The 108,242-nt window shown below is 40.5% G+C and overlaps 7 protein-coding genes across 14 annotated transcripts; 2 read left to right on the top strand and 5 right to left on the bottom strand.

The window, feature by feature from the left end:
* Positions 1 to 2,073: 2,073 nt before the first annotated feature.
* Positions 2,074 to 8,633, top strand: LOC121870236 (protein transport protein SFT2-like). Its single transcript, XM_042372019.1, has 3 exons — positions 2,074 to 2,431; positions 3,421 to 3,572; positions 8,207 to 8,633. The coding sequence occupies exons 1-3, from the start codon at positions 2,210 to 2,212 to the stop codon at positions 8,487 to 8,489; spliced, it is 657 nt and encodes a 218-aa protein (XP_042227953.1). The 5' UTR covers positions 2,074 to 2,209; the 3' UTR covers positions 8,490 to 8,633.
* A 10,568-nt stretch (positions 8,634 to 19,201) lies between these two features.
* LOC121870235 lies at positions 19,202 to 28,070 on the bottom strand. Of its 2 annotated transcripts, XM_042372018.1 has the most exons (6): positions 27,947 to 28,070; positions 26,769 to 27,005; positions 25,811 to 25,892; positions 21,296 to 21,364; positions 19,856 to 20,002; positions 19,202 to 19,718 (listed from the first exon to the last, which is right to left on the bottom strand). In XM_042372018.1, exons 2-6 carry the CDS (start codon positions 26,900 to 26,902, stop codon positions 19,707 to 19,709), a joined length of 444 nt encoding a protein of 147 aa, XP_042227952.1. In that variant the 5' UTR covers positions 26,903 to 27,005; positions 27,947 to 28,070; the 3' UTR covers positions 19,202 to 19,706. The 2 variants fall into 2 exon arrangements, with proteins under 2 accessions (XP_042227952.1, XP_042227951.1); XM_042372017.1 differs by lacking the exon at positions 19,202 to 19,718 and having other exon boundaries at positions 19,779 to 20,002.
* LOC121870233 (anti-sigma-I factor RsgI8-like) lies at positions 20,244 to 39,726 on the top strand. Of its 2 annotated transcripts, none has more exons than XM_042372016.1 (5): positions 20,244 to 20,773; positions 30,754 to 30,903; positions 37,710 to 37,791; positions 38,330 to 38,389; positions 38,939 to 39,726. In XM_042372016.1, exons 2-5 carry the CDS (start codon positions 30,773 to 30,775, stop codon positions 39,308 to 39,310), a joined length of 645 nt encoding a protein of 214 aa, XP_042227950.1. In that variant the 5' UTR covers positions 20,244 to 20,773; positions 30,754 to 30,772; the 3' UTR covers positions 39,311 to 39,726. The 2 variants fall into 2 exon arrangements, with proteins under 2 accessions (XP_042227950.1, XP_042227949.1); XM_042372015.1 differs by lacking the exon at positions 20,244 to 20,773 and adding an exon at positions 28,402 to 28,704.
* Positions 39,727 to 42,243: 2,517 nt separating this feature from the next.
* Positions 42,244 to 44,976, bottom strand: LOC121870232. The gene is made up of 3 exons (XM_042372014.1): positions 44,932 to 44,976; positions 43,461 to 43,533; positions 42,244 to 43,242 (listed from the first exon to the last, which is right to left on the bottom strand). The coding sequence occupies exons 1-3, from the start codon at positions 44,974 to 44,976 to the stop codon at positions 42,761 to 42,763; spliced, it is 600 nt and encodes a 199-aa protein (XP_042227948.1). The 3' UTR covers positions 42,244 to 42,760.
* Positions 44,977 to 49,403: 4,427 nt separating this feature from the next.
* Positions 49,404 to 56,908, bottom strand: LOC121870216 (elastin-like). Its single transcript, XM_042371992.1, has 4 exons — positions 56,729 to 56,908; positions 54,953 to 55,294; positions 52,965 to 53,306; positions 49,404 to 49,985 (listed from the first exon to the last, which is right to left on the bottom strand). Exons 1-4 carry the CDS (start codon positions 56,906 to 56,908, stop codon positions 49,404 to 49,406), a joined length of 1,446 nt encoding a protein of 481 aa, XP_042227926.1.
* A 2,702-nt stretch (positions 56,909 to 59,610) lies between these two features.
* On the bottom strand, positions 59,611 to 74,782 carry LOC121870231 (glutamine amidotransferase-like class 1 domain-containing protein 1). 4 transcript variants are annotated; one of them, XM_042372010.1, is made up of 7 exons: positions 74,565 to 74,778; positions 71,539 to 71,615; positions 69,539 to 69,644; positions 67,953 to 68,060; positions 67,002 to 67,099; positions 65,378 to 65,583; positions 59,611 to 62,616 (listed from the first exon to the last, which is right to left on the bottom strand). In XM_042372010.1, the coding sequence occupies exons 1-7, from the start codon at positions 74,608 to 74,610 to the stop codon at positions 62,598 to 62,600; spliced, it is 660 nt and encodes a 219-aa protein (XP_042227944.1). In that variant the 5' UTR covers positions 74,611 to 74,778; the 3' UTR covers positions 59,611 to 62,597. The 4 variants fall into 4 exon arrangements, with proteins under 4 accessions (XP_042227944.1, XP_042227947.1, XP_042227946.1 ...); XM_042372013.1 differs by lacking the exon at positions 71,539 to 71,615 and adding an exon at positions 72,655 to 72,763 and having other exon boundaries at positions 74,551 to 74,776; XM_042372012.1 differs by lacking the exon at positions 71,539 to 71,615 and adding an exon at positions 72,655 to 72,763 and having other exon boundaries at positions 74,565 to 74,776.
* A 9,065-nt stretch (positions 74,783 to 83,847) lies between these two features.
* LOC121870230 (AP-1 complex subunit beta-1-like) lies at positions 83,848 to 107,444 on the bottom strand. Of its 3 annotated transcripts, XM_042372006.1 has the most exons (21): positions 107,329 to 107,444; positions 105,627 to 105,781; positions 105,195 to 105,343; positions 104,570 to 104,815; positions 103,477 to 103,670; positions 103,030 to 103,204; positions 100,563 to 100,750; positions 99,795 to 99,921; positions 99,425 to 99,552; positions 98,693 to 98,873; positions 97,463 to 97,564; positions 96,532 to 96,696; positions 94,697 to 94,850; positions 93,817 to 93,942; positions 93,355 to 93,363; positions 91,630 to 91,753; positions 91,020 to 91,236; positions 90,147 to 90,318; positions 88,520 to 88,537; positions 85,472 to 85,626; positions 83,848 to 84,302 (listed from the first exon to the last, which is right to left on the bottom strand). In XM_042372006.1, the coding sequence occupies exons 2-21, from the start codon at positions 105,754 to 105,756 to the stop codon at positions 84,228 to 84,230; spliced, it is 2,835 nt and encodes a 944-aa protein (XP_042227940.1). In that variant the 5' UTR covers positions 105,757 to 105,781; positions 107,329 to 107,444; the 3' UTR covers positions 83,848 to 84,227. The 3 variants fall into 3 exon arrangements, with proteins under 3 accessions (XP_042227940.1, XP_042227943.1, XP_042227941.1); XM_042372009.1 differs by lacking the exon at positions 88,520 to 88,537; XM_042372007.1 differs by lacking the exon at positions 93,355 to 93,363.
* Between the last annotated feature and the right edge of the window lie 798 nt (positions 107,445 to 108,242).

Raw genomic sequence — 108,242 nt, 5'->3', positions numbered from 1 at the left:
ACCCAGCTCGGCAGACTGCTTACTATAGTAGCACCTGTCTCAACAGTTCATATACTAAAATTATGCACAGACTTCCATATACAAATACCTCAATACATCACTATATATATATATATATATATATATATATATATATATATATATATATATATATATATATATATATATATATATATATACCGTATATAATATGAGGGAAGCGTGAGCGGTAAAGTAAAGACTCAACAGATGGCAGCAGCTTCACTGGTGACGTTTACTGGAGTGTTGCCAATGCCAATATCATTTCAACTTTCCTGTCTCCCCCACCATCCAGCCCCCGCTCCCCGTGAACTGCTTGCTCTCCCGCTGGAATCCGGGTATGACAATAAGTGATTAGTGAAGGATTAACGTTAATTTAAACAATTATTGCTTAACACAGCAAAATGCCTAAGATCCAGTTTTCGCAGAAGTTCCTAAGGGAGTGACTGCATGATCTAGAGCTAGAAAATTGGTTGACCGGAATGTAAAAAGGGGAAGCATGTAGCGTACTGTGGTGTGGCCAGTAGTCAATTCTCTTTAGATGCCTATTTTCTCTTTGTATGGCCACACAAACGTACGTACATGTAGATATCTCACACTCAGGAATGAGGTAGAAAAGAAACTCACGATGCGTTTTCTGTATATATATTGTTGTACAGAGCAGTGCTAAGGAGTTACTAGGTGAGGAGTAGCTTGCTCAGAGGTCCGGTAGGGCGAGGAGCTCTGTGGAAGCTGGGTGGTGAGGCGCTGGAGAGAGATCTTGCTGGTCCTGTAGGTCAGAGTAGAATCGTCTCCCTGGCCAGCCATGGCCGTATTTATACAATTTACGAGGATCAGGATTTGGGGTTAGCATAGCGAGAGGGCCAATCACAGAGGAGGAGGCCAGGCACACCCGGCACTCTGGTCTTAGCGTTGCTACGTGTGCGTCCGCACTGGAGAGTAGGTCTACTGGCACCGCTGGCTGTACGCTGATTGGCTGGTAGGCGCACGGGAGCTCAGTCGTTCCTTGTAGGGGATGGAGTCCACTACAATACTAACCATTTGTGGGGGTATGAGATATTGGTTCACCCTCAGGATGGGATGGAGAAAGGAAACTCACAATGTGCTCACTGTATACATATTGTATTGGATGTACAATGTAGCTTGTTGCTGGGTCGGTAGCATAGTAATAAGCGTTGAGTAGAGAGAGCTGGGTGGTGAGGGTGCCCAGAGTGAGGGCACGCGGCTTGAGGGACGCCAAGGTCGCTGGCGGGAGCGGCAGCCTCCAGGCTGGCGCGGAGGGGGAGGTGTTGCTTGCTGATGGCACTGTGTAGAAAGAGGGTGGTCACAGCGGTGTCAGGTCTTATAAGGCGGGGGTAGGCGTGGGTAGATAGTTGACCCCCGCTCCGTGGGCGGCGCTGGAGGCGTAGGCTGGGGAATTCGAGAAGGTTCGGTGCTTGTAGGGGAGGAATCCACTACAAGCACACTCGCCATAACAAAAAAGCACAAAACAAACGCTGAAGCATTTTCTGGTGCCAGACAACCGACACTACCATTTTAACCTGTTAATAAAACTAGTGAAACACAGATGGCTGAAGGGGGAATGTCATTGTTCATTGCAGAACATACGTTAGTTGTAACATGTGATCACTTGAATAATTAATGTAAAGATTGTTTTACTGATAGTAAGATTGCATCTCTGACACAAATTCGAAGATCAAAATGTAGTAGTGTAATTAAAAGCATCTTCTACTCTCATTTCAAGTCTGCCATAACAGTGTTACTGAAGACAATCCGTAGTTTACTAATAGAAGAGTCAACAGATATTAGTGTTAACAAATATCTTGGAACAGCAGTAATTTACTTTGAGGAAGTGAAGGAGAAAATAGACTCTAATTAGCAGGTTAGTAGTCTGTATTGATATGCATTGGTAATTTATTTCAGTGTCTATGAAAATAATTATCTGATATTAATATTTCCATTTTTGGGTTATGTACATACAAGTTTACTTTGGGCTCTCTCTTTCGAATACATTTATATCGTATTAATTCAAAGGAAACGAGCAGATCTGTGGCGAAGAGGATAAAGGTAAAAGTAACGTTAAAAGAAAAAAAAGTTGCGGTTTTGGGCATCAATCTAGCGGGTTTGGAGGACTAGTCTAGCGGGAACTAACATTTTCATTTGGCATCACTGCATCTACATGTAAACAAAAATGACAGACTTGAACCGAGAGCTGAAGGAGTACTTATCGAGGGGTGATGGCAAGTCTGAGTCAAAGGTGCCACTATTGCCGACGACCATCAGTGACATCAAGATCCCGAAAATAAGTTCTTGGTTTACACGAAATGGCAATGCGGCAAATGAAGACGAGGACACAGCGTCTTCCTCCTCCTGGTCCTCATCACCACAGTCTGACCCTTGTCTGCCAAGCCTGGTGAGTCGTGTTAGATAGATACAGTGGTATAGTGAGGAGGAGGTTTAAACTCCCATATGAATTACGTGCAGAATATGAAGAAAAAATAACCAGAGTAAGTAGAGAAAGAATGGGAACATTTACTGAGACACATCACTCACCTGGCAGCAGGAAACAATATCACGAACTTCATTCTTGTGTCTAAAATTACATGTAAGTGTACAGCTCCTAATAGCTTCACCTCTTGGACCCCTGTTTGAGCACTCTTGTTGGTAATAGAGTGTGTGTGTGTGTGTGTAATTTTGACACATACACATGACATTTAGTGCTATTAATCACCATGCACTGCTTGCGGTCATGAAGACACTCTGATCCATGCTTGGGCGCTCCTTGAATTCTGTACCCTTCCAGTTTAATTTTCAGTCTGTCATAAGGATTTTGCCAAAAAACATAAACTTTTGTTTATATCATTGATATATGAAGCACATAAGGGCATTATTACATGGTTGTAGCTCTATTAGTGTGTATGTCGTGGATCACTTATCTATTTACCGTAACTATAAAGTGGGTGTTAACTCTTCAGTCTTTTGTTGTTTTGTCGGCAAACATAACTAATGAAGCTCCATTACTAATGCTGTATGGTGATATAATTCATGTTAGGCATTACTACACTACTGTGAATTACTTGAGGCTAATTATTAAATAAATAATTGGTCGATGAATATTCTATATTATGTTTGGGAAAATAAGTCAGCATGTGTAAACATTATAGACTTACTGTGCTTAAAATGTTAGAAGAAAATTTCAAGGAAATTCTTATGTACAGGAAAGATTGGCAGTCCTAGTTCAGTTCTTTATTGTACAGTACAGTATATCATTATTAAACCACATATTTGCACATGCCTTAAAGACAGCTAATTCCTGATTATTATTGTATGGATAAATAGCTTCCAATTAAGAATTTATTAATATTTTTATATAATGCACTGAACCCTTGTAAACATTTTTAGGGTAGGAAACAGAGGATCCTAGGATTTTTGGCTTGTGTTGTGATGGGCCTAATCTGCTTCTCGCTGGCTGCGATGTACTTCCCACTCTTGGTGTTCAAGGCTCGCAAGTTTGCCTTGCTCTTCACTTTAGGAAGCTTATTCTCTGTTTTAAGGTAGGTTGTACTTATCTTTTGCTTCTTATTCTCTCAATATTCTTATACAGGTATGATATTATTATAGCAGACCCTTGTCACATCACTCTGACATTTATTTAATTTATTTTGATGTCTTCTCTTAATTTCTGTATTTCATATTTTCTACAGCCTGTTTTCAGTAATATCCCTAACAAAAACACTTGATCAAGACATCCTCTTAACTCTTAAATGGCAGCCTTCATTGGTGGAAGTTAGCTGTATGGACAGTGGCCATCATGTGTGGAAATTTCACATTTCCTTCCGCTCCATTTTTGGTCTTTTGGTGAGGGGGAACAGGAAATCTTTAGCTGCTGATAAAGGATTAATACACTCAGTTTACTTGCCGTAAACCTCCCCTGAATTTGGAAAACATCTCCCATACCGTGCAGGGATATGTAGCCTCACACGTTCAGCATCACATGCCCACTTCTGGCCACCTCGTACTGTATATGTGCGCCCTGTCGTATCTGCAGGAAGGGAAAATACAATACAAATATAAATATATTGGCCTAATTAAGCTATTACATCTTATATTAAGTTTGTAGTATAATATTTGAAAAGAAATTTTAATGTTATGCGATAATCTTTTATTTGAAAATGTATCCAGGTAATGAGCTGTTCGATGTTTTACGGCTATATCGACAAGTACGGTCTAAATCTTATTTTAATCATTATGGACGTGTTAATATGTTAAGTTTACTTGCCTCGTGCGATTTGGCCGCCACAAATGAATTTTACCGTTGTTAGTACTGGCAAAAGTCTTCTCCTCCGTGAAGACTACTCGACCAAAACTCCGGGTCCTCCCCCACATATTGCTGGGCAAACTGGAGGCGACCAGTGCGGTGTTGGTCAGTTAGCCGTTCTTTTATAGCAGGGACTCTGTGTTGTATGTCCGCCTCATGCAAACATGACCTGACAGTCTGTGCACAGACATCTAAGAGAAACGCCTCTCTGATGGCGACAGGGTTGGAGAACGGGTTGTTTTGGATTGCTGCTTTTATGGCGGCATCCTCATCCCTAGTAGTCAGTCGGGGGAGTGGTCTTCTTTCTGAAAATAGACACAATAATGTTTTTGGATCTCCTGTGTCATAACCTGGTATGCCATTAATGCTATGGCATACACTCATATCCTTTAACAAAAAATCATAATATTTACATTATAATACTGTATTTGCTTTATCATATCATTTACAGGGTATATAAAAATATATCTTTGATATTGTTTATTTCATCGTTCAATCTGAAATTTTCATACATACTCAAATTAGTTAAAATACCCGTTTCGGCATATCTCCTGATCCACCTCTTCACAGTTGAAGTCGAAACAGCAAGTCAGTCTGCGATGGCACGCACCGTAAGGCCTTCTTCTCGGAGGGCGATTATTTGGCTACGAGTAGTTTAGCGCTGTTGCGTTGTGTTCATGGTGACAAAAGTAATGCCCACTGTTGATCCCGTATTCACAACAACACTTTGGTCAAGCTCTTATTGGCTGATTAGACCATGCCAAGTGATATGTGATTGGTGGGCGTAAAACCAGATGCTGACGTCATAAATATTATAGGTAACTATTGAAAATGTTGTTACCTAACAATGAGTGCACAGTCTTTTGCCGAACAATTGTCGATTTTTAGTTCAACAAAGGGGAACCAGATATTAAACTCCATACATCAGTTGCCACTTGGATGCTTCAGTTTTCCAATAGCACACATTTCACATACTGTATAATTCGTGTTATAATTGCCATAATTACGAATGTAATTTATACACACCCACTGATTGATAACTATAATATACGAAGATACAATGTCGTGACTGACAAGTGAGTCTATTACACAGTGTCTGCTCTCTAAGTTATGTCAAATTATATTGTGTAATGCTCACATTGTAGAGACAGTTAATTCCTTCATGGAACACTCAAGATTAAATGTGGAACATATATTCTTGAAATTTTATGTGAGAATCTTGTGGCAGCCCTGGTTGTAGCTGCATTGCCAATTCATTGATATAATTTTTTCTTTATTTAAGCAAATATACGAATATTTGGAAGCTTGTCATGATCTTAAATAACAATGAATAATTTATTATTATAAAAATGCTACTTTTGGATTGTTTAATATTTATCCTGACAGTGATACAGCCAAAAATAGATCCACCAATCACAATCCCCATTACATACAGCCTTCCTTCCTTCAAGTATTGCCAGGTAAAATTGTGAGTACAAGAGCCAGGGTGAGGTTGATGGAACTTTGCCTGACTGTACATACAGGTTTATTAATAAATTTCATTAAATGTGCATGGAGGAAAATTATGGTGTTTAACTTAGGTAAGCTTTAGAAATACAACACAACCAGTACAGTACATATTGTATAGATTTATATTAAAGTAAGGTACAGTATCTTAATATTAGGTTGATTTGCATTGAAGGTACTGTAGTAATTTATTGGAGTGTGGCAGTCGAGTGGATAGAGTACTTGCTGCCTGTTTCTTGGGTCAGTGGTTCGATCCCCAGGCACTTTCAGTTCACACAGCTGTAAATGGGTACCTAAGTTTACAACTTGGGGAAGTGAGTGCAGTCGAGTGCAGTACCAGCCATGCTGCATCCTTGTGTACTGAAGGCTTAGTACATGTATACAGTGTGCTATATCCACACTGTCCTTAACAGGCTGTCATGTCTATGGGATTTAAAGTAATTTGTGAAATATGCTTGGAGGAAATGTTAGAGTGTCTTAATTTACTGTGTATAAGCTGGTGGGACTGTACGTACATATGCTACTGTCAAAGATGAAAAAAAATTCCCTTGTACTGTAAAGATTTATATTATAGGTTTGTATAGAATGTAATAATTTATAAAATATGTTAGTGCTTAGAGGGCATATTAGTATGTATAACAGTTTAACACGTATGTAAGTTCAGTGTATTGTTTGACACATTGTCCAGTAAACTTTGTCGGCCGCCATGCTGTGTCGTCTCAATATTTGCAAATACTTGTGCAGGTATGGAACCATTTATCTGGCATACTTGGTATCCAGGGGTTGCCAGATAGGGTTTTTTTCTGGAATTTGGATCACTGGGCCTAAAATGTACAGTAAACCGTATGTAACTGGCTGTGAAGACTGTTCAGATCACTAGATTCACTCCTAAAAGTAGCATTAACTGTACAGTGTCGCATTAAAACATAATACTGTAGGCATATAAATATCAGTAACTAAAGTACCTGTAGTATATAGATTTCACTAATGAATGCCCCCCAAAAAAATAAAATAAAAAATAAAATTGTGCACGTTACTGTACAAACTGAGTTGCTGTCTCCTGTTATACTTGCCTTGGCAATACAGCAGCGTCCCTAGCAACAGCGCTCCACCATGGACCCTCTGACCTCTCCACACACTCACCACATAGTTTCACGCTTGAAGCCCGTAGATACTTAAGGATTTATACCTTTTGATAATTATTTATTTTATTTATTTTTTTGCACTTTCTGTGTGTAGGATTGTGTTTGTATGCGAGTAAAAAAATTACATTAGAGCTCACCATTGGGGAACAGTTGGAAATTTCTCGCTCGGCCCAGGAATTACTTGGTGCTCATTTAAATAATTCGTTCCAGAACATAACCATTTTTTTTTTAGCATTCTAGATTCTGGGAGACAAAAGATGGAAAAGCAGTGCATGCACATAGCGGCTATCTTGAATTTGAAGGGAGAGATGCATTTCGCCAATGTTTATACTCTGTATCAGTGAGTTTAGTCTCCTGACAACTTTCGTTAATGTGGATTTTGCGTAACGTAAATCACGAGAGGGTGTTAAAACCTAACTAAAGTTCACGCAGATCATCATAAATAGTGGAATACAGTACCTGTACTGTACAGTCAAACAGAATGCAAAGAAATCAATATTTTTTTTATAGATGAAAGCAGTTTGAAGGTAGATTGTTAGTATTGTGTTTTAGAAGAAAAAAAAGAGTACAGTACAGTACAGTATTTGGTAAAGCTTTTTATGTTTATTTCCTTATGACTAAACATAAATGAACCCCCCTATCCCCTTCCCCACTCCCTTGCTGTTGATAAGGTGAGCTAGATGTGTAGTATTAGTCCTGATGGAGTACTGTACTGTTTAGCTAATGGCAGCACATAAACAGTTCTTGACAGTAGCATAACCCTCAAGAATTCTCTCTCTTTAGGGGACACCTTACCCAGAGGTTGTCCTTTAGGAGGAGTTTGGAGTGTAGATGAAGGATTAGCAAAGTTTTGAATTTAGTGGAGTATTAGATCTCAGCTACACTTCAGGGTTCAGACCTGTTTGTAGACTTGTTGGCTATACTGTGTGGAGTTGCTTGTTCCTGACACAGTTATATTATAGGGTGTTGGAGTTAGTGCTCATTCTTGCATGGTTAGTAAGAAATATGGTAAAATGTTGACTGAGAGATGATTTATGGAAGGAAGAAGTTTTGTACATCAGATGTATTGACTTCATCAAGTTTTACAGACTATATGAGGCTGTTTGTCACAATTATAAGAAACCTATAAGATGCACAACATCAGCTGTGCCATGTTGCTGATAAACTTTTTGCCTCTTTGGGATGATTGAACTAATATACATTTTTTCAATCTTTTCAGTTTCTCTTTCCTGTGGGGTCCAGTAAATCACCTAAAACATCTATTTTCGTCAGAACGACTTATGTTTACTTCAATTTATTTTATCTCATTGTTTGGAACACTCTACTTTGCACTCAGTTTGCAGTCAACAGTTCTTACTTCTATAGGAGCCATTGTACAGGTGGCTGCATTACTGTGTTTTGTTCTAAGTAATATACCAGGTGGCCAAACAGGGCTCAAGTTTTTCTCAAGCATATGCTCTTCCGTGGTAAAAACTACAGTCTCCAAAGCTCTGCCAGTCTAGCTGTATTTTCATGCTGTATTTTTCTACTCTCATTGTGTATACACTTCAATTGTTATGTGTTGTGTGTGAATCTCCTACACGTGGTAGTTAAGGCCAGTTTTCAATTTTTCACTTGTATGGGCAAAATTACATTTGCAATCTAGTTGTGGCCATTTTCTTTTCCACATGTATCTTATCTCCATTGCCTAGTTTAGTACAGTACAGAAAAGCCCTCCTTAATGTAGTAAAGGACCTAGATATGATATCTGTTACAGTATCCCTAAATTTTTATTTTGCAATTTTAGTACAAGGACATTTATTAAGCAGGAAAAGCCTTTAATAAGTTTACAAAATTTGTGATTTTAAGAGATAAAGGCAATTGATCGTAACCCTTAGACTGTGACTGTTGTTGAAAAACCTGCTTACTGATGTACAAAGGGAAAATCATGAAAATGTGTTCCAGTCTTATAAAATTCAAGAGATGAGTGCAGAAGAAAAGAAAAAAAAGTTTACTTACATTTGTTCAGCTGTTGTGGAGTGTTTAAGTGAACATGTTGGGACTGAGTGGCTAAGGGGTAGGAAGGAGGAACTTAGGGTGGCAGGGAGAGGGCAGACTGTCATTACCGGTGACAAACATGTGTCTTCCACAATAAAAAAGGCAACTGAGAGCCCTATTGAGGTGTGAGTAGCATGAGGAGAGCTATTGGGACACATTACGTGATTCATGAATGATAAAATTGGTTTGCATTTTAGAAAAAAATTAATGCTCTCTTATGAGGCAAGTAGCAGTATTACAAGTGGAATCACGTGAAGCATATCACATTATAAGGGTTAAAACTGCAAGCTAATATATAGTGTAGAAATTTGAGCAAAGGTCGGAGAATGAAGAATACTTTTATTGGTTTTTCAAGGGATTTTGAATTGCAGGTGAGAAACAGCTGTAAATTTTCCTTATTCTGAGAAAGTTTCATTAAGTTGAAAAATTGTGATGCCCAGCAGATCAAGTGTGTTAATTATATATTTTACCAGAAGGAAGAATACAATTGATGGTTGTTTAATATTGTTATGAACTTGTTAGAATTGCAGGACTGTATAGAACTGTATCATAATCACAGTACAGAAAATTCTGAAATGAGACATTCACATGGTCTTGGTCAACAAATACAAGGCATTTTTTAAAACAGGTCTTTCCTTATCAATAGGATTTCTTCATCAAAAACTCATGTTGTGGTCCGGTGGTGAGGGATGCTAATATTGTATGCCCCATTATTAATTACCATTTAATCTACTTTAAATCATATACACTACAGCTGTTACAATATTACAATGGAATCAAACATGAATGAACTTTATGGAGGGAATGAATTGTTGTTAATCATGGCTGGAACATTTAGTGTGTAGTAAACTGCTGGTTAGTCCTTTGTGTCATATTTACAGTACACACCAGAACACTTTTATATATATACTAAAAATAGTCAAATGCATTATGGAAGTAATGTGGTATTTAATATTTTTTAACAAAACAACCAATATAGAGAAAGAACATTTTACATGACATCTGATGATATGGTTCACTGCCAGTGTACCCAAGTGCAAGATGATGCGTATTGGCCAGTGTTGTTCTCTGAGTACTGATTGGCTGCTTGGTACTAGTTGACATGTATAGTGGATTATTATTTAACTACAACCAAATCTACAATAATTGCTCCCCGTGGAAGCCACAGCAAGTAAAGGCCTGGCGATTGGACAAACCCTTCTTCCTCCCTCCCATTTCTAAACATTTCTGGGTAGTTTTGGAAATATCATGGTTTACAATGTTGCATTGTGTCAATATCGGCCATTATTGGTTGTGGCTTCGGCTACTAGGGAGGGGGGGTGTAGCATTAATTGCTTCTGCCTGTACATTGCAGCATAAAAATATACACTACAGTATTGTACAAATGCACAGTGCACCCTTACATATATGAACATGTACAAATAATCATACACACACACTAATGAAGACAAACTTAATAGAGATACACTCTTAAACACAAGCATTACTGTACTCCTATACACACAGAAAAACTTTTACAATATATACATACCGTATTGATGGGGAAAATAGAGAGATATACACATATTGGCAGTGGCCCAGTTACCACCTGATGTACACCAAATTATGTACAGTACTGTATATTACTTTATAGACACACATACAGATACTGTACACACACTTACAAACATAGATAATACTCACAAATTCACTCTTACCTGTATATGCATATACAGTACTGTACTGTATTCCTAAGTGCTGTACATACAAACATGCTAACATACATATTCACACATAGTGGCAAACACACTTATGCACACCATACAGTGACCTTACAGCATCATTGAGGTGGTCTAATACTGTACAGTGGTCATGCGGTGGCTTACCAACTGTGAGGTAAAATGTAGTCAGCACTGTGTTCATCTCCCTGGTGACCCTATGCTAAAATTTCATCACCACCAGACCAGATAGGTGCAAAACCAGATTTACTCATGTGTGGCATACTGGTCAGGTGTTGACAGCTCCCATCAAATACTTTACAGTAGAGTGTATGTGAAATCCATTTGTTCGTGAATCATAAAACTGGAATTTTTTAATTTTTGAAGAATACAACAAATATATAGAAAAAAAATCATTACTGTACTGTAGTCTCACAGCTAGAATTTTAATCACCCTCTTCCATTCGGGGTGGTCATCGTGATTGCAACCAGCTTTAAAAAATTGAATCGTGAATAACTCCTCACTATAGAGCTTGACAGGGAAGGTACGGAGGTAAAAATGACCTTGTTGTATTGGAATTCATTCATTTTACTATCACAGCTCCCTGTCAATCACTGTGGTGTGGTGTCCTCCGTGACTCGAATTTGTTAAAACTCTGTTTGTAAACATGACGAGCCCCATCAACAGGAAAGGTTCATTAAAACTCTGGGCATAAGTTTTTCACAGTGCTTGGGACCTATTATGGTTTAGTGAATTTTGCAGAATAGAGAGATTAGTTCCCTGCCCAATGCTACCCTGGTCATTAGTCTACAACTGCATGAATATACAGTAGTTGTATGTCTAATAAATTTAAAACCCAAATGCAAGTACAGTACTGTATAATACATTAATGTAGTTCAGACCTCAGACCAGGTAGATTGCAAGGTTATTGCAGTGATATACAAGTTTGTGAATGACTATCTTAACGTTTACATGTACAGTTGCGGATAAAATTACCTGGACGCTTGGCAGTACTGTATCTGGCATGTGAATACTTAAAGATCATTAGGTGAGGGTGATTGTAATGTTAACATATTTTATCCAATTGTTCTTTGTCTGAAGGAGTGTTTTTTGTTTTGTAGTTCTGACATAAAATGTGATGAAATACTGTGCAGTGTTATTAGATATAAACTAATCATATATATATGACTCAGAAGTAGATGCCAGATATTGCCAAGTGTTCATAGAATTTAGTCCACAACTGTACATTATTGACTTTCTTAACAGTTACACGAGCAGTAATTGGGATAATTAGTCGAGTCCTCGCATGGCTTAGTTTTCACCTATGTATGCAGAGTGTTTTTCCTAATATGTATGTTTGTGTGTTCCATGATGAACAGATATTCTGTAATAAACTTTATTAAATTATTGATTATTAAACTGTATATATTTTTGTGCCACCACCATTTTTGAATATCCGAATTTGCAGTGTACAGTACAGAGGTGCGAGACCTTGATACTGTACTGTGCTTTAACAAGTCACCAGTTGGTTTATTATATGGTGGAGATTGTATGAGGATTTTGTGGACATGTATTGCATATATAAAATCATTCAGGATCAATTTAAAAAAAAATAAATATGTTTAGAATACAGAACTGAACATTTTCACATCAAAATATCATGATGTGACACTGTATTGTACTGTATACAAATGTCCATTATATTTTAAAGTATACTCGTATAGTGGTTGAAAATTTCAGGTCTGTGCTTCCAAATATTCCTCCACTGTGACAACAATTGTTTTAACTGGTATTGAATTGAGCATATACTCTGGGTTAGTGTTGCTATAATATACATAATGAGTTCAGGAACTGTGTACTGTATATTACCTTGTTATGTCTCATGAGCTTATTCAGTTCTCTCATCACTATTTATTGTCTATGATGGTAAGCTGTTGATGTGAAGCAATACGTTTCATTTTCTTTTTAATACAGTATTTACAGTATTTAAAGCTCATTTTGTTCAAGATGATGGATATTTACTGAGTAGAATTTCCTGATTTATTAAACATAGGAGATTATGTTTTGTTTATTAGAGAAAATAGTGGGTATCACACACAGATCACAAGTAAATTATGAGGAATAAGTATTTGGCGACATGTGTGGTCAGTGGCTTCCCCTATTGTTAGAGATATCTGACACAGGGACAATCTAGGCAGTACAGTACTGTTGTAGAGTTTTAACTAGGATTATTATGGACTTTGCAGGAAGTGATTTACAGGTACAGTACATCCCAAAATAACGGAGGTTGACACAGTACTGTGTCTGCTAAGAATAAATCTATGTTTATAATACTTAAGGTATATGGGAAGAAAAGAAACTGAACATTGTTTTGGATGGATTAAGTACAGTATAAGCTGTCTCCTTGATGAGCAGCTGAGAGTATTGTACACTATTCTCTTTCTGCAGCAGAGGAGGGAGGGTGTAGGCCCAGCATCAAGGAAACTATACCACATTCATTATTAGTGTAAGAATCAACAGTATCCATGTGTACTAAACCAACGTATTATGGAATCCACTGGAAATGTGTGAGGACATAGTTTTCAGGAGAATTTAGTTTCATTCATCCATGCAAGTCTTGGCCTTCCCTTGGCTTTTGTATCGACAGTTTACCCATTAATATTTCTACAGAAACATTATCCCTGCATCTCTAATTAAATGACTAGAATGTTGCATTTTTAATATTCTATAAATTCCCAGTAATTCTTTCATTGCAATAGACAATCTCAGTACTGTACTTCTTTATTTGTTTTTCTCTCAGTATACAGTAACTGATACAGTACTATAGATTGGATATTGTTTTCTAGTAGCACTACATCTTCAAGGCCTCTAACCTCCTTTTGGTTTGTGGTGAGTACTGATGCTTGTTACTGGCACAATAGCACTGACTATATACAGTACAGCATGCCTTTACAATTCGTGCCCTTCGATTATTCACGGATGGCACCCTGGATGTAGCCAAGAATATCTGCGGGTAGTTTTAAAGTTGGTTGCATGTTTGCGGCCAGGATGGGGAGCGCACAAGTTTTGTGGCATCCCGCAAGGTGTCTCTCTCGAGTCTCTTGTCCTGGGAGGCTGGCCCATGCACAATCACTCCACGGCCTCCACCTCAGTCAGGGATAAACACTTGTCCGTCTTGCTCGTGTGCTGCTCTGCTCTCTTAACAACTGTGCTCCTCATCCTTGTGATGGCTCCCAAACGCCCTCAACCACCTTCATCCAGCCACAGGAAGATCCCCAAACAAGTGAAGAGAGAACAGAAAGTCATGACTCGCGTGGAGAAGATATAACTACTAGACAAACTTAGGAGTGGCTAACTGGAGCAGTAAGGGGGGGTGGGTGACTGTATTTGCTAGTTAGTGCATCGTCTGCTCTTGTAACTCTCCTCCTTCCCTGCCATATTTCACTGGATTTACTGGGTACTGTTAATATTAGTGTTTACCGATAGAATAGTGCGTAATAGTGATTAATCATGGCATTGTACCTAGTTTAGACTCGTCACTGTAACCACCAGGCTACTGGGCCAAGCTGTGAGGTGTTATGTTTTTTTTAACTCGTATTTCACGAGCTGTTTTCTCAAACTGAATTTAATATACAGTATCTTTTTAATACTGGTAGATCTCTATGATTATTAGATGCTCTTTTTCCTTGACCTTATTATGTCTTAGTAGTTCTCTCTTATCTACCATCAGAGCTTTTGTTACTTCCCAGATAAAAAACAAAATTCACCTGTTTAGGTTAATGTAATTTTTACTTTTGATTTATTTTCAATTTGGAAACAACTTTTACTTCCATGTTTACTGCATTAACTCCAAACCTATACACCTATATAATGATCATCATGTAAATTATAAATATACCAAGCCAAAAGCACATAAACAGAACCTACTGGAGTAAGTCTCTTTAGGGAAATACTGTACTAATGCTTCTCCCGTACCTTACAAGTGTCGTAATTCAAGATTTTGGAGCATAGGGTATCGCTATAGACAATGTCTATGGTTGGTATTCAAGAAGCATAGTGAAAGCCCATGGGGTGTTGACTACCTACGGATATTTATAAGGATTCCTATGGATTATAAGAATGTTCAAGGGGAGGCCACCTTAAGAGCAAGCCAACTGAAAAATTCATTCATAATTTATACATTTATCAACATCTACAGTATATTGTAGTACATGCTTGAATATACTGTACTGTAATGAGAGGGTGGCATGGATCTCATGACACAGATCGCCCTCTCGAGTGATGCCCCCCACCACGCGACCTGTTACCTCGACAGATGTGGCAGCTGGGGGGGGGGGTTGTTTACCGCTGGGAGTGTCATCGCCACTGGCTTAAGTGCTGGCATCGCTGGGAGTGTTTTCACCGCTGGCGTCAACACTAGTGTCAGTGCTGACGTTTATGCTGCTTTACCCGAACAAAGATTAGGGAGTGGGCGGTGTTTACGAAGAAGAGGTCCTGACTTTGCTAATGTATGGTTTAAAAGGCGGCGTGGCCACCTGGACTCGAGGAGACTGCCCCCTCAAGTGATGCTGTGAGGATCAATACTCTGCTAGCAGTGGTGAACAACAACATCCCAATCCTGGCCGAGTTTTGTACTGGAACAATTTACACAGAAGTATCTTCCCTTGGAACACCATACTGGTTCGCATTGATCCGCACTTGTTTTGACTGTAAATGCCTTAGTTAAGGACGTTCAGGTGACGGGCAAGTCGAAGGGAATGATTGAAACCCGTCTTTTGACGCATTCAATATTTATTGATGTGGTCAAAAGCTGCAGACAACAAGGCGTTCATTAGTATTACATGGTGATCTATCTGATACATAATTAGTTAGTCTCACACAATTTATCTTAATTATAATTGATTATTGAGCATAATGACATGATACAAAGTTCATAACTCTATTAATCTTAGCTACACTTCAATCCGCATTGTCTTATTGCTCAACATAAGGCAGGAACGAGTGGGCATAATTAGTCCATAATATTTCAGTACTGGGGGTATGTCATCACTTTGGCTGTAATTATAAGTTCGGGAGTGGGCAAAGTGGGCAGCTGCCCAGGGGCCTCCACATATTATATGTGCGGTAGTAGGTATATCAGGGCTGGTCGACTTGAAACCACATGAATGACTCCAGTCATGTCTCATTTTTTGTGTGTGTGTGTGTGTTGGGAATTTGTACACTATCAATAAATATACAGTTAATTAAAAATTTCTCAATGTTCTAATTTCCTCGATATAACTACATATGGCTTCAAAATTCTCCAAAGAAGTGTTCAAATTTCAAAATTTTCCCGGGGGCTTCCAACGCCCCCCGGAACACCCAGATGTTTAGGCTCGCTTCACTCGCCACCCCACCCTCTTGGGTAGTTATAATGAGGGGGAGCCTCCACGAAGAGGCTGCCCATGGGCCTCCACAGGTCTAAATCCGGCACTGGTACTGACCACGGCACTACGCAACTCCGTCTGCATGGCATGACAAGTATAATTAGAATGATGACGTCACAAACAACATGCCCTCTTTGATGACCTCCCTGTACCCTGTAGGCCTTTATGGACGACCAACCAGCGCGGGCCAGCCTACCTGTGCCTTAACCATTGAGCCGCGGCTCAAAGTGGATTTTTAGGGTTTTATGGTTTTAAAAATAATCTAAATTTTATTGTTACGTAAGAATATTTATTCGTGTAACATTGCCCGTCCTATTGAGCTTTATTTTTTTATCAGTTATCCATTTATTAATTTTTGAAACTTATAAAGGCGTGAGAGAATATGAACGTGTGAACAATCTTTTATATAATTCTGAAGATCGATAAATATTCACCTTCATTACTTGTTTAATATTAAAATATGCACCTCGGGCAAAGCGCCAACGTGCGTGCTAATATTGGCTCTGCAAACAACGCATCACGATCACGGGTCTGCGAGAGTTGCCACATCCGGTGAGCCACAAGTGCCTGCTTCCTAGCAAAAATACTGTATATGGCCGCAACTGTACGTTAATGCTATTTACAAAATATCAAACAAAATCTTTAACAAAGTATTAGCAAAATTGTGGTACAGACAAAAATTAAATGTTCCCTATTGCTCATATAACCATCCAACCTATGTTTGAAGCTTGTAGCGTACTGTTGTGGCAGGTTGTCAAATTCTCTTTATATGGCCTCACAACGTACGTACATGTAATATATCTCACACTCAGGATTGAGTTAGAATAGAAACTCACAATGCGTTTTCTGTATATATATTGTTGTACAGTGCAGTGCCAAGGAGTTACTAGGTCAGGAGAAGCTTGCTCAGAGTTCCTGTTGGGCGAGGAGCTTTCTGAGGGAGCGGGTGGTGTGGAGCTGTTGAGAGATCTTGCTGGTCCAGTCGCCAACCGTAGAATGACTTCCCGATCCGATGGGATGGAGAGAAGAGAGCCTATTGGCTCAGGAAGGTGGATGATGGTGTAGGAGGAAGGTAAAGGTTAGGAAGTGGGAAATAAAGAGGGAGATTGATAGCAGGTGGTCTGTCCACCTTGCGGGGACGAGGTTAAGTCTGCCATGCCAGCAGTTCATGTCCACTGCAGCAAGGGAAGGGAAGCCAAGCTAATCTAAGCTAAGGTAGATTGTGATGTTTGGGGAGGGGGGCCCTCCGTGTCCTTTAAGTATTCTTAGTTTTTATTTCGTATATATTGGCTCTGGTTCTGTGTTGTCAAATGTTATGCTCTTTGGCCACCAGTTGTGTGTTCTGGTAATGTCTTCTTGCATTAATTGTTGGAATATGGGGTCTTGTAGTTCTTGTAGTTTTTCCCATATTGTCATTATCATTGTATTGTGTTACGCATAGCCATTATTATTCACTATCATTATCACAATCAATTAACAACGATCAGCATAGTAATCTTTACCTGTTTAAGTTACCTATCGTCATTCCGAAGCATGCCCATTTAATACTCATTATTATTAGGTATATTGCAACTTATATACATTTTTTTTGAGCCACCGACGTAAAACTAAACAGAACTACTCATCAGTTGGAACCGATACGCACTTCACTGTTCAACTGTATACCACAAATAAACACAAAGAAATTGGAAGAATTTCAACACATAGGCGGCAGACCTCTTACGACTCTGCATCTGTGAGTGACGTTGAGTCATGTGACGTGTCTGCTCTGCTCTGCAGAGACTGTACAAGAACTGTTCATGTCAAGAGACTCAAGAGTAGAGTGAAACAGCGTTAGCAAACCGATCGATAAAGTTTCGACATCCTGTAAAGCTTCTGTTCCTAATCGTCTCTTCAAATATCAATATTTGTATCCGTCTATCTATGGCATCTAAACAACTTTTTAATAGCATTCATGGATACCTGAATATGTAACAGATACAGTATTCGCTTTCGGACACAAGGAGAGTTGTCGCTTCTAAAAATCACGAACATATGAAATGACGCATAAAATTAACCCTAATGTAAACGCATCTGAAGACTAAAATTCTCTCGCACTAACCATTGTTACTGGGCAAGTCTGTCTGACTAACTAATGGCTATATATATTGTACATTGTGGCCGAGCACCATAAGAACATAAGAATGGAGGAAACTGCAGCGGGCCAATTGGCCCATACTGGGCAGTCTCATTTACACCCAACCCCTATTGCTCATATATCCATCCATCCTATATTTGAAGCTATCCAGTGTATTCAAGTTAATGATGATATTTGATAACTTGTTCCACTCATCCACTACTCTATTTCCAAATCAATGTTTGCTTATTTCCCGCCTAAATCTAAATTTGTCTAATTTAAAACCATTGTTACGAGTTCGCTCCTGGTTGGATAGTTGAGTACCTTTGTAATGTCCCCTTTGTTCAGCCCTGACTTCCATTTATACTGTACACCTCGATCATATTGCCTCTCACTCTACGTCTCTCGAGGGAGTGCAAATTAAGAAGCTTTATCCTGTCTCTATACTCAAAGTTCCTAATGCCCTGGATTAGTCTTGTCATTCTCCTCTGAATTCTTTCCAAGGATTCTATATCCATTCTGTAATACGGTGACCAGAATTGAACTGCGTAATCCAAGTGAGGTCTCACAAGCGCAAGATATAGTTTTAAGATGACCTCGCTAGTCTTGTAACTAACACTCCTTTGTATGAACCCAAGTACTCTATTTGCCTTGTTTCGAGCAAATACACACTGTTTACTTGGCTTAAGATTCCTACTTATCATTACTCCTAAATCTTTCTCGCAGTCGGATTTCTCAATAACATCGTTGTTCATCTGGTATCTGGTTTCCCTGTTTACATCTCCTATACTGAGTACTTTACCTTTGTCCACATTGAATCTCATCTGCCATTTTTCAGACCATTCGATTTTTTTTTTTAGATCTTCCTGTGGTTTTGCGGATTCATCGTCAGATTTAATTACACGCCCTATTTTAGTGTCATCAGCAAATTTACTTATGTTGCTGTCAACGCCGATATCTATGTCGTTTATGTATATAATAAATAATGTTGGTCCGAGTATTGAGCCTTGGGGAACTCCACTTGTGACGTTTCTCCAGAATTATAATCTTAACTGGTTTCCATAAGTCTCGAATGGAATTGGGAATAAAGTTTCAAAACGTACTAAACTGGTATAAAAAAGGGAAAGGAGTATCCCAAATGTAAAAGTTTGCTAATTTCGTATCCACGCATAAGTACCTGGCCAACGCTGTAATACTATCATATTGCACAGAACCAGGACTTGGGTGTAAAGGTTTTATGATATAACTTCACACACAAAAATACTACTAATAAAAGGGGACTGCTGTTCACAATTTGAATATCGAAGTATTCTAATGTGAGCGTTCCACTTGTTAATTTTCTACAACTTCAACCCTGCATAATGTCACTCATAATTGTTCAAAAGTGGGCAGAAAAAAAGTATGAAATAACATTTAGAAATTGTCACAGGAAAATCTTCGTGTCACACTATTACCTGAAAATAAATTAACGTGTAATTATTTCGTATTAAGATGGACAATTTTAAAATCAGGTACCAGTTTTCGGGTCTTTGTGTTTATTTATTTATTTATGGGTTTTTTTGGTGGTGGTTGTCTTTTTTGCTTTACCTACATTTTTTTTAAGTTTCCCTGACTCCTTTTCCTTCGCCAATTTATCTAGAGCAGCTTCAGCTTCTCGCAGTTGTAGCCTGACATTTTGTTCCTTCGTCTGTGCCTCCTCAAGTTCGTGCTGCATTTGCTGCATTGTCTTGTCCCTGTTCTGAAAAGTGGGAGTATTTCTTGTCAGTATAAATTGGGGACCTGGACGGTAATCGATTTGCGGATCGTGTTCCAGGGTAATGGTTAGCCAGTGCAGTTGGCGAGTTGTCCGGTCTTCTCTGACTATTCTTTGACACTGGATTATGCAACTCGTTAACTCAGGGTGTGGTTGTTGTGCTGGCGACAGCTTCTATTCCTTAAACAAATTCACACCTAGGTGACCCTTGGACCGGCCATCTTCGTTACACGAGGGGCAACCATTATATTATATTATTATTAGTGTTTATTTTTTAATTTAAATTTGGAAGAAGATGCTCATCCAAGTTTGGTAGATCTCTCTGGTAAACAACCTTCTCTGTTTCTGTGGGTTATAACGCCTGTTTCTGTGAGTTATATTAGGAAATTTTAATTATCTTTAGGAAAAACTTTATATCGCAGGAAAATAACTTTATATCTTAAAAAAAATATGTGCAGAAAACTTACATAAGAAAATTATATAAAAGAAAGGTAAGATACAGAAAGGCTTTAAATTTCGAATATTTTGCCTCTCACAGCTGTGTCCTGGGTAAAATCCCAAGGTCAATATATGAAAAGAGACAGTGTTGTAACTCTACTGGACTTTGCACTGGCTTTCTCTGGGTACTCCTGCACTAACACTGAACTAGGAAATTTAGCACAGAGACTAGATTGACAGGCCAAACGGTTAGTAAAGAGACATTGGTATACACGGAGAATGATTGTTCAACACAACACCTTAAGAGAACAATACCAGGTAAAACTGTAAATTATTTAGCATAAGAAGCAAAACACAATGGTAGTAAAAATAGTGATGACAATTGTATGTATATTATGTATGCTGTATATATATTATGCATGTGCTCCATTTATATACACTATTTATTCAGCCTAGTTAGCAGCGTGTGGCAATGTATTTACCATGTCCCACACGCTTAATTAATGTGCCTGGCGACATATGGAATCTGCTAATGTATCACTTACCACATGTCGCCCGAAAGGCTAGTTGACCCCCCAGACAGAGTAAGGAGTGCCAGCTCCCTTGTGTATCTGTTTATCCAGGAAATAGAACCTACGAAAACTCTACAGGTGTTTGTGTTCGCTCCTGTAGATAGAACTTGATACCCAGAACACATGCAATACTGATGGCGGATACAAAGACAACGATGGTCTAGATAGAGGAGGGTGAAGTTGGAAATGTTATTTATATCTTACATTGTGTGTGTGTGTGTCGAGGTCACTTTACAGGGTTTAACAACAGTAATAGTGGGTAACGTACCATCATCTTCCCCATCTGTATTTTCATTTCCTCCAGGTTCTTCTTTATCTCAACAACCTTCTGGGTCTCCTGGTAGGAAAGAGATATTCTTCAGTCTTATTAATATGGCTCTAGAGTCTAGAGTCTAGTGTCTAGAGTCAAGACGCTACACTGTTACAGTTTATAAGATTCCATTATTGATATATCAATATCACATGAATATTTATTACATGAAAATATCAATATGCTGTCATTACGTTCACACGACAGCATAACATGATTCTTGTTTTTACCACTGAAATAAAACCTCGCGTGTCGGTCAGTCTCTCTGTCACACACACACACACACACACACACACACACACACTACTACTACTACTACTACTACTACTACTTTTACTACTACTACTACTACTACTTTTTTTTTTAAAATGGCCTCCAGCCTCCCCCAATAGCCACACCTTCGCCACCATTTATTACTACTACTACTACTACTATACTACTACTACTACTACTACTACTACTACTACTACTACTACTAATACTAATACTAATACTACTACTACTACTACTACTATTTTTTTTTTATAAAACGTGGCCTCCAGCCTCCCCCAATAGCCACACCTTCGCCACCATTTATTTACCTTAATATTAAATATCCTAATACATAAGAAACTATCCTATCTGTGTTAAATTAGTTGAGCCGCAGATCCATGCGGCATTCAGTGACTGTAGCCTCATAGTCGATATCTGCAGCAGTTGTCGGAGTAGGGGCAGAAGCTCTCGTTCCCCTGAGGCAGAGCAAAGCCGACCGAAGGAGAGAGAAGGACAGTCGACATCTCATCCAGGCTGTGACATAACTTCTGGGCTGCTGCTTCTGTTCGGAGATCAGCTCCGCGAGTCTGGCGTAGAAACATCTTGCACTTGGGCCCATCCCACCAGAGGTTGTGAACACTAGAGGAGTGAAGCTGCCTTGATCAACATTTTGAATTCTCTCCCCATATGCCCTTCTCTTGTCGTTCTCGTTCCTCCTATGCGAGCATCGAGAGCTAGGTTACGATGACCAAACTACTACTACTACTACTACTACTACTACTACTACTACTAATACTACTACTACTACTACTACTACTACTACTACTACTACTACTACTACTACTACTACTATTACTTTGCTGTCACTCGGAATCGAGTATGACGATCATCCAGCTATGATACAAATATATGAGTGATTAAGGATGTCATCTAGGTTGGTTAGTTCTGGGGTGATTAAGGAGGCCGATACGGGACCGGCAGGGTCGATCACAGATGTTGCACATGTGGAGGGCTACATCTAGTGCAGGAGGGGCGGCGGCAGCGTCTTTCCGGCGTTGGCGCTTGTCTGCCTCATTATGCAGTCGGGCTAATTCGAAAGTATTGACATCATCTTGTGTGGTGCTCCTCCAAACTTTACGGTGTGGAGTAATCGACTCCCAGGTGAGGGGGTCGATTTGGCACCTTTTCGGGTTTGTTTTAAGACTATCCTCATACCTTTTCAGTTGCCCGCCAGCATTACTTTACTATTCTTTAGGTGACTGTAAATAGCTGCTTTGGCAGTCTACTGTCGTCCATGCGTATAACATGGCCAGTCCAGCGTTGTTGTTCATGGATAATGGTAGCCTCGATGCTTCTACAGTTGGTGTCAGCAAGAATACTGGCATTTGTTCTCTTGTCTTCCCAGCGAACTTGGAGGATGGAACATAGACTACGTTGATGAAAGCTTTCAAGTGCCTTAAGTTGCCTCCTGTATGTGACCCATGTCTCACTGCCGTATAGCAGGGTGGGGAGGACCACTGCTCGATATACGTGTAACTTTGTAGATAATGTCAGCTCCCTACAGCTGAAGACACGATTTCGGAGTCTGCCAAAAAGGCTTGAGATGCACATCTGATCCGACGCTGAATCTCTTCATCGATGTCCGCGGTGGTGGACAGGTGGGAGCCGAGATACCGAAAGTGGGTAACATTAGAGAAGGTATTACTGTTAAGCTGGATGGATGGTGGAGGTGTGGCTAAAATCGGGGCAGGCTGAAAGAGAATCTGAGCATCAAGTACATTCACCTCAAGGCCGAAGTGTGCATGCGCTTCTGTGTACAGTAGGTGTTCAGGGTCTCCTGTAGGTCGCATTCAGTGTGAGCAACAAGGGTAAGGTCGTCTGCATACTGAAACTCAGTAATGGAAGCTGCCGACACCTTTGTTCCTTCTTAGAGTCGTCTTATGTTGAAAACGCCCTTCATCCGGTACTCGATGTCAACCCCACCGGGTAAATTTGCACAGGCACGAGTAAGGAAAACAGCCAAGAAAATGGAAAAAAAAAGTTGGTGCCAGTACACACCCTTGTTTAACCCCTGTTTGGATGGGAAAGAACTCAGACTGGGTGCTATTGTGCAGGACACTGCTGTTCATGCCATCGTGGAGTTGCCTCAGATGGCGATGAAATTTGGTGGGCAGCCAAAATGGCTGAGGGTCCACCAGAAGGCTTCCCTGTTGACCGAGTCGAAGGCCTTGGTTAGGTCGATGAAACCCATGTACAGGTCACCACGCTGTTCTCTGCACTTTTCTTGTAGTTGGCGGGCAGCAAAGATCATGTCAGTGGTGCCACGTGATGGTCTAAAGCCACATTGAGATTCTGGGAGGAAATGTTCCACCTCAGGAAGACGTCTGTTTAGGAGGACTCAGGCGATAATCTTGCCAGCTGCGGACAGCAGCGAGATCCCACGGTAGTTGCCACAGTCTGACCAGTCTTCCTTGTTCTTATAAATATTGACGATGGAGGCGTATTAAGGAGCTTGGGGGATTTCCTGCTTTTCCCATAAATTCTCCAGGAGAGAGTGGAGACGGCTGGTAAGCAGAGGTCCTACTGCTTTATACACCTCGGGTGGGATAACATCAGGCCCTGAGACTTTGTTATTTTTCATCTGTTTGATGGCAGTAGCTACCTCATCCAGGGATGGAGGATAGCTGAGGTGGGTCAGCTCTGGATGCTGAGGCACATGCTGGATAGTTAGGACATCCACATCGGTGTTTCGGTTGAGCAGTGATTTGCCCATAAAATGTTTTAGTGGAATTGAAAAATTCGCACATCTTGTGCTGATTTGCAAATTTTTGTATTCCACATACTTTATTTTTAAACCAGTCGTTCTTTAGATTGCGAAGTTCGCGTTGGGCCACTGCTTTCTTCTTGCAGAAGGTGTCAACTTTGGTCCTAGACTGAGGGTTGTTCTGCCAGTCAGTTAAAGCAGCACGTTTATCATTGATGAGTTCATTGATTGCCGGGTCATTTTCATCAAACCAGTCCTGGTGTATTCTTTCAATCTGGCCGAGGGTCTCTCTGCAGGTTTTTGTCATGACAGCATCGAGAATACCCCATTCGGCACTGGGATTTGGGTTGTTTGTTGTCGGGTTGTTTATCAGCCCATGTTAGAGCTGCTCTCTAAAAGCATGTGCTGCTGCTGGATCCTCCAGACGTTTAGTGTTAAAACCTCTTCTGGAGACTTGCTGCCTTAGCCATTTTGGGGCGACGTGAAGTGAGAGCTTGGTTCTGACGAGCCGATGATCAGTGTCTCGCAGTGGTCTCAGCCACGCATGGCTTGGGTGATAAGGACATCTCGGTAATCTCTTTCTCTGACAATGATGTAGTCAATAAGATGCCAGTGTTTGGATCGTGGGTGTTGCCACGAACCCTTGAATTGGTCTACCTGCCTAAACAAGGTATTGGTGATAGTGAGGTTGTGTGCAGCACACTTGTTGAGGAGGAGTAGCCGTTGGGATTACAACTTGCCTAGTCCATTTCTCCCTATGGTTCCCTGCCAAATGTCAGCATCTCTGCCAATTCTGGCATTGAAGTCACCAAGGAGCACAACCTTTTCTTCTCTCGGGATAGAGGTTATCACTCTGTCGAGGTCGGCGTAAAAGGCCTCCTTGATGTCATCCTCTGCACCGATGAAAAAAGACATGACGTGAGTAATTCAGTGGGACTCGGAGCGTCATGAGGCGCTCGTTGATCCCAGTAGGCATTTCAGTTAGCCTGTGTAGGATGCGTTGGCGGATGGCAAAACCAACTCCATAAATGTGGTTTCTCTCCGCAACAGGCTTACCCTTCCAGAAGAAGGTATAGCCAGACCTTCGTTCCGTGAGTTGACCCTCGTCTGGGAGCCGCGACTCACTGATGGCTGCTATGTCGAAGTTATACCTAACCAGCTGCTGTGCCACAAGGGCGGTTCTTCTTTCAGGACGCTCATTTGTGCCAGTATCCAGAAGGGTCCTGACTTTCCATGCAGCGACCATAAGAGGTTTTTTAGTTTGTTTTTGTTTGGATCTGTGATTCACACACACACACACACACACACACACATCTCTCTCTCTCTCTCTCTCTCTAGGAAAAATAACTTCGTTAATTAACGACCTGGACGAGGGAAATATGACCAAAAAGTAGCCAAACAGGAATAATCACTACCTCTCTCAAGTTGATAGAATATACACATTGTGGTGCACTTACCGTCTGCATGGCTAGTTCCACTTCAGCTATGTGGGCATTGGATTTGTCCAGTGATTCCTTGCACATTTTTAACTTCTTATCTCTGTAATGTTTAATACTTTTCAGTTTCAAACTTTGTAATTGAGTGCTGAGTGATAGTTTTTGTGTTATTATTTACCACAATAGAAATTATTATTTTTTTTACTTTTTGTATTACACTCAGTCGTGTTATATTAACTGTTTGGTATTTTTTTAGTGTGTGGTGTGTTGTTCTTGCCCATATTATGTTATTGTACAGGTAATGAATTTCAATCAAATCAGTCATTTAATCAATCAAGTCCTGTACTAACGAAGCTAAAACAAAAAGAAAAACATCCTTATAAATATTTTTTATATTATAATCTTTGGAAATTCACCAAGAGCTTTTATTTATGGTTCTCTAGACATCAAAGTAGTGTTCCGTTTCCCTCCATACATTTTCTATCATATCATCTGAACTTTTCTAACAGCTTCGCGTATCATAACCTTAAAATTTTCCAAAATTGTTGGAAGTGGTTGAAGAACAACTGATTTTTTTTACAGCAATTGCCTGATTATTGTATCAAGTGACCATTCCTTGGCCAGCTCTCTTGCTCGATCTAATCCCAAAACTTTTTCTCTGGGACTTTGGTTTTTGTTTCACCAGTATCAACAACTTTAGAAAATTTGAAGGAAACGATACGAGAAGACTGTTAGAAAAAAATCACTGTGATACATTACAACACCGTTGTAATCTCTGCCGACCCACAAAAGGAGCTTTTATAGCAAGAAATAAAGCTTTTGTGGTTCTTCTTTATAAATTTGTCTTGCTTTTCACTGTAGCTTTGTTATTTTTTTTTCATAATAAATGTTTAAAATTGGGAAGATCATTTGTAATTATCCGGCATGTCAACATTTAACAGCTGGAGCAATAATTGAAAGTTGGGTGGTATAAACTCACTTGTCGTCCATCCTGGTATGTATGTGGTTCTCTTGTTCCTCTGTTAGTTTCCTGAGGTTCTGGTTGTTGATGATCAGCATTAGGGCCGCCACCCCTAGGACTACCGAACACAGAACAGAGAGCGATAGTGCCATCTCAACCACACCTGCTGAGTTCCCTCAGTTCCTCGACACAGGTAACCCTTCTTCAGCACACACAATAAGTCTGTTACGACGCCTCACTCTACTACACCCCAACCTGTGGATGGAATTTTAAGATGATACATGGTGGTGGTAGAAAGGTGTGTGTGTGTGTGTGTGGTAAGCACTAAGTCAGTTCGACCAAGGACCAATGTCATCATATGTTTATATACAGTAGGGTCCTTTGCTTAGGCTTGAGTACTATTCAGTAATAGTAAATCTACAAAGATTAAACGTGAAAATGTGTGTTTATACAGAAGGGCGGATCCAGGACTATCAAAAGGGGGGACCCAAGAAGTTGCGGGTGGGGGAACATAGCGAGTCAACAGTAAATATTTTTTACTATACAGAAATGCCTGAGTACAATACTGCATTAAAGAAAAAGTATGGGAATTTTCTGGTAAAAAGGGGATCCGGATCCCCAGAACCTCCCTGGATCCGGCCTTGTTATAAGAAGAATGGCATTGCGCGTAGACTACCCCAGGCAGATGGATCACTTTGGATCACTTTCAACACATTCTGTGGTTAATAATAAACTCACTCTCCTCCCTTGTTAGAGCTTTATCTGTTATATATTTATTTTAGTTTTATATTGTAATTGTTTGATAAAATTGTTCTAATCATTTATAGCTGTAAAGAAGGTAGTATTTTTCGCCAGTTACTATAAAATTATGTTTCCTCCCTCTAGCGCCCTGCCGTGAGACTCGTGAGACGTGAGGTTCCCCCTGATTGTTAGAGGAACACTTGTATACCGACTCTGTTGTGTTGCTAGTCAGACTATCAAAATCCCGGGAACAGGATGTTCGGGGACATCCTGTGATAAAATATCTTCTTTTGTCGTATATAACTGTGGATAAGAGAAGGTATAACTTTACAATAAAATGATGTGCAATCTGAACACCATTTTGGCCGCCACCTTACTTTAGGCAACTTCCACCTCTAGATACGGTCTGTTGTTTTACATAAGAAACTTTTGAGAATTGAAGCCCCGTGACTTACCTTTGAATCTGCACAATGCTTAAGATTTTAGTGAAACCGAACCTGATGTTGTGAACAGTGTGGCCATAAGTCAACTAAAAGGCAAACACTTGTTCTCGGAGTGGCAAGCTAGACCAGGTGTTACTCTCACCTGTCATCTGCTACTGGTGCCGCAGGTGTCTAGCCTGATAATCCACGAGTTATCTCGCTTTTGTAAAGGTAGAAATTATCGGATGATGAAAGTTTCAATCCCGGGTTGACTGTTCTAGTTATATGATGAAGAGAAGACATCACAAACCTTGTCTTAATAAATTATTCACTGTATATTATGTAGAAACTTGCAAGCCACAAGTACAGTGACGGCAACTCTGGTTGCTATTTATAAACATATCCAATTACAGTTGTATATATTTTGACAAAACCAACACGCCAGCACAGCACATGTGTGACATTGATCGTCCCATGAGCCAACACGCCAAGTAATAATCAGTTACAGTTGACGTGGCCGGGACCATTCTCACTACTAGACTGATAACATCATTCATCATCTCTTTAGTTACTGTACGCGGTTCTAATTACATTCATTCTGACACAATTAACCTCTTTGGTGATCACACACACACACACACACACACACACACACACACACACACACACACACACACACACCTCCCCTACCACCCTGTGTCACTCCTGCACACCTGCCGAATATAAGCACTTGTTGTCTCCAGGCATCGCTAGCGTAAACAACACCCAGTACCTCGTTCTTTCAGTGGAAGGTAAGCAGTGGTAAATATGGCCTGTTGATTGAAATTTCCACTGTCTAGCGTTCAATATTATCCCTGGTGTTCACTGTACCCTGCCAAGTGTTCAGTGTTTCCCATGTACAGTAGTTGTGATGGACACGTCTCTCACACCTGTTCAGATTAATCACCAAACACGTCTACACGTATCCCCTGCCACGTTCATGTCATCGAGCTTCTTCTGCATCAACTTGTAAATTTATTTACAAAATCATTAGACACCGGAGTTGTGCCAGACTTGTGGAGACAGGCAAATGTAGTACTCATATTCAAAAAGGGAGACAGAGCATCAGCGTCAAATTACCGGCCGATCAGTTTGAAGTCAGTAGTGGGGACATTTCTTGAATCAATTATAGCAGATAGCATCCGATCGCATCTAGAGAAAAACAAATTAATCTACGACTCGCAACGTGGGTTTACAAAGGGAAAATCTTGTCTAACAAATCTGCTGCCGTTTTTTAGGAAAGTCTTCGAGGTAGTAGATAATGACGAAAATTACGATGTTATTTACTTAGACTTTAGCAAAGCATTTGACAGAGTACCGCATCAGAGGCTTCTGAGAAAAATTAAGGCTCATGGTATCGAGGGGAAAGTTTTAAATTGGATAAAATCATGGCTCACCGATAGAACGCAGAGGGTCAGCGTAGATGGTGTTAAGTCTGAGTGGGGCCGTGTAACCAGTGGGGTTCCCCAGGGGTCAGTACTAGACCCACTCTTGTTCATAATCTACATAAACGATCTAGATACTGGGATCAGCAGTGACATAGGCAAGTTTGCGGATGACACCAAAATAGGGTGGCAGATTAATTCAGGGCAGGATGCAAATGCATTACAGGAGGATCTAAAACTGCAGGGGTGGTCTGAAAAATGGCAAATGAAATTCAACACCAGCAAGTGCAGCGTACTTAATATTGGAAGAACAAATACTGACAATGTATACAGCCTTAACAACATCAACCAAGAGAAGTCGAATTGTGAAAGAGACCTAGGGGTACTTGTAAGCCCGGACCTACGGCCTAGAAAACAGTGCGTTAATGTTCGAAATAAGGCAAACAGAGTATTGGGTTTTATATCTAGAAGTGTTAGTAATAAGAGGGCAGAGGTCTTATTGCAGCTATATCTTGCGCTAGTCAGGCCGCACCTCGATTATGCGGTTCAGTTCTGGTGCCCTTATTATAGAATGGATATCAATTCACTAGAGTCGGTGCAGCGAAGAATGACGAAAATGATTCCGGGACTTAGAAACCTTCCATATCAGGATAGGTTAAAGAAACTTAACTTGCATTCCCTAGAAAGACGGAGAGTGCGGGGAGATATGATAGAAGTATTTAAGTGGGTGAAAGGAATCAATAAAGGGGATATAGATAAAGTTCTTATAATATCCGAGCAGGATAGGACTCGGAGCAACGGATTTAAGTTGGATAAGTTTAGGTTTAGGAGGGAGATAGGAAGAAACTGGTTCACAAATAGGGTGGTGGACGAGTGGAACAAGCTTAGCAACTTTGTAGTAAGTGCTAGAACTCTGGAAAGTTTCGAAAGGAGGCTAGATAGATTCATGGATGATAGAGAGTGGTAGTAACTCTCGACAGGAGCTGCCATGCACAGGCCAACCAGCCTATTGCAGACTCCTTATTTTCTTATGTTCTTGTGTTCTTATGTTCTTATGAAATAGGTGTTTTTTTCCTTCAAATTTAATGTTTGTTATTGAGTGCGTTAGGTTATTGCGCGTTTTGTTATTAAGTGTGTTAGGTTATTGCGCGTTTTGTTATTGAGTGTGTTTTGTTATTGAGTGAGTATTTATTGCGTGTTTTGTTATTGAGTGTGTTTTAATATCTTGAGTATAGAAACAACAACTGGTAGCTCCTCAACGCCGACTTGTGATTGGTTGTGTTTTAGCCTTGACAAAATACATCTTGCATCTAATTGGTTGTCCCGTGACGTGTAGAACCCCCCGCCCCCCTCCTCCATGTAATATCAGAACCTCACTTTATGGTTCCATTTTTAACTAGTTCCTCATTCCAACAGAACTAGCAGAAGCAGCTAAATGGCCAACCCGTCGACATCCTTAGTAGTGGCGCTGGTAGTAGTTGTGGCTGTGTTGGGGTACCGTAATTTACAGCTGCGTCGTGTTTTGCCGCATGTTGGAGACCAGATGAAGAAGAAAATGGACCTCATGTGAGCATCTTTTTTTTTTTCTTAATTACGTCCTCTTTTGGTTTTATGAGGCAAAATTATTGTCACTACATTTGCTAGATTTGTTATTTCTTCTTCTTCTTCTTCTTCTTCTTCTTCTTCTTCTTCTTCTTCTTCGTATTGCTATTATTATCAATTATCCTGCCCATAAATGCTCGACAGGGTAATGTTGTCGGTCCTGTCTGGTTGTCTGTCTTCAAAATAACACAAGAACGGATGAGTTGTACATAATTATAAGATTATCAGTATGTAACAAAGTCCACAAGATAATTATTTATTTATATATCTATTTTTTTGTGGGGGGGGGGGGCAAATAGCGCCAAAACTGATCAAATATTTGTCATGGTGACGGTTGGTGTAATGATACCTTACAGTGACGTTAAGGAAAACTATGAGCAGGGCCGTCCTTAGGAGGGTGCGGGGCCCGGGGCAACTCAGCCACTGTGGGGGGCCCCAGATTATGCGGTCAGAGGAACCCACCCCCACCAACCCCCATGGGACTGTCGCTATGGATGGTATGGTCACGGTTGCGATGGTGGCGTAAGCCGTCAGGTCAGATTAACCAGTCAACAGGTAATGTGTCCGAGGTCACTGGGTCTAGTGCTGGGCCCCGGGCGATCGCCCCTGTTCACCCCCCCCCTACCCCTAAAGGACTGGCCTGACTATGAGATTTTTTATTTACACCAACACCGTCAATATTATTCTGCTGTCCACCCACACTGCATCATGAAAGGGAAACGCTGATGTGTACAAAAAGTGTATACATATAAATGAATATAACTACATGTATATACTGTATAACAACAACAACAACAACAATAATAATAATAATAATAATAATAATAATAATAATAATAAACATGAATAATAATAAGTTGGTAGACTGTTTCATAGGTCTTATGGCCTCTGTGTGAAGAAGAGATTAGCAATCTCTTTGTGTGTGTGAGTTGGTCGCTGGTGAGGCTGATGCTAAGGTCAGCATTGACCTTCTTAACCCTGACCTGAGTTGGGTTAGACAATATCCAATTGTCAGACTCCTGAGGTCTATGAAACACTTTTTTTTTTATGGAAAGGAGGAATGAAGGAAGATTGGAGGTGGGGGAAGGAAGTTATAGTTCGGAAATTGAAGAAATTCAGGAGGAGGTAAGAGAGGGCGGGCTGACCGCCTAGCTAAGCTAATGGTGTGTTAGGGTTGTGTCATGGATTAGTTATTGTCTGCCGGTACAGGCACTAGACAGCCTACCCTGTCCCATTTATGGGTGTTTTAAGGGCCTTATTTCATATTCCGCCGACCCTACTGGCGGATGCTGGTCTTGGGAGGTTGTCTATTGCCTGACCGTGTAGATCGGGGGTGGTAATGGACCTTTTCAGATTTCGTAGCTTTATGGGAACCATGTATGGTTGTTGTCGTTATCTGGTGGGAGTCTTTGAAGGAGTTCTTGCTCTGATCGTTCTATCTTTTGCCAGATTCTGCTGGCCAGGGTGTGCAGCTGCTGGTTGATGGGTTTCATTCTCAGGTCTCTATGTATCTCGGCTGTGGTTCTGGTGAAGGGGTATCTTTCACATGTGACGAATCTTAGGGCTTCATTTTGGACCACCTGTAATTTTAATATTTGAGTGGTGCTCATAGTATGAAGAGGTATTGCTGGGTAAGTTAATATCGGTGTGATAAATGATGTCACCAGGCGGAGTTTTATTTTCTCAGGAAGCGCTTTAAAGCAGTATAGTTTTCTCAGCTCTCTTCTTGCTTTTTCCTTCCTGCTGTGGACATGATGGGAGTAACCTGTCGTGGATATATGTAGGCCCAGGAGGGTGCCTCTGCTTTTGTATTCTATCTGGGCATTATTGGTTACTAATGGATGGGTTTTCTTTCTGCATAAGGGTATCACTGTGAATTTCGGGAGACTGGTTTGGATTTTCCATTGTTTTTCGTAATTATTTACCCTTTCTAATTCCCGCCTGGTGTTGTCGACCTGTAACGCTCGCGATTTTCCTTGATGTGTTGTTATTTGAGTGATGTCGGCTGCATACATAATATCTTCGTTGCCTATTCTTGTGGGAGGCTGGGTGTCACTTGTGTAGATAATATATAGGGTGGGGGAGAGGACGCTTCCCTGAGGGACTCCACTCATGAGTGGGAAGGTCTCTCCTGTGTGTTGTCCTACCCTCAGTCTAGCATTTCTGCCGTCAAGAAAGTTGCAAAGCAATTTTTCAATGTTGGTGGGAAGTCCGAGTTGGAGGATCTTATATTTTAGACCGTCGTGCCAGACTTTGTCAAATGCCTTCGCTACATCCCGGAGAGTTAGATTACATTGTCTACCACTCGCCGCGGCTCTGGCTATGTTCTCACATGCCAGGGCTATCGCTGTTGTGGTGGACTTCCCTTTCCTGAACCCGAATTGTCTGCAGTTAACTCCGTTTGTTGTTTCCAGGTGATTTCTCAGACGCTAATTGATGATTTTTCTAGGATTTTTCCAGGTACTTCAAGGAGGGAGATCGGTCTGTAGTTTAGTGGGACGGCGGGGTTCTTTCCTTGTTTTGGTGTTAGGGTAATAATGGCCTCTTTGAATTTAGTTGGGAAGTAGCCCGAGGCCAGGCAAGCGTTCATTGTGGTTCTCAGTCTCTCCATGGCCGGGTTATTTATGTGGCTGAGGATCTCCTTGGTGATGCCTGAATAACCAGGGGCTTTATTTTTGGTATTGGAGATGGCTCTGTTGAGTTCTTCCGAGGTGATTGGTTTGGACAATGGGCTGTCCGCTCTCAGATCCTCCCATATGATTTCAGGGGAAGGCTGAGTGCGGTGTGTCTGGCCCTGGAGTTCATCAAGGACGAGCTCCTCGTGGGTACCATCGAATCCCCTATTCTCTTCATTTGTGATTCGGAAGATGTTCTTCCATATGTCCCTGAATATGGGTTCTTTGTCTTGGTCGTCATATATTTTACTTCCTGCGTGGTCAGTTATATATGATGACTCGTTATGGCTGCAACCTTTCAATCTCTTAACCCGACGCCAGAACTCTCCTGGATCGTTGTATGTATGTGGGAGTTGTTCAACTATTTCAGCCCATTTAAGGTTGCTTTGTTCCAGAGATCTTGTTTTTATTTCCTCCCGGATTCTTCTATATGTATTGTAGCTAACGATGTCCCAACCATGGGTCTCGGCTCTCTGTTGTAGCAGTTGGAACTGGTTTGTGAGGGCTATGAGTTCTGGAGTCTGTTGTGGGTGTGGGAGAGTTCTGTTGCGTTTGAGAGGCGTGGCCTCCTGGTAGGCTGTTCCTATGGCTTCACACCATGTGTTGATTTCATCGTCTATTATGTTCACCGGCTGACTGTCTATGGTCTGCAGGATTGTCATGTCCTTGGCCTCAAGTTCGGCTGTAGCTTTTTCGTTGAATAAGTCTCAGTCGGTCTGCTTAGCGATTCTCCGTGGTGGAGCTGGTATAGTTATTGGTGTTGCTGAGATGGTCATGATTATAGGTAGGTGGTCGCTGGAGGTTACAGGGCCTTGTTCAAAGAGATAGTTGTGGAAGCATCTGCCGTTTGTTATTGCTATATCTGGAGTAGTGGCTGAGTTCCTACTGTAGAACGTGGGGAAGTCTGGGCCTATTAGTTTGTTATGAAGCCAGCGAGGCCTCTTCCAACATTGTTAGTTGTCCTCTTACCATCTAGTAGAGGATGTCTGGCGTTCATGTCTCCAATGATGTAGGTTGGGTGGTGGTATGATAGGAGTCTGTGGAAGTCCCCGTAAGGCAGGTAGTGGTGGGAGGTAGGTTGTGGCGATTATGATTGGCCCTGTGGTCAAGTTGATTTGAACAGCGAGAGTTTCAGAGGTGAAGTCGTCAATGATTCTGTGGTGGACATCTCTTTTTACGGCGATGGCCACCCCGTCATTTGGCTCCTCTGATAGATTGGATTTATGGATCGTGTAACCAAATATTTTCAGTTCCTCAGCCGCCTTTTGGCCGTGTGAGTTTATGAGTATAACATCTGCGTCGATTTGGTTGTATTGGCTGGACATACTGAATTTATTAGTTCTCCAGTGGAGGACGTTATGTTGCATTATTTTCACTGCCTTACGAAGCGAGCCCATTGTATCTTGTATTTGGTTTTGGGGGGATGCCTCGGGTTCGTGGTTTGTTCACTGTGCGTCCATTCCTCATTTTTTTTATCACCCCATCGGATGTGTTGTGGATGCAGCCTGTTAAATCGACCCGTTTTTGTTTAATTGCTTCGTGGATGTACTCCTCGGAACTGGGGTGGTCGTACTTCCATTTCATCTTGTACTCCAATACTCCTTTAGCGACTTCATCACGTGTACAGTCCTCGTTTATGTGGTCTGGTACGTAGATGCTTAGATGCAGAACTTTTCCTGATAGATCGCTTGGAGTCCGAGAGACAGGTGTCATCTCCGGTGTAGGTACGAGTGCATCCACACCAGAGGTCACTGTTGTCTCGTCTGTGAATGTTGGAGATTGGGGGACAAGTGTTATCTCCGCTGTGGGTACTTGTGCACCCCCACCAAAGGCTACTGTTGTCTCCTCCGAGGCTGAGGATGTTGCCCTGAACAGTTTTGGGATGGGTAGATTGTGGTGGCGTAAGCATTTTTCGAGTATTGTTTGAAAGCAGCCTGGGTGCCGAACATCCTCCTCATGGGCGTGTTTGACAATCATGTTGGCTAGTATGTCGCGGTCATGGAGGTATCTGTCTCTGGTATTCAACAAGACTGTAGAGTCTGTAGTGGCTGCAGGGACCATAGTGACCGCAGAAGTCGGGGTCCCTACCATCACTGCACTTCTGTATGACCGTGCAGTGACTGCAGGAGTCGGGGTCCCTATCGGCAGCACAGCCTTGTATGGTGATACTGATGTATTTGTGGCTATTTGCTGTCCTTCCTTGATTTTTTCCTTTCTTTTAACACTACTGTTGGCTTTGACGGGGTTGTCCTGGTGCCCCAGTAGACGCTGATAAATGTTGCCACATCCTAGTGAAACAATTCCCCCTATACACTGACATCGAAGATGCGCGTGACTTTAATTCTAGTATACTCAGTATACATCGACATTGGACATTACCGGGGGAACACCCCACAAGCTGCTGTCATTGTCAAGTGGTAGGGAAGGGAATGCCCACCCAATCCTCCCTCCACTTTATGCAGAACCATATTACCCTGGGCCTGCATTTTGTGTTATCTGTTCTCATTGGGGTCACACCTTCACTGCCTGCTGCCAACGTGATCGCCCCAGATGTTGCTTCTGTTCACGTAACCATAATTCCGCCGTCTGTGCCCAGAAAATCAAAGACCACCTTAATATGGGTGGTGTGGGCTATGTAGTTGATCCCAGGTGTTGTAACTGTGGCGGCTGGCACAATGCTGACTCACGGCAATGCCCCAACCGCCCGTCTGTCCCAGGGGAAAAGCCTCCCCAAAGGCTGCTGCGTCTACCAACGCCCCCCACAGTCTACCGGGCCGCCTCCCTCTGCGTCCCCTCTGTCTCCAGCAACTCTTTCTTCAACAACACCTGCCCCTGCCTGGCCTCACCTGGCTGCAACACAGCAGTCCCGGCCGTCTCCTAACTCAACTACTACTGGGCCTCCTCCCCGTCTCTACTCTGAGGCTGTCAGGCCTTGTGCTCCCACCGGTGCCCCCCCCCCACAACCCCCCTCCAGTGACATGCCACCGATCATATCACTCTTCCAAGAATTTACCAACCGTATTGAAAAACTCTTCGTTACACTGTCCCACCATCTCCCACCTACTCTTGCCACCCAGTCACTCCTCTCTTCTGGTTTGACACAAGCTGGTAGTCCCCCTATGAGCCCCCCTGCTCACGGCCTACTCCACCGCTGGCGGCCTTCACTACTGGTTTAGCGCCTACCAGCCCTGGTGTGTCCTGCTGCCCCCTAGCGAAGTCCTGCCTCATCTTCACAACACGTGGTGCCTCAACCTATCCTCCACCCACCGCAAGTCGCGCCAGCTACCGTGTCTGTGCTGTCTCCACCAGAGCTACCTATTGGACCTGAGGACACCACCCCTGGCTACCCGTACCCCACCGGCATATCGACTCACACGCCATCACAATCACACTAAAAGGTATGTCCCTCAATATTGTCAATGCCTATGTGCCTCCCTCCACCCTTACTGTACCTGTCCCACCACACCATATCACCTCCACCCCCACAGTACTTCGCCATGCCTAGTGCATTGTCAACCCCGAGCCTGGCCGCACTGTTTGCAAACTTTGTGGTCAACCCGACTCTCACACCCTCTCTCACTACATCCTCACTTGCCATATGACTTCCTTCTACAGGTCCCCAGGCGTTACCAACACCTCTTCCCTCCCTGACCAGATATCCCTCCTCCTAGAGACAGGCCTGGCACTTGACATTATTAGGGACCTGCAACACTTTGCCATAAACAGATAAAATGTACCAGGAATTTCCCCCCACACACTCATCATTCTGTCACTTTATGTAACTTGCTGACAAAACCCACGACCCTTCAGGCCCTTAATACATGAGTCATAAAGGAAAGCATGAACTGCGCATGCTTCCCAGATGGGCGCTGTAAACTTTCACCTTGCACAGGATGTAAGGGGGTGCCCAATAAACTAGCCTCCTCGGGGGCAATCTAAAAAAAAATACTCTTTGCTATAACATTTCGTTCTCTATCCCTTGCAAGATTTAAATTTTTTATGAGATCTGTCCTATTGTGTATGTTTATGTGTGTATATGCATGAAATCGTGTGTGTGTGTGTAATTCCACTTACTTCACTCACACCCACTTGCAGGGACCTGGAGCTTGGACCATGTAAGGAATCCCAGGAGATATTGCTCAAGCGACAGAGAGAGAGACAAAGTGATCTGGAGAAGGTAAACTGATTTTGTGTTTTGTCGACAAGAGCACCAGTATGTAGGGGGAGGGGGGGCAAAGGGTCACCTGACGTTGTTAGTGCTGTACTCTGGGCACCAAGGTCGACCATACGGGCCCCGGGGAAGGCCTGGTATCTTGCCTCAGGTATTAGATATGCTGTACTTGTGTGCAATCAGTGTCAACAACTGAAAATTTTTATAAGTTCACAGAAAAACTTGCCCCAAGGTCCCGGGAGAGTTTGGGGGCGGAACCATGGCAATGAAACACATTATATTATAACCAATATATACTTCGTTTTATTGTTTATTTTTATTTTTTTGTTATTTCATCAAGTACTTTATTAATGACTCGTGGATTAAATATTCTTATTATAAATTCGGTGATTAATTCATGTTTGTTTTAGCCGTCATTATTATGTATTTCCTGATATAATGCAGTCTTAGAGACACTTCAACGCCTTACTTACCAATATGAAAGGCAGGTTTTCCCCCGAAGAGATCAGCTCCTTGTCTCACCTCAGTTTCTCTCTCCTCACAGGTACAAGGCTCACAGATAGCTTACAGATGGAAGATGCACGCAGTGAGGCAGACACCAAAGGTAAGATATACTATATACTTTTATATGTGACACTAATTACAGATAATTGCCTTATACCTAACCTAACCTAAAGCATCAGAGAGAAAGGTAATATTTTTATATGACTCAATGTTTTCGATTTATCAAGTTGGATTCAATAAAAGCTTAGGTGACCAATGTTCACTATGATATAGATGTATAATTAATCTTCAAGTCAATTTGTTTGAGCAATTCTTATTAATTACATTTAAATATATAAGAGTAACTATGAAATTAGGTAATGCATATTTTAATATATTAATTTTTATAAGTAACTATTTGTTTAGGTAAGATTATATATAACCCCCAAACACACACACACACACACACACGCAAACTATGCTGGAGACTGGTTACCGTGTATGGATTTTGCGTTCGAAATGTATGACACACATTAATGCACTCGCTACGACTCTCCAATGTAAACGCATATACAAACAAGAAATTCACACACACAGTGCCTCCCGAATTATCTTATAATTAACATTGTATTGCCCCATTGATCTCATTCTTCCTCTGTTTGCCCTTTAGGAAACATTCGTTCATTTGAGAAGAGATATAAAGAACGTGAAGGAGAAAACAAAACTCCTAGAGGATAAACTAAACCAAATTATGCTTAAACTTCTGACAAAACCAACAAGTAAGATGCCAGTTAAACCTGAAGCCTCAAGTAAGATACCAGTTAAACCTGAAGCCTCAAGTAAGATACCAATTAAACCTGAAGCTTTAAGCAAGATACCAGTTAAACCTGAAGTCTCAAGTAAGATACCAGTCAAACCTGAAGCCTCAAGTAAGATACCAGTTAAACCTGAAGCTTTAAGCAAGATACCAGTTAAACCTGAAGCTTCAAGTAAGATACCAGTTAAACCTGAAGCCTTAAGTAAGATACCAGTTAAACCTTAAACCTCAACTTAATATTATTCCTAAAAAAATGCAGTAAGGCTACTCTCACTCATTGTTCTCATACGTTGTAGATTTTTTTCTTCAGGAGCAACACCACTTCTAAGAACATAAGTCTACACGCACTCTTAATACAACGCCTGCCTCTATTTTACATTGTTGATAGTGTAGTGGTATTACGTGGTGGGAGTAGCGGCGATAAGTAACGGTAGTGGCCACTATTTTGAGGAAATGTAACGAAACAATTAACGGAGGAGTTAAATGTTCGAGGAAATGCGAGTGCTGACACGCTTAACTTGTCCACTTCTGCTAGTTTATGGTCATGCGATCGCCTGTGTGTCTGTGTCCTTGTATTGATCGCCTGTGTGTCTGTGTCCTTGTATTGATCGCCTGTGTGTCTGTGTCCTTGTATTGATCGCCTGTGTGTCTGTGTCCTTGTATTGATCGCCTGTGTGTCTGTGTCCTTGTATTGATCGCCTGTGTGTCTGTGTCCTTGTATTGATCGCCTGTGTGTCTGTGTCCTTGTATTGATCGCCTGTGTGTCTGTGTCCTTGTATTGATCGCCTGTGTGTCTGTGTCCTTGTATTGATCGCCTGTGTGTCTGTGTCCTTGTATTGATCGCCAATAGCCCCCTGTTGGCAGGTGAGTTGCCACTCCTTGTTATTTTTTTTTACCTTTTTTGCTCTGTATTAGTTTGATTATTCAACTTTTTGTGCTTGTGTCATAGAGTAGCTTTTTATAATAATTTGGACTACAACAGAGCACTAACAGTAAATTATAAATATTCTATTGTGAACGATACTTCACTAAAAGCCATAACTATTAAAAAGTGTTTGTTTGGCTGAGGAAGATGATCTTAGGGACACGTTAGGTGGAGTCTCCCTGTGTTTGTTTTCTACATTTGAATAATTCTCAAGAATTAATGCAGTAATACGTCTACTTTCACCGTATTACTTACACTTCACTCCCTAATCCACCACAGAAACGTTGCTACTCACCTTGCGCTGTATACAACCAGTTACCTAGAAGTTCGTCACATACTCACATTACTTAGCATTCATGTTATTAAGAAATAGATACTTTTTATTCCATGAGCACAATTCATTGGAAATCCTGTAAGCGTGGTTGAGCTTCAGTTATTTCACGCTATCCGCCACACTTTACATGTTCGGTGAGTGAAAGGACTCTGTGACCAGCGTGAACCTCATCACCATGTCCTGAACAATTTGTAGCCTGAATTTTAAGTTATGTATTAGGGTAGAGTACCATGACGAGCAGGAATTGTCCAAGTGATATTGGATGAGCGCCAAGCAAAGGGTCCTGTACAGGCAGCAGCTGACAGGCATTTGGCTCCCAAGAGGTAGAACATGAGACCTGCAGGTGATTATAAATTTATATTATTTTCTTAAACTTGCGTAAATTACACATACATACTGCATGTTAGGGATGTACTCTACCAATTTTTAATAATTTTTCTTTAAAAGTACCTCTTTCAAGGAGTTGACACACACGTTTAGTGTGAGTAGGATTCGTTTAGGCAAATAGTATATGGTAGGAAAGGAAGTACAGTACAGGATCAGAGACAATTTATGACTGATGTCTCACCACGAAGGAATTTATCAAAGATATGAACATAAACAACAATGGCTGGAGTAAAGTTGGAAAAACTCTTGGTCCGCTGAGGCAGGAACTGGTGGCGTGGCTGGAAGGGCTCTGTTCTGTCAAGAGAACTTTGTTCACGTATCACTAACATGAAATAAACATAAGAACATAAGAAAATAAGGAGTCTGCAATAGGCCGGTTGGCCTGTGCAATGTGCGTGGCAGCTCCTGTCGAGAGTTACTACCACTCTCTATCATCCATGAATCTATCCAGCCTCCCTTTGAAACTTTCCAGCGTTCCAGCACTTACTACAAAGTTGCTAAGCTTGTTCCACTCGTCCACCACCCTATTTGTAAACCAGTTCCTTCCTATCTCCCTCCTAAACTTATCCAACTTGAATCCGTTGTTCCGAGTCCTATCCTGCTCGGATATTATAAGAACTTTATCTATATCACCTTTATTGATTCTTTTCACCCACTTGAATACTTCTATCATATCTCCCCGCACTCTTCGTCTTTCTAGGGAATGCAAGTTTAGTTTCTTTAACCTATCCTCATATGGAAGGTCACCACGGGGTATCGGTTTTTAATGTCTTTTAGTTAATCATTTCGGTTGTCAGCTATTTTTAATGATCGTGCCGGATTTTATATATCTAATGATACTGGTAATACTGCATCTTCAACCTTGGAACATATCCTAATGTAGAAGTGAAGGAAACACGACTAAGAGATGGAACTTTATTCCAGACGTTTCGTCAAAACTTTTTCAAAGGAATGATACATACATACATACATACATACATACATACATACATCCCAAGTGACAGAAGTGAAAAAGGTTCAGTGGAATGACAAGTGGACGTAACTTGGAAGTGAGTAGTAGAGGTAGAAATAGGTGCAGTGCACTTAACACAGTATGCCCGATTGTTATAGGATTGTAGTACAGACCAAGGATTCCGGGGCCACCAGGCGTGAACCGGCTGGTTAATTCCAATGTTAACCAGGTTGGTTCATGTATATTATATTGGGCTTTAGTAACGAAACCCAATTGAAGTTTCCTTTTTATTAAAAAGTATTATTTGTATAATTCCATAATTCCTGAGTGTAGATCAACAGTAAGTTCCACTATTTATGAGTGTGATGAGAAAGGGACGGCGTCTACGTAACTAGACGTGAATCAACGTCCGTTTGATATTAGTTTGTGAGTGAGACTTTGAGTAGTGACCCATCGGAGGAGAATGGAATAGACGCGTCGCCCTCTTTCGAGGGAAGACGGAGCCATCCACTGCGGCTCTCAAATGTCTTCCTCTAGTCAAGGATAATAATAATAAATAATAATAATTAATGGTTTATTGAAAGAGCTTGGCAGCCAGAAGGCTGAAAATATACAGTTACATATTTGGGGAATGGGTTTCGAATTACAAATATCAAGCGACTGCCCACTTTGGGTGGCCAGGAGCCGGCTACTTTATGCCTTTACTCAGCATAGTATGACGCAGCTTCCCGTGGGCACACCTTATCACGTGCATTGAACATGTCACCTCATAGCCAGTGGAAAGTCACAGGGGATGACTCAGTATATAAATCAAATGTAATTAACCCATTTATATAATTCTTATGTTTATGAAACAAGGGCCATTACAGGCGTGGGGATACAGATTTCACTGACTTAGTCTTGAGTGGGAAGCATTTATCAAAGCAAGCATTGAAGATGCAAGAGAAGTTGCAGCTGTTCACGTTAGGGTTGTCGGAGGCATAGACAAGATCCCAGTTAGCATTCATAAGGTTGTTTTAAAAAGGGAGCATGTTGTCGGTGCAGTAGTCTCTGTATTGTATTGAGACTCTACCTGACCTATAAAAAGAAGCTGAGAATAGAAACTAAAAGTGATGAGGAAAGCAGTGGCAGGATCGAGGAATACAGCACTGCTTCGTTGGTCATCTCGGCACAGTCCCCCAGTAGTGTCGCGTTGAGGAATTTAGGAAGGATAAAGATGTCAGTTTTCAATTTTTTTATATATTTAGCCCAGTGTTGACACTCACAGCTGGCATGTTCCATGAAGCGTAAGTAAAGTCTCTTTTTCTTCCCAGGTTCATCTTCATTGAACACACACATATTTATTTCCTCCTCCTCCTCAGTTTTCATACCCCAGAATTTCTTTGAGGGACAGGGGGAGAGGTCGTGGCGACATTTACGCACAGGCAAGGGAGGGCCCACTTCCTGCAACTGGATATTTAAATTATAGAGTGGATTCAGACCCTCCTTGAGTTTAAGCCAAGGCACGTATGTGACAATAGGTTCAGTGGCCTCTGTCTCTGGCTGCTCGATCCATTTATCTGTAAAAAAAAAAAATCTTTCCTAACAGGAATCCAGTCTCAAGCAATGACCTAGACTGGCTTTCTACCAGTGCTGAGACATGGATATTTCAGTTGTCAGCCAGTGACAAGAACCCCCTAGGGTGGCTGATATACTCTTAGCACTCACACAACATCAAACATACCAGTTGAATGACTGTGATAGAACTAGCCCTCAAACTACAGCTTAAAGTACATACCAGCTAGGACGAGGCCTGCCAGAAGTTCTTGATACAAAATAATTGCCAGAAGCAGAGACCTCATCATGGCTGGCTGTAAACAACAAACAGAGTTAACGTGTGCAGGGAAGTAAATATGAGCACAACACATCTACAGTATATTGCAATGTTATTCCAAAGTTTGCTAAACGAAGTTACATTAATAAATATATAATTTTGAAAATAATTCATAGGACTGATTTTTTTTATTAGAGAGAGGTGTGTCTGCAACTTACACTTCGTGAATGGAAGAACAAAAAGTTATTTTGGCAACAGCAATAAACCATTGATAATTATCAATGGTTTATTGCTGTTGCCAAAATAACTTTTTGTTCTGATTATAATCAGTATGCAAAATAATATTATAATTTTGATTTCGAATAAACCTCGGTGACAGTGTCTTTAGTAACAAGAAATGTGTGTGGGTTTTTTTTAAGATAATGCCTAGGGCCCGTATACACAAAACGTTTATGCTAATGACATAGTAATACTGTTAGCTAGCAGTAAAATTTAAGTTATACACAGGGCTTAACTAGCAAACTTTTACCGCACAACTAGTGTTTAAGTACCGCTAAACGAGTTCATCATATAAAATGGTCTTATGGCTGAATAACCTCAATACAATTTTGAAGATTAATTTCAATGTTTACATTATATACATTGTGATAATTAAAATAAAAAATAAATAATCTATGCGGTTTAAAGATGTCTTGAATAAAGACGAAAGCTAAGGTGCTCCGTTGTTTCCCTTTTCCCCGTGTGATTTTATCAAGATTTATCTTATCCACGTTTTCACTGTGGAGCTACATGAAATATATATATATATATATATATATATATATATATATATATATATATATATATATAGAGAGAGAGAGAGAGATACTGTACCGATGCGCGAGACCTACACCAGATACACAATTGTATTACACATTATATATCTGTACATAAGAATCGTAACAAACTCGTTAGAATGTACAAAAAAAAAAATTATATTATTTATAACACAGGAAGAAGGATTGAAGAAGTAATAAAAAAGATAAATTGGCTGGCCATTGTCACCAGAACTTAACGCTCAATTATCACTCACCTACGTACTGCAATAGATACCGATGCCAGACACTTGCATCAGGTAGGGTTAAGTGGATACCGTAGGGAAGACTTAAATTCTGTGTGGATTGTAAAAATAGCCTTTTATGCTTCCCATCCAAAAAGATTTGGCCGAATTTTGGCCAAAAATGAAAAACTGTTTAGCCGTGAAGCTTTTCGCATACAGGTATCTGGCAAACCAGATGCCACGCACTGTGCTTGCAGAATTATCCTAGCTTATGTCAGCTATTTTAATCCGAGTTGTGGACTTCGTAAGTCTTTAGTGAATCACCACTGCAGGAGTTAATGAACTTTTAAGTACTTACGATGTTCGTAAGATCAGTGATGAATACAACGCACTAACCCAGCTGCAGAGTGCACACTGCCGCACTGCGCCCAGCGCTGCCATTCATTCCTCAACTCTATGACGTCATTCTTCCTCACGTTTTCGTTGGGTATTAATGGACATTAAAGAGCATGAATTTTAGGTATAACTACTGTAATGTCTTGGCAAACTATACATATGCGCATACAAAAACCCCACAACCATATAATATTATAACATAACATGGGAACATTAAACACTAATTGAACAAAAAATATCAAATAGAAGTTAGCGTCCTCTGATTTGGTGTAAAATTTATACATCCACCCTGGAATTTCACAGCCTCAGACGAGGCTATTAATGAATTAATAGAGGGAGTTTGCAGAGTTTTTCTGGATTTTTTTTCATTAAATTCAATTTAGAAAATAGTCTCTCTGCATCTGCATTGGATGTTGGAAGAGACAATACCTGCAAAGCAAATGTACAAAGGTCCTTAAATTGGGAAACACCTACACCGTCCTTAAGTTCCCCTAGTTTTGTATAAACGTCCACTATGTCACTGCTGTCCTTAATCTCGGGTGGTATAGCAATCACATCTAAGTCTCTCCATTGATCATTTAAAACTTGTATACTGCCTTCACAAAGTCGTCTAAGGATGGCATTGTGGAGGTATGAGATATTGGTTCACACTCAGGATGGGATGGAGAAAGGAAACTCACAATGTGCTCACTGTATACATATTGTATTGGATGTACAATGCAGCTTGTTGCTGTGTAGGTAGCATGGTAATAAGCGTTGAGTAGAGAGAGCTGGGTGGTGAAGGTGCCCATTGGAGGGACACACGGCTTGAGGGACGCCAAGTCGTTGGCGGGAGCGGCAGCCGCCAGGCTGGCGTGGAGGAGATGGTGTTGCTTGAAGGTGGCACTGGGTAGAAAAGAGGGTGGTCACAGCGGTGTCAGGTCTTATATGGCGGGGGTAGGCGTGGGTAGATAGTTGACCCCCGCTCCATGGGTGGCGCTGGAGGCGTAGGCTGGGGAATTCGAGAAGGTTCGGTGCTTGTAGGGGAAGAATCAACTACAGCATCTCCTTATTGGATTTATTACCAATACTCTATTTGATGACAGAAATTAACACATCCATAAAAACTTACTGCCAAACTCAAATCTTTGACGCAATTGCACACAAAGGTTTATCATGAAGATACGACATCTGAATTGTACATCCTTGACCATATTAGGGAGTTCTCTATATTGTTCACTTTAGCCGAGTATTGTTGCTCCCAAGTAAATTTGGCCAATTGGGAGGTGATTTTCTTCATTTCTGGGATCAACTGCATCAAGATTACCAGTTTGAAAAACTTCATGGCGACAAAAATATCCCAAAAGATTCCTGTAAAGCTGACATATACTATCGTGTAACAAATGTTTAGTTGGTGACTCTCTCTGAAACAGTAGATTTAACTTGTTACAATTGGGCAATATGAAATTAAGAAAATTGTAGTACAGGTAAAGGGTCCCCAAGACTCTCTGCTATTTGTTGTACGACCACCAATCTTTCCTCTGATTCTTTTAAAGTAAAAAACATTTTTAGGGCTGCCACTGCTCTAATACTCTTTCAACTGCCTGGTGGAATGATAACCAGCTGGTCTGATTAACATGCAGAACTTTGTGTGGTTTGACAGTACAGAATGATTAAATTCCTTAAATTCATGTTGTCGTTTAGCACTATGGAAAAAATAGGTATATAAGTCTGATCATGTCTTCACAACGCCGTGGTAGCGTCTTTGCAGCTTCTGAGGCGCATAAGTGAATAGAATGACAAATACATTTCAATACCAGGAATAGTGATATGTAGTCTGCTGCTTACAGAATTGTGTTCTCCCATAATGTTACTAGCGCCATCAAAGCCAATCAGGTTCTCATGTGGAATTCGGTGTGTTTCTAATGTTTTCATAATTAAATTATACAACTTTTCCCCTGTTGACCCTGTAGATGATTCATCACCATATACATTGATCATCTCTAATAACCCAGATTTAATGCTGTTTGTGGTTGAATCCCAAAATCTTACAAGAACAGAGGATGCTTTCATCGTACTAATGTCTGTTGTTTCGTCAACAATAATGGACAATTTACTTTCTCTAAGTTTATCTACTAAATCCTCGGTGACACACCATCCTAACGTCCTCACAACCTCTGTGGATTTTGTTCTTTTCTTGTTCATGCCTTGAGCAATTGCAGAATCAGGAAACATCCTCTTCATGAGGTCTACTAAATGATCTACAGTGGTAAATGGCAAGTTGTGCTCGGCTATAAAGCAAGCAAAAAGAATTGTTGCTATGGCTACTCCATTTGCTGCATAGTTCCCATGGTGGACCGGGATCCTCTCCTGCTGGACCTTCTGTTGTTCCGAGGCCTCATAAACTGAATGCATCTTTGTCGTTTAGTGACGTTTGATGGCTGTCGACTCTGCCCTCACTTCCCTCTTGCATATTTTGCAAAAGGCCCTAGATGGATTGTCTTCAACACGGGACAACCAGGGCTAGAAATCTTCATTGTTCAGCCATGCATCTCTGAAGCTCCGCTTCGCAGCCATCACCACCCGCAATAGGAGATTTGATCAACTTTTGTGTAGTCTCCCCTGCAAACCCAAGAATAACTAAATCAGTGAATAATTGCCATGATCGTTCTAGGCTACTTGCATAGTCCTTTATAAGTGAAGGAAAATAATGTATATTTGGCCCTTTGGAAAAATAAAAGCAACAAATGAACAGGGTGTAAAGATTTCATTTATCTAATCATTTCTGTTGATACACTGATAAAAGAAAACGGTTAAGGTGTAAGTAACTGCTACATAGGTGATGAAAGCTGTGATTAATTACATGCCAATTACATAAATAAATATATCCTTACCGGCTTGTAGATAGAGTTCTGTGAGTACGTCTAGCTGATGATGAGAACTCTTACCATATCCAATGACGAGAACAAGGTGGGGTTTCCACAGCAATCGAGGGTCCCATGTTGACTTTCCACGCCATTTATTACCCACAATCCATTTATACTATACATTATCTGTTGATATTTACTAAAGGAGTTGATAAAAAAGTCATATATATTACTGAAGAAAAAATTATTAAATCCTTTACATTTTATATGCATTTCTTGAACAATGAGGAATATATTCCTCATGGCATCTCTGACGTAGAATGTGGACGGCCTCTCCTCATGACGTCACCAACTGTCATATGTTTTCCTCGTTAGCAGACGATATTCCTCAAAACGGCAGCCCTGAATGCGCCGCGGGCAGTGCTCCCACACAGGGTTGCAAGACGAAAGATGTACGACAAGCTTCACGGCCAATCTCACGCCATCTCACGGCCAAAACGCTCGAAATTCGGCCGAAAGTTTTTGGATGGGAAGCATGTGGGGTACGTTGTATTTGGGTTCACACTCAGGATGGGATGGAGAAAGGAAACTCACAATGTGCTCTCTGTATACATGTTGTATTGGATGTACAATGCAGCTTGGTGCTGGGAAGTGGCAGCATGGTTACAAGCTTGATGTAGAGAGAGCTGGTTGGTGAGGGTGCTCAGAGGAGGACAGCTTGTGGGTCGCCTTGCTCGCCGGCGGGAGCGAGGGCCGCCAGGCAGCGGCTCTTGCGGGCACTAAAGCCACTGGGAGGGCCCCTGGGACGGCACCTATGGGCACCCCCGCCCCTGTGAGGGTTCGTGGAGTCGCCGTCGCCCTAGAGAGGGCCCCTGGGGTCTCCACCGACCCAGGGTGAGCCCCTGATATCGCCGCCGCCCATAGTAGCTTACCTGGGGGACCGCCGCCTCTGGAAAGGTCCCTAGGGAGTCCACCACTCCTGGCAGGGCCCCTGGGGGCGCCGCCGCCCCTGCAAGGAACCCTGGATTAACCGAGGTCCCTGGGAGGGTCCATGAGGCCACCACCGCCCATGCGAGGACCCCTAGTTGCGTCGCTTCACCTGGGAGGGCCATTGGAGTCGCCTTTGCCACAGGGAGGTCTCCTAGGGGTGTTGCAGCCCCTGGTAGGGCTCCTAAAGTCGTCACCGACCCTGAGAGAGCCCCTGGGGTCGCCACAGCCTGTGCAGTCGTGGCAGCCCTTGACCCGGCCCCTGGGGTCACTGTCTCTGTAGGGCCCTTGGAGCACATGTTTTTTTTTTTCATTATTTAGAACAATGGAAGATATGACGTTAAATAACTCTGTCCATCGCATTTCCAGTATCATCGCCTCATGAACAATGTAAAGGAGAATAAATATCCAACAGGAAAACATAAGTTGGGGTGTTGCGCTGACTGACTGCTCTGTTCTCCTACTGGCTGTAATTTGGTGGATAAACATTCTAGTCCACCAATCACAGTTAAGTGAGGGATTGCTGGACGTATGGAATACAGTATGTACACCACCACGACCAAGCAAGTTATTGGATTAAGGAAGGGGCACCCCTGTTATGGCCCCGGGGATCCCCTTATAGGGCCATTGAGGTCGTCGCTATCCCTGGGAGGGCCCCTGGGGGGCCACCGCACCTGCCAATGCCCCTGTGGTCACCTCTACCTCTTGGAGGGCTCTTGGGGGCATTAGAGCCACTGGGAGGGCCCCTGGGACGACCCCTGTGGGCACCCTCGCCCCTGTGACGGTCCGTCGAGTCGCCGTCACCCTAGAGAGGGCCCCTGGGGTCGCCACCGACACCAGGGTGAGCCCCTGATATCGCTGCCGCCCATAGTAGCTTACCTGGGGGACCGCCACCACTGGAAAGGTCCCTAGGGGGTCCACCACTCCTGGCAGGGCTGCTGGGGGCGCCGCCGCCCCTGCAAGGAACTCTGGATTAACCGAGGTCCCTGGGAGGGCCCATGAGAAAACTACCGCCCATGCGAGGGCCCCTAGGTGCATTGCTTCACCTGGGAGGCCCATTGGAGTCGCCGCTGCCACAGGGAGGGCCCCTAGGGGTGTTGCAGCCCCTGGTAGGGCTCCTGAAGTCGTCACTGCCCCTAGGAGAGCCCCTGGGGTCGCCAAAGCCCCTGCAGTCGCTACTACCCTTGACTTGGCCCCTGGGGTCACTGTCTCTGTGGTGTCCTTGGGGCAAATGTTTTCTTTTTTTTCATTATTTAGAACAATGGGACATATGACGTTAAATAAATCGCTGTCCATCACATTTCCAGTATCATCGCCTTATGAACAATGTAAAGAGAATAAATATCCAACAGGAAAACATAAGTTGGGGTGTTGTGCTGACTGACTGCTCTGTTCTCCTATTGGCTGTAATATGGTGGGTAAACATTCTAGTCCACCAATCACAGTTAAGCGAGGGATTGCTGGACAGAACAATGGGAGATATGACGTTAAATAACTCACCACCCATAGCATTTCCAGTATCATCGCCTCATGAACAGTAAAGGAGAATAAATATCCAACAGGAAAACATAAGTTGGGGTGTTGTGCTGACTGACTGCTCTGTTCTCCTATTGGCTATAATATGGTGGGTAAACATTCTAGTCCACCAATCACAGTTAAGCGAGGGATTGCTGGACAGAACAATGGGAGATATGACGTTAAATAACTCACCACCCATAGCATTTCCAGCATCATCGCCTCATGAACAGTAAAGGAGAATAAATATCCAACAGGAAAACATAAGTTGGGGTGTTGTGCTGACTGACTGCTCTGTTCCCCTATTGGCTGTAATTTGGTGGGTAAGCATTCTAGTCCACCAATCACAGTAAAGTAAGGGATTGCTGGACGTATGCAATACAGTATGTACAACACCACGACCAAGCAAGTTATTTGGCTTAAGGGAAGGGGCGCCCCTGGTAGGGCCCCGGGGGATCCCCTTCTAGGGCCCCTTGGGTCATCACTACCCCTGGGATGGCCCCTGTGGCGCAACCACACCTGCCTATACCCCTGTGGTCGCCGGTGCCTCATGGAGGGCTCTTGGGGCACTACAACCACTGGGAGGGCCCCTGGGACGACCACGGTAGGTACCCCGCCCCTGCGAGGGTCCCTGGAGTCGCCATCACCCTAGAGAGGGCCCCTGGGGTCGCCACCGACCCAGGGTGAGCCCCTGATATCGCCGCTGCCCATAGTAGCTTACCTGGTGGACCGCTGCCCCTGGAAAGGTCCCTAGGGGTTCCACCACTCCTGGCAGGGCCCCTGGTGGCGCCGCCGCCCCTGCAAGGAACCCTGGATTAACCGAGGTCCCTGGGAGGGCCCATGAGGCCACCACCGCCCATGCGAAGGCCCCTAGGTGCGTCGCTTCACCTGGGAGGGCCATTGGAGTCGCCGTTGCCACAGGGAGGTCTCCTAGGGGTGTTGCAGCCCCTGGTGCGGCTCCTCAAGTCTTCATCGCCCCTGAGAGAGCCCCTGGGGTCGGTACAGCCGCTGCAGTTGCTATTGCCCTTGACCTGCCCACTGGGGTCCCTGTCTCTGTAGGGCCCTTGAGGCAAATTTTTTTTTTTTCATTATTTAGAACAATGGGAGATATGACGTTAAATAACTCGCTGTCCATCGCATTTCCAGTATCATCATCGCCTTATGAACAATGTAAAGAGAATAAATATCCAACAGGAAAACATAAGTTGGGGTGTTGTGCTGACTGACTGCTCTGTTCTCCTATTGGCTGTAATATGGTGGGTAAACATTCTAGTCCACCAATCACAGTTAAGCAAGGGATTGCTGGACAGAACAATGGGAGATATGACGAAAAATAACTCACCACCCATCGCATTTCCAGTATCAACCCCTCATGAACAATGTAAAGGAGAATAAATATCCAACAGGAAAACATAAGTTGGGGTGTTGTGCTGACTGACTGCTCTCTTCTCCTATTGGCTGTAATATGGTGGGTAAACATTCTAGTCCACCAATCACAGTTAAGCAAGGGATTGCTGGACAGAACAATGGAGATATGACGCAACAACTCACCAGCACCACTCCCATTTCCAGTATCATTCTCAAGAACAGTAAAGTGAGAATAAATATTCAACAGAAAACAAGGTTAGTGTTGTGCCGACGACTGTTCTTGGTTCCCTTTATTGGTCGTAATTTGGTGGGTAAGTTCTAGTCCACTCAATCAAAGTTGCTTAGGATTATGGACAGAACAATGGAGATATGATTTGCAATAACTGATCGTCCATCGCGATTTCCAGTATCATCGCCATGAACAGTAAAGGAGAAAATTATCCAGTCAGAAACACATAAGTTAGTGCTTTAAAAGGACTGACTGCTCTGTTCTATTGGCTGTAATTTGGTGGTAATATTCTAGTCCACTAATCATGCTGTTGGTGGGATTGCTGGACAGAACAATGGGAGATATGACGTTAAATAACTCACTGTCCATCGCATTTCCAGTATCATCGCCTCATGAACAGTAAAGGAGAAAAATTATCCAACAGGAAAACATAAGTTGGGGTGTTGTGCTGACTGACTGCTCTGTTCCCCTATTGGCTGTAATTTGGTGGGTAAACATTCTAGTCCACCAATCACAGTTAAGCGAGGGATTGCTGGACAGAACAATGGGAGATATGACGTTATATAACTCGCTGTCCATCGCATTTCCAGTATCATCGCCTCATGAACAGTAAAGGAGAATAAATATCCAACAGGAAAACATAAGTTGGGGTGTTGTGCTGACTGACTGCTCTGTTCCCCTATTGGCTGTAATTTGGTGGGTAAGCATTCTAGTCCACCAATCACAGTAAAGTAAGGGATTGCTGGACGTATGCAATACAGTATGTACAACACCACGACCAAGCAAGTTATTTGGCTTAAGGGAAGGGGCGCCCCTGGTAGGGCCCTGGGGGATCCCCTTCTAGGGCCCCTTGGGTCATCACTACCCCTGGGATGGCCTCTGTGGCGCAACCACACCTGCCTATACCCCTGTGGTCGCCGGTGCCTCATGGAGGGCTCTTGGGGCACTGTCCACTGAGTCCCTAGGACGACCACGGTAGGTGCCCGCCCTGCGAGGGTCCCTGAGCGCCATCACCCCAGAGAGGCCCCCTGGGGTCGCCACCGACCCAGAGTGAGCCCCTGATATCGCCGCTGCCCATAGTAGCTTACCTGGTGGACCGCTGCCCCTGGAAAGGTCTCTAGGGGTTCCACCACTCCTGGCAGGGCCCCTGGTGGCGCCGCCGCCCATGCAAGGAACCCTGGATTAACCGAGGTCCCTGGGAGGGCCCATGAGGCCACCACCGCCCATGCGAGGGCCCCTATGTGCGTCGATTCACCTGGGAGGGCCATTGGAGTCGCCGTTGCCACAGGGAGGTCTCCTAGGGGTGTTGCAGCCCCTGGTGCGGCTCCTGAAGTCTTCACCGCCCCTGAGAGAGCCCCTGGGGTCGGTACAGCCGCTGCAGTTGCTATTGCCCTTGACCTGCCCACTGGGGTCCCTGTCTCTGTAGGGCCCTTGAGGCAAATGTTTTTTTTTTTTTCATTATTTAGAACAATGGGAGATATGACGTTAAATAACTCGCTGTCCATCGCATTTCCAGTATCATCGCCTTATGAACAATGTAAAGAGAATAAATATCCAACAGGAAAACATAAGTTGGGGTGTTGTGCTGACTGACTGCTCTGTTCTCCTATTGGCTGTAATATGGTGGGTAAACATTCTAGTCCACCAATCACAGTTAAGCGAGGGATTGCTGGACAGAACAATGGGAGATATGACGTTAAATAACTCACCACCCATCGCATTTCCAGTATCATCGCCTCATGAACAGTAAAGGAGAATAAATATCCAACAGGAAAACATAAGTTGGGGTGTTGTGCTGACTGACTGCTCTGTTCCCCTATTGGCTGTAATTTGGTGGGTAAACATTCTAGTCCACCAATCACAGTTAAGCGAGGGATTGCTGGACAGAACAATGGGAGATATGACGTTAAATAACTCACCACCCATCGCATTTCCAGTATCATCGCCTCATGAACAGTAAAGGAGAATAAATATCCAACAGGAAAACATAAGTTGGGGTGTTGTGCTGACTGACTGCTCTGTTCCCTTATTGGCTGTAATTTGGTGGGTAAACATTCTAGTCCACCAATCACAGTTAAGCGAGGGATTGCTGGACAGAACAATGGGAGATATGACGTTAAATAACTCACCACCCATAGCATTTCCAGTATCATCGCCTCATGAACAGTAAAGGAGAATAAATATCCAACAGGAAAACATAAGTTGGGGTGTTGTGCTGACTGACTGCTCTGTTCCCCTATTGGCTGTAATTTGGTGGGTAAGCATTCTAGTCCACCAATCACAGTAAAGTAAGGGATTGCTGGACAGAACAATGGGAGATATGACGTTAAATAACTCACTGTCCATCGCATTTCCAGTATCATCGCCTCATGAACAGTAAAGGAGAATAAATATCCAACAGGAAAACATAAGTTGGGGTGTTGTGCTGACTGACTGCTCTGTTCCCCTATTGGCTGTAATTTGGTGGGTAAACATTCTAGTCCACCAATCACAGTTAAGCGAGGGATTGCTGGACAGAACAATGGGAGATATGACGTTAAATAACTCACTGTCCATCGCATTTCCAGTATCATCGCCTCATGAACAGTAAAGGAGAATAAATATCCAACAGGAAAACATAAGTTGGGGTGTTGTGCTGACTGACTGCTCTGTTCCCCTATTGGCTGTAATTTGGTGGGTAAGCATTCTAGTCCACCAATTACAGTAAAGTAAGGGATTGCTGGACGTATGCAATACAGTATGTACAACACCACGACCAAGCAAGTTATTTGGCTTAAGGGAAGGGGCGCCCCTGGTAGGGCCCCGGGGGATCCCCTTCTAGGGCCCCTTGGGGCATCACTACCCCTGGGATGGCCCCTGTGGCGCAAACACACCTGCCTATACCCCTGTGGTCGCCAGTGCCTCATGGAGGGCTCTTGGGGGCACTACAACCACTGGGAGGGCCCCTGGGACGACCACGGTAGGTACCCCGCCCCTGCGAGGGTCCCTGGAGTCGCCATCACCCTAGAGAGGGCCCCTGGGGTCGCCACCGACCCAGGGTGAGCCCCTGATATCGCCGCTGCCCATAGTAGCTTACCTGGTGGACCGCTGCCCCTGGAAAGGTCTCTAGGGGTTCCACCACTCCTGGCAGGGCCCCTGGTGGCGCCGCCGCCCATGCAAGGAACCCTGGATTAACCGAGGTCCCTGGGAGGGCCCATGAGGCCACCACCGCCCATGCGAGGGCCCCTATGTGCGTCGATTCACCTGGGAGGGCCATTGGAGTCGCCGTTGCCACAGGGAGGTCTCCTAGGGGTGTTGCAGCCCCTGGTGCGGCTCCTGAAGTCTTCACCGCCCCTGAGAGAGCCCCTGGGGGCGGTACAGCCGCTGCAGTTGCTATTGCCCTTGACCTGCCCACTGGGGTCCCTGTCTCTGTAGGGCCCTTGAGGCAAATTTTTTTTTTTTCATTATTTAGAACAATGGGAGATATGACGTTAAATAACTCGCTGTCCATCGCATTTCCAGTATCATCGCCTTATGAACAATGTAAAGAGAATAAATATCCAACAGGAAAACATAAGTTGGGGTGTTGTGCTGACTGACTGCTTTGTTCTCCTATTGGCTGTAATATGGTGGGTAAACATTCTAGTCCACCAATCACAGTTAAGCGAGGGATTGCTGGACAGAACAATGGGAGATATGACGTTAAATAACTCACTGTCCATCGCATTTCCAGTATCATCGCCTCATGAATAGTAAAGGAGAATAAATATCCAACAGGAAAACATAAGTTGGGGTGTTGTGCTGACTGACTGCTCTGTTCCCCTATTGGCTGTAATTTGGTGGGTAAACATTCTAGTCCACCAATCACAGTTAAGCGAGGGATTGCTGGACAGAACAATGGGAGATATGACGTTAAATAACTCACCACCCATCGCATTTCCAGTATCATCGCCTCATGAACAGTAAAGGAGAATAAATATCCAACAGGAAAACATAAGTTGGGGTGTTGTGCTGACTGACTGCTCTGTTCCCTTATTGGCTGTAATTTGGTGGGTAAACATTCTAGTCCACCAATCACAGTTAAGCGAGGGATTGCTGGACAGAACAATGGGAGATATGACGTTAAATAACTCACCACCCATCGCATTTCCAGTATCATCGCCTCATGAACAGTAAAGGAGAATAAATATCCAACAGGAAAACATAAGTTGGGGTGTTGTGCTGACTGACTGCTCTGTTCCCTTATTGGCTGTAATTTGGTGGGTAAACATTCTAGTCCACCAATCACAGTTAAGCGAGGGATTGCTGGACAGAACAATGGGAGATATGACGTTAAATAACTCACTGTCCATCGCATTTCCAGTATCATCGCCTCATGAACAGTAAAGGAGAATAAATATCCAACAGGAAAACATAAGTTGGGGTGTTGTGCTGACTGACTGCTCTGTTCCCCTATTGGCTGTAATTTGGTGGGTAAGCATTCTAGTCCACCAATCACAGTTAAGTAAGGGATTCCTGGACGAATGCAATACAGTATGTACAACACCACGACCAAGCAAGTTATTTGGCTTAAGGGAAGGGGCGCCCCTAGTAGGTCCCCGGGGGATCACCTTCTAGGGCCCCTTGGGTCATCGCTACCCCTGGGATGGCCCCTGGGGCGCCACCACACCTGCCATTACCCCTGTGGTCGCCGTTGCCTCTTGTAGGGCTCTTCGGGGCACTACAACCACTGGGAGGGCCCCTGGGACGGCCCCGGTTGGCACCCCTGCCCCTGCGAGGGTCCCTGGAGTCGCCATCACCCTAGAGAAGGCCCCTGGGGTCGCCGCCGACCCAGGGTGAGCCCCTGATATCGCCGCCGCCCATAGTAGCTTACCTGGTGGACCGCCGCCACTGGAAAGGTCCCTAGGGTTTCCACCACTCCTGGCAGGGCCCCTGGTGGCGCCGCCGCCCCTGCAAGGAACCCTGGATTAACCGAGGTCCCTGGGAGGGCCCATGAGGCCACCACCGCCCATGCGAGGGCCCCTAGGTGCGTCGCTTCACCTGGGAGGGCCATTGGAGTCGCCGTTGCCACAGGGAGGTCTTCTAGGGGTGTTGCAGCCCCTGGTACGGCTCCTGAAGTCGCCCCCCCCCCCTTGAGAGAGCCCCTGGGGTCGGTACAGCCGCTGCAGTTGCTATTGCCCTTGACCTGCCCACTGGGGTCCCTGTCTCTGCAGGGCCCTTGGGGCAAATGTTTTTTTTTTCATTATTTAGAACAATGGGAGATATGACGTTAAATAACTCGCTGTCCATCGCATTTCCAGTATCATCGCCTTATGAACAATGTTAAAGGAGAATAAATATCCAACAGGAAAACATAAGTTGGGGTGTTGCGCTGACTGACTGCTCTGTTCTTCTATTGGCTGTAATATGGTGGGTAAACATTCTAGTCCACCAATCACAGTTAAGCAAGGGGTTGCTGGACAGAACAATGGGAGATATGACGTTAAATATCTCACTGCCCATCGCATTACCAGCATCATCGCCTCATGAACAATGTTAAAGGAGAATAAATATCCAACAGGAAAACATAAGTTGGGGTGTTGCGCTGACTGACTGCTCTGTTCCCCTATTGGCTGTAATTTGGTGGGTAAGCATTCTAGTCCACCAATCACAGTTAAGGGATTGCTGGACGTATGCAATACAGTATGTACAACACCACGACCAAGCAAGTTAATGGGCTTAAGAAGGGGGCGCCCCTGTTATGGCCCCGGGGGATCCCCTTCTAGGGCCCCTTGGGTCATCGCTGCCCCTGGGATGGCCCCTGGGGTGCCACCACACCTGCCAATGCCCTGAACACATCCCTCCTGCACTACTCACTGCCGAGTATGTTTTCGTCAGGCATGATGGTCACCGCAACCCGCTACAACGCCCCTACGATGGACCCTTCCTGGTTGTTACGTGTTCAGCGAAGTTCCACACGATTATCCGGAATGGCAGACACAACACCGTCAGCATAGACAGAGTCAAGCCGGCCACCTTACCCGTTGGGTCCCCAGCCCAGCAGCACCCCCAACAAACTACGCCTGCACCAGTCTACCCACAGTTACCACCTGCAGCAACACCCCACCCACAACATTTCTGGGCACCCTCTTTCCACCCTCAGGTACCCCTTGCTCCTGTCCTACACCCTGCTGTTGTCGTTGACCCTGTTGGTGTCATGGCCCCTGCCCCTGACCCAGTCTACCCAGCCAGTGACGCATTGTGAGTTTCTATTCTACCTCATTCCTGAGTGAGAGATATCTACAAGTACGTACATTTGTGTGCCCATACAGAGACAATAGACAACTAAAGAGTCCAATTGGGTGCGGTTGGTTGTGATTTGTGGTGGTGTATGGTACTACAGCTGGACCTGGCACAAGCAGCAAGTACACTCATGTGTACAATTCTGCTGTGCCTCGGGTTTTGGGAGCCTTACACGGTACCTGGTAGTCTAACTCGGGTCCTGGTAAACTTACTTGGGCGCTGGCAGCCTTACCCGGTCCCTGGGAGCCTTACACGGTCCCTGGTAGTCTAACTCGGGTCCTGGTAAACTTACTTGGGCGCTGGCAGCCTTACCCGGTCCCTGGGAGCCTTACACGGTCCCTGAGAGCCTTACACGGTTCCTGGGAGCCCTACACAGTCCATAAGAGCCACACACGGTCCCTGGTAATCTAACTCGGGTCCTGGTAAACTTACTTGGGCACTGACAGCCTTACCCGGTCCCTGGGAGCCTTACCCGGTCCCTGGTAGTCTAACTCGGGTCCTGGTAAACTTACTTGGGCGCTGGCAGCCTTACCTGGTCCCTGGGAGCCTTACACGGTCCCTGAGAGCCTTACACAGTTCCTGGGAACCCTAAACTGTCCATAAGAGCCATACACGGTCCCTGGTAATCTAACTCGGGTCCTGGTAAACTTACTTGGGCGCTGGCAGCCTTACCCGGTCCCTGGGAGCCTTACACGGTCCCCGAGAGCCTTACACGGTTCCTGGGAGCCTAACACGGTCCATAAGAGCCATACACGGTCCCTGGTAATCTAACTCGGATCCTGGTAAACTTACTTGGGCGCTGGCAGCCTTACCAGGTCCCTGGGAGCCTTACACGGTCCCTGAGAGCCTTACATGGTTCCTGGGAACCCTACATGGTCCCTGGTAACCTAACTCGTGTCCTGGTAAACTTACTTGGGCGCTGGCAGCCTTATCCGGGCGCTGGCAGCCTTACCCGGGCGATGGCAGCCTTATACAGGATCTTACAGCCTTATACGAACCCTGGCAGCCTTACACTTGCCCTGGAAGCCTTACCCAGGCCTTGGGAGTCTTACTCTGTTCCTGGGAGTGTTAACATGAACTCAGGAATGTAACTCTTACCATGGCCGGGGTCTGACTGTTTATATTATGATATGATACTGAACATTTTATGTTTGGGGTTTTAAAACAACAAGTGCAAGGTTTATATAATATAATTCTCAGAACCTTGTACAGTATTATCTAAAACAGTATCTAGGGACCACATTAATATCAACAATCATTATATCTTAGACATGGATGCATATTTTCACTATAAAAATCTTATACTGTAATAAAATTTAAATTAAGAACATTAAAGCTTTGGTGTCAATTAAACTTATATACAGAGTATATATATATATATATATATAATATATATATATATATATATATATATATATATATATATATATATATATATATATATATATATATATATATATATATATATATATATGTGAGGTAAATAGGAGGGAAAGAATAATATAAGCAAATAAGGAGACGTGGCAGTGACAAAAGCCTCAGACAGAGAACAGATTTGGGTTTGTTCAAGTGATATGGACATACTGTACAGAGAAGAAATGGTTAATCCAGAGGTAGTAGGCAGCTACCAAACAGGGAGGTACTAATGCCTCGGAACATACTGGAAGCATAATGTGTTGTCTAATGGTAGACCCTGCAGCCATATGGCATCACAAAAATTGTGACCAAGTCCCAGGATGCTAATCTGACTGACTCTCTGCCTCATTTACACACAATTGCAGGATCTCAATTGTTTCTCTTACTTTGACAACACAACATACAGTATATTGTTTCTCATTCTTGCTCTGTTTTATTTTCCACTTTTGTACTTATTTATGTTTGTTTTTTTCACCCTCCCTTAGGCCCCGATGTGGACCAGCAACCTATGCCCAGGTGGGGTAATCCTAGTTAAAAAAAAAAAAGGAGTTGGAAGATGAAGATGGAGACATAGATGAAGGTGAAGGAAGCCCTAGAAGTAAAAGAGATGAACATCAAAAAGCCATTAGTGTGTGTGAATGAGTAGAGAGCATTGTACTGAACCATTTTTCACAAGGAATACAATGTTGATGGGTAATGCTGGTTTGTGTGAAGTGGCTGAGTTAAACAAAATGAACATTTACTGTATAGAGCTTTCTGTGGAAGATAATTATCATTACTGAACATATATAACAGTAAGAATAATTGAATGAAAATGAATGAAGAGAGAATAAGGGTGTATTAGCTCTTGCGTCTGGCCACTCGGCATTAAGTGGGAAGAAGCTTAACATCCCAACATGTACATAATAAGAGGCAACCTATAAGTGTTAAACTTATAAAGATTTATGAATTCATGTGGATAACATTCAACTTTAATTGTTCTTGAATATTTATGTACTGTATATAAGTTTAGCTGCCATGTGTAGTTTCAAGTTCAATAAAATTACTGAAATGCAACAAGAAAATTACAACATGATAATCACAGCCAAATAAAATAATTAAAACATTAATACTGACTCTTATTGAAAACATTTAAATAATCAACTTATAATTCAAGGGCCCATTTGTTTCTAGTTCCTTGAACCCTCAATTTAAAATCTCAAAACATTAAGTAACAATCAAGCGTCCCTTCTGTCATCTGTCAGAAAGACAAAAGCAAGCTCGAAGAGGTTCATCCACTGATACTTGATCAAGCTGTGAGCATTCTACGAGAAGCTGCTAAAATATTCAACGATGAGAGAGAGAGATCATCTTCAGCTATACATTGTTATATTGATGAAAGCCTTGAAATAAATTTGCTTTACAGGAGCGGATCCAGGGAAGGGGTCCTGGCGGTCCAACCCTCCCCCCCCCCTTTTCATCTGAAAATTCCAATATTTTCTCTTTAATGCAGGTGTTTTAGTACAGGTATAACAAAAAGTAATTACAGTACCATTAACCTCAGAATATCTCCTAATATGACCTCAAAATGCCCATGGGTGGGCTCGCTGTGCTCACCATCATGTTCCCCCAACCACAACTTCTTGATATTCCTGGATCTGCCTCTTTTTCCATGTGACTTAATGTATAGCCTAGATGTGACTGAATTGTTTTGAACAATTTCATAGCTTCACGGGCTTATGAAACAATAATACAGTTTGTTATTGGTTTGTTCACAAATATATTGTTTATGAATAGAGTTTTATGTCTTTATGATTACAGATAGCAACCTTGACCCCAGGAGTTCTTCTGTATTGGGACATTTTAGTACCTACACAGTATACAGCACAATGCAGTTGGAAAGTTTTTTATTTGATAGTGTTATGAGGTTAAGAAGAAAGTGCCAAACTATACTGAATCAAATAAAGTTTGCTTGATTGAAAAATAAGCTAATTGTTTCTTAAAGATCATGTAAATGTTGTAAGCACTGACCAGGAGAATTGACGGGAGTCACTATTTGAGCCACATGACAAATACAGTACTGTACAATTTTCCTAGAGCTGGAGAAACACCTATTCTTTTTTTAGGCTATTATTATTATTATTATTATTGTTTCTCATAACAGAGAACATGTTTTTGAGCATACAAAGAACTACCCTAATGTGATTTCCAACAAATTTTAATTCAGTGTGTTATACACTGATAAACTGCAAGAAAAATATTGTGTGTATAAATGAAGCGGAATCCTAAATTTATGATTTTCATAGACTAATTTATAGGCAGTTGGATGAATAAACAGATGTTTGTTAACATATTTAGGGTTTTTTATTGTTGCATGATAGTTTACACAAACCACTGTTTTCAGAAAGGACATTTTCAAAATGGCTTAATGTTTTGAATTTTCATTGTAGGGATGCAACCAATTAGAACACAGCAAAAAACTTAGGCTGGACTGTGAGGGCAACAAAAATAAAAATTCCAGCCCAGCTCCAGGACCATAGAATAAGATTTCTTAGGAAATATTATAAGCTGCAAACTACTGGCTTAGAGTTTCTTTATGATTTAACAATTTAAAAAAAAAATCTAGTTTATTTAAAATTCTCCAGATACTGTACAGCAAAAGCCACTGCAGAATTGCTACTAACAACCAGTATCATACTACAACTGGCACTGGACTGTATACTGTAGGGCATTTTCTATTTCTTGAGTAAAAAAATAATCATACAGTATATTAACTGAAATGTCATAATATATAATAACAAATATACAGTGGCTTTTACAGGATAAAATAATAAACTCTATACTAAAAAAATAAAATACATAAATTAAATACAGTACTGTAATGACCGTTTTTAATCTTCTATCACTGTTCACATGGAAATATTAATTCTCCATGTCTCCAGCACTGATGTCAATCTTCATTGGCAAGTGCTGTAAACATTCCAAGCAATATTTTTTTTAAGCTTACTCCCTCTTGTAAATACTATATGTTTTACCTGTAGCAGTAATGTCTGAAGCACACAAGATCACTTTCCTTTGCTTTGTCTGAAAGAAAAAAGTGTTTACTTATGCTTTCAGTTTATCATGAACACTGTACAGTAGCAGCACATATCTTCATTACAATATAAAAACAAGGAGATAATATTTACAGTATTATGAAAGTGGGTACCAAAGGCCTTATAGCCTAGTAATAACAGAGTGGATACAGCCAGCCATTGTGTTTAGGGAAAACGGAATAAAATATCACCTAAAGATCTCTTGAGGAAACACTCTGTGCACAGTACGGACTCAGATATGATGGTGAAAATAGTGCTATGGCTGAGGCAGGGGAGGAGGCTTTGGAAAATTCATCCCTGTCCAGGTCAAAAACTGAATGGTTGCAGCAAACTAGAAAAGTCCAGGACCAACACATGCTCTCTCTCTCTCTTTCTCTTTTGAATGATCAACACTCTCTTTTGCCCAAGAATCAATTAATACTGTATTTTATTCTTAATTTTATATCATGGTCAACTTTGCATCGAAAACCTTTGGGGAAAAATAATAGGGGCAAAATCACAGGTGTTTTAAGATACTGTATTTAAAAATTCCTCCAAAATGCAGATTCAATGATCAAACAGGACATGTTCAGGAAAATAGAGACATTAAGTAACCCTAGTATAAAAATCTAGATAAGGGGGATCAGGTGCATGGAGCAATGTGCTTGTAAATTAATCCATGGCTTTTCCAGGTTTTCCATGTGTAAATTTGGAAAATTCCCGCTGCATTACTTTGGTATTTATTACAACAGAATAAGAAAATTACAGTACGTAGTGGCTTACAATAATATGCATACTGTATACTATTAAGAAATTTAAAGACGATATAAATGATATTAATCAAGAAATTGAAGACTCTTTCGTGACCAACCCCAAGCCTACTAATGATCATCAGAAAAGACCTTGACACCCCCTCCATATTTTTCCCCTCAGATTTGTGTGATTCACATGGGTCGACCTGGACATTCCAAAAAAGCCGAAAATCCGACAAAAACGAAAAATCACACTCCTGATCCACCTAGACTCATGATTAATATGTGGAATAATCCGCTTAAATAAAGTCACTTAACTATAAGAACAATTCATCTCTGACAATACTCATAGCAGAATTAGTAGGTATAACCTGTAATATTTGGTTATTTGATCGCTAACATGAAATATGATATGTACACAAACAGTTCATTTACTGGAGTGGACTATTTACTGGAATTTGTTCCTAAAAGTTTAATTATTTACCTATTATAAAGTACAACATAAATTTATGGTAAGATTGCTGTCAAAATAGCAATACAGTCCATACTTCACTTTAACGACTAATTGGTACCACGAAAAAGGTCGTTAAAGTGAAAACCATTAAAGTGGTGAGTATAGTTTACATGCTGAATGGGTCAACTGGTACCAGCCCTCAGACACTTCACCCCCTATAACCTCTATAAAACCCACAAAGAATTACAACCAATTATTCACACACACATTAAAACTGCATGTAGTTAATAACTACTAATAACTAACTTTTAGACACTCATTGAACTGCTTAAGAGACTGTTTGTTGTCATCTGAGGCAGGGGAGTGGTGTTAGTGCCCCCTGCCCCAACACTGCACTGCTTCCCCAGCATCACCACCAACTGATCCTTCAGTCTCAAAGCCAGTGAAATCTAGTGGTAAATTATCTAACTGATCACACACAGGTAAATCTTGAACATTATCATCAACCGTGCCGTCATCTCCCTCTTGACTGCAACACGTCATCAAGATGGCCGCCCAGAGAAACGAGCAACTTGTACAACTTATCGTTATTGTGTTTAAATGTATCGTTAATGTGTTAAAGTTTTGCATTATATTACTGTCGTTATTGTGATGAATCGTTAATGTGAAACTCGTTAAAGTGAAGTATGTACTGTATTTTGAAGATGTACTGAATTCACATAAAATTCCAGGTTTATTTGTAAAATTCCCAGACTTTTCCAGGTTTTGCAGCCCCAAATAAAATTCCCTGCATTTTCCAGGTTTTCCAGACCAGTATACAGTGAGTTCTGCTATAACACATGTTTTGACAACGCGAATTGGCTCTAATGCGATTTATGAATAGAAGAATGATATTTGTAATACACAAAAGCTTATTTGCTGTAACGCGATTTTTGCTTACTATTTCTCCAATTTTGTGGTATTAGCTGTGAAAATGGAAAAGAAGAATATCTCCAAGAAGCGTTCTGGTGATCGCATACCCGGTGATAATCATAAAAGAAAGGCTATAACACTTGAAGAGAAGCTCGATGTTATCAACCTCAAAATCACCCTTCTCCCCCATCAAGTTATATTCATATTTTTTCAAGGTAAAGTGTTACATTTACTGTATGATTTCATTATTAGATTTGAATGTAACATTTATTTAGACTGTGCTATCCTTTGTGTTAGGCTAACTACTAAATTTTTTTCGATTTCGAGTAATCTGCACCTAACCCTATTTTCTCCATAAGCCCTGTTATTTCTATTGCGCGAATTTCTACAATGCGAGGTTTTACAAGAACACAACTATCGTGTTATAGCAGAACTGACTGTACACCCTGATAATCTACAGAATATTTTCAAGAAAATGTTTATAAAGGTGATTTAAAACTTACTGACACAGCAAAGTTGACTTTTTAAATGTCTATTTTTTTTTACCTCAAGTGCCAAGAACTAAGGTAGATCAGGCATTTTTTTATGTAAATCGATATTTTTGGGGGAAAGTGAAAACTAACGTGTTTATATAGTAAAGAACATTGACATACCTCTGATTGGCTAGAAGAATCATGTTCTGAACAGCTGAGAGTGTAGATTGAGGGTTCTGTCCAGTTACGACTCCAGCATTAACCACAATATGAATACTAGTTGGAGCACCAGTTGAGAATATTCCAGCCCGGTCTAAGATAGCATCTCCAGGTATCAGAGGTAATGATGAGAAGTAGGTAGTTGCTGTGACTTCTGCTAATGATGACTGCAAAATAACAGGTTTTATATGTCATCGTTGTTTTTATATTTAAGAAGCTGAAACAAATAATCTATTGACTAATAGCCTATGGTAGTATTTTACACTGCAGGTATCCCTCAATATATGAAGGGGGTTGAGTTCCTGGAAATCCTTATGTTAGGTGATAAAATGTTTATTGAACACGAGGATACGTAATGCTGAGATAGCACAGCGAACTGGGGTGAGCGAACCCACAATATCACGATGACCAAGAAACAATTTGCATCACTGACCATAAGAGTTAATATTATGATAACCATATTGATACCTAGCCTATATATGCAAGTCACTTAAACTCACAACCACAAATGTCTTGATTTGAAACCTTATTTTGATGTTAAACCAATGCAATTTACATATCAGTAACATGGCAAATCCCATGTAGACTGATATACAGTACAGTATTGCATATTGCTGTAGCTGTTCACTCTAATTTCAAATACTATTTGCTTAGTCACTTTTCATAAATCAAACAAATTGTGAACACCATGAGTAGGCATAGTATTGTGAAACTCAGTGTGAATGAAACTCCATTACTACAACTAAACAACGTAATGGTGAAATGTCCATTTTGGGGTCTGTCTCAGTCTCAGTTATGATGTTCTGAAACATTTCCATTTAATATATACATCAGTGTTAATGTATCCATCAGTCAGTGGCTTGTTTACATATGCCTTGCTTCTACCCAGCACAATACGTACATTAATACTGTACAGTATAGCTTAATGGATTTCTTGTTATATTGAAGTATCTAGTATGCCATACAAGGACAATTTCTTCCCCCAATCCCACCACCACCTTTAGCTGTTGCTGATATGGTGACCAGGCGTACCAACTTATGAAGATTCCCTGGGAATCATATTAAAGCATTTTATCTCACATTTCAAGTTATAGCGACGGCAAATTTAACGATACTTTTGGGGGGACTACATTAAGATTCTATTGTTTTTATGTATACAATATTGTATAAAAGTCAATTATTGTAATTAAACAATCACACAAATAATTGTTAATAAAGAAAATGCAATAGTTCACATGTTAATTTTCCAAAGTTATTCATATTTCACTATAGTACTACAGTGTAATTCATTGGCCACACTATCCAATGGTGGTTTTATGAAATTCACTTTAAACAGAATTAGTTTGGTACCAAGCCACTTTGTAAATATGGGATATTACTATATTAATAAAAATTATTCAGTTAAAACTGCTACAGCAGTCATAGAGAACTTGTAAAAATGTAAGGGCAAGTGTTGGGGAAAAGCTGCATGCCTTGACAACCATACATGAAGGTTAGTGCAATACAGTACAGTATTATGTAAAGGCTCTAACAACAATATATAGAATGGCCTTATGAGAACGATAATGAATTAAATGCTTCTTACCCCTGTTAGTGCAATATCTCTGAATGCCCACTGCTGAGGATCTCCCTTTACTGCTGATAATAAAGCACACACACCAAGGCCAATAGCACATACAGGTTCTGAGGATTAGAGAGATTTATAAGCATCTGAAAGCATAAACTAAACTAGCAATTAAGTTAATTGACACAACGTTAGGTTAAGCAATACAGCATTAGTAGACCTATTACAAGAACAATGATCTTCTATGTTACATTTTATAACTAGAAAGATGTTACATAAATTGGGGTTTCACATGTTTCATGACCATTAAAAAAAAAAACAAAAAAAAAACAAAGAGTAGGTAAACAAATACAATTCACAAAACCCTGAATTCAATTGTTTCATAAGTCACCTCACATCTGAACAACTCTGTAGGCCATAAAGCAATGGTTTGGACTAAAGTGAATTATTATTTTTTAAAGGTGTCATGAAATGATGGAATTAGTGTCGAAGTGGAAAAATGTTGTGTCACAGGAATCTTTGTGTGTATGTTATAGGGCAGCTGCAGTCGAGTACCTAATATACCTGTACTATGAACAATATAACGTGATCTTATATTGTGCAACAATTTTCAGTCCCACTACCATGCTATACTGAGGGTCTACTGTAACTGTAATAACATGAATCAATTCCTTATACAGTCATTTTATCACTGCCTTCATTCAGTGTATTTCAAGTTCCCCCCTTGCAGTGGTTATGTGTACAGTCCCCTTCACTTGTACATTTACAGGGGTTCGTCAGGTTTTGGGCAGTGTGGCAGCCCTATGTTTGTTTACATTCGACAGAAGGAAACTTGCAATAGTAAACACTCTATGGAATCAAAGAAAAACAATATTAAAACCAATATCTCAATATAATGATTTGTGGAATGTTTATATGACAAGCCCCTGTAAATGCACTAGTGAAGGAGACTGTACATTGAAGTTTACTTACTTTTTTCTGCTAAACATTGAGTAAGGATGCTGCCTAATGCTTCACATGTTGCGAGGTCTTCACTTGCACCAGGACTATGGGGTATCACCACACATGAATACTGACTCCCTGAAAATAAAAAAATGAGTAAAGTATTAACAAAATCTAGTACCATTAACTGCTAAAATTATGTAAGACAATAAAACCTATTCTTATAAGTACAGTGGGGTATGCTATAACGAACGGATCCTACTACGAATATTCCTATAACGAACGGTTTTACCTATAAAATTGAGAATGCTATAACGAACGCAACTCCTACAACGAACGCGGATGAATACCGTACTATTTCGCCTGGCGCATGAATATTGTTGTACCGCGACCCACAACAAGAGCGTCAGGCGCCATCTTTGTCTCATTGTGTAGCCAGTGCACCACTGTTATTGTTGAAATTTCGTCTTTTGATGTGGAAATTCGCGTTATTTGTATAACTATTTTGTTATACAAGTATACAATTGTAACAATGAGTCGTCCAAAGCAAGTGAGAAAGCTAATAACCCTTGAAACTAAGAAAGAAATTATAAAGAAACGTGAGAATGGAAGAAGCATTGCGAAACTTAGTGATGAATATGGGATGGCTAAATCGACTATATGTACGATTTTGAAGAATAAAGAGGAGTTAAAAACTGTGCAAGTGGCTAAGGGAATCTTTAGACTTAGCAAAGCAAGGTGTAATGTGATTGAAGAGATGGAAAATTTACTCTTAGTGTGGATAAAGGAGAAAGAAATGGCAGGTGGTAACATTAGTGAAGTTATAATTTGTGAGAAGGCTAAACAATTGTTTGAGGACCTTAAAGCCAAGACTCCCAGTGGAAGTGATAGTGATGTGCCAGTGTTTAGGGGTACCTGCATGCTAAATAACACTAAGGTAAGATAAAGTACCGTATTTTTTACATTTTCCACAGAATTTTTTCAGTGTTAAGCGGTTGTATTTGGGGGCCTGGAACGGATTAATCCTATAACGAACGAATGCTATAACGAACGAGGTTCTGGAACCAATTACGTTCGTTATAGCATACCCCACTGTACAAGAACATAAAGTTAGGCATCACAGGACAATAGTTGGAAGGGGCACCAACATCTCCAAGCTTAAGTCCCATAGATTCTGCTGTTTGGTGGTATTTAAAATCACGAGTTTATCAGGTGAAGTTAACAGACTTGAAACACCTCAAACGATGAATTCAAGATGAAGTCTGCTCCAACTTTAAGTGCAGTACACTTAGCCTTATTCTTAGACACTGATATCCCACTGTGCCTAGTCAGGGTTTTTTTCTTCTTCTTCTCTTGCTTCTTTCTCTGAGCGACTAGCTTGCTCTGTTTACTTGACTGACCACCATATGGTGGGCAGTGAGCTGCCAGTCGAGTGACACCCACCCACCCACACCTGATATACAGTAGTGTTTGGTGAGAGAAGGGATTAAGTAAAGTCTGACTTTACAAGGGTTTACTGTACTGTATTCCTTCATGGCATACATTTTATGTAATTTGTCTTTAAACATTTAAATACATTTTTTTCTGAACCCTGGAGCAGACAGAAGTTGCCTCACCTTGAATATCACTGAGTGACTGAGGTTCCAAGAGTTTCTTCGATGCAATATCACTCAACCATCGACTGCTCTGGTCATCTTTGTCAATAAAAACTGCTGCTGCTGCCTGGAAATAGAAAATTTACAAATAATGCTACAAATAGCATTCAAATGGACATTCAAAGAAAAAAGTAGCGTTAAACTTACCGTGCTTTATGTTCTGAAACCCAAGACCAAGAATTTTGGCAAAGTTCTCTGTTCAGTCTCGATTCTCAAAGGTTCGCTGTCACTTTACCCAAATTTTTTTGTCATAAGTTTTGAAACAACGCTAGAGGTTGTAACACGACTTTTTCTTTGACTGTACATTATGAGCTAAATATGAATCTGTCGCTGGAATAACCTGGCCAAAATGTCAATCTAAAATCCCCATAGGATTTATCTCATTTCCACTTACCGGCACTGTAATTCAGAATCTATGACCATTTTATTCCCCCCCACCCCACAAATAAAGTTAAAACACTTTATGAGTACCTTTCCTTTCCAATATTATGCTGTAACTGGGAGGGAGAGTGTAGTGTAATGGTTCTGCCACTCACGCTGTGACATGTTCAGAAAGTGTGGACTGTACTGTATGGTATTTGAACTTTTCAATGCACTGGTGAAATTTTATTGCATTTTTCAATTGTGTATAGTTGATTTCATGTTACGTGGGGATGTGCTGGGTAGGATTTGAAAGTAATACTGATGATGAGTCAGTGGGGTCTCAAGGCCACCGACATCCTTTAACTAGATGATACACATGGGCAATTTTAAATGTGCAAGAATGTATACTGTACTGTACAGTGTTGGAGTCACTGCAGCTGGAGGCACGGTAAATTCTGTATGGATATATGCGATGCCTAAACTCATGGGGTTAATCCAAAAAAAATTGAATGAAGTAATCAGCATTTGTCTAATAAAGACACAAATACCTGTGAGTTCAACTTAAAATATCTTTGCTTATACTGTACAGAAGTACAAGTTATGTTTCAGACAAACTTTTGAAAATTAACTTTCAGCTGTAATCTTGACTTCTGAGACAGATTTTAAATCTGGCATTCTCCACTTTGCTTAGTGACAGAAGAAATTCCTGTAAAAATTTCATGAAAAATATCTATAATTACAACAAATTATGCTTCAGATGGAGTACAATTTTGCAATTTGACATTCCTTTGACCTTTGGCTTAGATTTTAGTTTTGTGTTCCCCAATAATATTCAACTTAGGTTGACTTTACAAAACATAGCCATGTGAAGATTGGATGATTTTGGGGGAAACAAAGAACAGTACTGTACTGTAGCAACACTATAACATGATTTTTTTTTTCATTTATTTTCATAATTTTAGTCCCCCAAAGCATGCTTGATGGAATGGCATGATAAAACAATCTCGAAAAGATTTTATCTGTGAAGTATGACGGAAATCTATAAATCACTTTCTAAACAAATAACTTGGCCAGAAACTTTTACCAGATGCAGACACAAACAATGGGACCACAACACAAGCTCTTCTCTTATTTGATCAGTAAAGCTAAAACTTGGAAGTTTGAAGCAAAAATTCTCTTTATGGCTAAAAAGATGAGAGATTACCACTACTGCCTCTGGTCAGTATCTACCAATGCCCTGAAATCATGCAATGATTAGACACAATATTAACATTCAAACAGCAAAAGAAGACACAATAGAAACCTTCTCACCAAACTGAATTTGGATTTATTAGCTGTGCCAGAGACCAGTGAGGAATTCTAATCAGGGGTCCCCTACAATGAAGCAAATTTACTTGACAACCCAACCCTGTCAATATAAGACTTCACTCTGAATTGAAGGGAGGGAATTCAAGTTGCTCCTTCATCTCCTCAGCCATGAAAAGTGATTTATGCCTCAATGGTCTTTGGAGTCTCGGGAAGAATCTATAAAACTTACATGCAAATACTTTACAACCATAAACTAAATGCTAACAACATTCATGACAGTAATAAGTTACCTCGGGTGTAGCAATTTCTATGTTAAATGCAGACTGAGTTAGTTTGTAACATTGAAGGAATGATGGAGCAGACACACCTGGAAAATATTTCATATTAGTAGTATAAAGAAATAAAAAAATAATAAAGATATATACTGTACCTAATACAGCACACAAGTCTTCCATCTGAAAATTATACATCAATAAATCTTTTTGTTTAATTTACTGTATCGGCAACTTATAGACAGTATTAACAAAATAAAGTTAACAATGTTTATCAAAACCTACGCGTGGACTCTCTCCCGATAACAAATAATTCTTTTTAGAGAAAAGGATTAGTGTCCCCTTTTTACTTTTTTTTTCATCACATTCGCCACTTATCAGCTTACTAGCCGTTTGGGCGGTTTATCCAGTGTTAGTACAGGAGGAAACCGGGGACTGGGAAACCTATGGTGTTTGGTAGTGAGGGTCACACTGGATAACACCCTTCTCACGTGTGTCCAGGCCGAGGCTCGAACACCTTGACATATTGGTGAGAGTTATGCTCGTTACCGCTGTACCACAACTTGTTAAAAACAGAATCTTTTTCCACTGCAATGGTATGGTGGCACAGCACTGTACTGACAACATTGACAATGAGTCAATACCTTGGTTGTTAGATGTAGATTTACACATTACTGTATAAGGTATAGGGGTCCTCATTATACGTTGTACCATTGATATACTGTACAGTATGTTATATCACATATACTGTACACCGCTAACAAATACAGTATAAGAAGAAATTTTCATTATACGTCATTTGGTTCACATATATGTCGTCTGCATCATCTATGTGTATCCGAATATAATGCATAAATATTGTTAAAAACACCAGAAGCAGTTGTTCGATTTTGTTCATTTTTTCCACAGATGTTCTTTGGATGATCGTAAGTAATAAACACGATACAACACTTTTTATTTTAATTACAAGTATATTTTTTTTTGGCTATTCTCTATCTACAATCATAAATCACCTGTAGTGGGCAGGGTATGAAGGATGAGGGGAATTGAGGGGTAAACACGGTGAAAAAGTGATCATATGACACCAAAATGATGTCTCTATGTGCTTTGTACATGAAGAAATCAATTATTTACCATAAATATTCAGCCCAAAAATTTGTGGTGTTGGTGCATGTTGTTGTCTGCTCTTTGTTTGTTTAAGCTTTGATTGAGCGGGTTGCTTGGTCCGAGCATACTCTCACATCTACAAAAAAACATAAAATCACACCATGTCGCTTCAAGAAAATTGCTTATATTGGTACCAGATATCAAAGTAAGTACTTTCTGTTAGGAAGTTAGGTAAGGTTAGGCTATTTTATTGGTTGGTTAGGTCAAGTTCTGTGAGGTTCTGTGCACTGTCGTATCATACCTATTACTTACTATCTTCCAAAAAACATCTGTGGAAAAAATGAAAAAAATCAAACAATGCATTCTGGTGTTAGCCATCTGCTCCAGGATTACCAAATATTCCAATTTCATTCTGCTCTATCTCCTTATATACAAATGAATATAGAGTACTGTGGATGACCTTTTTTAAACTTAATCAGCAAACACATTGGTAGACACCTCGTTATCACATCTGCAACAGGCAATCATAGATGAATTTATTTTATTCTCACAAAGGTATGTAAACAAGGAATTTGGGGCAGATATGATTCGAGCATAAATAGAAAACAAGTTGGTGACAAGCTTTCCACACATCAATATTGCTTTTAGAATCTATCTGGTTGTCTTCGCAACAAGAGGAGAGGGCAAACATTTACGTATTTTCAAAGCTCATATGTATAAAGGACGGTCTTCAACAGCCATGGGGCAAACACAACAGCCTTTGCTTGTACTATTTTCGGTTGAAAGTGAAATCCTTCATGAAATGAAGGTTGATGACACTATCCATAATTTTACAAACAAAGTCAGTGGCTATTCTTATGGCAGCCAAACAAACCTACCCAAACCTTACCTAACTTCCTAGCCAGAGGGCGGACCCCCTGCCACATTAAACAGAATGCATTGTACTTAATTTGATATCTGGTACCAATTAAAGCAACTTTCTTGAAATGGCAGTGTAATTTTACATTTTTAAGACTCATGTTGTTTACGCATTCTTGATTTCTTATAAATCAAATAAATTACTAAAAGAAAAGCTTTGGTTAATATTAACGACTGACCCACGGACGAGTTATCCGTTTTACTGTTTATTTTCTTACTTTATTTTCATAAGTGAGTTCTGATACGGTAATCATTTCTTGTGCAAATGCTTTGTTTGGTAGATAATTAGGCGCCTAAGGTGAGCACTATTTTGTCTTCCCGGCGGTAATGCAGCGGTGACATCTCATCCCAGGTGGTAAAGAGCCACTCATTTTGACATATTTCAAAACACTCCGCCACCTGGGCTTGATCGACGCTGATGCTCAGTGTATGCTTAAAAACCGTTCGTTATGGACAGCTGCTTTCACGTCCACAAAAAACTAAATTACACCATATCATAGTAAGTTCATTCTGTTTAATATACCGAGGACCCCTGGCTAGGATGTTAGGTAAGGTTAGGTAGGTTTGTTTGGTTAGGTTGGTGAGGTCTTCTAACAATGCTTCTGCTGCTTGGTTTTTTTTATCAACTAAGGTTAGGTTAGGTTTAATTTAGAAATAAACACTTTATAACACATTTGCACAAACTGTAACAGCGTCCACTATAAAACAGTAAAATTAGGGCGTTTTTATAATCGTTTTCTATGAAAAATAGGCCAAGGGTCTGTCGTCAATAATTACCAAGGCTTTTATCTCATTTAATATATCATTTTAAATTTTTACAATATTTTACAGGCCTTAAAATTCCGTAGGCACAAAGCACTGTACCTATTGGACCTAATGGATAATTCGGCCCTACCTTAAATCCTACCAATAACTCATTGAGTCTGATAAGTCAAAGGTTAAAATTACACAAATAAAATTAAACTAGCTACCGTACATAAGGTCATTACACTACCTGGCTCTCACCTGTATTACCTTACCTAGGGAAGATGCTGACAAAACGATGAGACAGTTTTGTTTCGCCATTTTGTAATATTCATATAAAATAAACCAGATTACTATAATAATTAACAGGTGGTTGGTGACGGTAAGGTAAATGTCAGCTGGAGTGTTGAGCTTGAGGTTGTTGATGTCATCCGCCTCCCTCCATTGTGTTATATCTCCTCAAACAATTAATTATCTCTAAAACTATGTGATAAGAGTTCAATTTATTATATTTTTTATCCAATTTATCCTATTTCTTTATATTTTAAAATGCAGATGAATAATATACTATTTTAAGTTTTTTTTATGCCCTAGTGAGGAAATGTGAAACAATACGAGTATGTTCACTATTTAAACTTTGATGAATGAGTTTAATAATGTCGAACTTAACAGAACTTAAATGACTGAATGAGTTTAAGGTTTTACCGTTGCATTAAAGTGCCCAACCGGGTATTATTTTAATTGGACAACAACAACAACAGCAACAATAATAATAATAATAATAATAATAATAATAATAATAATAATATCATCATCATCATCATCATCATCATCATCATTATTATCATTATTATTATTATTATTACTATTATTATTATTATTCAACAACCAAATCTTGAGAATTTTATCTTTGCAATCAATAGTGTGCCACATAAATTCAAGGCAGTTTAGTAAATTTGGGGAAGAAATACAAGTGTTGGATAAATAAACGAGAAACTTAGAACAAATTATAGTAAAAATAAAATAAACTGATTAGGAAAAGTAAACGAGTTATTCCTGCAGTGTCTCTAGGTAAAATTTGTCATGAGTCATGTCAGTTAACTAGTGTTCAGGACGTAACTAAACTTTCATGTCGTTTTGGGTGATATTTGTAACTTCAGTGACCCATAAATTTCCTAGTTAGGTGAGTCATTCCTAATACACCCCGTCCCCTCACCCCGTCGCCCCCTCGTGACGTTGTGGATGTGGGTTTTTATTTGATTGTTTTATTAAGTAAATAATCCGTATGTGGATATAGACAGAGGGAGATATTGCGTTAAATCGTCAAACAAGATCATGATGGAACAGTAATGCATAAATAAAGGAGTGAAAGAAATTAATATTCATTTTTACTCCTACTGGAACAACATACTGTATGCTTGTGGGGTATGAGATGTGTTTGGTTCACACTCAGGATGGGATGGAGAAAGGAAACTCACGATGTGCTCTCTATATACATGTTGTATTGGATGTACAATGCAGCTTGGTGCTGGGAAGGCAGCATGGTTACAAGCGTGATGTAGAGAGAGCTGGTTGGTGAGGACGCTCAGAGAAGGACAGCTTGTGGGTCGCCATGCTCGCCAGCGGGAGAGAGGACCGCCAGGCAGGCGGAGGAGCGAGGACCGCCAGGCAGGCGGAGGTGTTGCTGGCTGGTTGGTGTAGGTAGAAAGAGACAGATCACCACGAGGTCAGGTCTTAAATAGCGGGGGTAGGCGTGGCTTAGCAGTTGACCCCCGCTCCGTGGTGTATGGCGGCGCTGGTTGACCTAGACCACGAGGCATACACTGGGGAATTGGTGGGGTCGGCTAGGCAGCGACAAACAGCGTTTGTAGGGGAGAATTCCACTACAGTGGCTTAGCAGTTGACCCCCGCTCCGTGGTGTATGGCGGCGCTGGTTGACCTAGACCACGAGGCATACACTGGGGAATTGGTGGGGTCGGCTAGGCAGCGACAAACAGCGTTTGTAGGGGAGAATTCCACTACAATACTCCCCCTTCCCTCCAGGCTGTGTAGGAGACTTGTTGTCTGCAGGGTTGCATAGCACATGTGAGGCAGAACGGGCGGTGCGTGCCTCATGTGAGACAACGGCGATGGCGTGATGAGCCGGTCGCTGGATACAACTGTCTAGATACACAATATCTGTGGGAGTAGAGAGGGAGAATAAGGGTGTGTGGAGACGATGAATGTTGTGCTTCCCTCACGGCAGGTACAGAGTCGACAGATGCGCCTGCTGGGGTGTGTGGACCTGGGTCAGGAGCAGGGGCTGCGTCAGCAGCAGCGGATGAGGGCTCGTGACAGCAGCTGGGTCCACGACAGCAGCAGGGTGCAGGACATTAGCAGGGAGTACCTGAGGGAGAAAGAGGGGTGTGTGGGTCCGCACTCAGGAACAGAGGCCGCATCAGTGGCGGCAGGGGTTACTGCTGGGCCGGGGTCGGCGTCTGAGGCAGGACGGGTGTGCTGGGGTCGTAAGAGGAGCGACTGTCTGCTTAGAGTAGCAGAGCTGCTCTAGGGTGTCTGACCTGCGGTGTAGAGACAGTAGCTGTAGAGCCGATGAGAGCTGCTTCTGGGTGGATAAGCCAGTCTTCCATGTTGCTTGAAGACTGGGAGCGTGATCAGTTTCTCCTCCATCCTGTGTGAGTGCGAATCTCCGGGAGTCACCATTTGTGGGGTATGAGATGTTTGGTTCTCACTCAGGATGGGATGGAGAAAGGAAACTCACAATGTGCTCTCTGTATACATGTTGTATTGGATGTACAATGCAGCTTGGTGCTGGGAAGGCAGCATGGTTACAAGCGTGATGTAGAGGAGCTGGTTGGTGAGGACGCTCAGAGAGGACAGCTTGTGGGTCGCCATGCTCGCCAGCGGGAGAGAGGACCGCCAGGCAGGCGGAGGAGGAGGAGGCAGGCGGAGGTGTTGCTGGCTGGGCTGTAGGTAGAAAGAGAGGCAGATCACCACGAGGTCAGGTCTTAAATAGCGGGGGTAGGCGTGGCTTAGCAGTTGACCCCCGCTCCGTGGTGTATGGCGGCGCTGGTTGACCTAGACCACGAGGCATACACTGGGGAATTGGTGGGGTCGGCTAGGCAGCGACAAACAGCGTTTGTAGGGGAGAATTCCACTACAAGATGTACCCACTTTGTTGTTGAACTTGTTAAGTCAAAACTCTGTAGCAGAATAAGTGTTAAAGGTATGAAAACAATCTTATCCATATAATTTGGGCTACGGCGACATGAAACAATGTTGTCATAACTATGTGTTACCTGAGCGTGACATAACAAACATTGACACACTGGAAAGGCGTTGAACTCCATTTCCGTTGTACGTGTTTACCTGTTTGTATTATGTATTATGTATTATTTTGGATACATCAACTGTGGCAATTTCAATTTTGATACGTAATTTCTAAGGTTCATTACTTTTATCCTCTTCACCACTGATCGACTCGTTAGCCGCTTGGGTGATGGGGTGTTCCAGTGGGCCTTTTAATTTGTCCTACACTCGGTAAAAACCCTAAACTACTATGACGTCATCACAGAAACTTCCTACTGGCCTTGACGCAATACAAGACTTCCACATGACGTCACATACGGTTCTCGGATATATATATAAAGAGGTGGATGATATCAGTAGTCAGTTAATTTCCAAACACAATAGAGTAAGTTACAGCTGCAAACTGTTACTTTAAACTGCAACTGTGAAAATATTCCCCTAAAGTGTGAGTATATACTAGTATACCCTGTACAGTGCTCGAATATTGATACTTTTACTTTTATCCTCATCGGCTCGTTAGCCGCTTGGGCGATCGGTCACGTCTCTGTTTTGCACTGTTGACAATTATTAGGCATGCACCTGCTCCAGTGCTTATAAAGTTTGGTCTTGAAACAGCTCACACTTGGTGCTGTCACAACACTCTCTGGCAGTGTTCCAAAAGTTCACACCTCTCACTCCGAAAAAGTTACCCTCACAGTTTTCTGGGCTTGTGGCTTCTTCAATCTTGAGCTGTGACCCCCTTGTGGAGCAAGCATCCGCCAGCTCCAGGTAAGGGCACTCGAGGAGTGCCCTTTGAGATGCATAGGCACCTCAATTAGGTCTCCCCTTACCCGTCTATAGTATAAGCTAGGCAAATTCAGTCGCTCTAATCTCTCAGGGTAGATGAGGTGCCGTAGTGTGTGGTGATTAATGGCACAAAATCATCATCCGTACCTGTCACAAGCGGGGTACCACAGGGCAGTGTATTGGGCCCACTGTTGTTTGTTTCTTTCATAAATGACATGCCGGACATTGTACACTCCTCCATACAAATGTTTGCCGATGATGCCAAGTTATTTCAGGAAATCAAGAACCAAGCGGACTGTAAAGAGCTGCAGAAGGACCTCTGTGGGCTCCAAGAATGATCGAAGAAATGGCTGCTGAGATTCAATGTCACGAAGTTAAGAGGATGCACCTGGGGCGTACCAACGGTAAGGAGGCGTGTCATGTGTCCCAACGGGATGAAGAAATTGCTTTATTTGACACTGAATGTGAGAAGGACCTTGGTGTGTATGTTGACAATGAGATGAGGTTCTCGGGCCATTGCGAGAAGAAGGTAATTCAGGCAAATAAATTATTGGGTCTTATAAGAAGGTCGTTCAGTTGGTTGAAAATGTTCAAAGGAGGGCCACCAGACTGGTGCCTGCCCTTCGGCACCTCAGCTACCCTGAGAGATTGGAGCGCCTGAACTTGCCTAGCTTATACTACAGACAGGCAAGGGGTGACCTAATAAAGGTGTATAAGCATCTCAAGGGGCACTACTCAGTCGAGTGTCCTTATTTGGAGCTGGCGGACGCTCGCCCCACAAGGGGTCATAGCTCAAGATTGAAAAAGCCGCAAGTCCAAAAAACTGTGAGGGCAAACTTTTTCAGAGTGAGAGTTGTGAACTCTTGGAACAATCTACCAGAAAGTGTTGTGACGGCACCGAGAGTGAGCTCTTTCAAGACCAGACTTGACCAACACTGGAGCAGGTTCAGGTACATTCAGGAGCCTGTGCATGCCCAGTACTTGCCAACAGTGCGTAACAAAGACGTGACTGATCGCCCAAGCGGCTAACGAGCCGATCAGTGGTGAAGAGGATAAAATGTAGTGCAGGCACCAGACTGGTGGCCCTCCTTTGAAAATTTTCAATCAACAGACAGTCCCTAGCATATCTCGGGACCAGACGGCCTGACAGTACTTCAGATGGTGGAAGCACTTCACTCTTGAAGATCGTTACGAGGGACGGACTGTCTAGATATCTGAACAACCTTCTTATAAGACCCAATAATTTATTTGCCTGACTTACCTTCTTCTCGCAATGGCCCGAGAACTTCAGCTCATTGTCAACATACACACCTAGGTCCTTCTAACATTGTCTCAAGTAGTGCAGTTTCTTCATCCGTTGGGACATATGGTATGCCTCCTTATCGTTGGTATACTAGGTGCAGGGGCAGATTCAGGAATATCAAAGGATTGGGTGGGGGGGTCCAAGTTGTGGGTGGGGGAACATGGCAAGCACAGAGAGCCCACCCAGCTGGGAGGGAAGGGGGGGGGGGTCATAAGTCCCCCCAGAAATTTTGAAGCCACCTGCACTTGATATTAGAAGATATTCTGAGGTCAATAGTAATTAATTTTTACTATACAAAAATGCCTGAGCATAATACCACGTTAAATAAAAAGTATTGGAATTTTCTGATGAAGAGGGGGGTTTCCGAATCCCCAGGAACCCCCCCTAGTTCCGCCCCTGAATTGGAAGCTCTTGCTAGTGGTTCAGCAGCTGTTGATGCCAATGTATGCATGCATATTCACACACACATACACTATACATTTCATTCGACTCCTTATATTCAAGATTTGTTAAAAGACACCAATTTTATGTGAACACTAATTTTTTCAATAAGTTAGAGGGAGGAGACTTACATACCTCAACTCTTTAACTTTTCTCCAGAAGGGTCATCGTTCTAAGGGCTGAAGGAGCCAATGTGAGAACAATTGTGTGAGATTCACAGCAACATTGTATTGCTAAGTCACCTCGATATTTCTGGTTAGGTTAGGTATGGTGGTGATACACATCAGTCCTCTTAACTGGATATGAACATGTGACTAAACCCTAACAAATTTGTACTGCTGAAAGTGGGTTACATAGGTTTGGTGGCCCATACGGGACAGCGTGCTTAAAACGCATTGAATGCTAAGCCATCTTTAGATACCCAAGAGGCACTACACTCAACACCTTACACTTCCTCAATTCCAAAGTTAAGTACCCATTCACAACATTGTGCATTAGGTGAAAATTTGCTAAGCTTAGGACAGAAGGTGAGCGCTGCACACCATGTTGTCTCACAAAGAAATGTAAGAGGAAAAAAAATTGAATTTAAGCCAGGAACAACAAATTATTTGAAATAAATGTTGAAGAGATATTCTATTCAAGATAAGCTGCAACTATACCTGTTATTAATTGTTTTGTTTTTTCAGGTAAGAATGGGTGACTCTGGAGGTGACTGTGGGGGAGGAGGAGGAGGAGGAGGAGGGGGAGGAGGAGGGGGAGGTGGTTGCAGCTTTGGTGGTGGTGGTGGTGGAGGAGGATATAGCAGCAGTCATGGAGGAGAAAGCTCTTACGTAGGAGGAGGATGGGACAGTTACAGTGGTGGTGGCATCAGTAACTCGGCAAGACATAACAACAGCAGCAGCCACACAAGAAGGAATGTGGGAAATAGTCAAAACCATGGCAGTAAAAAGGAGATGCGACAAACTCACGACCAAGGATGTTGCTGTGTTTGTTGATGGTACAAAACCCACTAAAGCAACATAACAGAAACATGTATTATATTTTTCTAATGCTCCATCTCACTCAGTGTTGGATGATCATGGGTTAACACTAAAGCTTATCCTGGACAACATGACAATTTACTTGGGTATAAATGAACTCCCAATAACCTGCACAAAGTTACCAGTGAAATAAGTAATTTTCTAGACTACGCAAGGTATGGTTTTATTGGAGTTGGTCAATTCATTTTAAAGGAAGTGCATTGACACCTTAGAGGAGCCATCATGATGGAAGAAGGCCGAGTTACTGTCTGTAGATACAAAGAACCGAGCCAACGAGTACGGGTCTCATTATGCATGTTATTTTTGTAATGAAATGGTGGATAGGCTGAGAGTGATGACTGTTGTCGCCCAGATCCTCCCTGGGTATGGGGAATACACACCCACTTGTTAAAGCCAACTAGTAAACTCCCATAATTCTGACTATGAATTAAATTTCCTAAAAACTCCATAAAAATTCTATGATAATTGTTTGAAAGTTGTCAAGTGTGAATCCAGAACATTAAGGACAAAGCCATTTTTTCACACAAGTATTGAATCAATTGAGTCTGTTTCCTAGTACAGGTATGACAAAAATACAAAATTATTTGTTATATCTATCACATTAGAAACATTTAATGAGTTTTTGACTATTATTTTATTGGCCAGCATGTGTCACTAATTTAGTGAACAAGTCATAAATTAATGTTCTGGTGCCATGCAGTTTATTTTCTTCAATAAGTACAAGATGGCTACCGAAATTTCGTTTTTGTAATGTTAAATAATTTTCTCATCAATAATTGTTTTTTTAATCAAAAGATAAAATGTCATTATTTGTTCTTGTGTTGTGTAGTTATTACTGTAAAGTACTAAAATACTTAGGTTCAGTTCATTGTATTTAAGTCATGATGTATGTAGAGGTACTGTATTTTATTAGGTTACTTTTGTCCGTACGGTAATTCAATACGTTTGAAAAACATTTCTTATAATCTTGTTTCAACAGTCCTACAGTACTTTTTGTACTTTACCCTTTCTGCCTGACCTATTTCTCAGTTTACTAGCAGGCCTGGTGATTGGTCAGTTCACTGTACCTCACTGCTGAGTTACTGGCTAAGTATTTGTCTCTTGAATAGGATGAAAAAATATTAATTTATTAAGAAAAAAATTAATCAGCACACTTAGCATTAGTGAACACTTGTGTAGTATTTCTGGTAAAACTGTGTTAAGAAAATGGAGGCAAGGTGTTGCATTAGAATTCTTGTGAGTGTTAAGTCAACAAACTCTTTGACCCCAGACTCATAACCAGCATGCTAAAGAATAATTTTATGAAAACTTTTAGCATAATCAAGATTTTGTAAAAAAAATAAATAAAAATAAAATAAAAATAAATAAATAAAAATTGGTTTGGGAATTTCTTCCCTAGCAGATTGTTTGGCTCCAAAATGACATAAAAACACCAAAATTGACCATGAACCAGACTTACGGTAACCATTATGGGCACATGTTCAAATACCTTTTATGATCAGGAACATGTACAGTACAGTACAATACAGGTATCCCATGGGATACGAATGAGTTAAGTTCTAAAAAAAATACATTCGTAAGGTGAATTTTCATGTCTCGAATAGAAAAACGGGTAAATATGGTTCGGTCCCCCAATGACAAAAATACCTGTACCCCTAAAACATGAAATCAGTTCACAAACAAAAAAAAACCTACCTAACTAATGATAAATAGTACACAACTACTGTAATTTTCTACCTAACAAATTAAAAACATTCATAAAATAATATCTAGATGACATATGCAGCTAAAACTATTAAGGAAAGCCAAATCAAAGTTTAACACAGCCCCCAGCGGCACCACTTGCCGAGATGCTGGATGCCAACTATTAGCAACAAGCTCCCTTTCCCACTCTCACACACAAAGAAATGTTTATTCCCTTTATGTTTTTGACCTTACGATAGTTATTTCTTTTACTTTGTTTGCACATTATGCATGTAGGATTGTGTGTGCATGTAAGCTGAGAAAAGGAAGTGAGGAAAGTTAAGTTTATGTATCCAAAACTACAAGTTGAAAAATAATCATAACATAACCCACCCACCCCCTCCAGCTCATCCTGCTAACTCTCACTGATGCACAAAGAAATATTTATTCCCTTTATGCTTTTGACCTTATGATAATTATATATTTATTGCACATTCTGTAAGGAAGATTGTGTGTTGATGTAACAAAGAAAAAATATGAAGTAAGTTATGTTTATATACCCAAAATTACAAATCGCAAAATAACCATAACTCCCACCTCAGCCTGGTAGTAGAGTGCTAGGGGGATGTGGCCGCCCCAGCTGACTCACGGGGGCATGTGATTTGAATTCTTGCTGGGACCAAAATTCATATAAGCGAGGGAAGCTTTTGTAACGTGAAAAAGAGGCGGTAATTAGGAAATTTGTATAAGCGAAATATCGTATCTCGAACATTCCTGCCTTGAGGGATACCTATACAGTATTGTGTATGTCCAGTACTTGTCAACCGTGTGTAAAAGTAAGAGAAACGACCTCAAAGATAAGAACCTGACAAGAGAGGCTGAAAAAGTCCTACTCTGTTGAAAATTATTCACTGAATTTACATCAGACATACTGTACTCTCATGTGACAATGAAATGCCACAATATATTTGGAAAAATTTGGAATCATGGAAACCTTGATGAGGATTTAACATTTATTGGAGGAGTCTATGATTACAGCATTTTTACAATAATACTTTACAACTAATATAATTTTCAAATATAAAGATAATATGGAATGGCTTTATGTACCACAGCTGGTACATAACAAATCTTTGTTAAAGTCTACTTTACATAGATAAGGTAACACTGAAACAAGTGACAACATAAACCTGTATACTGCAAAAGAAATAAAAGAAGACCTGACCATTGTGCACATTGATTCCGATTCCTACAATTTGAAATTAATTTTGGTTAAAACTTAAAAGTCTGCACCAATGTAGTTGTTATATATTTTATACACCAATGAGTAATTCACATATTTTCAGGACTAATGAACACAGGGGTAATACATAATTATATTAGGAGTGAAGAATGCCATCAAATGCTTCAAAGATTCCTTGAGCAACATCTGTCGCTCTTGATTTCAGGGACAACTGAAAGAAAAGAAGCAATTAAGGACAAAACACATCAATAATTTAATCAAAATCTTAACATCTACAATCACAATGTTACCATAATCAGTCTTCCTATATTGTGTAACCCCTTCAGGAAGTGAGAGGTTTAAGGGGTTGTGTAGAACATGTTTATTGTTTACTATCAGTAGCAAATACCCTTAAGTCTACCAGCTTGAGTTACAACATCTATACAGTGCAGGGGGGCCCCCCAAATTCGCGGGGGTTAGGTTCTCAAAATGGCTGCGAATCGCCAAAATCCGCTAATAACATTTGCTAACCGTGGGGGTACATTTATACTTGTGTACAAAGAAATGTATATTCCCTCTATGTGTTTGCCCTTAGGACAATTATTTCTTTTACCTGTAGTATTGTATATGTGTGTGTGTAGACACACACACATACACAAATAAATAATAATGGAAAAATACTCTCACAAATAATCAGAAACAAATTTATTAAAAAATTGAGTCTACCCTCAAGTCCGTGCTCTATTACAGTACTTTATTAATAGAGCACGGACTTGAGGGTAGACTGTCACATTTTTAATAAATTTGTTTCTGATTATTTGAGAGTATTTTTCCATTATTATTTATTTGTATGTGTTTTGTGTGTGTGTGTCTACACACACACATATTTACGATACAGGTAAAGGAAATTACTGTCTCTAGAACGAATGGCTCCCTGTCCCAGCCGTGAAAATGATGGCAACTTTAAAACTACCCACAGACATTCTTGGGTACATCCAGTGTGTCATCCGCGAATAATCGAGAACCGTGAAGTAAAAATCCGCAAACTTGGGGGGCCCCCTTTACAGTGTTACTCTACTCACTGGACTTTTGTTTCCACAGATAAAAAGTACATACAGTATATTAAACCCACCTGGGCACAACAGTAAAATATAGCAGGTTCTCTATTTTCTTTTACTTATAATTCTCAGTATGTCACTTTAACAGAGCTCTCTTCATTTTGTTACCACAAATGATTAGATGTCAATTATGTTATATCATGTTACTGTACAATATTAACATGGAATTAATAAAAAAAAAATTACACAGGTATTAAAAAACTGATTTGAAAATAGTTAATAATACAGTAATTAAAGAATTATTATGAAAAGTTTAATTTCTAAATAAAACTAAATTACATACCACAATGGTTGTATTGCCTGGCTGCACCTTCAGTTCAGTAAGGACCCAAATGCCATTGGTTAGCTTGATAGATTGGTACAACATGTCCTGACCTTCTACATTACGCTTGGCAATTGTAAAAATGTTTGAACTCTGCAACTTATTAGAGATTCCATCTGCAAAGAAATTAGTGAAGCTTTCAAGCATATTCTTTTTAAGTTTTAAATAAGAACAAGTTTTAATGACAGTGAAAGCTTCTGAAGAATCACATTTTAAATTGGACCAAATAAACTACAATGCTTCAAGTAATACATATTAATACTGTTGACATAAAAATAATCCCACTACAGTATACCCGGTAGTCATCAAAGCAATAAGTTTAAATTACTTTTTCATTACCCGTATGTGGCTTTCACCATATTGTGTTTCCTCACCAAAGAATTCATGTGTTCATTTGTCTCCACTTGGCTACAACATCCTAGCACCACTACTTTACATCCCCAGTACACAAGATACATTCATGAGAAATGTCATACACAAGACAGAATATTGTACAGCAATAAATATAGAAAGGTATAACTAAATTTTGAGATGTCGATATCTAAACTAAGCTGCACAGTGTATCTACAGTGACTAAAGTGTGGTTTCAAACTGATTTGCTTGAGGTGACCTGGCAGCAGTGATGTAGGTCTCGTGACCTTTTTTTCCCAGGTCTCAATCTCGGTCTCAATTCTGGATGGATAAGGTCTCACATTTTTACTCAAGACTTTTTGAGACCACAAATTTATTTACTATTTTTCAGGTGTGTTAGGAGGGAGCAGTCACTGGTCAAGTTTGGATTCCTGTTATAGTTAGGTATCCATTTATAGCTGGGTAGACTGTGGGTGCCCAAGGTTTGAACCAGTAACCCTCAGGACAAGAGGCAAGTGTTGTATCCACTCAGCCACCACGTCCCTAATGTTGAGAAATAATTATTGTTTTATCTTTGGCAAGTCACCAAAAGAAATATGAGGAACTTGAACCAATGAGAAAACAGCACATTGTATCTGCTCTCTTGCCAGAGTCATATTCTACCTCACTACCCCTTCTGGTGAATGCAACTGCGGCAAAAACTAAGTCAATTGTTGACTGACACTAGAGCCATAAAACAATGGATTGAAGTATGAAATCCCAATATACAGTAGAGTTTAATGTCAAGATGAATACTGTACTTCGTAAATATTGTTCCTATACATAATTTAGTTGTGTAATCTTAAAGTTATAAGGGTCATGCTATACATTAATTAATGGAAACCAAGTATTGTATAGTGGATTAACCCTTAAGCCCCGGGTTAGGGTGCTGCTGGCAGTACCCCCCCCCTCCCCGGCTGGGATAAATTTTAAAAAATCAATTAAAAAAAATAATAATAAATAAAAAAATGGCGTGAATAGGAGGACATACTGGAACATCACCCGGGGCCTAAGGGTTAATCCTGATATCCCTGATTACAGCTGAGCACAGATCAAGTGACTCCAGATACAGTCCATCCCAGACCTGGATCCTTCATGTGTGTGTGACTAGTGCTAAATAGATCAATCTATTCAGCTAACTATTCCACCATAATAATCAGTAGATCAGTTAGTCCTTTCTTGTCATAATCCGGAGGCTCAAAGGATATAAATTTGTAGCACAACCATGAGCAGTCCACATCTGTCAAATGTTCAACCATAAACCTGTAACCTAGGATCAGTTTCTTTTAGTTCCACCTTGTTCAAACATCATCCCCAAGGGAGGTCTAAAGTTGTGTGAAATGACCAATTTGTGCTTGGATAAAAACTGGGATTCCAGGATCAATCTCTATTTAAAGCTTAAGCATATCTCAGGTAACTCCAGTTCCCCAAGCCAACTAGAAATGAGCAGGATGGAAGGTACAAAACTTTACACAAAAGAGACGCTCACAGCGCTGATAGAGCTACACTACCTAACCAAATTCATCTTTCGAGAGCCTGCCAGAACACTCTTTTAAGTTCTACTGTATAAGAATTTGCAGCCAAATTCAGAAACCTATGTTTTCCAAATACAAAAATCTCATAACTACAATTGAAATTAAATCAGCTCCAACCATTCTAATATAATGCTGAAGGAGCTTCCTTCCTGATTCATACTACCTGTTGGTGCAACCCCCCTTTAAAAAATCCATTAAGAAATTTGAAACTGTGGCATACTTCCTCAAAACTTCTGGCATATGAAGGAATAGCTTAAAACTTGATGGAAACTGATAAAAAACCTGTCAATTTTTACTGAACTATTCAGGACTCAAGTCAGATTTCCCACTCTGATTTCCTCAGGGCTTTTCTTACATCATTTTACCAAACATAAAAAAATAATAAATTCAGAGAAAGTTTATTTTGTGTAGGCCCATCACACAACAACCAGCCAACACTGATGTTGGAAGTTATTCTGCAGCCCCAAATTGCACTTCCCCTAAATATTAACTACAATAGCCCAAGTCAGACCCACTTGTGGAGTAAAAAACTGTTGAGCTGTGCAATGTGAGACATTAATAAGAGGAAGCATCGCATAGACTGTTTGTCTGCACTACTAACATGATCACAAACCCCCAGACTGACTCAATAACCAATATAAACATTTTACAATGTCACTAACTATAATAATAATAACAACCATGAAATAACTTTACCCCCAAAAAACAAGAGCAAGTGTAACTACAACTGCTGCGTGTTCCTAGCTGCTGCACAGTATAGGGCTCCTAAGCCTTCAACCTTTGGGTAACTTGATGCCTCCAGATGATACTCTTTGCACATTAAGGTTAATTTTGGGAAGCAGTAGAAGCCATTGATTACTTTTCTGAATTAATTGGCTGAAGATACAAAACTATTTATCATCAATTACACCTATCAGAGATCCAGGTCAGAGGTTTTCAACTCCCATGGATTGTGGACTGTAACTGGAGATGCCTGACATGTGACTAGGCTACAAAAAACCTACATATTGTCCATAACACAAAGAAACATGGGTGATAATAGATATGTATAGTAATAATTCAGAGTGGAAGGAACTATATTTACCTGTAGCTGATAAGCCGTCTGTGGAAAGATACAGACTCATATGAGTAAGGGCACACAGCAACACATTATGATCACAATGTTCATACAAGAATAAATGCAAGTTCAAAATAAATGTCTAAACTTGTCACTTCAAGCCTATAGCAAAAAATCATGTTATTAACTGAAATATATCTGCAAAAGTTGTCCCATACAGGCATCTTTAATCAAAATAAATAAGTAAATAAAAATGTCATATTTTTCCCATAAAACCAATTCATATTTTAAATTTATCTTATATTTTTCACTGTAAATATTTATGTTTCTTGCAATACATTGGGATAGGAGTGATTGCCAAAAATGTTTCCAAAAATTCTTAAAATACCTGCATTATAGTATACCAAGTATTTTACACATCAAATTATTAAATACAAGATAAAAAACACATGCTTTCTGTTGCATCCTCTGGTAAAGTTACATAAAAATATACCACAATAAAAAGATATAAAAGTTCCACTCAAATAAGATTAAAACAAAAACTCTTACTACAAGAAATTACAAGGCTGAAGTTTGTATAAAAATGAACCAAATAAAATACAAGAGCATGTGTACACTTAATATATAAACCAAGTAGCTAAAGTAGGTTAAGTGCAGTTTTTTCTTTTACTCTGATGGGACACAGGGTGGCATGTATGAAGGTTCTCCCTCACACCATAACCTATACAGGTACTTTACTCAAGCTCAAATTAGACTTGCATAATCAATCATGGAATTTACTTGCCAATATAGGACATTAGTAACATAGTCCTTGCATCACATATCATAGACAAGTTGATGTAGGATATATATATATAAACCTCTCCAAATTGTCACCATTATAATTTTAAGGCCATTTCCCACGCTTGCATGGATTCCCAGTTATTACCAGACTGTATGGTCCCTTACAGCCTCTCAGCAGGTGCTTATCTCTGAGGTCGTTTCCCACATATGAACTGGATAATTGTCATTCAGTTCAGTTTTAAGAAAAAAACAATATGACTGGGATAAATCTTGTGTAAATGAGGCTGAAGCACAACTTAAAGAGTAGAAGGAACAATTTATGAGTGATTGGTTTATTTATTGTGGTAATAACCCTGGCGACGCAACACCTTAGGTCATATGCCACCGAATTAAACTAAAAGCTTAGAAGACTAAAAACAAATAATGCAAGAAAAAATATAAATAACAAATAGCATATAACTTTAATGAAAACCATTTAAATATTAATAGATAAAAGTCAAAGCTTATGTAAAAGGCCATCATCCTCCAAAAAGATGAGGACATCCCCCCCCCCCAGAGAGACGGTATGACTCATCTTCCTCCCAGAGACCAAGGGGCTTACAACGAAAATCTCAAGACTGGAGCACTCCACCAGGAAGTGTCAGTCACATGTGGCTGGATAATTTATGAGTACTATCTTAAATTCTACAACTGAAGTGTGTGGGTGCAAAAAAAAGAGGAAAGTAAAACAAAAGGTAATGGTGATACTAATCAAGAAGTATTGGGTGAGAAAATCAAGACAAATAGAAATGGCAGTTAACAATGAATTAGCAGATACTGTACAGTGTAGTCAAGAGAATGCAAAAGGAAAAAAATAAAATAAAACACCTACCAGCAGTCAAGTTCACATTTTCAATATTGAACTGAACTTCATTCTGGCTTGGGATGTCCTTCCAGGTAGAGAGGAATACACGTTTGTCCATCGCTCCGTCCTCAGAAAAGAATATATGCATTGGCATCACCGTCGCAAAGTAAAACACGTCCACACTGTTCTTTATGGCTACCTGTTGGCAAAAGTAGATGTGGTTTAGCATTTAATACAAGACAGAAAATAAAAGTACTGCTTATTAAACAAACCCTGACTTTTGACCCCTACATCAACAGAACAACTCCCTGATACAGTTTGGTGAAGATAGCAGGTGCAAAACAAATTTAGTTACAGACATCATCATCAAGTACAATACACAATGAATATTAAATAAATGCATATAGAAACAGAAGTTAACATGCCTCAAGAGACTAGATTCAGATAAACGAATAAATAAATAAAAGAATCATCTAATCCAATGCATTATAACAAATACCAGAGTGGCACAACCTAATGAAGCAATACTAATTAGCATAATCCTGCATTAGGAAATTTGATACAATGAAATATTAAATATTTTCAGTTGAGGATTTTGAAGTAAATGTTAATAGTTAACTCATCACACGTGTAACAGCTTTCTACTTATTTTTTGTATCATTTCACTACTTGTCAACTTACTAGCCATTTGGGTAGTTGTATCCAGTGTTAGTACAGGAGGAAACCAGAATCCAGTTAACTTGTGCTGTTTGATAGCAAGGGTCACACTGGATAACTTAATGTATTGGGAGTGGTGGTGGTACTTAAAGCCAATAATTAAAGAAATCCAGCAATGTTGATAATCTTTCTTCACAGAAGACTAATACAAAATAGTGTCTTACTGTTGCTACTGTACTGTACCTGTAAGTTTGTGAGAGGATCCATGCGCTGGACAGGGCCACTTGTGGTGAGTGCGAGGCTCACATCAATAGACTGATTGGGGGCCAAAGGAGCAGGCACGTTCAGAGGAGAGGCTGGTGTGATGCCAAAGCTGTTCTTATTGAGCTGAATAGCAAATCCTGTTATTGGCTGCATAGCTTTGTTATGTATAGTCATGTCCATAGAAACAGCTCCAGCTCTGAAAATAAAATGCAAAATTGTATCACTGAATGACTATACACACGAATAGCTTTAAAATATGCACTAAAAAACATTCGGATGAAACTGATCACCGACTAAAGTGCATCCATATGTGCCTTAAAAAGGGAAATTTATAATAACACAAAGTTATAAATTAATTGACATATGTTATAATTATTTTGATATCACATTCAGCCATATTAATTTTTGTGAGGGGACAAGAACCATTTACTGTACATGTTTAAGGATCAAATTACTTCTTTGAATGTATCGAACACTTCCTAACGACAGTCTCAAAAAGTATGTATTGTAGTGCATCACAGTTCTTAGGCCACTTGTGAGTGAAACAATTTAAAGAGTACACCACTGTACATTATATTAAAATCCTTACTTGCGAGTAAAGGTGCCAGTAATCTCCATTCCTTTCCCACGATTTGCTGGCAGTAATACTTGTTTGGGGGGAGAATATACTGGTGCAGATGATGATGCAATACCAAAGATATCACCAAGGAGACCTGGACACACAAACAAACCAATTTCAAATCATTGCAAACACTTACAGTATAATAAACATCACAATATATTTAAAAAAATAAATAATAATAATATCTTAATGTGGTACAAAATTTTAAATTCAAAATCACCTTTGAAAATGAAAAATTTGCTAAAAACTTATGAAACACACAACATACATTATTCAGTATACATATTTATTGTTTTTTCTTAAATACACAAAGAATGAGAGACTGATCCTAATATCTTGCTTTATGGTTGATGTCCTGTTTTAACCTAACCTAACCCCATCTTCCTTTACCACAATACTGTTGTTGTTATTGTATCTTTCCATCACCCAGCTGGACTCATTTTACTTATTTAATTTAATTTTATTTTTTAAAGAAAGAGGAAACTTCCAAATGATATGCGTGTTGTCACCCTATAAGAAAGATCTCTTTCTTACACACTCTGAGCTACAGTGTGCTTATTATGAGGCACTTTTAATGTTTCTGAAGGTTAATGGAAAATTTATGGAGCAACAAAATTATCAACACAAAATACACAACCATGTAATTATACTGTACAGTACATTCTTACTTAGAATAAGTTAAAGTAGCTGCATGGCAAACCACAGATTTAAACCCCGGTTCAGGACACCTTATACATCAGGCATTTAAACACTCTGTCCTAAAAATTTAACAAAAACTATATAAATATCAATAAACTTGGAACTAAAAAGAACCATTCTGGTCCAAGATAGAACAGGTGGTTGAATCAAGAATTCTGTCGTGAAAGCAAGAGAGACACTGAGTTTGCTTTTAATGATCGGCCAAAGCAGAGAACAATCAGACGGGAGAAACTATCAGGGTCCAGTGATATATCTGTTTTTAATGACAACATGCATTTTCTACAGGAACCTTTCTCTTGTAGAAATGAGGAATCCAGCTGGGCATTGTAGTGTAATGTTGTAGAGGTGTCCAGCTGGGTGTTGTAGTGTAATGTTGTAGAGGTGTCCAGCTGGGTGTTGTAGTGTAATGTTGTAGAGGTGTCCAGCTGGGTTTTTGTAGTGTAATGTTGTAGAGGTGTCCAGCTGGGCGTTGTAGTGCACTGTTGTTGCATAACACTTATGGTCAAGCAAGATGGGGTATACATCTAGAACCTACTTGTGTTTACATATTAAAGGTCCACTTACAGAGTCCCTATAACAAATCATTATAATATGACCTTACAACACGTAATAACAGGGCAACTATCCAGTATCTTACACAAACGGCTTCAACTTATTCACTACCTGTACAAACAATACTGTGAAAATCTATTAACATCAAATACCAGGATAAAATAAAACTGGGGATGTAAAGTAGCTAAAACAACAATCTGTGCAGGTGGGGGTTGACATGCTCCGAAATTTTACGTGTGACTAGTGACAGCCTCCGTGTGACTAGTGACAGCCCTCATATACCAAAATTTATCGTCCATGGTCTCATAATGTTTCCCACAAAGTATGCACAGATAGTTGTTTTAGCTACTTTACAAATTAGTTTTGCTTGCTGATAAAAATTCTTTGGTTATGATTTAAATACTTCGCATGCTGTACATTTATATTAAGTCCTTTCAGTACCTGTGTCACCTTATCAATAGCATTACATGAAAAGAAGAAAGATATACATAAATATCAAGTAAGACTGTCTTGCCCTACACTATGGCAAGAGCTGTGTTTTATAATTAGTTAATAAAAATGAAGAATTATTCCTGAAATCCTATTACAACTGACTCAGAACTGAGCAATTCCATGTACAGTAGTCAGCAATGTAGCTGTCAAAACCCCAGACCCCAGGACTAAGACTTGTGACCAGGATCACTGAAGAAATTCAACAAATACAGTACAGGACTTTTTTTTAACAGGTCTCTACATTAACCTGGTTTATGTGACAAAAACATGATTACTGATCCCATGGTAAGGTTGTCTCAGGCTCTGAACTGAGTTACCATGAGGCTTTCTTACCTATATAGATAGAATAAAAACAATAACAGTCTTATTTTTGTAGTATTGGTGAGGAATATAGTTATTGAATAATTATACCTGCAGTTGATGAGGCAGCCACTGGAGGAATCCCAGGGGCAGGGGCACCTCCTACCTCAGCTCCACCAACTCCCAGTAAGGAGTCAAGACCCCCACCCAGGAGGTCCAGGGTGCCACCAGAGAATGCTACCAGAGGAACAAAGGATTCAACTAATGGGTTTAAATACAGTACAGTACACAGTGATGTTCCTTTGGTTACAGTTTTAAGTATAAAGCTTTACTTCTGCAGGAAAATCTAGGTACATGATGGTAAGCTAAATGGTAATTAGTATTATTAAAATTAAATTTTATTGTACAGGAATAAATATAAGATATATACTGTACTGTACATTAACATTATATTAGTTAAGCAAACTATCTCTAATTCTATGTTTCCAGGTAATTAGAATAATAATTATACTAATAAAGACAAAATATGAGACAACCTGTTTTACTGCTAACTAAAAGAACTATACAGTAAACAGCTGAAAATGTTATGAAGAACGTCAGAACTTTACTAAATATTGAGCTCCCTGAATCAATGGTTTAAAGAGATGTTTCCCAAGCAGTAACTCCAGCCATAACAGCCTGACAAACAAGTTTAGGTGAATCTACTAAAAGTAAATTATATTTCAATCTTGAGTGTTGAGCAGTCAGGGAGCATCACTTGAGGCATACAGTAGTTCTCCAGGCTGGTCAGTTATACATTTTCACCCAGGATGACACTACCTCACTTAATGTGACCAAGGGTTCATAACTCATTTCTACAAATACTGTGCGAGTCTCACTCAAAAGGACTATCCTACTAATGTGAACAAACTGTTACATAAATTCTATCCAGGATTATGATTTCCCACTTAATGTAAGAAAGTGTTAATACTTGAGAGAGTGAGTGAGATACCTGGCTGTGCTGCAGGTACAACTGGTGGAGCATTGATATCCATGTTGAGGAGGTCTGGGATAAGGGAATCCTGATTTGGAATAACAGTTGGCTGCTGCTGCTGCTGTTGCTGCTGCTGCTCTCCAGCAGTTTCATTGTCACTACCACCTGATGACTAAAATGCACAATGTGTGTGTGAGTTATTTGTTTCAATCTAACCTAACTTAAAACACACTGTACTGCATGTAGTATTACTGCTGTATTCAGTTTGATAAAAAAAAAGGGCTATCAAATAAACCATGCAATAAGCTACACAACCCTTTTTCAGCCAATAAGCAAATCCACAACCCTGGGGTATTGGTGGTACAGCAGTAACCAAAGTATATCTCAGTCCCGTGCCCTGGGTTCAATCCCCAGCCCAGGACAGATGTGAGAAGGGTGTTATCCAGTATGACACCACCAGGTTTTTTCAGTTTACTCCAGTTCTCCCTGCACTAACACTGGACAATGAAGATTATAATAAATCAGATGTCATTAATCTTCCAAATATTTCTTCCACTTATTATTTTTCATGTGTTGGTTACTCCCCACCGTATCTACTATTTTACTTTTATATATCCCTTCCATATCTCTTGTCTCTCTTGTAATATTTTGCCACAATTTTTCACATCGTACAAAATCATGGCTCAACTTTCTTAGCACATACCAATCATTCCTTCACCCTTTTGTTCTCCTCTTTGTGTTGTATTCTTGCTTCCTTCTCTCCCACTTATATATACAGATTTTCCCCTTGCCTCCTCCTCCTTCCCAATGCCACTTTTATTTGTGTTCCATCAAGCATCTCAAACATTCATAGTGTTTCAATAAATCTACCAACCAACATTTTACACTGTCGAGATTTGATTATATTGCTTCTCTCTTGCATAAACTCTGACCATCTTTCAGTGAACCATAAAAGATCATAAAGTATTTCAATCCTCAAAAATGTGGATCTTTACATCCACTATATAATATCATGCTTACACCCATACTGTAATATCTGGTCCTAGTATTTCTTTTTTTTATTCTTTTCACTAAGTTAGGCACATGTACTCTATTAAGTCTAACTAAGTAGACCTTTGGGGTATCATCTTCCTTCCTTCTTGATATAAATGTTTCAAAAGAGCAACTGTCCACATCTACTGCAGGATTTCTTACTGCTTACCATATCAAACACCTTTTAAGATGTTACTTTCTATATGGTTTTTTTCATCTCATGTTCTAATTCTTCAATATACACTAAAGACCTCATCTTTACCAATGCCAATTATTGACAGCCTTAAGCTGGGCAAACCCATTTAGAGAACATCAAACTTCCCTCTTAAGTTCTCTGCATCTACAATTCTAATTTTATCCTCAATGTACTAAAAATATCCCCAACATACTGTATACAGGAGGTTCCAGACTTACAAGCGCCTGCCGATACAAATGGGATTAAACTTGAAATTACAGTATATTATTTACCTGATGACTTATTTTTTTTACTTTCATTTCTGTATTTTGTCATTCTATTTCTTATTTTGTCTTAAATCAAGTGATTTTAGGTGTATATAAGGACTTAGGCTATGATATAGCGGGATTTTAAATTTTTTTTTTAAGTACGGTATGCTCATAGCATGTGTTCCGACTTACGTACAAATCTGAGTTACAAACGTCCTCAGGAACAGAACCTGTTCGTACCCCGGGCCCCCTGTATTTAACTTTACAAAGCCATAAGATCTATGACATTGAAAATATGATGATAAAACACAGCATATTATTTTCTCAAGCAGCAAACAGTATTAGCTATAGCAAATCCTTCATCACCCACCACACACCTTAGGCAGCGCCCTACGAAGGCCTGTACGTCCCTCCACAAACGCAGATGGAGGCTTATGGTAAACAGATGCAAGAGAAGCAATGTGGCAGATGAGCTCATCCAAGAGTGTGGGCTCAATCAAATCAGTTTCCTCTGCTATGAGCGGCTTCTCTGCTAGAACAACCTGAGGAAGATGATTAAGACATTATCACTGGATTGAAAGGAAAATTCTTAGGTACATCTATATTCCTGAATAAAAAATATGAACATCCTCTGACAGTGAAAAAGAATAGAATAATAAATATAGTTTAACCAGAAAAGTCTCCAAATCACCTTTTGCACGGATACAAAGTTTAAGAAGCCATAACTCTGGACAAAACGATGGAAAACTGTGATTATTAACTTCCTCTTAAATCTTTTTACACTGGCAATGTTATGTATCTATAAGCCATAGCAAATTAATATCCACTGATATTATAACATTCATAAAGATGGATGCACACAAAAGGATGCCTGGTATATCTATTTCCCTCTCCAGACAATAGCTGACAGTCATGTGTAGCTAAGTGGTAGAGAAAATCTGCCTCATAAGCCAAGGGTCTTGAATTCAATTCCTGGCTGGAATATAGACTGGGTTTCCACCTTATACACTCAACAATATATTAGTACATACACTAATTGCTTGTTGAAGTTGAATCGACCATTTTTGAAAAATTTGTGGCAAAATGTTTAAATTTTTGTGTGAAGACATAAATGCGGCATTTATGAAGATTTGTTCATTTCTTTTTCATGCATACAAGTCCAATACTACTGTTTCTGCCAGTGTGATCATTGCACAGTGGCTTTAGTAAACTGAAGGGTTAAAGTTCAATAACCAATATTCAAGAAAATTTAAATTCAATAATACAATTCAGTCACAAAATCCTACATTATACTACACAGTCTCTCACCTCCTTGGCAGCTCCTGGGTCAGTGGACAACAACCTCCAGTATATGAAACCTCTGTCTCGCAGGTCAGGGTTGTCAGAGTCCTGTGTGGCCAGGCTCAGCACCTGTCACAGATAAAATTGTTTAGTCTACAACACAATATAATACAGTATTTATAACAAGACTCTTCATCTCTTGACAAACTAAAAAACTCAATGTTGTTAAGAAGCACTCACTGAGGGGGTATAATAACACTTCCTGTTATGCACAAACACACTATAACCTCAAATCTGTTATGTAAAACAATATACAGGTATCCTTCATTTAGCGTTTATTTGCTTTAGCGATAATTTTTTTTACACCCTTTCTCGCTTCATGTTTAGTCAAAATTCAGTTTAGGGATAGTCTCACTCACTGGGAAGGGGAAAACTGGGGATGAGGTGGCCTGTGAGATGGCATGTTACATGTAATGAAACTATAAAAGTTGTGGGAAAATTATTACAATACTTTAAAGTGGCTTAGATATAAGAAAATATAATATGAAAATAAGAAAAATCAAGAGCATGAGTGTGTGTATGTGTGTGGGAAGTGAAGGTATGTGTGGAGAGAGTGGGCTGTAACTTTCTCGCCTGCCCAGCTGCAATACCTCCCCCAATGTGACATCATGGCATACACACAGCAGCCACACACGTCTCTGAGATGGCTGAACTGTGACATGTCACCCAGAGGATGGCGTGAGTGGAAGGAACTATTTTTCATACATAAAATATATGCTATTGTATTTTATGATATACTATGTATCAATTTTATTGTTCATCATCGCAGTTTTAGTTCATTTTGGACCTGCTCACCTGCTCACAAATTTTTTTAACTCTGAACTAAATCATTTAGATAGAAATTTGGTGTTAATAAATCAATCATTTCACTTTAAAACCATTTATAATGAATTTGTTTATTATTATTATTATTATTATTAGCGAGTACTGTACTCAGTGTTTACCGCCCTGCTGTTTAAACATGTTTTTCTCCCCCCGTGCTTCATTGTTTTCACTCATACAGCGATAATTTCACAACATTAATTTTTTTTCACGAATGCAACCCCATCATTAAATGAAGAATACCTGTAAATATCAATACAGTACTGTAACACGAATGAATTGGTGAAAATATCCAGTAAGAAATATTATAGTACTTTGATTTCCAAAACCTAAAAAAATTACTATTAAAGATAAGGAAAAGATAAATAACCCTACCTGCTGAACCAACTCCTGTGTGTCAGTGGGTCTTTTTAGGAAGAGTTTGACAATAGCAGTGAGGAGCTGTAGCTGCACCTGTGTGTTCTCATCATGGAAACCCTCCAAGAAGCTCTCAAGAAGTTCATCTGCATTATCTATACGCTCTGCATATTCTCCAATGATCCAAATCATTGATGCCCTGTAAAAATTGGGGAATTGTTATGCTGTCCCTTATTATCATTACAGTTGAACAGACACTTTATGATATACCCTACACACATTGACTCACATGAGAGAACCTCCACTTTATGCTTCCTGAGCTCATTGGCAATGCTACATTCACAGCCATCTTCCCAAACATGCTTGGATCTATCAAATCCACAAGGGAAAAAGATACGTCTGATATGGATGTTGCTAATAAACGGCCAGAACAACTAAAGTTTCTCTTCATCTGACCATGTTGCCTCCAATGAAAAGCAGTACCTCAGAGGGATCCAGGGTAGGAAGCTGAGCTATCTATTCACTCTTGATCATAAAAAGAAATTTTAAGATCAATCCAAATTCAAGATTTTACAAGGTGAGGGAAGATGAGGAAGGTGATTAGCCATATGGTGTACCCAAAGAGACTAAGGAATCACAAGTACTGCAAAGTTTAAAACAATGAAAACCAGGAGAGGATACCACAGACCTCCAAGTAGAACGTGACAGAAATAAAGCCGAGATGGTCTTACAAAACTGATCATAAATTACCTGGCCTCGGGTTCATCAAGTGTGTCAAGATTCTCACACAGCGTAGAGATGATGCTTTCATATTTATTGGGATACTTGCGGAAGATGTCCTTAATTACCACTATGGCTTCCTGCACCACGTAATTCACCTGGAAATATATAGATAACTTAATGTCAAGTCCAAAAAAATTAATAATAAAAAGTAACGATTTTTTCCTTCCTAGGCTCATCAAGAGAGACTGGTGGAGATATCACAGGTCATTAATTTCCTCTATACAGTGCTGTAAAGCAAAAAAGTGATATTTCACAAGTAATCTTCCATTCTGAATTTAATAACAAAGTTTCCCTCTGATCACACAAAGCACGAGAAAATATTACTGCTGGTACGCACTTTGGTTTGGATCAGATCCAGTAGCGTGGAGACACATCTCTCAGCAGATGTCTCAACCTTGATGGCACAGCGTCCAATTGCTCTTACAGCTTTTCGTACAAAGTCAACATCAACTTCAGTAGCGTACCTGTAGACACATAATTTTCTCATTAAATATTCCAAGACTTGATTTACTTATATTCATCTCAAAGATCTATGACCTGTCTCTTGAGAGGTTTAGTAAGGACCATTCCCCATGTATTATTATTACGAACTGACACACACATGCACACGCACAATATCTTTTTCAGCCTTACACTTCCTCTCCCACTATACAGTACTACAGAATGGCCAGAACTAAGAGCAAACACAGACTTCCTCTTTGTTTGCCATCACTGTCCACATTTGCTGTTATAAATGTTACCATATGCCATTCAACACAGTAAACTCCTATACTGTACTGCACCTTGCTGCTTCCTGAATATCAATCCCAGGGCTCTTACATCTCCTGTATCCATCACCTCATCCTTTCACCTCCTACAAGATCTTCCGGTTCCCTCCAATTAATTTCTGACTTACAGCTACATTCTTTTTACCAATATCTAACATCCCAGTCTCAGCAAATCCCTGTATTAGCTCCCATTCACAAAGCTAGAATTGTATTACATATATGAAGTTGCCTATTTTCCATTTTCTTCTTCTCCAAGAGGACCAATGCACTTAGCTTGAGATCCAAGAGAGGACAAGAAGACTGTTTTAACCAGGCCAATGGTAAAGAAAACAACTTACTCCTTCAGTTCAGACAAGACTTGAACAATATTGGCCTCAGAAGCTAAACGAATCATGATGTCCAGCTTCTCCAGTTTCACATAGATGGGATCATTATATTTGACAAAGAAAACTTTCATCTCATGCTTCAGCAGTTCAGGCCGCTTCTGGACAATCAGGTTGATGTTCCTCAGAGCAACGTACTGAACCTGAATAAAATGGAAGACAAAACTTATGAGAGAAATCACCTAACTCTGAACAATGAATCATCTGCATTATTTCTAAGTAAGGAGCCATCTGCAAGAGGAAAGAAAAACTAACTTAAAATGGTTGATATGCACCTTAAACTGATAAAGTCATATGGAATAAATTTTTAACTTTAACAAGACTACAGATATATAATTGTGGACAGTTGGAACAAAAATTCCAGAGCAAACGTAAAATATCACTTGCAAATAATAATAAAAAATATCTTCCTTTAATTTTTTGAAGTCTTATCCTACCTAATACTGTCTATGGTTGCCTGATATAAGGGTACCCACCTACCCCACCACCCAGCCACACTCACAGAGCTTCCCTTCATCGTTGGCGCTCACTCCTTCTTACCAAGTTGTACATTATGTTCTGCCATGATATTCCCCTTTTACAACAAGGTTCCACATCTGGTTTACCCATTGAGGCCTCACACAAGCTACCATCACAAGCCAGCAACACATCCTTCCCCATTAAGCACTCAACAACTTGCTCTCTGTTCATTGTTGCTTCCTTCACAGACACTTCAGGTGCCTCCCTTCATAGTACAATCACATCAATCAACTTATATTTTATTCTTCTAATCAACACAATTTCTATATGTTTGTTTTCTCTATTATTTTACTTTCATGAACACTTATAATTTTCTTTCTCTGTCTCCATTCACTCTGAGCACTCCACATTTTCCCACAATCCCCTCCATTTCCCTATCACTAATTCTTATATTTAAATCCCTCATCACTCTTAACTCACACTAAACCTTCAATGCAGTTATTATTGTCTTACCAGAGGTTCTCCCTCCTTCTTGCTTGTCTCAATCCCTGGTGCACTTGTATATAAGAACATAAGAAAATAAGGAGTCTGCAATAGGCTGGTTGGCCTGTGCATGGCAGCGCCTGTTGAGATTTACAACCACTCTCTTTCGTCCATGAATCTATCTAGCCTCCTTTTAAAACTTTCCAGCATCCCAGCACTTACTACAAAGTTGCTAAGCTTGTTCCACTCATCTACCACCCTATTTGTGAACCAGTTTCTTCCTATCTCCCTCCTAAACCTACACTTATCCAACTTAAATCCATTGCTACAAGTCCTATCCTACTCGGATATTATAAGAACTTTATCTATATCTCCTTTATTGATTCCTTTCACCCAATTAAATACTTCTATCATATCTCCCTCCACTCTTCGTCTTTCTAGGGAATGCAAGTTTAGTTTCTTTAATCAATCTTGATATGGAAGTTTTCTAAGTCCCGGAATCATTTTCGTCATTCTTCGCTGCACCGACTCTAGTGAACTGATATCCATTCTATAATAGGGGCACCAGAACTGAACCGCATAATCGAGGTGCGGCCTGACTAGCGCAAGATATAATTGCAATATGACCTCCGCACTCTTGTTACTTGCACTTCTAGATATAAAACCTAATACTCTGTTTGTCTTATTTCAAACATTAAAGCATTGTTTTCTAGGCCGAAGGTCCAAGCTTACAAGTAACCCTAAGTCTCTCACAAGTCGACTTTTCTAAGTTGATGTTGTTAAGGCTGTATACATTGACAGTATTTGTTCTTTCAATATTAAGTACGCTGCACTTGCTGGTGTTGAATATCACTTGCCATTTTTCTGACCAGTATATTTAAATCCTCCTGTAGCGCATTTGCATCATGCCCTGAATTAATCTGCCGCCCTATTTTGGTGTCATCCGCAAACTTGCTTATGTCACTGCTGATCCAAGTATCTAGATCGTTTATGTCGATTATGAACAAGAGTGGGCCCAGTACTGACCCTGGACAACCCCACTAGTTACACAGCCCCACTCAGATTTAAAATCATCTACACTGACCCTCTGTGTTCTAACGGTGAGCCATGATTTTATCCAATTTAAAACTTTCCCCTCGATACCATGACCCTTAACTTTTCTCAGAAGCCTCTGATGCGGTACTCTGTCAAATGCTTTGCTCAGGTCTAAGTATATAACACATTGTAATTTTCGTCATTCCCTTTGTAAATCCATGTCGAGTCGTAGATTAATTTGTTTTTCTCTAAATGCGATTGGACGCTATTTGCTATAATTGATTCAAGAAACTGATTCAAGAAATTTCCACTATACAATACTGTAACCATCTTCCTCACTACTTTTAATCTGATTCATAATATTCTAAAACTGACTCCCTCATGTTCTATCTCACAACTCCATGTGTCATCACTCAACAATAACAACTTGCTCTCCCAAACTAACCTCAGGTTCAGATGACAGTAGAGTTACCAAGGGTGGAGCTAGCTTCTTGGTGAGATTCTTGACAAATTCAGAATCACTGACCATCAACTCCATAAATTTCATGAGGCATTTCACTGCAGACAAAACAACAGCAGCGTTGGCATGAGCCAAGCGTGGTGTGATGCGCTCACAGATACTGGTAGAAAAACAAATATCAATTAAAGACTCATGGTAGTCTTATGACTGCAAAATAACATTCTTAATACATAAATTTATAATGGTCAATGATAACTTATGAAAGGTGATTGGATACTGTAATTTACTTTCTCTCACTAAATTCAAAGCAATTACTTTTTCTGAGACAAAATGCAAATTTCTTATAACCAAACACATTTCCAGCAATTTTATTTCCAGAAAGCAAACTTATTCTATAAACACAAGTATAAAAACTGAATAAGCAGAACTAACCTTTGTGCCTCTCGCTCATCTTTGGGACTAAACTGAGAAAGAGCATCAAGGATAAACACCTGGCCCCACTCAGTACACTCATTGAGAGCTGTGAGGAGTTTGTTCATAGTGGCAGCATTAAGCTCCATTAGAGGCTGGCCTGAGCTGCTGGCTTCATTGATTTCAGTCAGGGAGGCCACAGCATTTGCTACAACCTGTGGAACATCATAGCTTACAAATAATATCTATGGTTTGAAAGAGTCGTCTCGTTACCCGGAGCTCTCTCATCCCTGGAAGAGCTCTGCACCAATTGTTAAGGCTAACAGGGATACTGTATCGCTGTACCCTGTTTTCCATCCCCCATATCTTTCAAGCAAAGCTTAAAACCTTAGTACAGTACAGTAGTACATCTCATTACTTGACACCTGCACGTCCAGCACATCATTAACTGGAGATGAGATTTTCCTCTCATTATGTTCCAATCACAGTTAGATGGGAAAAAACAACAATGGGGCAAACAAACCATACTGTACACCCTGTAGTTAGGACACTGTCTCAAGAGATGTAATGGTATGTCAACTTACAGAATTGTTTTTTAGGGATTGTAAATGTTCAATTTAGTGTGGCACAACTACTAAGCAGAATTTTCATACACATATTACATATGAGAATGATTTTGCAAAAGTGTAGAGGTAGACAACAAGAAACTAATGTTAAGTTAGGTAAAATCACTTCATATGCCTATTTTCATCTTATTTAGGCACTGTATTTTTAGAGCACAGAACAATATAGCCAAGTTTTGCACTAATTCACCTCAGGGACTGTAACTATCTGTAAAATGTTTTGCCACTGGGGATGGGGAGTAAGATGGAAGCAAAGGGGTTAACTGCAAACACTTCTAATCAATCATATGGCAAAATCTCACTCGTCAAAACTTGATGGTCATTTTACTTCACATACGATATTTATGCAAGCTAAGTAGAAATGCATTTTTAACACTACACTCTTATAGAATGTCTAAACCAATTCCAATGACCAAAACTTTGTTATTCAGATGTGATACAAATGTTACACATCAAATACTAAAGGCAAAGCAGAATAAAATTTCCAATACCATTGGGTTGGAATCAGAGAGAAGCTCCTTCAGCTGATCAAGGAATCCTTGGTCTTCTACCATAGAGGCATTAATGTCGTGCAATTTAGCGACACAGATGGCTGCAGTTTTCCGCACATATGGATCTTCATCCTTCAAGCATTTGCGCAGTGGTTCACAGAGATATTCTGTAATCTTGTCAACGCGGATGCATCCCATGGTCCGCACAGCCAGAGCTCGAATGAGAGGGTTTGGATCTTCACAATCCTAAAAATAAAAATTAATTTTGTTAAAACATTAATAAAAACATATTCAAACAAATCTGATATATTGACAAACAATTTTCACCAGTAACGAAGATTCAACTTATTAATATCCAAATCTCAGTTAATATTCATCATCACTTGTCTTATGGTCACTTTTTCACATCTATGTCTGTTAGTCTATTATGAGACTTAACAATTATATTAGGTATTCTTTTGTGAAATCAATCATAATGTTGACCACAACCTCAAGGATATTGTATAGTCTCACAAATATACTTCTGAACAATCTAGTTAATGACATCACATTTTTAGAAATATATCCCTAGAGTTTATCAACAAAATGTGAACAGTGGCATAAGTCATCAGTCACTCATCATTACCTTAACAAATGTATTAACAGCCATGATTGCCATGTCTGGCTGGGACTTGGCATAGTTCATAAGGTAGAGGTACACAAGCTTCTTTAATTCCAGGTTATCTGTCTGCATGCAGTTGACCACATCAGGGAAGAGCGCTGAGACATCTTTACCTGTACAGCACATGGAAACATTAAGATACAGTAATGAATGGATGTAACACAGTAACTGGGTCTAGTGCATGTTGCATTATATTTTTACATAGACAACACATTACATTACAGTTTGTCTGAAACATATCCCTTAGCCCTCCCTTCCAGGAATCTGTATTTGGTTCATTGTGGTGCTTCATTAAATAGTTTCTAAAGTTGTGTTTGTTCCTCCCTGAGTTTCCACAAGAGCAAAGTTTGTGACAGCCATAACACATAGACAAAGACTGATTGGACTGTCACTTACCAACAGTCATAGAAGCAATGACTTTCTTCACAGCTTCCTTCTTCTTCTCCTTCTTGTCACTATTTAACTCAGACTTCAACTCAAATATTTCACCTTTCTTGGTGGTCGTGAAGTACTTGGAGTCCGTCATCGTCCTGGTTTATGTTCACTTATACCTGAAAAAATATATTACAAAATAACACAACTACTGACCACCAAAATGGGCAAAAATTAAATGGATATCAAACAAACTGATCAAAACTGAACAGATATAACAAGGAAGTTCACCACCTGACAATGTTCCATAATAAGCAACGTGCAAAAGAGAATAAATGTAAAAGCCGTAACCAACCACATCCTCACACAGACAATATTTCAGCAAATCAACTCCTAAGCAAAATTTTGGGGCTAATTACTACTGATCCACAAAGAAAATTAACCTTTTCTTGGTCTTTCAGCGCAAATTGTGTCACTAAGCGCTCCCTTGCTGGCGACCCCTCCCGCTCAGCCGTGCACCCCTCCCACAACCAGAAATACAGGAACAGCGGACCGGCCCTAACAACCACTTAAGTCCCTTCCAATAGCCTCGGGTGATGGCATAAGTTTCTCTGAGGTAACATTTGTTTAGATGATAAATGTTTTCTTAATTAATAAAAAGTCCCAAAAATGTAAAACATTAAATTTTCATATTAGTGCATTATTTTTAGGATATATTTTTATCCATCCCAAACACTATTTTATGACCATGCAGATAAAATTAATAAACTTAACATACCTAACATAGACTAGGTCAGGTAGATTAGGTTAGGTTGGGTTAGGTCGGGTAAGATAGGTTTATATATTTTATGTCTGGTAAGTCATAGTAGGCAGCAGTGCACAAGTTTGGGACGGAATTTTTTTTAGAAATATTCTTAAAAAAATTTATTCCGTTCCACCTCTCATGTTTGGTTGTCATAGGTGAGGTTAGGTTAAGTTAGTTCAGGTTAGTCAAAAAGGTCATCCTAGAAACTATCATTGTATAGTGTGCCCACCAAACATGGCCATTTACCTGCCATACCAATATACATCGACGTTTCGCATACAGCTGCCATCCCTGCATCCTGTGCCAAATTAAAACACCACGGAGGCCACAACATACTTGTAAATTTATCTTAAGTTAATTTGAAGTAATATTTCTGATGCTCCACCTTCATACTTTCTTTCTTTCCATTAAAAAAAAAAGTAATTCAATTCTCAGAAAAATAAAATGACACTACTTTTAATTTCTTTTCCTTGGTATTTTTGCATTTACACACCTCACATTCCTACCACTAATCTATTATCATATTCGAATAAGACATCTAATTATAGGATAACTTTCATCTATTACATTACCTGCGGAAATGTATAATAACGGAGAAGGTGAATCCAAAAGGCCAATAAGGTAATAAATAGGTGATTCCATATATTATTGACTTTCTAACAGTGGGAGGTGGAAGTACAAATTTACCTTTTCCTTCACTACACTAACTCTTAAATACGTTAGCTACAGTCATAAAATAATTACCAAATAACGAATAACATTGTGTTAGTTACAGTTTAATGTATACATAATGATCAAAATAATCACCTGGGTAAATACTGTCAAAAAACAACACCATTTACTATATTACCTTCATTAACGAGACAAATCATCCTAGACTCAGAGAAATAGGATTAAATTATAGATAATGTGTGTATTTACCGTGAGAGGTGAGGATATAAGGATAAAATGTAATAAATGTGAGGTGTTCTGCTGCTGCTGGCCTGATCCTCCCATCGACCTCCTGGTGTAGCCGCCTCCCAACAGATGGCGCTCACTCTTCTCAATATTTTTCGCTTTATTTGGGAAAGATCAAGAGTATATTTAAGTTTAAATTCAGTTTATTTTACTTTAATATATTCTCTTCGTCTCTTAGTCTTTATATGATTTTTTGTTTTACTTATGTGGATTTTTCAGGTATTTAAATTATTTTAACCCATTTCCTCAGCTGTCAAATTATAAAGATATATTAAACTGTAATTCCTATCGTCCTCTTTTATTTTATTATATTACAATATGAGTTAGTTGTAAAGTAATGCCTTTTAGGATAATATAATATAAGTAAATAAATAGTTAATACGAACCTAATTTTTTCTTTTATCCTCTTCGCCACTGATCGGCTTGTTAGCCGCTTGGGTGATCGGTCACGTCTCTGTTACGCACTGCTGGCAAATACTGGGCATGCACCGGCTCCTGAATGTACCTGAACCTGCTCCAGTGTTGGTCAAGTCTTCTCTTGAAAGAGCTCACACTCGGTGCCGTCACAACACTCTCTGGTAGATTGTTCCAAGAGTTCACAACTCTCACTCCGAAAAGGTTTGCCCTCACAGTTTTCTGGACTTGCGGCTTCTTCAATCTTGAGCTGTGACCCATTGTGGGGCGAGCGTCCGCCAGCTCCAAGTAAGGACACTCGACTGAGTAGTGCAAACTTTTTCGGAGTGAGGGTTGTAAACTCTTGGAACAATCTACCAGAGTGTGTTGTGACGGCACCGAGTGTGAGCTCTTTCCAGACAAGACTTCACCAACACTGGAGCGGGTTCAGGTACATTCAGGAGCCGGTGCATGCCCAGTATTTG

The sequence above is a fragment of the Homarus americanus genome, unplaced genomic scaffold, assembly GCF_018991925.1.
Source record: "Homarus americanus isolate GMGI-L3 unplaced genomic scaffold, GMGI_Hamer_2.0 scaffold52687, whole genome shotgun sequence".
Classification (NCBI taxonomy): domain Eukaryota; kingdom Metazoa; phylum Arthropoda; class Malacostraca; order Decapoda; family Nephropidae; genus Homarus; species Homarus americanus.
Note: the sequence above shows the minus strand (reverse complement) of the source record. Positions and strands in the feature narration are given on the sequence as shown.

What these genes read in the sequence shown, in the direction of transcription:
- LOC121870235 (XM_042372017.1), bottom strand. Translation starts at nt 26,902, where the DNA reads ATGGCACTATCGCTCTCTGTTCTGTGTTCGGTAGTCCTAGGGGTGGCG. An exon ending in TGGAACTAGCCATGCAGACG is followed by an intron (nt 21,365 to 25,810) that starts GTAAGTGCACCA and finishes CTTTCCTACCAG; the next exon opens with GAGACCCAGAAGGTTGTTGA. An exon ending in TACAGATGGGGAAGATGATG is followed by an intron (nt 20,003 to 21,295) that starts GTACGTTACCCA and finishes CCCACTTTTCAG; the next exon opens with AACAGGGACAAGACAATGCA.
- LOC121870233 (XM_042372016.1), top strand. Translation starts at nt 30,773, where the DNA reads ATGGCCAACCCGTCGACATCCTTAGTAGTGGCGCTGGTAGTAGTTGTG. An exon ending in GACAAAGTGATCTGGAGAAG is followed by an intron (nt 37,792 to 38,329) that starts GTAAACTGATTT and finishes CTCTCCTCACAG; the next exon opens with GTACAAGGCTCACAGATAGC. An exon ending in CAGTGAGGCAGACACCAAAG is followed by an intron (nt 38,390 to 38,938) that starts GTAAGATATACT and finishes TTTGCCCTTTAG; the next exon opens with GAAACATTCGTTCATTTGAG.
- LOC121870216 (XM_042371992.1), bottom strand. Translation starts at nt 56,908, where the DNA reads ATGGCCCTCCCAGGTGAAGCGACGCACCTAGGGGCCCTCGCATGGGCG. An exon ending in CAGGGGCAGCGGTCCACCAG is followed by an intron (nt 53,307 to 54,952) that starts GTAAGCTACTAT and finishes ATTTGCCTCAAG; the next exon opens with GGCCCTACAGAGACAGGGAC. An exon ending in CAGGGGCAGCGGTCCACCAG is followed by an intron (nt 49,986 to 52,964) that starts GTAAGCTACTAT and finishes ATTTGCCCCAAG; the next exon opens with GACACCACAGAGACAGTGAC.
- LOC121870230 (XM_042372006.1), bottom strand. Translation starts at nt 105,756, where the DNA reads ATGACGGACTCCAAGTACTTCACGACCACCAAGAAAGGTGAAATATTT. An exon ending in TCTCTGATTCCAACCCAATG is followed by an intron (nt 103,671 to 104,569) that starts GTATTGGAAATT and finishes GATGTTCCACAG; the next exon opens with GTTGTAGCAAATGCTGTGGC. An exon ending in CTTGATGAACCCGAGGCCAG is followed by an intron (nt 98,874 to 99,424) that starts GTAATTTATGAT and finishes CAATTTTTACAG; the next exon opens with GGCATCAATGATTTGGATCA.
- LOC121870232 (XM_042372014.1), bottom strand. Translation starts at nt 44,976, where the DNA reads ATGGCAGCGCTGGGCGCAGTGCGGCAGTGTGCACTCTGCAGCTGG. An exon ending in AGTGTGCACTCTGCAGCTGG is followed by an intron (nt 43,534 to 44,931) that starts GTTAGTGCGTTG and finishes TGTTGTTTACAG; the next exon opens with CCAGCCATGATGAGGTCTCT. An exon ending in GGCAGGCCTCGTCCTAGCTG is followed by an intron (nt 43,243 to 43,460) that starts GTATGTACTTTA and finishes TTTTTTTTACAG; the next exon opens with ATAAATGGATCGAGCAGCCA.
- LOC121870236 (XM_042372019.1), top strand. Translation starts at nt 2,210, where the DNA reads ATGACAGACTTGAACCGAGAGCTGAAGGAGTACTTATCGAGGGGTGAT. An exon ending in ACCCTTGTCTGCCAAGCCTG is followed by an intron (nt 2,432 to 3,420) that starts GTGAGTCGTGTT and finishes AAACATTTTTAG; the next exon opens with GGTAGGAAACAGAGGATCCT. An exon ending in AGCTTATTCTCTGTTTTAAG is followed by an intron (nt 3,573 to 8,206) that starts GTAGGTTGTACT and finishes CAATCTTTTCAG; the next exon opens with TTTCTCTTTCCTGTGGGGTC.
- LOC121870231 (XM_042372010.1), bottom strand. Translation starts at nt 74,610, where the DNA reads ATGGCGAAACAAAACTGTCTCATCGTTTTGTCAGCATCTTCCCTAG. An exon ending in TTTGTCAGCATCTTCCCTAG is followed by an intron (nt 71,616 to 74,564) that starts GTAAGGTAATAC and finishes AATATTTTCCAG; the next exon opens with GTGTGTCTGCTCCATCATTC. An exon ending in TAGAAATTGCTACACCCGAG is followed by an intron (nt 69,645 to 71,538) that starts GTAACTTATTAC and finishes TTCTATTTCCAG; the next exon opens with GCAGCAGCAGCAGTTTTTAT.